This window comes from Canis lupus, chromosome 20 (genome assembly GCF_011100685.1).
Source record: "Canis lupus familiaris isolate Mischka breed German Shepherd chromosome 20, alternate assembly UU_Cfam_GSD_1.0, whole genome shotgun sequence".
Classification (NCBI taxonomy): Eukaryota; Metazoa; Chordata; class Mammalia; order Carnivora; family Canidae; genus Canis; species Canis lupus.
Genome location: NC_049241.1, coordinates 48224431 through 48329000, shown reverse-complemented (window position 1 = coordinate 48329000; position 104570 = coordinate 48224431). Strand labels below are relative to the sequence as shown.

General features: G+C 41.6%; 2 protein-coding genes across 4 annotated transcripts; one reads left to right on the top strand and one right to left on the bottom strand.

Annotated features, from left to right (window-relative positions):
* The first annotated feature begins 12606 nt into the window (after positions 1 to 12606).
* On the top strand, positions 12607 to 55615 carry LOC484898 (adhesion G protein-coupled receptor E2). Its single transcript, XM_038565312.1, has 18 exons — positions 12607 to 12723; positions 14562 to 14615; positions 14849 to 14965; positions 16981 to 17136; positions 19148 to 19294; positions 19389 to 19435; positions 19561 to 19638; positions 20018 to 20195; positions 26344 to 26451; positions 26619 to 26833; positions 27034 to 27213; positions 29605 to 29802; positions 30074 to 30309; positions 39604 to 39670; positions 39929 to 40020; positions 41343 to 41511; positions 41597 to 41707; positions 54845 to 55615. The coding sequence occupies exons 1-17, from the start codon at positions 12654 to 12656 to the stop codon at positions 41699 to 41701; spliced, it is 2217 nt and encodes a 738-aa protein (XP_038421240.1). The 5' UTR covers positions 12607 to 12653; the 3' UTR covers positions 41702 to 41707; positions 54845 to 55615.
* A 9703-nt stretch (positions 55616 to 65318) lies between these two features.
* LOC484897 (adhesion G protein-coupled receptor E2-like) lies at positions 65319 to 95671 on the bottom strand. Of its 3 annotated transcripts, XM_038567030.1 has the most exons (20): positions 95462 to 95667; positions 92709 to 92762; positions 88382 to 88531; positions 86347 to 86397; positions 85915 to 86049; positions 81945 to 82100; positions 81083 to 81211; positions 80510 to 80556; positions 80292 to 80369; positions 79742 to 79919; positions 75010 to 75117; positions 74620 to 74843; positions 74238 to 74417; positions 72970 to 73167; positions 72453 to 72688; positions 69261 to 69327; positions 68763 to 68854; positions 67611 to 67779; positions 67415 to 67525; positions 65319 to 66668 (listed from the first exon to the last, which is right to left on the bottom strand). In XM_038567030.1, exons 1-20 carry the CDS (start codon positions 95487 to 95489, stop codon positions 66654 to 66656), a joined length of 2406 nt encoding a protein of 801 aa, XP_038422958.1. In that variant the 5' UTR covers positions 95490 to 95667; the 3' UTR covers positions 65319 to 66653. The 3 variants fall into 3 exon arrangements, with proteins under 3 accessions (XP_038422958.1, XP_038422960.1, XP_038422959.1); XM_038567032.1 differs by lacking the exon at positions 85915 to 86049 and having other exon boundaries at positions 95462 to 95671; XM_038567031.1 differs by lacking the exon at positions 80292 to 80369 and having other exon boundaries at positions 95462 to 95670.
* Between the last annotated feature and the right edge of the window lie 8899 nt (positions 95672 to 104570).

The following is a 104570-nucleotide window of genomic DNA, read 5'->3' as shown; positions in this document are numbered from 1 at the left end:
CCTTCATTGAGATTTCAGGAGAAAATAAATGATTTTTGCAGCTATAGTGGACTCAGAGACTGAAAGATTCCTATAAATCTTGTCTCTAAACCTAGATAACTGAAGCATAGACCATTTCAGTCACCATCTTGTTTTATCCTCATAGATGATATAAGTGGAAAACTCTGATCATGATATGTATATTTTGGGCTTTGGGGGCTAGTGTATTAGTTACTACATTAGTCACATTAGACATTAGTCAAGGTTATCCAGAGAAATAGAACCAACAGGACACACATGTTTTTATGAAGGGATTTATAATGAGGTATTGGCTCACATGATTATGGATTTAAGTCCCATAGTCTGTTGTCTGCAAGCTGGAGACCCAGGAAAGTTAGTGGTTTAGTTTAAAGGCCTGAGAGCCTGAGAGCTGATGGTGTAGATTCCACACTGTGTCTGAAGTCCTGAGATTTGAGTCTGTTGATTGTAGAAGATGTATGTCCCAGTCAATTTACCAGATTGAATTAACTCAAACTTCCTCCACATTTTAAAAAAGATTTAGGGGATCCCTGGGTGGCTCAGGGGTTCAGCGCCTGCCTTTGGCCCAGGGCGTGATCCTGTAGTCCCAGGATCAAGTCCCACGTTGGGCTCCCGTCATGGAGCTTGCTTCTCCTTCTGCCTGTATCTCTGCCTCTCTCTCTCTCTCTCTCATGAGTAAATAAATAAAATCTTAAAAAATAAAAATAAAAAATTTATTCAGGCCCTCAAGGGATTGGATGATGGCCATCCATATTGGAGAGGGGCTTCTGTTTTATATAGTCCACCGAAATGGTAATCCTTTCTTGAAAACCTGTACAGATGCACCCAAAATTCATGTTAACCAGCTATCTGGCAACTTTTTGCCTAGTTGGGTTGACATATAAAATTAACCATCTCTGCTGCGATCTGTAGCAACAATTTAACTGCTGTTGTAGCATGAAAAGTGCCATAGACACTCAGAAATGACGATCATGACTGTGTTTTAATAAAACTTTATTTTTAGACACTGAATTTAAATTTCATGGAATGTTCATATAACACAAAATATCATTCTTCTTTTGATTTTTTTTGCCTGTTTAAAAGGAGGAGGGGGCAAGATGGAGAAGAATAGGGTCCCCAAGTCACCTGTCCCCACCAAATTACCTAGATAACTTTCAAATCATCCTGAAAACCTATGAATTCAGCCTGAGATTTAAAGAGAGAACAGCTGGAATGCTAGAGTGAGAAGAGTTCGCGCTTGTATCAAGGTAGGAAAAAAAATAAAGAAATAAAAAGCATCCGAGGGGGAGGGGCCCCACCAGGAGCCTGGCTAAGGCGGCCCAGCGAGTGCCCCCAGGACAGGAAAGCCCAGGCCGGGAGAAGCAGGAGCTTCACCAATCATCCTAGAAGGAAAGGCCCACTTGCAGGGAGCTCGGGCAGGACCCAGGAGGGGCGGGGATGCCCTCAGACTCCCAGGGGCACTTACAGAGCACCTGCACCCCAGGGGAGAGCATGCCACACCCCGCAGCCGAGATCCCTAAAGGGCTGCAGCTAGCGCATGGCTGGACCCAGGAGCAGCTCAGAGGCAGCTCCGGCGGTGGCTCCACAGAGCGGGCTGTGCGACCCGGGAGCCCGATTCCAGTGGTGCAAGCCCTGGAGCCCAGGATGCTGGGGGACACAGCGCAGGATCCGGTGCTCCCTCTGGGACAGGCAGAGGCTGGGAGGACACAGGAGAGCAAGGACGCTCCTGCCCTGGCTGCCGAGCTGTGCAGATCAGCAGCCTCCGCCCCCGGAGCATCCAGGCCCCTGCAGATTGAGAGCTGCGGTAGTTACTGCTAGAGCTAACTCCAGGGCTCGAGAGCTGGCCGCCGCCGCTATTGTGGTTCCTCCCAGGGCCTCACAGGAAAAACAACCCCCCATTGGGCCTCACAGCAGCCTCATAGGATAAACAGGATAAACAACTCCCACTGAGCTGTGCACCAGGCAGGGGGGAGGAAGCCCCAGGTGCTCACACCTGAGAATCAGCACAGCAGGCCCCTCCCCCAGAAGACCAGCTAGACAGACGGGAAAAGCAAGTTGTTGACCAAGCAGCACTGGAAAGTTCCATGGGAAGTCGAGGGATTTACAGTATATAGAATCAGAGGATACTCCCCCTTGTTTTTTATTTTCTGTTTGCTTACCCCCCTTTCTCTCTCTCTTCTCTTCTTCTTCTTCTTCTTCTTCTTCTTCTTCTTCTTCTTCTTCTTCTTCTTCTTCTTCTTCTTCTTCCGTCTTCTTCTTCTCTTCTTCTCTCCTTCTTCTCTCTTCGTTCTTCTCTTCTCTTCTTATCCTTCCTTCTTCCTGCCACCCCTCCTTGTGGACCCACCCACATCAACTACCTCCCCACTCCCATGGACTCCCCTCCTCCCAACCATGCATCCCCGGCCGTCCGTCAAAAAATCAACTTCCGTCTTCACCGTGCGACATCACGGAAGCGACCGCCCAGATACCCATCTTACCGGACACTTAGCTCACACTAGTCCCTACCCCTGGCTCGTCTTCTTCTTTGTGACATAAATGTAGCTTCGCCGTGCTTCCTCCCTGCCTGGCGCCTTGCTCTTCCTTGTCTATCTTGCTAATCGGTCTCCGTCCTCTAGCTCTCTCTTCTACTTTCTGTTTCTTGTCCTGGATTTGCTCTTCTGTGCTTGTCGTGGCTGGCCTGTTCTATTCCCTTTGTCCACTAATCTTCGTGTCTGATTTTGCCCCCTTGCTTTCCGCTTTTTTTCACCCTCCCCCCCTGCCTCCTCTTCTGTCTCTCTTCTTTTTTTTCTACTCTCTTCTTCTTTTCTACTTTATTCTTTCTCTCTTATTTCTCTCTTTTCCTCCTTTTCCCAATACAACTTGTTTTTGGCCACTCTGCACTGAACAAACTGACTAGAAGGAAAAATTCACCTCAAAGGAAGAATCAGAAACAGTCCTCTCTCCCACAGAGTTACAAAATTTGGATTACAATTCAATGTCAGAAAGCCAATTCAGAAGCACAATTATAAAGTTACTGGTGGCTCTAGAAAAAAGCATAAAGGATTCAAGAGACTTCATGACTGCAGAATTTAGATCTAATCAGGCAGAAATTAAAAATGAATTAAATGAGATGCAATCCAGTCTAGAGGTCCTAATGACGAGGGTTAATGAGATGGAAGAACGAGTGACATAGTAGACAAGTTGATGGCAAGGAAGGAAACTGAGGAAAAAAGAAAAACAATGAAAAGATCATGAGGATAGGTTAAGGGAAATAAATGACACCCTCAGAAGGAAAAATCTACGTTTAATTGGGGTTCTGAGGATGCTGAAAGGAACAGAGGTCCAGAATATGTATTTGAACAAGTCATAGCTGAGAACTTTCCTAATGTGAGAAGACAAACAGACATTCAGATCCAGGAGATGGAGAGATCCCCCCCTGAAATCAATAAAAACCGCTCAACACCTTGACATTTAATAGTAAAACTTGCAAATTCCGAATATAAAGAGAAGATCCTTAAAGCAGCAAGAGACAAGAAATCTCTAACTTTTATGGGGAGAAATATTAGACTAACAGCAGACCTCTCCACAGAGACCTGGCAGGCCAAAAAGGCTGGCAGGATATATTAAGGGTCCCAAATGAGAAGAACATGCAGCCAAGAATACTGTACTCAGCAAGGCTCTTATTCACAATAGAAGTAGAGATAAAGAGCTTCCAAGATAGGCAGAAACTGAGAGAATATGTAACCACCAAACCAGCTCTGCATGAAATATTAAGGGGGACTCTGTAAAAGAAAGAGGAAGTCCAAGGGAACAATCCACAAAAACAGGGACTGAATAGGTATCATGATGACACTAAATTAATATCTTTCAATAGTAACTCTGAACATGATTGGGCTTAATGACGCCATCAAAAGGCGTAGGGTTTCAGACTGGATAAAGAAACAAGACCCATATATTTGCTGTCTACAAGAGACTCATTTGAGATCTAAGGACACCTACAGCCTGAAAATAAAAGCTTGGAGAACCATTTACCATTCATATGGTTCTCAAAAGAAAGCAGGGGTAGCCATCTTTATATTAGATAAACTAAAGTTTATTCCGAAGACTGTAGTAAGAGATGAAGAGGGACACTATATCATACTTAAAGGATCTATCCAACAAGAGGACCTAACAATCATGAATATTTATGCCCCAAATGTGGGAGCTGCCAAGTATATCAATCAATTAATAAAAAGTTAAGACATACTTAGATAATAATACACTTATACTCGGTGACTTGAATGTAGCCCTTTGACCATCAACAGGTCTTCTAAGCACAACATCTCCAAAGAAAGAAGAGCTTTATTTACTTATTTTTTAAATAACAAATTTATTTATTTATTTATTTATTTATTTATTTATTTATTTATTTATTTTTATCAAATTTATTTTTTATTGGTGTTCAATTTGCCAACATACAGAATAACACCCAGTGCTCATCCCGTCAAGTGCCCCCTTCAGCGCCCGACACCCATTCACCCCCACCCCCTGCCCTCCTCCCCTTCCACCACCCTAGTTCGTTTCCCAGAGTTAGGAGTCTTTATGTTCTGTATCCCTTTCTGATATTTCCTACCCATTTCTTCTCCCTTCCCTTCTATTCCTTTTCACTATTATTTATATTCCCCAAATGAATGAGAACATATAATGTTTGTCCTTCTCCGATTGACTCATTTCACTCAGCATAATACCCTCCAGTTCCATCCACGTTGAAGCAAATGGTGGGTATTTGTCATTTCTAATGGCTGAGTAATATTCCATTGTATACATGACCACATCTTCTTTATCCATTCATCTTTCGATGAACACTGAGGCTCCTTCCACAGCTTGGCTATTGTGGCCATTGCTGCTATAAACATCGGGGTGCAGGTGTCCCGGCGTTTCATTGCATCTGTATCTTTGGGGTAAATCCCCAACAGTACAATTGCTGGGTCGTAGGGCAGGTCCACTTTTAACTCCTTGAGCAACCTCCACACAGTTTTCCAGAGTGGCTGCACTAATTCACATTCCCACCAACAGTGTAAGAGTGTTCCCTTTTCTCCGCATCCTCTCCAACATTTGTGGTTTCCTGCCTTGTTAATTTTCCCCATTCTCACTGGTGTGAGGTGATATCTCATTGTGATTTTGATTTGTATTTCCCTGATGGCAAATGATGCAGAGCATTTTCTCATGTGTGTGTTGGCCATGTCTATGTCTTTCTCTGTGAGATTTCTGTTCATGTCTTTTGCCCATTTCATGATTGGATTGTTGTAACAAGAGCTTAAATGATACACTGGACCAGATGTATTTCACAGATATTTACAGAACTTTACAGCCAAACACAACTGAATACACATTCTTCTCAAGTACACATGGAACTTTCTCCAGAGTAGACCACATACTGGGTCACAAATCAGGTCTTAACTGATACCAAAAGATTGGGATCAGCCCCTGCATATTTTTAGACCATAATGCTTTGAAATTAGAGCTAAATCACAAGAGGAAATTTGGAAGGATTTCAAACACGTGGAGGTTAAGGACCATCCTGCTAAAAGATGAAAGGGTCAACCAGGAGATTAGGTAAGAATTAAAAATATTCATGGACTAATGAGAATGAAGATATAACTGTTCAAATCTTTGGCATACAGCAAAAGCAGTCCTGAGGGGGAAATACATCACAATACAAGCATCCATCCAAAAACTGGAAAGATGACCACAGCTTTGTAGTACAACCTGAAATCTGGCATTACAAAGCTGTGGTCATCAAGACAGTGTGGTACTGGCACAAAAACAGACGCATAGATCAGTGGAACAGAATAGAGAATGCAGAAGTGGACCCTGAACTTTATGGTCAACTAATATTCGATAAAGGAGGAAAGACTATCCATTGGAAGAAAGACAGTCTCTTCAATAAATGGTATTGGGAAAATTGGACATCCACATGCAGAAGAATGAAACTAGACCACTCTCTTGCACCATACACAAAGATAAACTCAAAATGGATGAAAGATCTAAATGTGAGACAAGATTCCATCAAAATCCTAGAGAAGAACACAGGCAACACCCTTTTTGAACTCGGCCATAGTAACTTCTTGCAAGATACATCCACGAAGGCAAAAGAAACAAAAGCAAAAATGAACTATTGGGACTTCATCAAGATAAGAAGCTTTTGCACAGCAAAGGATACAGTCAACAAAACTCAAAGACAACCTACAGAATGGGAGAAGATATTTGCAAATGACATATCAGATAAAGGGCTAGTTTCCAAGATCTATAAAGAACTTATTAAACTCAACACCAAAGAAACAAACAATCCAATCATGAAATGGGCAAAAGACATGAACAGAAATCTCACAGAGGAAGACATAGACATGGCCAACATGCATATGAGAAAATGCTCTGCATCACTTGCCATCAGGGAAATACAAATCAAAACCACAATGAGATACCACCTCACACCAGTGAGAATGGGGAAAATTAACAAGGCTGGACACAACAAATGTTGGAGAGGATGCGGAGAAAAGGGAACCCTCTTACACTGTTGGTGGGAATGTGAACTGGTGCAGCCACTCTGGAAAACTGTGTGGAGGTTCCTCAAACAGTTAAAAATATACCTGCCCTATGACCCAGCAGTTGCACTGCTGGGGATTTACCCCAAAGATACAGATGCAATGAAACGCCGGGACACCTGCACTCCGATGTTTATAGCAGCAATGGCCACGATAGCCAAACTGTGGAAGGAGCTTCGGTGTCCAACGAAAGATGAATGGATAAAGAAGATGTGGTTTATGTATACAATGGAATATTACTCAGCTATTAGAAATGACAAATACCCACCATTTGCTTCAACGTGGATGGAACTGGAGGGTATTATGCTGAGTGAAGTAAGTCAGTCGGAGAAGGACAAACATTACATGTTCTCATTCATTTGGGGAATATAAATAATAGTGAAAGGGAATATAAGGGAAGGGAGAAGAAATGTGTGGGAAATATCAGAAAGGGAGACAGAACGTAAAGACTGCTAACTCTGGGAAACGAACTAGGGGTGGTGGAAGGGGAGGAGGGCAGGGGGTGGGAGTGAATGGGTGATGGGCACTGGGGGTTATTCTGTATGTTAGTAAATTGAACACCAATAAAAAATAAATTAAAAAAGAAAGAAATGTGGTGCTTGGGCTTCCTTCTGCTCTGGAAATGTGTTTTAAAGACAAGGAAGCTTGCCCACCAAGGGAGGAGGACAGCACCCACTGCATCTCATTTCAAGAATGATGTCAAGGGCATCTGGGTAGCTCAGTGGGTTAAGCATCAGACTCTTGATTTGGGCTCAGGTCATGATCTCAGGGTCATGAGATCAAGCCCCGCACTGGGGCTCTGTGCTCAATGTGGAGTCTGCTTGAGATTCTCTCCTTCTCCCTCTGCCCCTCCTGGCCAGTGCATGCGTGCTTTCCCTGTCTCTCAAATAAATAAAGAAAACCTTTAAAGGACAAAAAAAAAACTGGAAAGAACTCAAATACAAAAGCTAACCTTGTACCTAAAGGAGCTGGAGAAAAAAGAGCATATAGATCCTACACCCAGGAGAAGAAGAGAGTTAATAAAGATTCGAGCAGAACTCAACGAAATCGAGACCAGAAGAACTGTGGAACAGATCAACAAAACCAGGAGTTGGTTCTTTGAAAGAATTAATAAGATAGATAAACCATTAGCCAGCCTTATTAAAAAGAAGAGAGAAAACACTCAGATTAATAAAATCATGAATGAGAAAGGAAAGATCACCACCAACACCAAGAAATTATGAACGATTTTTAAAACATATTATGAGCAGCTATACACCAATAAATTAGCCAATCTAGAAGAAATGGACGCATTTCTGGAAAACAACAAAATACCAAAACTGGAACAGGAGAAATAGAAAACCTGAACAGGCCAATAACTGGGGAGGAAATTGAAGCAGTCATCAGAAACCTCCGAAGACACAAAAGTCCAGGGCCAGATGGCCTTCCAGGAGAATTCTATCAAACGTTTAAAGAAGAAATAATACATATTCTGCTAAAGCTGTTCCAAAAGATAGAGATGGATAACTTCCAAAATCATTCTATGAGGCCAGAAGACCTTAATTCCAAAACCAGACAAAGACCCCACCAAAAAGGAGAATTATAGACCAATATCCCTGATGAACATGGATGCAAAAATTCTCAACAAGATATTAGCCAATAGGATACAACAATACATTAAGAAGATTATTCACCATGACCAAGTAGGATTCAACCCTGGGATGCAAAGCTGGTTCAACACTCATAAAACAATGTGATTCATCATATCAGCAAGAGGAAAAAACAAGAACCATATGATCCTCTCATTGGATGCAGAGAAAGCATTTGACAAAGTACAGCATCCATTTCTGATCAAAACTCTTCAGAGTGTAGGGATAGAGGGAACATTCCTCAGCATCTTAAAGGCCATCTATGAAAAGCCCACAGCAAATATAATTCTCAGTGGGGAAGCACTGGGAGCCTTTCCCCTAAGATCAGGAACAAGACAGGGATGTCCACTCTCACCACTGCTATTCAACATAGCACTGGAAGTCCTAGCCTCAGCAATCAGGCAACAAAAAGACATTAAAGGCATTCAAATTGGCAAAGAAGAAGTCAAACTCTCCCTCTTTGCCCATGACATGATACTCTACATTGAAAACCCAAAAGACTCCACCCCAAGATTGCTAGAACTCATACAGCAATTTGGCAGCATGGCAGGATACAAAATCAATGCCCAGATGTCAGTGGCATTTCTATACACTAACAATGAGACTGAAGAAAGAGAAATTAAGGAGTCAATCCCATTTACAATTGTACCCAAAAGCATAAGATACCTAGGAATAAACCTAGCCAAAGAGGTAAAGGATCTATACCCTAAAAACTACAGAGCACTTCTGAAAGAAATTGAGGAAGACACAAAAAGATGGAAAAATATTCTATACTCATGGATTAGAAGAATTAATATTTTGAAAATGTCAATGCTACCCAGGGCAATTGACACGTTTAATGCAATCCCTATCAAAATACCATGGACTTTCTTCAGAGAGTTGGAACAAATCATCCTAAGATTTGTGTGGAATCAGAAAAGACCCCGAATAGTCAGGGGAATTTTAAAAAAGAAAACCATATCTGGGGGCATCACAATGCCAGATTTCAGGTTGTACTACAAAGTTGTGGTCATCAAGACAGGTGCTACTGGCACAAAAACAGACACATTGATCAATAGAACAGAATAGAGAACCCAGAAGTGGACCCTGAACTTTATGGCCAACTAATATTCGACAAAGGAGAAAACACTATCCACTGGAAGAAAGACAGTCTCTTCAATAAATGGTGCTGGGAAAATTGGACATCCACATGCAGAAGAATGAAACTAGACCACTCTCTTGCACCATACACAAAGATAAACTCAAAATGGATGAAAGATCTAAATGTGAGACAAGATTCCATCAAAATCCTAGAGGAGAACACAGGCAACGCCCTTTTTGAACTCGACCACAGTAACTTCTTGCAAGATACATCCACGAAGTCAAGAGAAACAAAAGCAAAAATGAACTATGGGGACTTCATCAAGATAAGAAGCTTTGTATAGCCAAAGACACAGTCAACAAACCAAAAGACAGCCTACAGAATGGGAGAAGATATTTGCAAATGACATATCAGATAAAGGGCTAGTTTCCAAGATCTATAAAGAACTTATTAAACTCAACAGGAAAGAAACAAACAATCCAGTCATGAAATGGGCAAAAGACATGAAGAGAAATCTCACAGAGGAAGACATAGACATGGCCAACAAGCACATGAGAAAATGCTCCACATCACTTGCCATCAGGGAAATACAAATCAAAACCACAATGAGATACCACCTCACACCAGTGAGAATGGGGAAAATTAACAAGGCAGGAAACCTCAAATGTTGGAGAGGATGTGGAGAAAGGGGAACCCTGCTGCACTGTTGGTGGGAATGTGAACTGGTGCAGCCACTCTGGAAATCTGTGTGGAGGTTCATCAAAGAGTTAAAAATAGATCTGCCCTATGACCCAGCAATTGCACTGCTGGGGATTTACCCCAAAGATACAGATGCAATGAGGTGCCGGGTCACCTGCACCCGATGTTTATGGCAGCAACGTCACAATAGCCAAGCTGTGGAAGGAGCCTCGGTGTCCATCGAAAGATGAATGGATAAAGAAGATGTGGTCTATGTATACAATGGAATATTACTCAGCCATTAGAAATGACAAATACCCATCATTTGCTTCAACGTGGATGGAACTGGAGGGTATTATGCTGAGTGAAATGAGTCAATCGGAGAAGGACAAACATTATATGTTCTCATTCATTTGGGGAATATAAATAACAGCGAAAGGGAATATAAGGGAAGGGAGAAGAAGTGTGTGGGAAATATCAGAAAGGGAGACAGAACATAAAGACTCCTAACTCTGGGAAATGAACTAGGGCTGGTGGAAGGGGCGGAGGGCGGGGGGTTGGGGTGAATGGGTGACGGGCACTGAGGGGGTCTCTTGATGGGATGAGCACTAGTGTTATTCTGTATGTTGGCATATTGAACACCAATAAAAAATAAATTTATTATAAAAAAATAAAAATAATAAAAGGATAAAGAAGATGTGGTCTATGTATTAAAGGAATATTACTCAGCCATTAGGAAGGACCAATACCCACCTTTGCTTCATCGTGGATGGAACTGGAGGGTATTATGCTGAGTGAAATGAGTCAATTGGATAAGGACAAACATTATATGTTCTCATTCATTTGGGGAATATAAATAATAGTGAAAGGGAATATATGGGAAGGGAGAATAAATGGGTAGGAAATATCAGAAAGGGAGACAGAACACGAGAGACTCCTAACTCTGGGAACCGAACTAGGGGTGGTGGAAGGGGAGGTGGGCGGGGGTGGCGTGGGGTACTGGGTGGTGAGCACTGAGGGGGGCACTTGACGGGATGAGTAGTGGATGTTATTCTATATGTTGGCAAATTGAACACCAATAAAAAATAAATTTATATTAAGAAAAACCACCTTGAGATACCTCCTCACACCAATGAGAATGGTGAAAATGAACAAGACAGGTGGCCACAAATGTTGAGGAGCATGTGGAGAAAGGGCAACCCTCTTGCACTCCTGGTGGGAATGTCAACTGGTGCAGCCACTCTGGAAAACTGTTTGGAGGTTCCTCAAAGAGTTAAAAATAGAACTACCCTATGACCCAGCAATTTCACTACTGTATGCTGTACAGATACATATACAGTGAAACGGTAGGACACCTTCACCCCAATGTTTATAGCATCAATGTCCACAATAGCCAAACTGTGGAAGGAGCCTCAGTGTCCATTGAAAGATGAATGGATAAAGAAGATGTGGTTTATGTATACAATGGAATATTACTCAGCCATTAGAAACGACAAACCCACCATTTGCTTCAACGTGAATACAACTTGAGGGTATTATGCTGAGTGATGTAAGTCAATCAGAGAAGGACAAACATTATATGGTCTCATTCTTTTGGGGAATATAAAAATTAGTGAAAGGGAATAAAGGGTAAAGGAGAGAAAATGAGTGGGAAATATCAGTGAGGGTGAGAGAACATGAGAGACTCCTAACTCTGGGAAATGAACAGGGGGCAGTGGGAGGGGAGGTGGGCAGGGGGATGAGGTGACTGGGTGTTGGGAACTGAGGGGGTCACTTGACAGGATGAGCACTGGGTGTTATTCTATATGTTGGTAAATCGAACTCCAATAAAAAATATACAAAAAAAAATACGAATCTCAGTCTGTGTTGAGTTTTGCTGAAGAGCAAAAACATCTTGTTTCTAGACCAGACAGGGCTTAGGGATCTTGGGGTCACATGAGAAGGAGGTTTGTGTTGACAGGATACTTATCTACTTTATTGCAGTGACAGTTACAGGAATCTACACATGTGATAAAATGCCACAGAAGAGTATGTGTGTATCATGCTGTTGTCAAGTTTTTTCCCCCCATTTTATCAGAATTTTATTTTATTTTATTAAAAATTTTTTTATTGGAGTTCAATTTGCCAACATACAGCATAACACCCAGTGCTCATCCCGCCAAGTGCCCCCTTCATTGCCCATCACCCAGTCACCCCAATCCCCCGCCCACTTTCCCTTCCACTACCCCTTGTTCATGATTTAGATATTTGAGTATCATTACAAAAATACATATATATTTAAAATGTATCTTTTTCAGGAAACCAGGTGAAAGACCTTGGTTATTGTTTTTGAAACTTCTTGTCAACTTACACTTATTTCAAAATAAAGACTTAAAAATAAAGATGTCTGTGAATAGACAATAAATAGATAAAAAACAGAACTTGTAGGGGCAAAGACACTAGTGGAATGAGTCTTCGTGTTTGAGAGGTCTTCCTATATAAAAAAGATAGAACAGCCATCAAGGAAGCTTTCTACGTGAATATTGGTAATGCGAAGGAAATACTTAAAAAGAGAAGTATGAGTTTCAGAGATGTTCATCATGAGGAAACAGGGGAAAGAAACCTCCAGACCAGCAGTTTACTAAGTCAGTTCATCTAGCGCACAAGTAAACAGAAGTCTTTTTAGCACACACAGATCAAGTCCAGATGGCATCCTCTGTGGCTGTGCTCACTGGTGTCTGCACCAAGAGAAATGGGCATCCAAGGTTGCTGCCAGGTAGGCAGAATTACAATTGGCATAAGGCAACTAAAGCAACCAAGAACTCTATGCAGCATGAGAATTTTCTCTGTTCTTTGCTTTATTTCTGGTTTTTGCTCTATTTTTCACTGTTTGTTTCTACTATCTCTGTAAGGGAGAACAGGGATAAAATTTGAGGAATGGTATTAATTTAATTATACTAAGTTCTCAAGGAAGGAAGTTGGTGAAATTTTTTTTCTAGGCACACTCGGATACTTTTCAGACCTTTCTCATTTTACAGTCTGTATTAAACCAGGTTCTCCAAAGAAACAGAACCAAGTTTTGGTCTATCTATATGTGTATATGTGCGCATATGTATAGAGATGTAAATGTGTGTGTAGATATATATGTATGTGTGTGTGTGTGTGTGTGTGTGTGTGTGTGTGTGTAGAGAGAGAGAGAGATGAGAGAGAATGTGTTAGTTTAAGAAATTGGTTTATGAGATTGTTAAAGTTGGAAAGTCTAAAATCTGTAGGACAGGCTGGAAACCCAGGCATATTTTCAGGGACGCTGATGTTGCATCTCGAGTTTGAAGTCAGTCTGGAAGCAGAATTCTCTCTTCTTTGGAGGAAGTCAGTTTTTTTCCTCCTAAGGTCTGTAACTGATTGGGCGAGGACCACCCACATGATGGAGTGTAATCCACTTGACTCAGAGTTTACTGACTTCAGTGTTACTCTTATTTAAAAAAACCCACCTTCACAGCAACATCATGCCTCCCATGAATGGAATGACAGATTCTAACAGGTGGCCAGGTCATGATTGCCTGTGGGGTAGATTCCTTCCTTTTTTTTTTTTTTTTTGATTCCTTCCTACCTTCAACGGGTTCATACCACGAGGCCTGTCTGGTGACCCATTGCTCAGGACCAGCCTGGGAGAGAAAGGGAAAGGCTGTGTCCTCAGTGTGCTGTAGGAGAGCTAGGAGCTCACTAGGAAGGAACCATAGAAGCCATGGGTACTCCACTTGGAGAGGCCACTTAACCAGGAGATTGTGTCTTGACCTGCCAGTGGTATAGTTCTCACCCTTTACCTGTCATCAATTCCCCGTCTCACGACTCCGGGCTTTCTGCCTGGCCAAAACCACTATGAGCTGGGACTCAGACTTGGGGCTGTCTGATCCTCCAACCCACACTCTTCTTGTGTTCCCTGAAATATGTATATTAAGTAGGGGGGATTGATCCTGGAAGAGAAATGCTTGGGGTAGATTTCCGCCATTGCCAGAGAACCAAGAACTTGGGTATGGGCATAACACAACAATCTGAGTACTTTGTGCTTCAAGGTGTACTGCCTCCATTGGGAGAAGCTGGAACTTCTCTCTCTCTCTCCCTCTCCCTCTCTTTTTAAAATGGTTTATATACTTGAGTGGGAAGGAGGGTTAGAAGAGGAGGGAAAGAATCCCAGTCAGACTCCTCACTGAGCAGAGAGCCTGATGCAGGGCTTGATCTCCCAAGGCATGAGATCATGACCTGAACTGAAAGTGAAAGTTGGACATTAAACCTAGTGACCCACCCACGTGTCCCTGGGAGAGGCTGGAATTTCTAAGTTGTGTCCCTGATATCATCTGTGTTTATTCTGTCCCTTTACTTTTAGAATGGAGGTTCCATAGGCATGGTGTCTGTTGGTGACTGACTCCTTGCAGAATCTGGGGAGAGGGAGGGTAGAGAACTGGTCCTGAAATCTTCATAAATTACAAGAGCCTTGGAAGAAACATAGGCTGCAGCATCAGAGCCACCAACCATAATGCAATGACCATGCGGACATGAACTGAAACTGGAGCTCCACTCCTCTTTTTGTCATCTTTCTGTTTTTTTCTGCCCTAGGACTCTTGATGTTGCTGCTGTTGGCATTGGGTGTTGGAGCCCAAATAAATAGTGGTAAGTCATCCTAGCCAGCCCCACTGAGGCTCTGGTGTTTTGCAGATAACAGAAATTGTTTCTATCTTCTCAAATGTCCAGAGTTGTCTGTCTTTTCCTATTCCAGTAGCAGCTATCCCTCTTCTTCCTCCACCCACCTTCCCCTGCTCTTGGACCCCCAGCTGGCAGCTGGTTCCCTCCATTTATTGAGGCTTCTGACTGTGTTTCTGTCCCCACACCCTCTGCCTCCACAGACTCTGTTCGCCATTGCCCTCCGAAATCCACTATTTTCAATGGTGACGCCTGTCGCTGCTCTCCGGGATTCAATTCTTCATCTGGGGAGATTTTCCGTGGCCGGGGGAGTTGTGATGGTAAAGGGGCCTGGAGTGTTGGAGGGGGATGGAGATGGTGGATGGAGGTGATGGGGGAAGGTGTTCTCCTCTCTATGCCTCAGTTTGCTTGCCTGTAAGTTGGGGATAATCATTGTACCTACCTCCCACGGATGGAATCAGATTTAAAATTTATGTGTGAGCAGGACAGGTAAAGACTAGTACAGAGCAGACTGTTAAACACAAGCTATTATCATGGTCACTGCTGTTATTACTTTATGATTCTCATAGCACAAGGAAAGGCGAGAGGTTGTGAAAGTAAGGAGAGGGAAGAAACAGTCAAGGCCTGGAAGCTCAGGCTCTTCTTCTAGCATGAACTCGTGTGGAACATGTACCTCCCTCTCACAGTCAAGATTTTCCACCTTCCTCCTCACAGTAGACCAATGAGAGAAGCAGAGCTACGTGGTTTTTTAAATGATCAAATTTGGACTCAAAGAGATTGACTGACCTGTCCAAGGTCCCGTAGTTAGTCAGGTGGTAGAACTAGATCTGGGTTGAAAACTGAGATTTTATTCTTCAACAACACAAATTATAAAAGGAGATTAATACTAAAAATGGTTAAGGTGATAAATTTTATGTTATGTGAACTTTACAATAAAAATGGAGAAAAAGCAAATTGCACTGTATTTATACAAAAAATACTCTTCATTAATTAAAATTATCTTGGATGCATACGTATTAATAACAAAGGAAAATGGCTGGTGTGACTGGATCCCAGGTCCTTTCTGGGAGCACACCTGTCAGGTTGAGAATTTCTCATCATTGTGTCTTCCCCTCCTGCACACCTCATTCTCACCTGTCTCCCACTCCACCCCACCCCACCCCACCCCACCCAACAACCTTGAAGACAGATGTCCAGCCATTGCCACCATCTGAGAGGAGAAGAGGTCAGTCTCATTCCCCAGGTGGGGGTGAATATGAATGTGTCAGGTGTGTCTTCCCACATCCTGCCATGTCCTGGTGTTGACACTCAAGCCTGGACCTGGGACCTTAGAAGGGAAGTCTAGGAGTTCTGGTGGGAAACTGCTCTGGAGGAGACAAGTTGCCTGCCCTGACTCAGCGTGATGCCACGAGTCCTTTCAGGCTCTGAAAGTCTTTGGTTTCCTGATTGGAATGTACAGAAGAAACATTCTGTCTCTGCATTTTGATACATTCCTGTCTTGTAGATTCTTATTGAACAGTTATTTTTAGCCAGTGATGTGTGGCCCCAGCTCTGTGGGTCCTGAAGTTACTCAAAGAAAACCTTGCTGGAGGGAATCTTTGCTCTCATGTTTAGAGAACAGACAGAGATAAGATTCCAGAAATGCCCGCAGTGACTCAGCTGTGAGAACTGCATGCTGCTTCCTCATTTCATATCTGCGATGGGCTCTGATAAGAGGAACTTCCTCCAGGGTTGGAGGTAGCAAGTCTTCTCCAGAAACATCCTCAGGCTTCTTGAAAATGCCTGATGTTGAGAGCTTGGAGGGGGGGGCAGGTGATGAGTACTCTGAGGTGTACTAAGGTCACCATGAGTAATTGGAGGTGGAAACTATCAACGGGCAGGGGCCTGACCACCTGGCTTCATCCTCAGGTTGAATGATGTGTACCACCCAGCCAGGGTTCCCTTCACTGACTTAACATCGAGAGTGGGCTTCAGAGCCACTGTCACCCTGACTGGAGCCCAACTCCACATCCACAATAGTGTAAACAGATTTATAGTGCTTTCGTCCACCTCACAAGGCCTGCAGAAGGGGATGCAGACCTCCTCATAGCTCCCATTCTAAAACAACAGAGTATCTGAATCTAGGTGTCCTCAGACCCAACCAGAGAGTAGAGATGAGCAGAGAAGGTAGCAGGCCTTCTAGAGCAGCTGGCTCCAGCTCAGACCTGCTCCAGGAATGCCACCTGCAAGCTGAGCTCTCTCCAGTCCCTTTGGCAGAGTCAGGCTGGAGGTCAGGCCTCTGCCCTGCAGGAACTAACACCTTTGGGAGGTGACCCTTTGCCCTGTTGTGTTCCAGACATCAATGAGTGTGGACCACCTCCGTTGGTATCCTGTGGACGGTTAGCAGACTGTCAGAACACAGAGGGGAGCTACTACTGCATGTGCAGCCTGGGATATGAGCTTGCTTCTGGGGCAACGACATTCATGAATGAGACTGAGAACACATGTCGAGGTAGGAACCACCCACACCTTCCATCTGCCCATCAGTGAGGTTTGGATCACTCACCCCACTTTCTCCAGGCATCAGAGAACACCCTGGGCATCTACCTGGTATAATGTCCCTTTCCAAATTCCCAGAGTCAGTACTTTCTCAAGAGGGTCACTCCTGGTCACTCCTGTAATTTTTAAATATCCTCCTTGCCACTTGGCATCTTCTTTTCTTTTTTTCCCTCTTATTTAATTAATTAATTGTTTTTAAATTTTCAAGTTTTAATTTAAATTCCTTTTAGTCAACATACTAGTATATTAGTTTCAGGTATGGAATTTAGTGATTCATCACATCCATACAACACCCAGTGCTCATTAGGATACATGCCTGTCTTCATGCCCATCACCTATTTAGCTCATCCTCCCATTCACATCCCATCTGGAGGGACACAACCAGAGGATTGTGTTCTATATTTACGAGTCTGTTTTCTCTCTTTTCCCCCCTAATGTTCATCTGTTTTGTTTTTTAAGTTCCACATATCAGGGAAATCATATGATATTTGTCTCTCTCTGATTGACTTATTTCAGTTAGCATCATATACTCTTGCTTCATCCACATCACTGCAATGGCAAGAATTCATTCTTTTTGATGGCTGAGTAACATTCCATTGATATATACACCACATCTTCCTTAATCATTCATTAGTTGATGGACATTTGGACTCTTGTATAGTTTGGCTATTGTTGATAATGCTGCTATAAAAACCAAGGTGCATGCATCCCTTTGAATCAGGTTTTTGTATCCTTTGTGCAAATATCTAGTTGGCATTTTATTTTCATAAAGCAAAAGAGAGATGGCATCAAGGTACTTCACAATCTGAGAGCATGTATGTTCCAGCATAATGTCTCTGCTGAGCCCATCTTAAAGGAAGCTGCCATGAGGAGGTTTGGCAGTGGAGAGGCAGCCATACTTTCAGGAATGGTGCGTGCTCGGTGCAGGCAGTGAGGAGACAGGAAACCTGGCCTGGGTAGGGCAGGGCTGACCCTCTGGGATATGTCTAATAAGGACAGGGATGCAGCTTGGGACAGCATTGGTGCCATTCCCGAGCCCCCATCAGTCAACACAAGGGCATCTCAGTGTCACAACCTCCCACAACCTCCCATCACAGCCTCCCCCCTTTATCTACCCACACAATCTGCACTATATGTGAAGAGACTCAGCTTTGTCTGGAATGACACATATTCCTGGTTGTCCCATGTCCACTTTGCAAGGAAATTATGGAGTTTTTACAGAGGAAAATGCTATCATTACATTTATATTGACAGGCTAGGTGGCTGGTACATGTGTGTGGTATTCTTGATGTGAAGTGCTAAAGAGTCTGAAAGAAGGACAGAAAGGATGGGTTCAGTCAGGGGAGGACACTATGACCCTCTGGCTTTCCTCAGATGTGAATGAAAGTACCTCAGGGCAGAACCCATGCCACAACTCCACACACTGTCTCAAAAACATCGGTGGCTATGAGTGCCACTGCCACCTGGGATGGAAGCCGGTTCCTGGATCCCCCAATGGCCCAAACAGCACCGTCTGTGAAGGTCCAGAGCTCAGATGCCACATCCTGGAGACACACACTCAGAACATCTGATCACATATTCAGTGACACCCACACAAACCAAGCAGCATGAACCCTGGGGGTGTCCTGCCCTACCAGGCATTAATTCCTTTGAGGCTGGATGGGAAAAGATCTGGAGTTTCCTGGGGAAGGAGCTGGGGTACCAAAGAGCAGGTTCCTTGGAGACCCCAGGCAGCAGCTAATTACTAACTGGGACAAAGGTATTTCTATATTCACAACCTGCACATCAGTACAGGGATCACATGCTAGGTGTCAGGCTTCCACAAACTTCCTATAAGCCCTGCATCACCAGGATGTGGGGTCAGCAGGTGATATCACCTCCCATTAATGGGAGACACTAACACAGGAAACAGGAGCAGGGCATGGAGAGGAAAGGTGTTCTGTTTCCCATCTTTGCGCCCCCAGATGTGGACGAGTGCAGCTCTGGGCAGCATATGTGCCATTACTCCACTGTCTGCGTCAACACTGTGGGCTCCTACCAGTGCCGCTGCCGCCGGGGCTGGGAGCCCAAACCTGGATTCCAGGATAAGCAACTGAACACCACCTGTGAAGGTACCTGGTCTCACTTGACCCCAGACCTGCCCCTGATACAGACATAAACACAGACACTCTCACACCTAATGAACATCTGTTCTATCCCCTGCAGAGATATCCTTCCCCACCTGGACCCCACCCCCTGGAATCAAGAGCCATGTGAGTGGCCCCAGTAGGGACCAGAAGGCAGGCATCCCTCTGTGCAGCCCATCTCATTCACCCATTTCCCCTAGGCTCCCACATCCACACGTGAGGATCTCTGACCTCTCTCATCTCTATTCTAGAGACTCTCTAATTTCTTTGAAAGAGTCCAAGAGCTGCGCAGAGACTTCAAGCCAGCCTTGGCTCAGGAAACCATCCAGGTAAGGGCACACCCCAGGAGAAGCAAGGTGGAGGCATCCCATAGAGGCCTGGGAGCAGGAAGCCCCAACAAAATGCTGCCTCTCTGAGGCCCCATCTCTCCCAGAGTGGGTGGGAAGAGCAGATATGCAGACATTGGTACTCATTGTTAACACCCACCTGCACCCATAAATAACTTTTCTTCCTGCTGTTTGTGGACATTGGGCTAATTTCATTCTTGGAATTTGTGAGAAAGGGTTGACTGTGTGTGGCTGGATTGCAGGGGCAAAGACCCAGGGAATCTGATCCAGTACCACCTTTGTCTACCAATGAATCTCCAGGGTCTGCTCTTGGGCTGAGTGGGCAGGGTCTTCATGGCTCACTGTGTCCCCATCCCTCTAGAAACTCATATGGGGGGTGGATGAGCTGCTGGAGACTCCGGGAGATCTGGAGGCCTTGCCTCACTCAAAACAGCACTATGTGGCCACTAACCTGCTGGTTGGCCTGGAAGATGTCCTGAGAGATGTAAGCCAGGCCCTGCCCAATGGGCTGTTGAACTTCAATTCATCTGCAGGCACAGGTAAGTGCTGGGGTCTGCCTCAGGCTCCTGCTCTGCCTGTTCCCCACCTCATTTGTCCCCCAACCTCACTGGAGGGAGTGAACATGTGTATAGCGTTATAAACCAATTAAGAGGTTAAAAAGAAATGAATAAACCTTGAATCATATACATTTTCATTTTATTTTTTTATTTTTTGAATTTTAAATACTTTATTTTTTATTTTATTTTATTTTTTTAATAATAAATTTATTTTTTATTGGTGTTCAATTTGCCAACATACAGAATAACACCCAGTGCTCATCCTGTCAAGTGCCCACCTCAGTGTCCATCACCCATTCACCCCCACTCCCCGCCCTCCTCCCCTTCCACCACCCCTAGTTCGTTTCCCAGAGTTAGGAGTCTTTATGTTCTGTCTCCCTTTCTGGTATTTACTACTCATTTCTTTTCCTTTCCCTTCTATTCCCTTTCACTATTATTTATATTCCCCAAATGAATGAGAACATATAATGTTTGTCCTTCTCCGATTGACTTATTTCACTTAGCATAATACCCTCCAGTTCCATCCACGTTGAAGCAAATGGTGGGTATTTGTCATATTACTCAGCCATTAGAAATGACAAATACATTTTCATTTTAATGTAAATTATCAGCAAATGAAATAATTATAGTGAAGAATTTAAGATAACCAAAGAGAAACATCTTCAAAAGGAGATAATTAAAAAATTTTAAGAATATCCATTTGCTATTATTTGATATTTAAGTATGACTTATTTTATTGAGGTAAATTCATGTAACATAAAATTCACCATTTTGAACAAAGTGTACAATTTAGTTGTACTTCATACACCCAGAGTTGTACAATTATCACCTCCATCGAAAATATTTTCATCACCCCAAATGTAAATAGTGTATCCACTATGCAGTCCCTTCTCATCTTTCCTCTGTCAGCCCCTGACAGCCACCAGTCTGTTTTCTATGTCTATGGATTTGCCTTTTTTGGGCATTTCATATCTATATGAAAGAATCATAGTTTCTTTCACACAGCATCATGGCTTCAAGGTGAATCCATGTTGTATCATGTGTCAGTATTTCTTTCCTTTTTATGGAAATTCCAGCATTGTGGATACAGCACCTTTTGTATATCCATTCATATACAACTGACGGACTTTTGTGTTGTTACCATTTGATTATTTTGAATAGTGTTACTATGAATATTGGTGGACAAGGTTTTTTTGAATAACTGTTCTCAGCATTTTGCATATATACATAGGAGTGGAATTTCTCAGCATTGAGGTCACTCTGTGTTCAACCAACTTTTTGAGGAACCACCAAACTCTTTCCAAAATGGAGGCACCATTTCACATCCCCACCTAGAACACACAGAGTTCCAATATCCACATTCTCAGCAACACTTGGTACTTAACATTTTTTTCTTATAGCCTTTATAGTGTATGTCAGGTGATATCTTGTTATGGTTTTGATTTGCATTTTCCAAATGACTAATGATATTTAACATCTTTTCATGTGATTGTTGAATATCAGTATTTTTTTTTTGAGAAATGTCTATTCAAGTCCTTTGCCTTTATAAAATAATTCTTTGTTTGACTTGGTTTTAAGCTGTAAGAATTCTTTATATATTCTATAGTAGACTGTATGAGACATGTGATTTGCTATTTTTTTTTCATTTCATAGGTTGTCTTTCCACTTTCTCATGGTCTTTTTGCTCTAATGAACAAATGCTTCTGTTTTGATGAAGTCTTTTTTGTTGCATGTGCATTTGGGGTCTTCTGTAAGAATCCATTGCCAAATCAAGGCCATGGAGATTTACATCTGCATTTTTTTTCCTAACTGTTCTAGTTTTAGCTCATAAATTTAGGTCTTTGATACATTTTTTTTACATTTTTAAATTTAAATTCAATTTTCCAACGTACAGTATAACACCCAGTGCTCATTCCATCAAGTGCCTTTGATACATTTTGAGTTAATATTTGTGTGTTGTGCGAGGTAGAGTTCCAGCTTCTTTCTACTGCAAGTGGATATCCACATGTGCCAACACCATTTGATGAAGAGAGTTTTCTTTTCCCACTGAAGAGTCTTGGTATCCTTTGTTGAAAATCAATTGATCGGGGCACCTGGGTGACAGTGGTTGAGTGTCTGCTTTTGGTTCAGGTCATGATCCCAGAATCCTGGAATCGAGTCCCACATTAGGCTCTCCACAGGGAGCCTGCTTCTTCCTCTCTCTCTGCCTCTTTGTGCCTTTCATGAATAAATAAATAAAATATTTTTTAAAAAAGAAAATCAATTGATTACAGAAGTATGGGTTTATTTTTGGACATTCAATTTCATTTTATTGCTCTATATGGTTTTTTTGGGGCATTTTTTTATTGGAGTTCAATTTGCCAACATATAGTATAACACCCAGTGCTCATCCTGTCAAGTGCCCCCCTCAGTGCCCATCACCCAGTCACCCCATTCCCCTGCCCACCTCCCATTCCACTACCCCTTGTTAATTTCCCAGAGTTAGGAGTCTCTCATGTCTGTTACTCTCTCTGATATTTCCCACTCATTTTCTCTCCTTTCCCCTTTGATCCCTTTCACTGTTTTTATTTACTACTGTTCTGATTATTATAGGTTAGTAGTCAGTTTTGAAATCAGGAGGTGTAAGTATTCCAATTTTGGTTTTCATTTTCAGGATTGTTTTAGGTATTTGGGCCCCTTGGAATGTCCTGTGAATTTTAGGATAGACTTGTCCATTTCTTTTTTTTAATATTTTATTTATTTTAGAGACACACACACACACAGAGGCAGAGACACAGGCAGAGGGAGAAGCAGGCTCCAAGCAGGGAGCCTGATGTGGGACTCGATCCGGGATCACGCCCTGGACTGAAGGCAATGCTAAACCTCTGAGCCACCCGGGCTGCCCTGACTTGTCCATTTCTAAAGAAATTATTCTTGGATAATATTCGATAAAGGAGGAAAGACTATCCACTGGAAGAAAGACAGTGTCTTCAGTAAATGGTGCTGGGAAAATTGGACATCCACATGCAGAAGAATGAAACTAGACCACTCTCTTTCACCATACACAAAGATAAACTCAAAATGGATGAAAGATCTAAATGTGAGACAAGATTCCATCAAAATCCTAGAGGAGAACACAGACAACACCCTTTTTGAACTCGGCCACAGCAACTTCTTGCAAGATACATCCACAAAGGCAAAAGAAACAAAAGCAAAAATGAACTATTGGGTCTTCATCAAGATAAGAAGCTTTTGCACAGCAAAGGATACAGTCAACAAAACTCAAAGACAACCTACAGAATGGGAGAAGATATTTGCAAATGACGTATCAGATAAAGGGCTAGTTTCCAAGATCTATAAAGAACTTCTTAAACTCAACACCAAAGAAACAAACAATCCAGTCATGAAATGGGCAAAAGACATGAAGAGAAATCTCACAGAGGAAGACATAGACATGGCCAACATGCATATGAGAAAATGCTCTGCATCACTTGCCATCAGGGAAATACAAATCAAAACCACAATGAGATACCACCTCACACCAGCGAGAATGGGGAACATTAACAAGGCAGGAAACAACAAATGTTGGAGAGGATGCGGAGAAAAGGGAGCCCTCTTACACTGTTGGTGGGAATGTGAACTGGTGCAGCCACTCTGGAAAACTGTGTGGAGGTTCCTCAAACAGTTAAAAATATACCTGCCCTATGACCCAGCAATTGCACTGTTGGGGATTTACCCCAAAGATACAAATGCAATGAAACGCCGGGACACCTGCACCCCGATGTTTATAGCAGCAATGGCCACGATAGCCAAACTGTGGAAGGAGCCTCGGTGTCCAACGGAAGATGAATGGATAAAGAAGATGTGGTTTATGTATACAATGGAATATTACTCAGCTATTAGAAATGACAAATACCCACCATTTGCTTCAACGTGGATGGAACTGGAAGGTATTATGCTGAGTGAAGTAAGTCAGTCGGAGAAGGACAAACATTACATGTTCTCATTCATTTGGGGAATATAAATAATAGTGAAAGGGAATATAAGGGAAGGGAGAAGAAATGTGTGGGAAATATCAGAAAGGGAGACAGAACGTAAAGACTGCTAACTCTGGGAAACGAACTAGGGGTGGTAGAAGGGGAGAAGAGCGGGGGGTGGGAGTGAATGGGTGACGGGCACTGGGGGTTATTCTGTATGTTAGTAAATTGAACACCAATAAAAAATAAATTAAAAAAAAGAAACAATCCAATCATCAAATGGGCAAAAGACATGAACAGAAATCTCACAGAGGAAGACATAGACATGGCCAACATGCACATGAGAAAATGCTCTGCATCACTTGCCATCAGGGAAATACAAATCAAAACCATAATGAGATACCACCTCACACCAGTGAGAATGGGGAAAATTAACAAGGCAGGAAACAACAAATGTTGGAGAAGAGGCGGAGAAAAGGGAACCCTCCTGCACTGTTGGTGGGAATGTGAACTGGTGCAGCCACTCTGGAAAACTGTGTGGAGGTTCCTCAAAGAGTTAAAAATAGACCTGCCCTACGACCCAGCAATTGCACTGCTGGGGATTTACCCCAAAGATACAGATGCAATGAAACACCAGGACACCTGCACCCCAATGTTTATAGCAGCAATGTTCACAATAGCCAAACTGTGGAAAGAGCCTCGGTGTCCATCGAAAGATGAATGGATAAAGGAGATGTGGTCTATGTATACAATGGAATATTACTCAGCCATTAGAAATGACAAATACCCACCACTTGCTTCAACGTGGATGGCACTGGAGGGTATTATGCTGAGTGAAATAAGTCAATCGGAGAAGGACAAACATTATATGGTCTCATTCATTTGGGGAATATAAAAAATAGTGAAAGGGAATAAAGGGGAAAGGAGAAAGAATGAGTGGGAAATATCAGAAAGGGAGACAGAACATGAAAGACTCCTAACTTTGGGAAATGAACTAGGGGTGGTGGAAGGGGAAGTGGGCGGGGGGTGGGGGTGACAGGGTGATGGGCACTGAGGGGGGCACTTGACGGGATGAGCACTGGCTGTTATTCTATATGTTGGCAAATTGAGCACCAATAAAACATAAATTTGTTAAAAAAAAGAAACACACTAAAAAAAAGAAATTGTTGGAATAATTTTTTTAAATTTATTTATTTATTTATTTATGATAGGCACACAGTGAGAGAGAGAGAGAGAGAGGCAGAGACACAGGCAGAGGGAGAAGCAGGCTCCATGCACCGGGAGCCTGATGTGGGATTTGATCCTGAGTCTCCAGGATCGCGCCCTGGGCCAAAGGCAGGCGCTAAACCGCTGCGCCACCCAGGGATCCCAAATTGTTGGAATATTGATATAAATTGTATTTAATCTTTAGAGCTCATTGGGAAATATTGCTATCTTAATAATATTAAACCTTTTAATCTATGAATAATGAATATTTTCCCAGTTACTTAGGGTATTTCACTTCTAATTTTTTTCGTAGTTTTCTGTGTACAAGTCTTGAACCCCCTTGGGTTAAATTATTCCTAATGTTTTGCTAATTTTTTTTACATTTACAACAGGCAGTGAGGGGGGCACTTGATGGGATGAGCACTGGGTGTTATACTATATGTTGGCAAATCAAACTGGCATATAAAATATATAAAAATACATTTATGTTCATAAGAAATATTGGTCTATAATTTTCTTATAACGAATTTATCTGGTTTTGTTATCATGGTTATCTTGGCTTCATAAGATTATTTAGGTATCATTCCTTCCCTTTCTATTTTTGGAAGAATTTACAAAGGATTCTTGTTAATTCTTACTTAAATAGTTGGGAGAATTCAGCAGTAAATCCATCTGGTCTAAGCTTTTTATTTTGGGGAATTTTTATCTGTTCCATTATCTTTGCCCATGATGGGTCTGTTCAACTTTATTCTTCTATTACTTTTGTAGTTTGTATGTCTCTAGGAATTTGTCACTTTCATTTAGGTTATCCATCCATTTGTTGGTGTTCAAATGCTCATAGTATTTTCTCATAAACCTTTGTAAATTGTGTGTATGTGTAAATACATATATAAAATAATGGTGTTATAGCAACCATTCCAGGCAGAATTACTAACCTAACTTCCTTATATAACTCCTACAACTTGTAGATCTGTCCCTGGAGGTGCAGGAGCAAGGACATAGTAATGTCACTTTGAGTCAGAATCAGGCAAAGATGCTGTTGAAATGGGATGTGGCGCATGAATCTGGTGACTCAGGTAATGGCTGAGATGGGAGGAAGGCCATGAGATGCCTAAGGATGTGACAAACAGGGAACTGAAGATTAAAGGGAAGGGGGGATATAGTGGGACCACAAAGAATCCATCTGAGGAGAAAGGGGCCCTGTTGGGCTTCCCAAGGTATCAACATTGGTCTTGCCCTGCAGGTCCTTCTGTGGTGGGCCTCATCTCCACTCCGGGGATGGGCAAGTTGCTGGCTGAAGCCCCTCTGGTCCTGGAGCCTGAGAAGCAGGCTGTTCTGCCCGGGGCACACAAAAGCTTGTTGCAAGGAGTCTCCCCTGTTCTGCTCTCAGATGTTATCTCGGCCTTTATGAGCAACAAGAAGCTCAGCTCCCCCATCACCTACATCTTATCCCACCATGTGAGTGCTGGTGGCATGGGGCTGTGGATGTGGAAGAGCCTGGGTCCTGAGTACAGCCTCACTGCCTACCTCAGCCTTGAGGTTCTGGAGGGCTCCCCCACGAGTATGTCATTACCCCAGGAAAGCTCTTTGCAAGCCAGCTTTGGATAAGCATTTCTGAGCACCAGAACCACCAGCTCCCACCTATGTTTTTCCTACAGTCAGTGACCCCTGGGCCAACAAAAAAGGTGTTCTGTGTCTTTTGGGAGCACAGTCAGGATGGATCTGGTCATTGGTCCACCAGAGGCTGTACGATGGTGAATAGTGGAGACACCAGCACCACCTGCCAGTGCACCCACCTCAGCAGCTTTGCTGTCCTCTTGGCCCACCACGATGTGCAGGTGAGAGGGGCTGCATCCCATGTCTATTTCTCAGTAACGCATTTCCCCACATGTAGGAGCTTTAAAAAACAGAAATCTGTGTCTTATGGTTTCTTTAGGGCAGCAGTCAGGCATGGTATGGCTGAATTGCTATTCAGGATCTTCACAAGCCTGAAATCCTTGAATCAGCTAGGGCTGCATTCTCTTCTGAGGCTCAGGGTCCTCGTGTGAGCTCCCTGGTTACTGGCAGGATTCAGTTCCTTTCAGTCATAAGACTGGGGTTCTACTTTCTAGCTAGCTGTGAGCAGGGGACTGTGCTCAGCTCCTAGGGGGTACCTCCATTCCTTCTCTCACAGACCCTCACACAGATATCAGCATTCCTTTTTCTTCTCTAATTTTTAAACTTAAATTGAGTTTAGTTAATGTGTCTGTAGTTTTAGTTTCAAGGGCAGGATTTAGTGATTCTTCAGTTGCACATATCACACCTAGTGTTCATTACATCAAGTGCCCTGCATAATGCCCATCACTCAGTTACCTCATTCCCCTATGCACCTCCCCTCCCCCCAGCAACCCTGTTAGTTCCCTAGAGTTAAGAATCTCTTACAGTTTGTCTCCCTTTCTATTTTCATCTTATTTTGTTTTTCCATCCTTTCCCCTATTTTCATATTTTGTTTCTTGAAGTCCATATATGAATGAAATCATATGGTATTTATTTTTCTTTGATTAGCTTATTTTGCTTAGCATTATACCCTCTATTTCCATTCAGATTATTGAAGATGACAAGATTTCATTCTTTTTGAGGGCTGGGTAATATTCCATTTTTTGATGGTTGAGTAATAATATATTTCTATATCTATATCTATCTCACATCTTCTTTTTTATTTTATTTTTATTTTTTTATTGGAGTTCAATTTGCCAACATATAACATAACACCCAGTGCTCATCCCATCAAGTGAACCCCTCAGTGCCTGTCACCCAGTCACCCCCACACCCCGCCCACCTCCCTTTCCACCACCCCTTGTTCGTTTCCCAGAGTTAGGAGTCTCTCATGTTCTGTCTCCCTTTCTGATATTTCCCACTCATTTTTCTCCTTTCTCCTTTATTCCCTTTCACTATTTTTTACATTCCCCAAAAGAATGAGACCATATAATGTTTGTCCTTCTCTGATTGACTTATTTCACTCAGCATAATACCCTCCAGTTGTATCCACGTTGAAGCAAATGGTTGGTATTCATTGTTTCTAATGGCTGAGTAATATTCCATTGTATATATATATACCACATCTTCTTTATCCATTCATCTGTCAAAGGACATCAAGGCTCCTTCCACAGTTTGGCTGTTGTGGAAATTACTGCTATAAACATTGAGGTGCAGGTATAGGATCTGAATTCCATCTGAAAAATCCCTTCACAGCAGCACCTAAAATGGCATTTAACTGAAAATTTGGAAGAAAGTGTGTGTACACATTCATCATTCATTGCCAAATTAGAATTCTGCTTATCACAGGAGTCATCAGGACTAGAAGGCTGTAGGCAGGGGCTCTCAAGGACTGTAGAAAGGAAGATTTGGTGGTGGCAGAGGTCAAAGGGGACCAGGAAAGCCAGTGAGGGCAGGGGGGTTAGGAACTGTTTGACTGCTCCCCAGCCATGTGAGCTGGTTACTTCCTCTGAATCACCACTCCAAAGCCTTAAGCGATCTTTAAAGTAAAACAAATCCCTGTAAGCTCCAGGGCTTTGTCTTGAATAAGGACTTTCTTATCCAGAAGATGTGGTTTATGTATACAATGGAATATTACTCAACCATTAGAAACGACAAATACCCACCATTTGCTTCAACGTGGATGGAACTGGAGGGTATAATGCTGAGTGAAATAGGTCAATTGAAGAAGGACAAACAGTGTATATTCTCATTCATTTGGGGAATATAAATAATAGTGAAAGGAAATATAAGGGAAGGGAGAAGAAATGTGTGGGAAATATCAGAAAGGGAGACAGAACATAAAGACTCCTAACTCTGGGAAACGAACTAGGGGTGGTGGAAGGGGAGGAGGGCAGGGGGTGGGGGTGAATGGGTGATGGGCACTGAGGGGGGCACTTGACGGGATGAGCACTGGGTGTTATTCTGTATTTTGGCAAATTGAACACCAATAAAAAATAAATTTATTATTAAAAAAAGGACTTTCTTATCCCTCAGTTCTTACAGGATCTGAACTAATCAGATCAGAATTCCATAAAATTATAGCATTCTGAACCTGGAGGAACATACCCAACAACAGAGTAAATTTACCTGGTTCATATATTCTTGATGTTACTATGTCAATAAATAAAATTATAAATGATGAAAGAGTCACTACCCCAGAGCAGGAAAATGTGACTTTGATGTATTCTTTGCTTCTCTTGGCTGGGTCCCAGGATGATGATCCCGTGCTGGCTATGATCACGTATGTGGGGCTGGGCCTTTCTCTGCTGTGCCTCTTCCTGGCAGCCCTCACCTTCCTGCTGTGCAAAGCCATCCAGAACACCAGCACCTCCCTCCACCTGCAGCTCTCAATCTGTTTGTTCCTGGCTCATCTGCTCTTCCTCGTGGCCATTGACCGGACTGAAATCAAGGTACTGACACTGTCACAGAGATACCCCTGCCCTGCAACAGGGGATCCTCAGTTTATGGACCTGTGCTGCATTGGTACCTTAATAAAATGGCCTTGGGTCCCAAAGAAGTTTTAATGATATGTAGCCTATTTCACATTGACACAACTAGATAAAAACCCTCTTTTGACAAGTCCTTTATTATACACATGAGAGTTCACTCCAATGGCGAGATATGGGACAGGTCCTGGGGCCACCTCCTCTCTGAAAATCCCTCCTTGTGGCACCCCCCCAGGTGCTGTGTTCCATCATTGCAGGTGCCTTACACTATCTCTACCTGGCCTCCTTCACCTGGATGCTGCTGGAGGCTCTACACCTTTTCCTCACTGCACGCAACCTGAAGGTGGTCAACTACTCCAGTGTGAACAGGTTCATGAAGAAGCTCATGTTCCCTGTGGGATATGGAGTCCCAGCCATAATTATGGCCATTTCTGCTGCATCCAGGCCTCACCTTTATGGAACACCCACCCGGTAAGTGCAAGTTCTCTACACGATCATGGCCATGACTAGAACCAGAGTAGCAGTTTTTAATTATGCCAGAGCGTAATGCAAAGAAGGCACAGGAAGTAAGAATTCTTAGAACATCTTTCTGGTGGAAAATTATAATCAAGCAGAATGTCTTTAAAGCTCTATTCTCTGAATAGTAAAACTGAAGCCAAAATAAGTGCTTGGAACATCATTTTGAAAAAAATGTAATCTATTTTGTCAAAATCCTTTAGGATGTTCCAATATTTTTATTTGGAAAAAGAGAGTTGATTTAAATAATCAAGTGATAGGTTCCGTCATAGTTTTCATGGTACCTACTTTATGCCATGCATTTCTACCCATTTCTATACATGTTAACTCACTTAATCCACTTTAATATGCAATTCCAATACATATAAAAATAGTGAAAGGGATCATAGGGGAACGGAGAGAAAATGAGTGGGGAAAAATCAGAGAAGGTGACAAAACATGAGAGACCCCTAACTCTGGGAAATGAGCAAGGGGTAGTGGAAGGGGAGGTGGGCCGGGGATGGGGTGACTGGGTAATGGACACTGAGGGGGGCACCTGACAGGATGAGCATTGGGTGTTATACTATATGTTGGCAAATCAAACTCTAATAAAAGAATATACAAAAAAAAAACCCCATAAAAAAGAGATACCACCTCACACCAGATTGAGCAGTTTTTCTTGTGTTTATGGACTATCTGGTGTTCTTAGGAAAATGCCTTTGGAGGGGCAGAGGGAAAGAGAGATGGATCTTAAGCAGGCTCTGTGCTCAGCATGGAGCCCACCTGGGGCTTGATCTCATGACCCTGAGATCATGACCTGAACTGAAATCAAGGGTTGGATGCCTTTTTTTTAAAAAAAGATTTTATTTATTTATTCATCAGAGATACACACACAGAGAGAGGCAGAGACACAGGCAGAGGGAGAAGCAGGCTCCATGCAGGGAGCCCAAAGTGGGACTCAATCCTGGGTCTCCAGGATCACGCCCTAGGCTATAGGCAGCGCTAAAGCGCTGAGCCACTGGGCCTGCCCAAGGGTTGGATGCTTAAATGACTCTGCCACCCAGATGTATCTTTTGCAACAGGAAAACCAAAGAGCCACAAACAAAAACATACTTACAGTGTCTTTCCTTATACCTACCTAGGTACTTTTACTGGTGCTCTTTATTTCTTTGGAGTCACATTACCATCTAGTGTCCTTTCCTTTTTTTTTTTTTTTTTTTTTTTTTAGTGTCCTTTCCTATTAGCCTGAAGGACTCATTGAGTATTTCCCTTAGGACTGTTCAGCAAGCAAGAATTATCTTATTTTTGTTTATCTTGAAGTGCCTTAATTTCTTCAGTTTTCTTTTTTTTAAAAGATTTATTTTTATTTATTTATGATAGACAGAGAGAGAGAGGCAGAGACACAGGCAGAGGGAGAAGCAGGCTCCATGCCGGAGCCCGACGCGGGACTCGATCCAGGGACTCCGGGATCACGCCCTGGGCCAAAGGCAGGCGCGAAACCGCTGAGCCACCCTGGGATCCCTCTTCAGTTTTCAAGGAGAATTTAGCTAGATATGGAGGTCTTGGTTGACCATATATATTTTTGGACACTTTGAAGGGGTTATTCCACTGCTTTTTGACTTCCATGATCTCAGACAAGGAATCACTCCTTAATCTTATTGAGGATCTTTTGACACGAAAAATCAGTTTTCTCTTGCCACTTTAAAGATTTTGTCTTTTGTTAGAAGGTCTATGAGATGTTTCAGTGTTTCAGGATCTATTTGAATTTATTCTACTTGTAGTTCATTGTGCTTCTTAGATGCTTAGCTCAATATTTTTATTAAAATTTGGGAAGTTTTTAGCCTTTCATTCTTCAAGTTTATCCTGTTCTTTTGCTTTGTCTTATTCTGGGATTCTAATTATGTGTATGTTGGTGCACTTGGTCCTGTGCCACAAGTCTCTGAGGTCTGTATATTTTTCTTCATTCTATTTTCTTTTGTTCCTCAGATGGCATAATTTCTATTGACCTATATTCAAATTTATCATTTTTTTCTTTTACCAGTTACAATTTTTTTTCAGTTTAAATATTTATTTATTTTATTTTATTTTTTATAAATTTATTTTTTATTGGTGTTAAATTTGTCAACATATAGATTAACAAACACCCAGTGCTCATCCTGTCAAGTGCCCACCTCAGAGCCCATCACCCAGTTTCCCCCACCTCCCGCCCTCCTCCCTTTCCACCACCCTTAGTTCATTTCCCAGAGTTAGGAGTCTTCATGTTCTGTCTCCCTTTCTGGTATTTCCTACCCATTTCTTCTCCCTTCCCTTCTATTTCTTTTCACTATCATTTATATTCCCCAAATGAATGAGACCATACACTGTCCTTCTCCGATTGACTTATTTCACTCAGCATAATACCCTCCAGTTCCATCCATGTTGAAGCAAATGGTGGGTATTTGTCGTTTCTAATGGCTGAATAATATTCCATTGTATACATAAACCACATCTTCTTTATTCATTCATCTTTCGATGGACACTGAGGCTCCTTCCACAGTTTGGCTATTGTGGACATTGCTGCTACTCCACCCCAAGATTGCTAGAACTCAAACAGCAATTTGGTAGCGTGGCAGGATACAAAATCAATGCCCAGAAGTCAGTGGCATTTCTATATACTGAGATGGAAGAAAGAGAAATTAAGGAGTCAATCCCATTTACAATTGCACCCAAAAGCATAAGATACCTAGGAATAAACCTAGCCAAAGAGGTAAAGGATCTATACCCTAAAAACTATAGACACTTCTGAAAGAAATTGAGGAAGACACAAAGAGATGGAAAAATATTCCATGCTCATGGATTGGCAGAATTAATATTGTGAAAATGTCAATGTTACCCAGGGCAATTTACAGTTTAATGCAATCCCTATCAAAATACCATGGACTTTCTTCAGAGATGTTGGAACAAATTATTTTAAGATTTGTGTGGAATCAGAAAAGACCCCGAATAGCCAGGGGAATTTTAAAAAGGAAAACCATATCTGGGGGCATCACAATGCCAGATTTCAGGTTGTACTACAAAGCTGTGGTCATCAAGACAGTGTGGTACTGGCACAAAAACAGACACATAGATCAATGGAACAGAATAGAGAACCCAGAAGTGGACCCTGAACTTTATGATCAACTAATATTTGACAAAGGAGGAAAGACTATCCACTGGAAGAAAGACAGTCTCTTCAATAAATGGTGCTGGGAAAATTGGACATCCACATGCAGAAGAATGAAACTAGACCACTCTCTTGCACCATACACAAAGATAAACTCAAAATGGATGAAAGATCTAAATGTGAGACAAGAGTCCATCAAAATCCTAGAGGAGAACACAGGCAACACCCTTTTGGAACTCGGCCACAGTAACATCTTGCAAGATACATCCTCGAAGGCAAGAGAAACAAAAGCAAAAATGAACTATTGGGACTTCATCAAGATAAGAAGCTTTTGCACAGCAAAGGATACAGTCAACAAAACTAAAAGACAACCTACAGAATGGGAGAAGATATTTGCAAATGACGTATCAGGCTAGTTTCTGAGATCTGTAAAGAACTTATTAAACTCAACAGCAAAGAAACAAAATCCAATCATGAAATGGGCAAAAGACATGAACAGAAATCTCACAGAGGAAGACATAGACATGGCCAACAAGCATATGAGAAAATGCTCCACATCACTTGCCATCAGGGAAATACAAATAAAACCACAATGAGATACCACCTCACACCAGTGAGAATGGGGAAAATTAACAAGGCAGGAAACCACAAATGTTGGAGAGGATGTGGAGAAAGGGGAATCCTCTTGCACTGTTGGTGGGAATGTGAACTGGTACACAGCCACTCTGGAAAACTGTGTGGAGTTTCCTCAAAGAAATAAAAATAGATCTGCCGTACGACCCAGCAATTGCACTGCTGGGGATTTATACCAGTTACAATCTATTGTTGACCCCTTCTGGTGAATCTTTATTTCAGTTATTGTACTTCTCAAATTTAGGATTACTGTTTGGTTCTCTACATCATATCTACTGCTTTATCTAGATTATTTATTTGGTGAGATATTTTTGTCATATTTTCCTTTAAGTTTTTTATACATGGTTTAGAGTTTTTCATATATATACATATGTATATATATTTTTGTTTTTCATATATATATATATATATAAAACTGATTTAAAGACTTTATCTACAGAGGTTGAAATCTGTGCCTTCTCAGAAATATTTCCTTTTGACTGATTTTTTTTTTTGCCTGTGTATGTTACACATTTTCCTGTCTTTGACTAGATCATAAATTTTTGGTTAAAACTCAATATTTAAGATAATATATTGTGACACTTCTGTTTTCAGACTTGTCTATCCTCCAAGATAAGGTGTTGTTTCTGATTTTTGGTGTTTTTGTTTGTTTGTAGGTAACTTTTTTGGGTTAATTCTGTAGATTGGTTATTCCTTGTAGTGTGTGACCTCTGAGTTCTCTGTTAGTTTTATTAAGGTTCCTATTTTTATTCCTAGTTCTGGGTTGTTAGGGTTTTGGTCACATCTGGGTCAGTATAATTTAATGATTACCCAATGGTTGTTCAGATTTCCTTAGTGCTTTGCCTACATGCTTTGCATTCTTTTTCAAAGGTATCTGTGTGAGAAGGCACACCTCCAAACTTTGGGTAGTTTACATAATAGTCTTAGCTTTCACTTTCTGATTGCACAAAGCCTCAAGGTCAATCAGAGGTGAGAAACTAGTGCTTTTTTTCCCCCATGCCCTTCTATTTTTAAAAAATTTATATTGAATTTAAAAAAATTTTTTTAAATTTATTTATGATAGTCACACAGAGAGAGGGAGAGGCAGAGACACAGGCAGAGGGAGAAGCAGGCTCCATGCACCGGGAGCCCGACGTGGGATTCGATCCCGGGTCTCCAGGATCGGGCCCTGGGCCAAAGGCAGGCACCAAACCGCTGCGCCACCCAGGGATCCCTATATTGAATTTAATTAACATGTAGTGTATTATTAGTTTCAGAGGTAGAATTTAGTGATTCATTAGTTGTAAGTAACACCCAGTGTTATTGCATCAAATGCCCTCCTTAATGCCATCACCCAGTTACCCTATCTCCCCACCCACTTCCCTCCAGCAACCCTGTGCTGAGTGTCTCTTTTGGTTCATTTCCCTTTTTGATTTTGTCTTATTTTATTTTTCCTTACCTTCCCCAATATTCATCTGTTTTGTTTCTTAAATTATGCATATGAGTGAAATCACCTGAGATTTGTCTTTCACTGACTTACTTATTTCACTTAGCATAGTACTCTCTATTTCCATCCACGTCATAGCAAATGATAAGATTGCTTTCTTTTTGATGGCTAATATTCCATTGTATGTATATGCCACATCTTCTTTATCCATTCATCTGTCAATGGACATCTGAGATCTTTTCATATTTTTTTATTGTGGACATTGTTGCTATAAACATTGGGGTACAGGGATCCCTGGGTGGCGCAGCAGTTTGCCGACTGCCTTTGGCCCAGGACGTGATCCTGGAGACCTGGGATCGAGTCCCACACTGGGCTCCTGGTGCATGGAGCCTGCTTCTCCCTCTGTCTGTGTCTCTGCCTCTCTCTCTCTCATAAATAAATAAAAATAAAAAAAACATTGGGGTACATCCTCATGTCTTTTTTGAATGAGGCATATCCTCATACATCCTTAGACTTACAGGAGTATTTCAGAGATTTTCAAAATTTGTTATGATCCTTTGGTTCTACAATATTTCCTTTTATTTTTTAAGATTTTATTTATTTACTTGCGAAAGAGGGATACAGAGAGAGGGAGAGCATGAGTATGTAGAAGAGGGAAAAACAGTCTCCCTTCTCAGCAGGGACTCAATCCCAGGACCCTGAGATCATGGCCTGAGCTAAGGGTAGATGCTTAACAAACTGAGCCACCCAGATGCCCCTCTAGTATTTCCTTCAAAATTATGGACAATTTCTTGTTGATCCCACCTGAAATCACAAGCCTAGGCTGCTGGTGATGTGAGAGTAGTTTGCAATTATATTGGCAATTCTCTAAAGTAGGTTCCTTACCCATGAGTTCTCAGTCAAATCAAATAGCCACCAAATTTATAGAATAAAGAGCTGGGGAACTGGAGTAAAAAAATATTGGTTGTGTTCTGGGGGTATGTGTGATGATGATGCTTTTAATGGAACTCCAAAAATAGATCTCTCCATTGTCTTCAGTGCTCTCAACTTGTGCACCTGATGCACCACTAAGCTCTAAGTTAAGGCATCACAGATTCCTTTATCCTCAGTCTTACTGAGGTTCAGGAATTTCTCTTGGACAGACTATCTTCAATTTGTTCTGTGGTTTTGGGTAATTGCCAGAGTCTTGAAATGGTTGGTTGTCATTATTTTGCTTGTATTTGCTTGAAATGGTTGGTTGTCATTACTTGCTTGTTGTCTTAGAAGGAGAGCAAGTTCACCAATGTCCTTACTCCTTCATTCAGGAAGTCGGTTCCCAGAATGTGCACTCTAAACCACAACTTGCTGCTAAAGCTTACATTCATCTACATCAACTGAACTCTTTCCTGGGCACTTCAGTTCTTCCTTGCTTACATTCTTCTTAGCCTATACTTCACGTGTCCTGAAATGGCCTTACACACTTTCCATTGTTCTGAAGTACCCTGCACACTCTACTTTAATGTAGGATCAAAAGTGAATTCTATCACTGTGTATCAGTAACACCTTCAGCAATAGATCGAAGCTTTCTATGAATTATTAACAATCTGTGATCATAAGAGAATGTCTGTTTTGTGCTGTTGTTAAAATTAAATCAAATATCTCAATAACCAAAGACAAATAACTCAATTTAAAAATGGACAACACAGGGATCCCTGGGTGGTGCAGCGGTTTGGCGCCTGCCTTTGGCCTAGGGCGCGATCTTGGGGACCCGGGATCGAATCCCACATGGGGCTCCCGGTGCATGGAGCCTGCTTCTCCCTCTGCCTGTGTCTCTGCCTCTCTCTCTCTCTCTCTCTCTCTCTCTGTGACTATCATAAATAAATAAAAATAAAAAAAATGGACAACACAGGGGTGCCTGGCTGGCTCAGTCAGAAGAGTATGAGACTCTTGATCTCAGGGTTTGAGTTCGAGCTCCATGTGGGGTGTAGAGATTACTTAAATAAATAAAATAATTTAAAAAGTGGACAAAATATTTTAATAGACATTTCTCCAAAGAAGATATGTAAATGACCAATAAGCACATGGAAAGGTGCCCAACAACCTTAGTAATTAGGAAAACACAAGTCAAAAACCATGAATGAGATATTACTTTATACCCATTAGTTGAAATGGCTAAAAAATACAGGCAATAAAAAGTGCATGGAAGAGTGTGGAAAATCTGGAACACTCATACTTTGATGGTTTGAATGTAAAATGGTGCAACTGCTTTGGAACGCAGTTGGACAGTTTGTCACAAAGTTCAGTATATAGCTACTGCATGCTGGTATATACCCCAAACAAATGGAAACATATGTTCACACAAAAACTTGTACCTGAATGCTTGTAGCAGCATTATTCAAAATTGGAAATAACTGGAATGTTCATCAAGTGATAAATGGATAAACAAATGCAACATATCCATCCAGCAGAATATTATTTGGCCATGGAAAAGAGTAGGATTATTACTCATCCATAAAAACATGTTGCAATGTGGATGAACTTTGAAAGCATGATGCTTAATGAAAGAATCCTGTCATGAAAGACCACATGTCACATAATACCACTTATGTAAAATGTTCAGAATAGGTGAATCTGTCAAGTGGGAAAGCAGAGTAATGGTGTCCTGGGGGAAGAGGAGGAGTGGAGTGTGTCGAAGTGGGAACACATGACTGCTAGTGTGAATGAAATTTCTCTTTGTGGGGTTGAAAATATCCTAAAGTTAGATTTTAGTGCTGGTGCACAACTCTTGGGAATATTCTTTTTTTTTTTTTTTTATTGTTAAATCTTTTTTTTTTATTTTTTATTTTTTTATTTTTTTTTATTTTTTTTATTGGTGTTCAATTTACTAACATACAGAATAACACCCAGTGCCCGTCACCCATTCACTCCCACCCCCCGCCCTCCTCCCCTTCTACCTCCCCTAGTTCGTTTCTCTTGGGAATATTCTATTTTTTAAATAATAAATTTATTTTTTATTGGTGTTCAATTTGCCAACATACAGAATAACACCCAGTGCTCATCCCATCAAGTGCCCACCTCAGTGCCGGCCACCCAGTCACCCACACCCCACAGCCACCTCCCCTTCCACCACCCCTAGTTCATTTCCCAGAGTTAGGAGTTGTCCATGTTCTGTCTCCCTTTCTGATATTTCCCACTCATTTTTTTCTCCTTTCCCCTTTATTCCCTTTCACTATTATTTATATTCCCCAAATGAATGAGACCATATAATGTTTGTCCTTCTCCGATTGACTTATTTCACTCAGCATAATACCCTCCAGTTCCATCCACATCGAAGCAAATGGTGGGTATTTGTCGTTTCTAATGGCTGAGTAATATTCCATTGTATACATAAACCACATCTTTATCCATTCATCTTTCGATGGACACTGAGGCTTCTTCTGCAGTTTGGCTATTGTGGACATTGCTGCTAGAAACATCAGGGTGCAGGTGTCTCTTGGGAATATTCTAAAGATCACTGGACTATATAGTTTAGATGGGTGGATTTTATAGTCTATAAAATATATCTGAATAATGCCATGAAACAATGTAAGACCAAGTGGATGGGTTGTGAAGCCGATGGAAAAAAAAATAAATTGAACAGTGCAAGAAAGGCCCCTAACCATGTTAGTTTCCCAGGATCCTGAAAAGTTGTTAACACGTGTGTGGGCTTCTCCTTTGCTTCAACACCATTTATCTCAGTAACATTATTCACTGTTAATATCTCAGCTAAAAATATAATTTCTTTAGAGAATCTTCTTTAACCATCCTAATCCCTCTGATTCCAAAGTAAGCATGACAACCAATGATACAGCTCATTGACTCCCATTTTTGTTTTATTGTTACCATATATTTGTGTGTATCCTACTCCAGGTGAGATATGTGGTTTTAAAACTATGTTTACTTTCTTTTTAGCGTTATCTTCAGACCCAACCACAAAGCCTATCACAAAAGAGTCACTCATTATTTGTTGATGAATGAATGAATGATTTATAGAATAGTTCTTTCTATATTCTTAAGAACCAATGAATTTTTTGCTTTCTCTCTTGTTCAGCTGCTGGCTCAACCAAGAAAAGAGATTTATATGGAGCTTCCTTGGGCCAGTCTGTGCCATTGTCTCTGTGAGTGATGACATCAGAGTATCCTTAATGCTCAGCTGGGTGTCATTAGAAGAGCAGAATTTTAAGCAGGGTGACAGTGGCAGGCATGTCACTGGATTGTCATGGCTTTGCTTAGTTTTCTAAACCTGCTCCTAAAACTAGAAACTCCACTGTTATTTAATATGAAGATGACTTAAATGTGGAATTGATGTTGGACAGGCTAGGATGCAGAGAACAGATTGAAATTTTATTTAGTAAGTCTTCTGTGGTTTCCCAAAGGTCAATTTAGCTTTCTTTCTGATGACCCTCTGGATTTTGAAAAGCAAGCTGTCTTCCCTCAACAGCGAAGTATCTACCCTCCAGAACACAAGGTAAGATGTAGAAGAGAGTGACCAACCCCATAGACATGTGTGATCCTAAGGACAAAGCCATGTGCCTCAGCAGTCCCTGATGCTTCTTTTCGGGGTCTTTTGAGGGGACCTGAGTAGAGAGAGGCAGCTACCCTTCTATGGCAGCTGGCTCAGATTCAGTAGGTGCAGCTAACAACTTGGCCGAATTTTCTGTTGATCCTTTTTTTTTTCCCCAGAGAGAGTGAGAGCATCGGGGAGGGGAGTGCAGAGGGAGAGGGAGAGAGGGAATTTTATGCTGGCTCCACATTCAGTGGGGAGCCTGATTTGGGGCTTGATCCCAGGATCCTGAGACCATGATCTGAGCTGAAATCAAGAGTCAGATGCATAAATGACTGAGCCACCCAGATGCTCCTGTTCTATTCCTAACCCAAGTTTGTTACTCCCTCAGCAACAGGAAGAATTGACATTGGTTAATAAACATTCTCTGGACTTTTTCCATCAGTCCTATGACAAATGTGCAGGGAATCTTTATGTTTCCACAAAACACTTAGAAAAACCTGTGAATATTCCCACAACCCAGCCTACACTTCCATACTCCACCTCAGTTCAGGCTCCTACTGATACCTCTTGCATTCTTCTCCTAGTACATGTCAAATCTTCTGGGAGGCTTGGACGGTCCTTTGCTCTAGCAACCTTTGTGCAAATTTAATGCTGTTTCTTCCATGTTCTTATCATTATCATTTCCAAATGAAAATAGAAATCTTGCCTTTGTTATTTTTTAAAGAATTTATTTATTTATTTATTTATTTATTTATTTATTTATTTACTTACTTACTTATTAATGAGAGAGAGAGAGAGAAGAGGAGAGGAGAGGAAGAGACATAGACAGGGGGAAAAGCTCCCTGCAAGGAGCATGATGCAGGACTCGATCCCTGGACCTTGGGATCATGCCCTGAACCAAAGGCAGATGCTCAACTGCTGAGCCACCCACGGGTCCCTCCTTTGTTATTTTTAATGCCCAGATCCCAGCACAGAGCCTGATGCAAAATGCCTCCTCAGTAGTGCTGGATGAAATCAGGGTCTCCAAGGAGCATCATAAAATTTTTGAAACTTACATTGTGAAATATCCCTGTCCTCCTCAATCCAAATCAAGATGCCATCGTGGTCCAAGTGGCATCTGTACTGTAGGAAATCATTGAGAGTAAAGATCAAAGTTGATCACCAGTCAGCTTGAGAACTCATCACCATCAGGGGAAGACAGAAGCTTCCATGGCTAGAGATGAGAATGGCTTTCATTGTGTTGTCCTGGGTGAATCATGAGCCTTCTTTCTCTTCCTACCCAGGATGCTGACATTTAAAGCCACAGCTCAGCTCCTCATCTTGGGCTGCACATGGTGCCTGGGCATCCTGCAGGTGGGTCCAGCTGCCCACGTCATGGCTTACTTGTTCACCATCATCAACAGCCTGCAGGGTGTCTTCATCTTCCTGGTGTACTGCCTCCTCAGCCAGCAGGTACTACTGCCCAGCTCCCACCTGGGACGCTTCCTATCTTCACTCATCTCAGTGAACTGATCCAGAGCATACTTTGCCTTTGCAGGTGCGGGAGCAATATAGGAAATTGTTCAAAGGGATCAGGAGAACAAGAGCTGAGTCAGAGAAATACACATTGTCCAGCAGGGCCACCTCTGATGCCTCCAAATAGAGCATGGTAAGATCAGGCATTGCTCCCAGAGCACTTCATTAAGTGACCTGCTTAAGTACCATATGCTTACCCCATTGAGCAACGTTAGTGTGCAACAGAATAGGCCCTTCAGTGGCTCACACTAGATTTGCTTTTTTTGTATATTTTTTTATTGGAATTCGATTTGCCAACATATACTATAACATCCAGTGCTCATCCTGTCAAGTGCCCCCTTAAATGCCCATCTTTTATCTATTAATTTAATGTTAACAATTTAGTTATTAATTATTAACTTTCTGACTCCTCTATGAAGACGGTGCTTCCACCTGTTCTTTGGATCCCATCATTCATGCCTTATCCATTATCTTTAACTGTTAGCAATAGTCTCTTTTTAAAGGTTTGTTTAAGAATATATTTTGCTCCTTAGGGTATTGTGTTCATCTTAACACTTACACATCAACATCTTTTTTTTTAAATAATAAATTTACTTTTTATTGGTGTTCAATTTGCCAACATTTAGCATAACACCCAGTGCTCATCCCGTCAAGTGCCCCCCTCAGTGCCCGCCAACCAGTCACCCCCACCCCCTGCCCTCCTCCCCTTCCACCACCCCTAGTTCGTTTTCCAGAGTTAGGAGTCTTCCATGTTCTGTCTCCCTTTCTGATATTTCCTACTCATTTCTTCTCCCTTCCCCTCTATTCCCTTTCACTATTATTTATATTCCCCAAATGAATGAGACCATATAATGCTTGTTCTTCTCCGATTGACTTATGAAACACCTGCTATATGGTAAGCATAGCTAACTAAGTAAACAAGAGTCAATGATCTGAAGCAGTGATGCACATTCTACTCAGAGCTATGTTATCCTATGCTTTTTCTTTACACCCACCTATATCTCACAGTTACTATGCAGCAGCCCCGGAAAGAGAAACATGGGGGAGGTTGATATACATATTTATATATTAAACAGAAATGTTAGCTTGTATTTTGGAATTTCTTATAAGGCTGCCTGGTATTTTCAACACCCTCTACCCACTGAGAAACCAGGAAGGAAAAGCAGTAATGGCAGGGATAATTCATGGGAATGGTTACTAAGAACCAACACTTACTGACTTAGATTGAACAGAGTTCTTTCCTAATGTTTCTCACCTCTTCCATTTTCTCCAGACTTCCCCGAGTCTCTGCTCCTATCTAAAGGAGCCTACTCTGCTGCTAGGAAGTCATCCTGCATTACTTATAGCACTGGTTCTGCCACCGAATCTTCTGTCTCCTCCACCTTCCTCAGTAAATGTCATATCACCTATTTCATAGAGAATTCAGAGTCATCTGATGATGATACCTGGTGAAGTCTGTGTCATCGACCATACCAACCAAATATCAGCATGCATCCTGTCCACAGTCCTTTATCATTGGTGCAATTTCTCTCCTCTAGGATGAGTGCTACCACCTGTTCTTTGGATTCCATCCTTCATACCTTATCAATTATCTTTAATTATTGTTCATATATTCTCACCCTCTCTCTCTCCCGCCCTCTGGCGCCATCTCAACAGTATTCTTCATAATCATGGAAACACGTTTGGTTCTCTTCTGTCTTTTATTTTATTTTATTTTTTTTATTGGAGTTCAATTTGCCAACATACAGCATAACACCCAGTGCTCATCCCATCAAGTGCCCCCCTCAGTGCCCATCACCCAGTCACCCACACCCACCGCCCACCTCCCCTTCCACCACCCCTAGTTCGTTTCCCAGAGTTAGGAGACTTTCATGTTGTCTCCCTTTCTGATATTTCCGACTCATTTTTTCACCTTTCCCCTTTATTCCCTTTCACTATTATTTATATTCCCCAAATGAAAGAGACCATATAATGTTTGTTCTTCTCCAATTGACTTACTTCACTCAGCATAATACCCTCCAGTTCCATCCACATCGAAGCCAATGGTGGGTATTTGTCCTTTCTTTTTTAACTTAATTTAATTTAATTTTTTTATTATAAATTATTTTTTATTGGTGTTCAATTAGCCAACACATAGAATAACACCCAGTGCCCATCCCGTCAAGTGCCCACCTCAGTGCCCATCACCCAGTCACCCGCACCCCCGCCCACAGCCCTTCCACACCCCTAGTTCGTTTCCCAGAGTTAGAAGTCTTTATGTTCTGTCTCCCTTTCTGATATTTCCCACACATTTCTTTTCCCTTCCCTTATATTCCCTTTCACTATTATTTATATTCCCCAAATGAATGAGACCATATAATGTTTGTTCTTCTCCAATTGACTTACTTCACTCAGCATAATACCTTCCAGTTCTATCCACGTTGAAGCAAATGGTGGATATTTGCCGTTTCTAATGGCTGAGTAATACTCCATTGTATACGTAGACCACATCTTCTTTATCCATTCATCTTTCTATGGACACCGAGGCTCCTTCCGCAGTTTGGCTATTGTGGACTGCTAGAACATCAGGGTGTGGACTGCTAGAAACATTAGGGTGAAGGTGTCCAAGTGTTTCATTGCATCTGTATGTTTGGGGTAAATCCGCAGCAGTGCAATTGCTGGGTCATAGGGCAGATGTATTTTTAACTCTTTGAGGAACCTCCACACAGTTTTCCAGAGTGGCTGCACCAGTTCACATTCCCACCAACAGTGCAAGAGGATTCCCCTTTCTCCACATCCTCTCCAACATTTGTGGTTTCCTGCCTTGTTAACTTTCCCCATTCTCACTGGTGTGAAGTGGTATCTCACTGTGGTTTTGATTTGTATTTGTATTTCCCTGATCGTAAGGAATGCAGAGCATTTTCTCATGTGCATGTTGGCATGTCTATGTCTTCCTCTGTGAGATTTCTATTCAAGTCGTTTGCCCAATTCATGATTGGATGTTTGTTTCTTTGCTGTTGAGTTTAAGAAGTTCTTTTTTTTTTGATTTTTTATTTTTATTATTATTTTTATTATTTTTTAAAAAAGAAATTTGTTTTTTATTGGTGCTCAATTTGTCAACATAGAGAATAACACCCAGTGCTCATCCTGTCAAGTGCCCACCTCAGCGCCCACCACCCAGTCATCCCCACCCCCACCCACCTCCCCTTCCACCTCTCCTAGTTCATTTCCCAGAGTTAGGAGAGTTTAAAGAGTTCTTTATAAATCTTGGATACTAGCCCTTTATCTGATACGTCATTTACAAATATCTTCTTCCCATTCTGTAGGTTGTCTTTTAGTTTTTTACCTTTGGCTGTGCAAAAGCTCCACATCTTGATGAAGTCCCAATAGTTCATTTTTGCTTTTGTTTCTCTTGCCTTCATGGATGGATCTTGCACGAAGTTAATGTGGCCAAGTTCAAAAAGGGTGTTGCCCGTGTTCTCTAGGATTTTGATGGAATCTTGTGTCACATTTATATCTTTCATCCATTTTGAGTTTATCTTTGTGTATGGTGAAAGAGAGTGGTCTAGTTTCATTCTTCTGCATGTGGATGTCCAATTTTCCCAGCACCATTTATTGAAGAGACTGTCTTTTTTCCAGTGGATAGTCTTTTCTGCTTTGTGGAATATTAGTTGGCCATAAAGTTGAGGGTCCACTTCTGGATTCTCTATTCTGTTCCATTGATCTAAGTGTCTGTTTTTGTGCCAGTACCAAACTGTCTTGATGACCACAGCTTTGTAGTACAACCTGAAATCTGGCATTGTGATGCCCCCAGATATGGTTTTCTTTTTTAAAATTCCCCTGGCTATTCGGGGTCTTTTCTGATTCCACACAAATCTTAAAATTATTTGTTCCAACTCTCTGAAGAAAGTCCATGGTATTTTGATAGCGATTGCATTAAATGTGTCAATTGCCCTGGTTGACATTGGCATTTTCACAATATTAATTCTGCCAATCCATGAGCATGGAATATTTTTCCATCTCTTTGTGTCTTCCTCAATTTCTTTCAGAAGTGTTCTCTAGTTTTTAGGGTATAGATCCTTTAGACCTCTTTGGTAAGGTTTATTCCTAGGTATCTTATGCTTTTGGGTGCAATTGTAAATGGGATTGACTCCTTAATTTATCTTTCTTCAGTCTCATTGTTAGTGTATAGAAATGCCACTGACTTCTGGGCATTGATTTTGTGTCCTGCCACACTGCCAAATTGCTGTATGAGTACTAGCTATCTTGGGGTGGAGGCTTTTGGGTTTTCTATGTAGAGTATCATGTCATCGGCGAAGAGGGAGAGTTTGACTTCTTCTTTGCCAATTTAAATGCCTTTTCTTTCTTTTTGTTGCCTGATTGCTGAGGCTAGGACTTCCAGTACTATGTTGAATAGCAGTGGTGAGAGTGGACATCCCTGTCTTGTTCCTGATCTTAGGGAAAAGGCTCCCAGTGTTTTCCCATGGAGAATGTTATTTGCTGTGGGCTTTTCATAGATGGCTTTTAAGATGCTGAGGAATGTTCCCTCTATCCCAACACTCTGAAGATGTGATCAAGAATGGATGCTGTATTTTGTCAAATGCTTTCTCTGCATCTAATGAGAGGATCGTATGATTCTTGTTTTTTCTCTTGCTGATATAATGAATCACATTGATTGTTTTATGGGTGTTGAACCAGCCTTGCATCGGAGGATAAATCCCACTTGGTCATGGTGAATAATCTTAATGTATTGTTGGATCCTATTGGCTAGTATCTTGTTGAGAATGTTTGCATCCATGTTCATCAGGGATATTGGTCGGTAATTCTCCTTTTTGGTGGAGTCTTTGGTTTTGGAATTAAGGTGATGCTGGCTTTATAGAATGAATTTGGAAGTACTCCATCTCTTTCTATCTTTCCAAACAGCTTTAGTAGAATAGGTATGATTTCTTCTTTAAACGTTTGATAGAATTCCCCTGGGAAGCCATCTGGCCCTGGACTCTTGTGTCTTGGGAGGTTTTTGATGACTGCTTCAATTTCCTCCCTGGTTATTGGCCTGTTCAGGTTTTCTATTTCTTCCTGTTCCAGTTTTGGTAGCTTGTGGCTTTCCAGGAATGCGTCCACTTCTAGATTGCCTAATTTATTGGCGTATAGCTGTTCATAATATGTTTTTAAAATCATTTGTATTTCCTTGGTGTTGGTAGTGATCTCTCCTTTCTCATTCATGATTTTATTAATTTGAGTCTTCTCTCTCTTCTTTTTAATAAGGCTGGCTAATGGTTTATGTATATTATTAATTCTTTCAAAGAACCAACTCCTGGTTTTGTTGATCTGTTCCACGGTTCTTCTGGTCTCGATTTTGTTGAGTTCTGCTCGAATCTTAATTAACTCTCTTCTTCTGCTGGGTGTAGGATCTATCTGCTGTTTTTTTCTCTAGCTCCTTTATGTGTAAGGTTAGCTTTTGTATTTGAGTTCTATCCAGTTTTTGAATGGATGCTTGTATTGCGATGTATTTCCCCCTTAGGACTGCTTTTGCTGCATCCCAAAGATTTTGAACGGTTGTATCTTCATTCTCATTAGTTTCCATGAATCTTTTTAATTCTTCCTTAATTTCCTGGTTGACCCTTTCATCTTTTAGCAGGATGGTCCTTAACCTCCACGTGTTTGAGGTCCTTCCAAACTTCTTGTTGTGATTTAGTTCTAATTTCAAGGCATTATGGTCTGAGAATATGCAGGGGACGATCCCAATCTTTTGGTATCGGTTCAGACCCGATTTGTGACCCAATATGTGGTCTATTCTGGAGAAAGTTCCATCCATGTGCACTTGAGAAGAATGTGTATTCAGTTGAGTTTGGATGTAAAGTTCTGTTGATATCTGTGAAATCCATCTGGTCCAGTGTATCATTTAAAGCTCTCGTTTCTTTGGAGACGTGCTTAGAACCTATTGAGTATAGAAAGAGCTAGATTGAAGTCACCAAGTATAAGTGTATTATTATCTAAGTATTTCTTCATTTTGGTTATTAATTGATTGATATATTTGCAGCTCCCACATTCGGGGTATAAATATTCATGATTGTTAGTTCCTCTTGGTGGATAGATCCTTTAAGTATGATATAGTGTCCCTCTTCATCTCTCACTACAGTCTTCGGGGTAAATTTTAGTTTATCGGATATAAGGATGGCTACCCCTGCTTTCTTTTGAGGACCATTTGAATGGTAAATGGTTCTCCAACCTTTTATTTTCAGGCTGTAGGTGTCCTTCTGTCTAAAATGAGTCTATTGTAGACAGCAAATAGATGGGTCCTGCTTTTTTATCCAGTGTGATACCCTGCGCCTTTTGATGGGGTCATTAAGCCTGTTCACGTTCAGAGTTACTATTGACAGATATGAGTTTAATGTCATCATGATATCTGTTCAGTCCTTGTTTTTGTGGATTGTTCCACTGGACTTCTTCTTAAAGGGGAATTTTAAGAGTCCCCCTTAAAATTTCTTGCAGAGCTGGTTTGGAGGTCACATATTCTTTCAGTTCCTGCCTGTCTTGGAAGCTCTTTATCTCTCCTTCCATTTTGAATGAGAGCCTTGCTGGATAAAGTATTCTTGGTTGCATGTTCTTCTCATTTAGGACCCTGAATATATCCTGCCAGCCCTTTCTGGCCTGCCAGGTCTCTGTGGAGAGGTCTGCTGTTACCCTAATACTCCTCCCCATAAAAGTCAGGGATTTCTTGTCTCTTGCTGCTTTAAGGATCTTCTCTTTATCTTTGGAATTTGCAAGCTTCACTATTAAATGTCGAGGTGTTGAACGGTTTTTTAAATTTTATTTTAGGGGGGAATCTCTCTATTTCCCGGATCTGAATGCCTGTTTCCCTTTCCAGATTAGGAAAGTTTTCAGCTATGATTTGTTGAAATACAAATTCTGGCCCTCTGTCCCTTTTGGCACCCTCAGGAACCCCAATTAAACGTAGGTTTTTCTTCCTCAGGCTGTCATTTATTTCCCTTAATCTATCCTCGTGGTCTTTTAATTGTTTGTCTCTTTTTCCCTCAGCTTCCCTCTTTGCCATCAACTTGTCTTCTATGTCACTTTCTTCTTCCTCATTAACCCTCATTGTTAGGACCTCTAGTTTGGATTGCATCTCATTCAATTGATTTTTAATTTCTGCCTGATTAGATCTAAATTCTGTAGTCATGAAGTCTCTTGAATCCTTTATGCTTTTTACTAGAGCTACCAGTAGCTTTATAATAGTGCTTCTGAGTTGGCTTTCTGACATTGAATTTAATCCAAATTTTGTAACCCCGTGGGAGAGAGGACTGTTTCTGATTCTTTCTTTTGAGGTGAGTTTTTCCTTCTAGTCATTTTGCTCAGTGCAGAGTGGCCATAAGCAAGTTGTATTGGGAAAAGGAGAAAAAGAGAGACAATAAAAAAGAAAGAAAAAGAAAAAAAAAAAGAGAAGAGAAGAAAAGAAAAAAAGGGGGGGAGGTGGAAGCAAACAGAAACCAAGAAATAAGGGGGAGTATCGTCTGATTGTATATATTGCAAATCCCTTGACTTCCCCTGGAACTTTCCAGTGCTGCTTGGTCAATAACTTGCTTTTCCCCTGTCCTTCTAGCTGGTCTTCTGGGGGAGGGGCTTGCTGTGCTGATTCTGAGGTGTGAGCTCTTGGGGGAGCTCAGTGGGGGTTGTTTTTCCTGTGAGGACCCAGGAGGAACAACAACAGTGGCGGCGGCCATCTCTCCAGCCCTAGAGTCAACTCCTGCAGTAACTATGGAGCTCTCAGTCTGCAGGGGCCTGGATGCTCTGGGGGTGGGCCGCTGATCTGCACAGCTGGGTGCCGCCCAGGGGCAGGAGCATCCTGGCTGTCCTGGGCTCTCCCAGCCTCTGCCTGTCCGGATCTTGGGCTGTGCCCCCCCGCACCCTGGGCTCCCTGGCCTGCGCTGCTGGAATCTAGCTCCTGGGACCCTCAGCCCCCTCTGTGGGGAGCCGCCACCTGAGCCACCTCCGAGCTGCTCCCGGGTCCAGCCAGGCGTGTGCTGCACCCTTTAGGGAGCTCGGCTGTGGGGTGTGGCATGCTCTCCCCCGGGGCGCAGGTCCTCTGTTATTGTCCCAGGGAGCCTGAGGGCATCCCCGCCCTCCTGGGGTCCTGTCTGAGCTCCCTGCGAGCGCCTTTCCCTCTGGGAAGGTTGGTAAAGCTCCTGCTTCTCCGGGTCTGGGCTTTCCTGTCCTGGGGGCACTCGGGGCGGCCTTAGCCCAGCTCCTCGCGGGGGTCCTTCCCCCTTGGATGCCTTTTCTTTATTTTTTTTCCCCCGTCTTCCTACAGAAGCGCGAACTCTTCTCACTGTAGCATTCCACCTGTTCTCTCTTTAAATCTCAGGCTGAATTCGTAGGTTTTCAGGATGATTTGAAAGTTATCTAGGTAATTTGGTGGGGACAGTGACTTGGGGACTCTACTCTTCCACCATCCTGCTCCCTCTGGTTCTCTTCTGTCTTAAAAAAACGAGTGCAACTTGCCCCACTTTTAGCTACCAGACAAGAGTTGACTTCTCTCTGCTTAAACGTACTCTCTACTTCCCCAACCTTTGCAAGTGTGGTTTCTTTCCCTTATCATGCCACCCAATCAAACATCTCTTAGACCTACAATGATCTCCATGTCCCTGAAAGTTTTCTTAGAAACGGGGGACACTATTCATCTTTTCTGATGGAACACTCCATCCTTATCTCCTCTAGATTCTACTCATACAGACTTCTACGTCTTTCTTCCATTCTCTCTAGCTTTTTTTCTGTTTCCTTTATAGCTCCATCCAATGGATCAGTTCCAGAAGCACTTCAGTTCTCATTAAGTTCTTTCCTCCTAGACAATAGCATCTATCCTTTAGGTTCAATTACCATTTAAATACAAATGACAGCCATGTACATTTCTCTATCTGATCTCTGAGATCTAGATGAGTATTTCCAGTTTCTTATTTCTCATATCTAGAACTAACTCAGACTTCTAGTAAAAGACTTGCAATCTTCACCCCAGTTCAGTCCTTTCCCATGATGTCTTTCTCTCTCTGGATGCACTACATTCATCTTGTGGCACAAGTTTGGACTCCTTAAAAGTTATCCTCAGTAATGATCTTATTTCCCAGCACAGCATATCCATTATACAATCCTTGTTTTATATTCTCAATATGTTCCCAGTGTGTCCAGCAGGCTCAATCTTCATCACCCCTCCTTAGGACACTGCTATCTTTACTTGCCTAAATAGCTGCAGTTTCCACCTAACTGACCACCCCTTTCTAGTCTTGTCACCTTCCTGTGCACCTTTACATACAAATCAGAGGGATCTTTTCAAAACACAAATAAAATCGTGTCACCTCTTTGTTAAACTCATTACATGTAGGATCAAACCTCAAATCTGTAAATCAATGAGGACCTGCTTGGGTTGTCTCCTGCTCACCTCTCCAGCTTCGTCTATTATGAATGTACCATCATTCTGGCCAGATCAGATTTCTTTCAATTTTTTAAATTCACTGTGTTTCTTTGGTACAAAGGCTTTGCACATATTCCTTGTCCTTGAAACACTCTTTTGTTTTCCTCGACTCAAAAGTATGTCAGCCTTCACATCTCAGTTCACGTGTCCATTCCTCCAAGAAGCCTTCTCTTCCTGCTTAGGTTAGGTCAGGTTCTCTTGTTTTTCACCCTGATGGTCCCTGTGCCTTTCCTGCAGAGCATTTGTCAGAGTCATTTTAGTCTTGGTTTTCACTATTTGCTTTGTATCTGTCTTCCCTGTAGATTCCAGGCCCAACAGGTGCCATGTTGGTTTTCCCCTCTAATGTATCCCCAGCATTTCACATGATGCTAGGCACATAGAAATGCTTGATACATAACTGCTGCATGACTATTTAAATTAAATGCACAGAGTGCAGCTGCAGAAGGTGCAGGAACTGTCTTGCTCATCAATCTCTTTCTAACTTTCCCAGTGCTCATTAATGGTCTAGAGAGCAAACAAGTGAAGGAATAAATAATAGAATGAATTGCCTGACCAGGAGGGTAATAATACAGTAGAATAAACTACTGATTCGGTAATGATGCCCCCTTTCTCGCAAATTTCAAGTTACTTCTCAGCCTTGTGGTTTTATTAGTGACCTTCACATCTACTTATTAAGACCCAAGTATTTCCTTATGAACCAAGAGCATTGTGTAGATACACTGACTGAAACAGGTCTGGAATGAAATCCCACTCTCCCAAGTGCTTGCTATGTGAACTGGGTCAAATTGCCACACATTTTAAATCTTCCGTTGCCCCCTCCTTCTCTTCCTTACACATGAGACAGTTGTCTTAGAATCACTGAATTGGAGCTAATTTCTGGCTTCCTTATGTAGGCTTTCAGGTGGGTCATGCATTGGTGGGAGGGGGGCTGAATATCTCCCACATACACTGTAGATGTTGATTCAGCTAAGGATGGGGAATGTAACCCCATCCACCTAACTGGGAGCTAATGCAACATCCCTTAGTACAACTGATGCCATCACATAAGGGGCAGTCACACAGATCTGAGATGTTCCATTCTGGCTGTATCACAGCCTTGTCCCACTGGGGGATTGCAGTTATTCAGCAAGAATGTAACAGATAGTCCACATCTTTCTGTTTAGGGAATGCTAATAGTACTTAACCCTCCATATTTTTGGTGTCAGCCAGTTCTCAGCAAGGCCAATCTTCATTCCTGGAAGCTAATCCCTAGGAGTCCCTAAATAATATCTGAGCTTCTCTCACTCCGGAATTCCAGTAAATGGGTATTTCCACATGGATTCTTTGTATTAGTTTCCTATTGCTATTGTAACAAGTTATCGCAGACCTACTGCTAAAAACAACATAAGCATTAAAGGTGCCTAGGTGGCTCAGTTGGTTAAGCATCTGACTCTTGATTTCAATTCAGGTCATGAACTCAGCATCCTAAGATCAAGCCCCACATCAGGCCCTGTGCTCAGCGTTGAGTATGCTTGAGATTCTCTCTCCTTCTTCCCCTCCCACTGTTCTCCCTCTCTCTCTAAAACAAACATTATATGGTCTCATTCATTTGGGTAATATAAATAATAGTGAAAGGGTAAAAAGAAAAGAAAGGGAATAGAGGGGAAGGGAGAAGAAATGGGTAGGAAATATCAGAAAGGGAGACAGAACATGAAGACTCCTAACTCTGGGAAACGAACTAGGGGTGGAGGAGGGTGGGGAGTGGGGATGACTGGATGGTGGACACTGAGGGGGGCACTTGATGGGATGAGCACTGGGTGTTATTCTGTATGTTGGCAAATTGAACACCAATAAAAAATAAATTTATTATTAAAAAATAAATTAGTAAATCTTTAAAAAAACAGAAACATTTATCTTACATATCTAGAAGTTTAAAGTTTCAAATGGGTCTTATGGGAGTAAAATCAAGGTGTCAGCATAGCTGAGTTCCCTCTGGAGACTTGAGGAAAGTTTGAATTCTTGTTTTTTTCCAGCACCTAGAGGCTGGCTGCATACCTTAGCTAGTAGCCCCTCACTCTATTCACCTTTCAAAGCCTACAGTGCAGCATCTTCAACTGTAACTCTATCACTCTCTCTCTCTCTCTCTCTCTCTCTCTCTCTCACACACACACACACACACACACATTTTCTCTCTCCCTTGCTTCTGTCATTGTATCTCCCTTGCTCTTTTCGACTTTCCTGCCTCCCTCTTTCCCTTAAAAAGACCTTAATCATTACATTGCCTCACTTTCCATTTACAATACTTAATTTTATCTGGAAAGTCAATTTTTTTCTGTGTAAAATGAAATATTCACAGGATCCAGAGATTAGAATGTGGGCATCTTTTGTGGAATCCTTACTCTGTGTACCACACTATGGTAGGATGTCTACTGTACATAGGTTTGGTTTGCCTATTGTAGAGCCACCAAAATCTGCCTCAGGTTATAGTATTTGAGTAAATATCAACCCCCACCCCCTGTGATGATCTATACAGTGAAAAAACATACTTTCTGTGAGAAAAATAGCACCTCAAAGCCAAGGAATGTATTAAAATTTGAGTAATCTTATCACTGTTTCTACTGTCTTTGGGAAAAGGACTAAGCAAATTCATTCCTTTACGTATTTGTATCTTCTACTGTCTCCTAAAATTTGGTGCCTCTGGTGTTTAAAGATATAAGGAATGTTTCCCTCTCATCCTGTCATCTCTTCTGTGGTGTCCTGTAGTCTTGTTCAAGAAAAGCACTTGTGTTTAGTTCTAAGTAATTTCATGATGCATATTTTTTATAAGCTCATTGTGTAGAGATAAGCATGTGAAGTTGCCTAACTCAAAAACCAGAAATCACACTAAAGTTCCTATAGACACAGGAACAAATAACTCATATTGGGAATGACAAGGATAAGTGGGAAAAGGAGAATTCAGTGTTTTTTCCTTTACATCTTAGCTGATTGACAACAGATAACATTTCTTTTTTTTATAAATTTATTTTTTATTGGTATTCAATTTGCCAACATATAGAATAATACCCAGTGCTCATCCTGTCAAGTGCCCACCTCAGTGCCGGTACATTTCTGACCTTGTGTTAATTTCTCACTTACTGAAACGCCTAGGTGGCTCAGCAGTTGACCATCTGCCTTTGGCCCAGGGCGAGATCCTGGAGTCCCAGGATTGAGTCCCACATCAGGCTCCCTTCATGGAGCCTGCCTCTCCCTCTGCTTAAGTCTCTGACTCTCTGTGTCTCTCATGAATAAATAAATAAAATGTTAAAAAAATTTCCCATCTTTTTAGTTTCTCTATATGTAGAGTAGCATTTCACAAACCCTGTATCAGAGCGATTTGGACATACATCTTGAAACAGATAATATTTTTCTATCGCACATTTCATTACTCTTATCTTTTGTAACTTAGGGGTTAAGAAATATAGGGAGATGGGACTTCTGGTGAAGATGTCAGAAATATCTGATATTTTACTCTGACATATTCACTTGGCAAGGGGATTTTGTGACTGAAAGCTTCTTAAATTTCCTATATCTTTTTTTCAAAGGAAACTTTTAAAAAAGATTTGTTGATTAATTTTGAGAGAGAGAGATGTGGAGAGGGAGGGACAGAAGGAGAGGGAGAGAGAATCTCAAGCAGACTGTGCACTGAGTGTGGAGCCCAACATGGGGCTCGATATCATGGCTTTCATCATGACTTGAGCTGAATCCAAGAGTCAGATGTGTAACTGACTCAGCCACCCAGATGCTTCAAAGGAATTTTTTGAATTATCTTTCTGTAGTCTTGTATATCATTTCTAAATATTTTTTTTCTAGGTCAATTAAAAAATCTGATGAATTATATCCCCATCTCCCATGGAAAATTGGAACTGTTAATCTCTGAGCCCTTGAGAGAGGATAAACAAGACTTCATTGTGTGTGTATTTCAAGAAATTCACCATGTCAACAGTGTGAAAGAAGTCAACCTTGCTTGATACTCAATGCCTGCAAAATCTGGAATTTGTCTGTGCCCTTCAGTGTGCTTAGAAAACTCTCAACATATAAAGAGCCATCTGTGGACCAATTTCTTGGTCACTTTGGTTTACAACCTTTTCTGAAGCCTCTCCTTCCTACAAAGATGCTTCTAGATGCTGAACGTCTATGAGCAGGAAAACCTGCCTCAATGGATTTTCTTACCTACAGCAACCATGAAAGTGGAAATGTTCACCGCAGAGTCTGGATTTTGAAATTTCTTTATTCTGTGTTCTGTGAGCTTAATTATTCATACTTTCAAAGATATCAATTTCTCACTAGGTCCAAGGGAGTGATCACAAGAGACACAGGTTTAACCTTCATTGAGATTTCAGGGGGAAATAAAGTGATTTTCGCAGCTATGGTTGACTCAGAGTCTGAAAGATTCCTATAAATCACATCTCTATAGCTGGACAACTGAAACATGATCCATTTCACAGTCATTGCTGTCTTGTTTCATCATCACCTGATGATACAGATAGTTGGAAAACTCCGATCATGAGATGTATGTTTCAGGCTTTGTGGGCCAGTGTATTAGTCAGGGTTGTCCAGAGAAATAGAACCAACAGAACACACACACACACACACACACACACACACACACACACGTTTTTATGAAGGGATTTTATATATATATATATATATATATATATATATATATATAATATATTTGTATATTTTTTATTGGAGTCCGGTTTGCCAACATATAGTATAACATCCAGTGCTCATCCCATCCAGTGCCCCCCTCAGTGCCCGTCACCCAGCCACCCCATCCCCCTACCCAACTCCCATGAAGGGATTTATAATGAAGTATTGGCTCATGTGATTATGGAGCTGAGTCCCACAGTCTGCTTTCTGCAAGCTGGAGACCCAGGAAAGATGGTGGTTTAGTTTAAAGGCCTGAGATCCTGGGAGCTGATGGTATAGATTCCATACTGTGTCTGAAGGCCTGAGATTTGAGCCTGTTGATTGTAGAAGATGTACGTCCCAGTCAATTTACCAGATTGAATTCTTTCAACCTTCTTCCACTTAAAAAAATTTTATTTAGGCTCTCAAGGGATTGGAAGATGCCTATCCACATTGGAGAGCACCTTCTGCTTTACCCAGTCCATTGAAATGCTAATCTCTTCTGGAAACACCCTTACAGATACACCTAGAAATCATGTTTAACCAGCTATCTGGCATCCTGGGGCCCAGTCAAATTAACACATGAAATTAGACATCACTGCTAGAATATATAGCAACAATATGACTCTGCCATTGTAGCATGAAAACTGCTATAGACATTCATAAATTGATGGTTATGACTGTTTTAATAAATCTTTATTTTTAGACACTGAATTTGAATTTCATGAAATGTTCATATGACACAAAATATCATTCTTCTTTTGATTTTTTTCACATGTTTAAAAATATAAATACTGTTCTTACCTCATATGAATGGGAACCTGCAACTCAATGGTGCATAGACCTGGTGTTGAGCCAGATTTTGCACATGGGCTGTTGTTTGCTGACCTGTATCCTAGGATGTTTGGGGGAACTCTTCATCCACACCAATTTATTCAGGCACTTTTCAAATATTTGAGTACTTACTGTTTAAGGCACGATGTTAAATTGAAAGAAATGGAAATGGCGCTTGACAGGATGAGCACTGTGTTATTCTGTATGTTGGCAAATTGAAGACCAATAAAAAATTAATTTATTATTAAAAAAAAGAAATGGAAATGAAGAAGGTAGACATGCTTCCCCTGTCCAGGAATCCTGAGGACCTTGTATTAGCTTAGACTTCCATAACAAAATACCATAGACTGAGGGCTGAAACAACGGAAATTTATTTTGTCCCAAATGTGGAGGCTGGGAAGTCCAAATCTAGTTTTGACAGTGTTTGGTATTTGGTGAGAGCACTCTTCCTGTGTACCTTCTCACTGTGCTCTCTCTCTCTCTCTCACACACACACAATCATTCTATAGGCATCTATTGTTTACAGTTTTGTATCTATCCTTATTATCATTATTTCTGTACATGTACATATGTATTTATGTATCTCCATACATGTTATAGAAATGGATTCATGCTGTGTGGATAAAACTGTGGAATTTATTTTTTATACACAGCTTTTACACAGTTATAGAGTAGTCCCTAGTATGGCTATATCGTGTTTAACTACTTCTTATTAATGAACATTTGGGTTACCTCCTGGCAGTGAAAATTCTGAATATAGAAGTTGCATATTTGATATTTTGATGGACATTTGGGTCAGAAGCTACTGTTCTGGATACCACACTTATAATGGAAGGGGATGAGGCCTATCTCTGAGATCCTTCACCTACTACACCAGAGGTCAGTAAACCTTCTTTAAAGGTCCAGATAGGAAATATTTTCAGCTTTGTGAGCCATATGGCCTCTTACAAGGCCTCAACTTAACTCTGTGGTTGTTCCCCCAAAACAATTATGTAGACAATACATCAATGAATGGGAATGACTATGTGCCAGTAAAACTTTATATACAGACTCAGGCAGCCAGCTCATGAACTGTTGTTTGCCAACCTCTAAAATAAACAGAAGTAAGTCCTAGGGTCAGAGTCAGAATTCAGGGACCTGCACATCTGAGAAGACAGAGGAGAAATTGAATGGGGTAAGACAGAGTGTTCATATGTAAGTGGCCCTCTTTGCAGCCCTGACTACATCAGCATAGTCCCGCCCTGAAGCTGGATCTGCTGGATGTGACGGCACACCTGATTCAGTGCATCCACGTGTTCCAACTGTTACTTCCTGTTAACAGTACACTGTCCTCTGCCTGCAGTTGTTTCTGATAAGAGGTCAGTGAAAACTTATGTTGCGGTTTCTCCTCATGTAAAGTGTCATTTTTCTTTGTTTTTTAGGATTTTGATTAGGATGTCTGTAGATGTGCTTTTCTTTGTATTTGTCCTGGTTAGGGTTTACAGGGCTTTGTGAATCAATAAATTATGTCTTTCAACAAATTTGGGGAATTCTTAGCCATTATTTAAATATTTTTCTGCTCCATTTCTCTCCTCTCCTTATTTCTTTTTTTAAAGATTTTATTTACTTATGAGAGAGACTCATTCCTGGGACTCCTAGATCATGCCTTGAGCCGAAGGCAGACGCTCAAACACTGAGCCACCCAGGCGTCCCTTTTTCTCTCTTTTCCTTGAAATTCAGATACAGAGAGTCCTCAGAAAACTGTATAAAACATTACTTTAAATGTAGAATGTGTGTTTTTCTTTGTGAAATAGATTATTTGTAATTGACTAATTCATAATGAAAATGAATGGCTATCAATGTACACTCATAAATACCCATAAAAGGGCTTATGTTTTTGTATTGGATGACAGTCCTTTGGATGTATTCTCCCGACCCACTGGTGATCTTAGAACCAATGTAAGGATGACCACGTTAAAGCATTACTTACAGGAACATCTTAGGAGGAAGGGGAGCAAGTGGGAAACAACAAGAAATTTGGGACTGGGTGACGGGCACTGAGGGGGCACTTGATGGGATGAGCACTACTGGGTGTTTTTTTAAAAATAATAAATTTATTTTTTATTGGTGTTCAATTTGCCAACGTACAGAATAACACCCAGTGCTCATCCCGCCAAGTGCCCCCCTCAGTGCCCATCACCCATTTACCCCCACCCCCCGCCCTCCTCCCCTTCCACCACTCCTAGTATGTTTCCCAGAGTTAGGAGTCTTCATGTTCTGTCTCCCTTTCTGATATTTCCTACCCATTTCTTCTCCCTTCCATTCTATTTCCTTCACTATTTTTTATATTCCCCAAAAGAATGAGACCATATAATGTTTGTCCTTCTCCGATTGACTTATTTCACTCAGCATAATACCCTCCAGTTCCATCCACGTTGAAGCAAATGGTGAGTATTTGTCATTTCTAATGGCTGAGTAATATTCCATTGTATACATAAACCACATCTTCTTTATCCATTCATCTTTCGATGGACACCGAGGCTCCTTCCACAGTTTGGCTATTGTGGACATTGCTGCTAGAAACATTGGGGTGCAGGTGTCCCAGCGTTTCATTGCATCTGCATCGTTGGGGTAAATCTCCAGCAGAGCACTGGGTGTTATACTATATGTTGGCAAATTGAACTCCAATAATATATATACCATAGTCCATAGTTTACATTAGGGTTCACTCTTGGCATTGTGCATTCTATTACTTGCATAGTTTTCAATACTTCACTCTTGCAAAATGGATTAAAAAAAAAAACCTTCTCAGCCATTAGAAATGACAAATACCCACCATTTGCTTCAACGTGGATGGAACTGGAGGGTATTATGCTGAGTGAAATAGGTCAATCGGAGGACAAACATTATATGTTCTCATTTATTTGGGGAATATAAATAATAGTGAAAGGGAATAGAAGGGAAGGGAGAAGAAATGGGTAGGAAATATCAGAAAGGGAGACAGAACATAAAGACTCCTAACTCTGGGAACTGAACTAGGGGTGGTGGAAAGGGAGGAGGGCGGGGGATCAGGGTGAATGGGTGATGGGCACTGAGGGGGGCACTTGACGGGGTGAGCACTGGGTGTTATTCTGTATGTTGGCAAATTGAACACCAATAAAAATAAATTTATTATTAATAAAAACCTTCTTGTAAATATCTTCCTATGAATATGGTAGTGTTTCTCTGAGGTAAGATCAAAGGAAGTGGGATTCCTGGGTATGTAGGTGTGTGGGTATGTGCATCTTAAACTTTCATTGCTAATAACAAATTGCTGAATAAAGTGTTTATATCATTTACCCTAATGCCATAAAACAATAACCATTTCATCCTGGTCTAACCCATATTGAATACTGTACAGTTTTGAGGATTTAAAAAATATCTTATTTATTTATTCATAAGAGACACAGAGAGAGGCAGAGACATAGGTAGAAGGAGAAGCAGGCTCACTATGGGGAGCTTGATGTGGGACTTGATCCCAGGACCCTGGGCCATGACCTGAGCCAAAGGCAGATGCTCAAGCACTGAGCCATCCAGGTACCCCTCGAGGATTTTTTTTTTTCCCCTCGAGGATTTTTATTTCAATCTAATTAATGCATGATAAAATTAGCTTCTTCTGTTAGCTTCCTTGATTACTATGTATTTTTTAGTAATTTGTTTTTTCTCTTTCTGTGAATTACCGATTAATTTTAAAATATTTTATGAACCTTTTTATTATAGAATTTTAGAAGTTCTCTGTACATGATAGATATCAGCCTCATATGAACATAGCAAATATTTTATCTGGTCTTTAGGCTTTGTTAACATTGCCTTCTATCATCCCAAAACAATTATTTAAGTAATAAAGCCATCTACGAAAAGTCCACAGCAAATATCATTCTCAATGGGGAAGCACTGGGAGCCTTTCCCCTAAGATCAGGAACAAGACAGGGATGTCCACTCTCACCACTGCTATTCAACATAGTACTGGAAGTCCTAGCCTCAGCAATCAGACAACAAAAAGACATTAAAGGCATTCGAATTGGCAAAGAAGAAGTCAAACTCTCCCTCTTCACCAATGACATGACACTCTACATAGAAAACCCAAAAGCCTCCACCCCAAGATTGCTAGAACTCATACAGCAATTTGGCAGTGTGGCAGGATACAAAATCAATGCCCAGAAGTCAGTGGCATTTCTATACACTAACAATGAGACTGAAGAAAGAGAAATTAAGGAGTCAATCCCATTTACAATTGCACCCAAAAGCATAAGATACCTAGGAATAAACCTTACCAAAGAGGTGAAGGATCTATACCCTAAAAACTACAGAACACTTCTGAAAGAAACTGAGGAAGACACAAAGAGATGGAAAAATATTCCATGCTCATGGATTGGCAGAATTAATATTGTGAAAATGTCAATGTTACCCAGGGCAATTGACACGTTTAATGCAATCCCTATCAAAATACCATGGACTTTCTTCAGAGAGTTGGAACAAATTATTTTAAGATTTGTGTGGAATCAGAAAAGACCCCGAATAGCCAGGGGAATTTTAAAAAAGAAAACCATATCTGGGGGCATCACAATGCCAGATTTCAGGTTGTACTACAAAGCTGTGGTCATCAAGACAGTGTGGTACTGGCACAAAAACAGACACATAGATCAATGGAACAGAATAGAGAACCCAGAAGTGGACCCTCAACTTTATGGTCAACTAATATTCGAAGGAGAAAACACTATCCACTGGAAGAAAGACAGTCTCTTCAATAAATGGTGCTGGGAAAATTGGACATCCACATGCAGAAGAATGAAACTAGACCACTCTCTTTCACCATACACAAAGATAAACTCAAAATGGATGAAAGATCTAAATGTGAGACAAGATTCCATCAAAATCCTAGAGGAGAACACAGGCAACACCCTTTTTGAACTCGGCCACAGTAATTTCTTACAAGATACATCCACGAAGGCAAGAGAAACAAAAGCAAAAATGAACTATTGGGACTTCATCAAGAAAGGAAGCTTTTGCACAGCAAAGGATACAGTCAACAAAACTAAAAGACAACCTACAGAATGGGAGAAGATATTTGCAAATGACGTATCAGATAAAGGGCTAGTTTCCAAGATCTATAAGAACTTTTCAAACTCAACACCAAAGAAACAAACAATCCAATCCTGAAATGGGCAAAAGACAGGAAGAGAAATCTCAGAGGAAGACATAGACACGGCCAACATGCACATGAGAAAATGCTCTGCATCACTTGCCATCAGGGAAATACAAATCAAAACCACAATGAGATACCACCTCACACCAGTGAGAATGGGGAAATTTAACAAGTCAGGAAACCACAAATGTTGGAGAGGATGCGGAGAAAAGGGAGCCCTCTTACACTGTTGGTGGGAATGTGAACTGGTGCAGCCACTCTGGAAAACTGTGTGGAGGTTCCTCAAACAGTTAAAAATAGACCTGCCCTACGACCCAGCAATTGCACTGTTGGGGATTTACCCCAAAGATACAAATGCAATGAAACGCCGGGACACCTGCACCCCGATGTTTATACCAGCAATGGCCACGATAGCCAAACTGTGGAAGGAGCCTCGGTGTCCATCGAAAGATGAATGGATAAAGAAGATGTGGTTTATGTATACAATGGAATATTACTCAGCCATTAGAAATGACAAATACCCACCATTTGCTTCAACGTGGATGGAACTGGAGGGTATTATGCTGAGTGAAATGAGTCAATAGGAGAAGGACAAACATTATATGGTCTTATTAATTTGGGGAATATAAATAATAGTGAAAGGGAATAGAAGGGAAGGGAGAAGAAATGGGTAGGAAATATCAGAAAGGGAGACAGAACATGAAGGCTCCTAACTCTGGGAACCTAACTAGGGGTGGTGGAAGGGGAGGAGGGCGGGGGGTGGGAGTGAATGGGTGATGGGCACTGAGGGGGGCACTTGTTGGGGTGAGCACTGGGTGTTATTCTGTATGTTGGCAAGTTGAACACCAATAAAAAATTTATTATTAAGAAAATAATAAAAAAATAAAGTTTACCTCCCCCTCCAAGCCTTTGACTTTTGATTAAAAGGATGTTATTAATGAAGTTTTAAATTGTGGCCTGTATTTTGTTTGAGATTTTCTATAAATTCATAATATCATCTCCTTTTCCCAGTAGAACAGGATTTCTCAACTTTGGGGATAACAGAAGAGAATATGAAATTTTCTGTTAACAAATAGTTTCTCTTTACACGTATATGTTGCTGTAGAAATTTTCTTGTTTCTAATGGAGGATAGGAAAACACCTGTTTATAGCCAGTATATAATGTAAGGGAGTTCCAGCAGTTTCTCAAGCTCAGCATTATTAACACGGGGTGGGGAAGGTGAGGGCTGGATAATTCTTTTTGTCTGGAGCTGTCCTTCGTATTGTACAACTTTGAGTAGAATCTCTTTCCTTTGTTCACTAAATGCGAGTAGGTACCCCTCCAGCTGTGAAACCACAGATATCTCTAGAAATTGCCAAATATTCCCTGGGGCAAAAGTGTCTCCCAGGTAAGAACTACTGCACTAGAGCCTTTGAAATGTGAAGGAGGGTTATTTTAAACTTCCCTTGCTGCTAGTTTTCTTTAAGTCTGGTTCGGTTGACTTCTACATGGGCTGTTTTACTTGTGTTTAATAACTTTTGATTCAATGCTGGACAATGTGTATAGAACAGCAGACACTGAGGTATATGCTATTTATTACTGGAAATAGGCACACGTATTCTTCTGCTAGGCTATTTTTGAGGGAGCTTGAGTCTAATCAGGAGTCCTTGCACTCTGGGCTTCAATTTATTCTGGTGTTACCTTTTTATTTGTACTTACCGTCTGTTTTGCCAGAAGATTTTTTCTCATTGTTCTTTCAGCTGTAGACCTTCCTTTTGTGGCTGCATCTGAGAGAGTCTCTCCACATTTTTGCCACTCTCTTAAGAGTGGCACTTTCTATACTCTCATGATTGTCTACACTTGGGCCTGAGCAATTCATTCAGAAATGTAAGTTCTCTTTAAGTCTTTCTATGGTACCCAGAAGACTTCTTTTTGTCCTTTGCCATAGGTCAGCCAGGACTCCAGATGGTCTCTCTGTGGATGATCCTGTCTTTCCTTAGACTTTAGGCTACTTTGTTGTCTTTACCTCCCCTCTCTTATAGGTTCAAGAAAATGAATGATTTTGTAGTTTATGTGGATTTTTCTTATTGTTAGGTTGAAAGCAATACCTGTTTCCATTTTTTATTTTCTTTATTTTCCAAAGATTTTATTTATTTATTCATGAGAGACACACAGAGAAAGAGAGAGAGAGAAAGAGAGAAGCAGAGACACAGGCAGAGGGGGAAGCAGGCTCCATGGAGGGAGCCCAATGTGGGACTCAATCCCAGGTCTCCAGGATCACTGGATCCCTGGGCCAAAGGCAGATGCTCAACCGCTGAGCCACCCAGGCATCCCCCATTTTTTATTTTCTAGGAGTGAAGATTCCCTCTATTTTCTTATATTTTAATGATTTTGTTTTACTTTTAATTTTTGATTTTAAATCCACCACCATTAGTCATGAAAATTCTTAGTTTTAGAAAATATCTATTCTGGGGCACTGGGATGGCTCATTTGGTTAAGCTGCCAACTCTTGATTTCAGCTCAGGCAGGTCATGATCTCAGGGTCATAGAATCAAGCCCTGAGTAGGGCTCTGAGCTCAGTGTGGAGTCTGCTTGTCCCTCTCCCTCTGCTCTTTCCCCTACCCTCCCTGCTAGCAAGCTTTATTTCTTTCTCAAATAAATAAATAAAATATTTAAAAAATCCATTCACAAAGTTAGTTTTGTGCAGAGGAAAAGGCATTTTATCTGGACATATAGGAATTTACAAGGGTATATATCTTTAATGAATTAATAGCTAATCAGTATATTACTTACTTTTCTGACACCTTTAAAAAATTAATTAATTAATTAATTAATTTTGGGGGCTTTTTACATATTTTTTTAAATTGAAGTTCAATTTGCCAACATATAGCATAACACCCAGTGCTCATCCCATCAAGTGCCCCCCTCAGTGCCCGTCACTCAGACTGACACCTTTTATTTACCATTTTAAACTTAGAATTTGGAAAAGTGATATAATTAATACTCATATACTCTCCATCCAGAGTCAGTAATTGTTAACATAGTGCCACATTAAAACATTTTTCTCAATGTATTTCCACACATGGATAAATTTTCTTGCTAAAACATATGATAGTCAGTGGCAGACATCATGACACTTCATTCGTCAATACTTCTTTCACAAGTATTTGTGAATTCAAGGAATCCTCTCTACATAACCACAATACTATCATTATACCTAAGAAAATTAGCAACAATTTCAAAATAACTTTCAATGTCTGATACATATTCAAATTACCCTAATTGCCTCCAAAAAGTCATGGACAGCTGTATATCTGAACCAGAGTGCCACTAAAATTGCCTCTGAATTTGTTATGTCACTTTCATTTCTTTTAATTTAGAGTAACATCTAGTCACTTTAAAAAATGATATTGGTTTTAGAAGAGGCCAAGCCAATTGTCTTGTTGAATGCTTATGCTCAGGATTTTCCTGATGGTTTCTTCATGATGTCACTTAAATTGTTTTGTCTCCTGCATTACCTATATATTGAAAGTTACCTAAAAGGATATGTACCAGCAAGTTTCTTCTATAAGGGCCAGGCAGCAAATATTTTTTGTGGCCTTACAGCCTCTGTCACAACTCAACTCTGACATTATAGCATGAAAGCAGCCATAGACAATACATCGATGAATGGGTGTGGCTGTGTTCCAATAAAACTTTATTAACAAAACAGGCAGATGCCTGGATCTGGACTGCATGCTGTACTTTGTCAACCCATAGTCTAAAGGCTGGATTAGATCTCAGACTGATTTGTTAATAATTCTTTATTGACTAAAAATGGGATGTTGTAAATTCATGACATATCAGGAGATACATAGGTCAGTTTGCCCACCATTGATGATATTAAGCTTCATTAATTTCAGGTGATGGCTGTCAGATCTCTACATTGCAAATGTACACTTCAGCCTTTGTAATTAGTTGGCAGTCTTGAGGTGATTCTTTGGTGCTATGGTCCCAGCCTGCTCTCCAAAGCCTTTCAGTCAATGCTTTTAGTGGCCACTTACGGGATATTGAAAGAATCATGCTCTTCTAATTCTGTTGTATTTTCTGCATCTATTAGCTGATATTTTAAAGTATCACTATGGATACATGGATATGTTTATTTAAAATATAATCTTGTACAGTCATTTTCCTTGATATTCAAATTGACACAGAATTGGTCAGAGGAAACCCACGTAGAGTTTCCTGTAGGTTTAACTGCTCTAGATTTAGATCTTGCCTAGGCTGCATGAAGAAGGTGAAATAATATGTTATCTTGAAATACATTTCACAAAATGTGTAGTAGCTGTATACACCTTTTTCCACAACTCAACTTAAAAAACATAAAGATGCAGATTCTAGTCCCAAGCTCTAATTTTGCTCTGATGAAATTTTTTTCTTCACATTTAAATTTTGTGAAATCAGAAATTGGATCTTCTTGATCTGTTCCCAGCACGTATTTTTGGAATAAAAAATTAGTAAGTCCTTAGAAATGGAGAGTGAAGTTGAGGCATGCCATACAGAGACCAACTGGTCTTCTTTTCTGTAACCAAAGTGTTTTCTGGGATGTAATACTTCCAGCACTAAAACTGGGAATGTCTTGAGCAACTGGGATTAGTTGTTTACACTATATGCAGGTATGTGAATTACTTTCCTCTCTTATGCTATTTTAGGAAAGTCCTATGGGGCAGGTTTTCCTTATTATATATCATCAACCCGAGGAAGAATTTTTGTAGAAGAGGCTTCTAATGAGATATTCGGTAATAGTTCTTGATTATACTGGGAGTAAGATGAGAGTGTTGTATGCACCAGAAAATCCAAGTTTCTAGCAACTGAATGTCAAATATTTCCTGCATACTTTCTCCCACAGTGGTGCCAAGAAGAGTTATTTGTAACAAACATGAAAAAAGCATTTTTTATATTCTTTGTCCAAAGGATGGCAGCCAGTATTTTCTTCATTTTCTAAGAGACAAGTTCATCAGGTTTAGCTGTTAATTATAATTCTCCTAAGAAGGAAGGTGTAAACATGATTCTATGTTAGAAAGTGCAAGATGGGTACACAGAAAACTACAAAATACTGTCAAAAGAAGCCTAAAAAGAGAAAAGGTTTTTGTTAAGCTGAACATACAAATGCTCAGTATAATTCACATTGCTGGGATTTCCCCTCTGTCCTCTGTGATTCTCTAGTGGGGTTTTGAAGTATTTGTGTATTTGGAAACACTAGGAATGATTGCAAACTTTGAAGAGAAGTCTCCATTCCAGCTTAATACTTATTTCAATTTAATTTTATGACTATAGATACATATTTATTGTTCATCACATACAGGGATGGCATAGAGTGACTTGAGATAATTAATGTGCGGTGACTCTGAGCATCTTGTGTAACAGTGTTAAAGATCATTACTTACTGATTACTTGGTTGACCACAGCATCTTTTTCTGTTTATGAGTACTTTGTATTTTGTCACTAAGTACAATTAAAAAGGGATTGCACCCATGTCACACAAGGTGGGTGCTTTACAATTGTGGGGAAAGAGGACAGTCATGTACAAGGGTCAACATGAGCATATAAATGAATGAAAGTATAAAAAGACCTCCTTTCAAGACAGGGAAGTGCCTTCAGGGGAGTCCAGGAGAAAACCAAGTGTGAGCCATCCTAGGGCACTGACTGCTATATACAGGTTGTCCAGTGAGGTAGGCACGAACTTCCCAAGAGGATTGGTTAGTGCTCTGGGAACACTGCAAAATCTTACCACACTGTGTTTGGAGGCATTGGACATGGTCCCACTGGAGAGAGTGTACTGCTCAGACTCAGCTTTGGTTTTCCTGACACCTTTGAACCATTTCTTGTATTGCTCTCGGACCTGCAGAGGCAAAGCATGCTTGGGTCAGCTCATTTGAGGGGACAGAAGTGGGGAGGAGTCCCAGGTGGGAGCTGGGCAGTGATACCTGATGGCTGAGGAGGCAGTACACCAGGAAGATGAAGACACCCTGCAGACTGTTGATGATGGTGAATAGGTAAGCCATGATGTGGGCAGCTGGACCCACCTGAAGGACGCCCAGGCACCATGTGCAGCCCAGGATGAAGAGCTGAGCTGTGGCTTTAAATGTCAGCATCCTGGGTAGGAAGAGAAAGGAGGCTCATGATGCCTGCACAAAGAGCAACACAACCAGAGCTGGTTTTATATCTACTCCATGGATGCTTCTGACTGAGTTGTGATTGACTTTGATCTTTATTGTCAATGATTCCCTAAAAAGAAACACTATTTGGATCCAGGATGGCATTTTGACTTGGACTGAGGATTATGGTGACACTACAGAATGTGGGTCTCAAAAAGCTCATGATGTTTCATGAAGACCCCCAATTTTATTCGACCAACATTACCCAGAGAGTTCTGTGCACCTGGCTTTAGGCTGGGGTCAGGGCATTCAACAAAGACAAGACTTCTATTCTTGCAGGTCTTAAAGTCTAGTGGAAACCCAAAAACAAATGATCACTTATACCCTTTGCAAAGTAAGTTACTTCTGCTCAGGTCCAATCTAGGGCTGTTCCTGTCCTCACCCTCCCCATGAATGAGCCAGGACATGCTTTGCCCAGCATAGAGGCCACTGATTCTGTGCAAAGTTGAGGAGAGCAGAGGACATTCCAAAACTCTCAGATGATGTGATATGTGGATGATGAAGCTGAGTTCACTGGGTGCAACAGAAGGGGAAGGCAGAGAGCAGAGCATGCATGAAGGTATGGGCATGATGGGGTGGAGTGGTTCTGGAAACTGCTATGTGATTTCCTGAATGCATTATAAGGGTATGAATGTTCTCAGGACCTTTTTCATAGGGCCATAGTAGCAATCCCTGCTTATCAGAACAAAGCTGGTTCTCTCTGCAGCTGAAGTAGTTTATTGGTGGGGTGTGCACAGATGGAATGTTTTTGGCATGGGTGTCAGTAACAAACCACAGAATCTGAGCTGGTGGCCAAGGAGGGTGGTGGCACCTCTCTCCTCCAGTCCCCTAGGGAGCCCTGTGAAGGGACATCAGAGCCTTGGAGCCAGGAGGATAATGCTCTGTATGGGTGGCGGTGTGTACCTCTGACCCATAACACACCTTGTGTTCCGGAGGGTGGATACATCTCTGTTGAGTGAAGAGAGATTCTTTTTCACAATCCAAAAGGTCATCAGAAAGAAAGCCAAATTTATCTGCAGAAAACCCACAGATATATTACCTACACTCCACATCTGGCAAAATTTCCTCTTTGCTCACCCAATACCTAACCCAGCAGGGAAGATTTGAGTTTCAAACAGTCCGAGAAAAGCAGACTAAACACCCAGTAGTAACTCAGGCCCATGTCTGTCCCGTAACTTTGATGACCACTTCAATGCAATTTGCATGGGAATTCCGAATTTTAGTCCTGACAGTGCCATGTCTCAGGAAACACCTTAGTCCTGGTTTTACAATGGGAATTCCTGCCTCCTGGGAGCCTCTCATCATTCCTGGGGCAACTGGAATGATTGCTCATCCTGCCTGTAACCCTCCTGATACACCTGGCCTTTGAATGATCCTCAGCTGGGCAGGTGGGCTGCTCTGATATCATGCACTACTCACGGAGAAGATGGTGCAGATGGGGCCAAGGAAGGTCCATATAAATCCCTTGTCTGTGTGGAGCCAGCACCTAAGAGAGATGGAAAGAGATTCAAGAAAATATGGGCCTTGTGGATTAATAAATAAACATCTCCCTCACCTCCTAGTGTTTCCTCCTGCTTCATTCATTATTTTATTACTGCTTTTTTTTTGGTTAAAACATTTAACATACCCTCCTACCAAACTTTAAGTATATAATACACTATTGTTAATGATATGTACTATGTGCTATAGATCTAAACTTATTTATTTTTGCAGAACTACAACTTTGTATATGCCTTTGATGGTGGCAATGGTCATGGGTATTAGCCCCAAACTCATCAGGTTGTGTACATTTAATTGCATACATCATTTTACATGTCAATCACACCTTACTAAAGTGGTCTTTAAAAAAGATGAGTTCCTTTCAAAAAGCTCTTCTATATCTTGGCTCCCAGGTATGCTGGCAGAAATAAATATAATTTTAAAAAAGAAAATAAAGGTATTGATCAACAAATTATGTTTTTTTTTTGACAAATATTGAATGTCTCTTCTATGTTAGGATCTGTGCTTGGCTCTGAAGACCCAGATGGATTAGGGTAGAGTGGTCTCAGTTCTCAGGGGGACATCAGTGATATGGGAGGATCAACAATTAGCCCTTAGATAAAAACAAGATGATTAGTTTTATGATCAAGTATGAGGAGCTCAGACACCTGCACCCCGATGTTTATAGCAGCAATGTCCACAATAGCCAAACTGTGGAAGGAGTCTCGGTGTCCATCGAAAGATGAATGGATAAAGAAGATGTGGTTTATGTATACAATGGAATATTACTCAGCCATTAGAAATGACAATCCACCATTTGCTTCGATGTGGATGGAACTGGAGGGTATTTTACTTATTTAAATAAGTCAATCGGAGAAGGACAAACATTATACGTTCTCATTCATTTGGGGAATATAAATAATAGTGAAAGGGAATAGAAGGGAAGGGAGAAGAAATGGGTAGGAAATATCAGAAAGGGAGACAGAACATGAAGACTCCTAACTCTGGGAACCGAACTAGGGGTGGTGGAAGGGGAGGAGGGCGGGGGGTGGGGGTGACCGGGTGACGGGCATTGAGGTGGGCACTTGACGGGATGAGCACTGGGTGTTATTCTATATGTTGGTAAATTGAACACCAATAAAAAATAAATTTATAAAAAAATAAAATAAAATATTGTGTATAGCATGCAAAAAAAAAAAAGTATGAGGAGCTATGAGGACATGTAGTTGGATCCATAACTTGGTCCAGAGTATAGGAAATCCAGATACTTGGGAAGGGTTTCCCTGAAAGAACTGAATTGTATTTATGCTGAGATATGAGGGGTGAGTAGGTGTATAGACAAGGTGAAACTTTTGGACCATGGAAGAGATGAGTAAAAAAACACAAATGAAACAACACAGTGAGCCTGCCCCAGTGGTACGGCTCATGAGCACTACATACTTTATTCCTCTTGAGGACACAGGTACTCACATGCCCACAGGTCAGGCATCTCAAGACCACTCTGAGAGCAATGACAGAGTTGGACTTCAGCCCCAGAGAGGGGAGCTGTGAGTGAGGTGGGAGGTGTGAGGGCCAGGGAGAGGGTCAAACGGACCCAGCAAGAAGCATCAAAGTGAAGCTTTGAAGGGAGGCAAATTGCAGCCTGTGGGCCAGGGTGGTTACCACCTGCTGTTGTAAGTGGGTTTTACTGGAACGCACAGTCCTTCCCTCCTGGATTGTCTGTGACTGTTTCTGTGCTCTGATGACAGAGCTGAGTAGTTGCAGCAAAGACCAGAGGGCCCACAAAACTAGAAGTCTTGATTATTTGGCTCTTTATGGACAAGTTCCCTGACCTTTATGCTCAACTCCCTAGGGAGGCTAGCTGGCCAGGGCTCGCTGATGTAGCTGAGTACTCATGTCATCAGGATAGGTGTGTGTTGTGAGTGCCAGACTGCATGTGACCAACTCTGCCATCAACCTGCTGTGTGACCTTGGCCATGTTAGTGAATCTCCTTGTATCTCAGTTCCTCATCTGTATAATGGCTTGATACTAGTTTCTACTTCATAGGTTGTGGGGGGATGATTTGAGCTGACACACAAAACAGTGATTGTATATCAGAAGTTGTTTCTAGATCTTAGCTGTGGTCAGTTACTTCATCATGCAAATGACCCTCTGTTTCTTTTAAAATTAGAAGAGAGGGCAGCCCGGGTGGCTCAGCGGTTTAGCGCCACCTTCATCCCAGGGCATGATCCTGGAGACCAGGGATCAAGTCCCACGATCCCCACGTCAGGCTCCCTGCATGGAGCCTGCTTCTCCTTCTTCCTGTGTCTCTGCTTCTCTCTCTCTCTCTCTCTCCCTGCCCCCTCTGTGTTCTCTCATGAATAAATAAATAAAATCTTAAAAAAAATAAAATTAGAAGAGAGTTTACACAAATCAATGCCATCTATTCATTTCAGTTTTACTTTCTGGAGGATAAAACTGCCCCTCAATCAATGCAATAAATACTATATTAATATATATTTACTAATACATATAAAGGTATTTATATTATAGACTGTATCCATTAATATAAAATAGCTATTAATATAATATACACTTAATATTTATTTATTTATTTTTTTGTCTTTAATATAATCCTTTTTATTTCAGCCTTTCTGCTTACTTCTCTGACCAATTACAGTTTTTTTTTTCAACTCTAGAATATATGTAAAGCCATTCAAAATTGTTAACTAGTGCCCCCGTGGGCAACAATTTACCAACTAGAGTACAATCTTTCTGGAATGTTCCTTCTATATTTAAAATAATGAAATCTAAAAGATTAAAAACTATCACCTCATTTATCTTAAGTAAAGATTAATTTGTAATCATTAAACACCATTAATGTTATAGTAATGTACAGCTATTAACATAATGCACAATATTATTTAAATAAATAATTATTAACATACTTTATAATAAACATTTAAAATAATTACATCCTAATGACTTAAAAACAATTATTTCAGTGAACACAATCTTTCACCAGGTAGATGTTTTTGGAGTGGTCATTGACCTTTTCTCTGCCTATCATGATCTGATGGAATTAAATCATTATTGGTTCTATGATGGCCATGGTCATGCTGGAGAAGAGGACAGTGGAAATTTGCACTTACCGGGTGGGTGTTCCATAAAGGTGAGGCCTGGATGCAGCAGAAATGGCCACAATTACAGCCGGGACTCCGTAGCCCACAGGGAACATGAGCTTCTTCATAAGCATGCTCACACTGGAGTAGTTGATCACTTTCAGGTTGCGTGCAGTGAGGAAGAGGTGTAGAGCCTCCAGCAGCATCCAGGTGAAGGAGGCCAGGTAGAGATAGTGTAAGGCACCCGCAATGATGGAGCACAGCATCTGGGGGAGGAGAAAGGTGCCACCAGGAGTGATTGTCAGAGAGGAGGGTGGCCCCAGGACCTGTTCCATACCTTGCATTGGAGAGAATGCTCATATATATGGTGGAGTTGTCAGGAGACGATTTGTCTTCTAGTTCGTTAGTCAATGTGGAATAGGCTATTTACCCTTCAAAATATCCCTGGGACCCAATATTATTTTATTAAGATATCAATGCAGCACAGTTCCATGAACTGAGCATCCTCTGGGGCAGGGCAGGGGCTCCTTTGAGACTGTGTCAATACCTTGATCTTGGTCTGGTCAATGGCGATGAGGAAGAGCAGGTGGGCCAGGAAGAGGCAGATTGAGAGCTGCAGGTGGAGGGAGGTGCTGGTGTTCTGGATTGCTTTGCACAGCAGGAAGGTGAGGGCTGCCAGGAGGAGGCACAGCAGAGAGAGGCTCAGCCCCATGTAGGTGATCACAGCCAGCACGGGATCATCCTCCTGGGATCCAGCCAAGAGAAGCAAAGACATCACAGTCACATTTTCCTGGTCTGGGGTAATGACTCTTCCATTTAAAATTTTTTTTTTTTTTTTTTTGTTGTAGCCAAGTCAGGAAAGAAGGAGGCAGGTAAGTTTATGTTTTTGATTAAGTTCCTCCAGGATCAGAATGCTAGAATTTTATGGAAATCTGAACTGATTAACTAACTCAGTCCTTGGAAGTGAGGAGTAAGAGAGTCCTTACTTAAGACAAAGCTCTGGAACCCCCAACGGTTTATTTTACTTTACAGATCACCTAAGTAAGTCTTTGGTTGTAATCCAGAGGAAGTAACCAGTTCACGTGGCCAGGGGAGCAGGCAAACATAACTCCTAACCCACTTTCACTCACTGGCTTTCCTGGCCCCATTGGACCTCTGCCACCACGGAATCTTTCTTTTAAGGCCCCAGAGAGCCCCTGTCTACAGCCTTCTTGTCCTGAAGACCCCTGTGATAGGCAGAATTTTAATTTGGCAATGATAGAATGTGTACACACAGTTTCTTCAGTTAAAGCCATTTAAGGTGCTGCTGTGAAAGGATTTTGGAGCTGTAATTCCCGTCCTGTGTCTCTAAGAGAGGGAGTCTATTGTGGGTGGGCCTGGCCTAATCATGTTAGCTCTTAAAAGCTCTGGGTACTCTGAGAGAAGATTCAAAGTTTGAGTGTTTGCGGTGAGAGGGCTCCTCCTGCTGGCCTCTGGTTAAAAATGGCAATACACTGTGTAAGAGCCCATGACAGAAGGAATGGAGGTAGCCCCTAGGAGCTGAGCAGGGTCCCCTGCTCACAGTTTGCTAGAAAGTGGAACCCCAGTCTTACAACTGCAAGGAACTGAAACCTGCCAGCAACCAGGGAGCTCACAGGAGGACCCTGAGCCTCAGAGGAGGATGCGGCTCTGGCTGATTTCAGACTTGTAAGACCCTGAACAGCAACTGAGCCACATCATGACTGACTGCTGCTCTGAAGAAACCACAAGATATAAACATCTGTTTTTTTTAAAAAAGTAATAGACATGAGGTGCAGCCCCTTTCAGGGCTCTCACCTGCACATCGTAGTGGGCCATGAGGACGGCAAAGCTGCTGAGGTGGGTGCACTGGCAGGTGGTGCTGGTATCTCTACTGTTCACCATTGTGCAGCCTCTGGTGGACCAATGACCAGATCCATCCTGACTGTGCTCCCAGAAGACACAGAACACCTTTTGTGTTGGCCCAGCGGTCACTGACTGTAGGAAAAACATAGGTGGGAGTTGGTGGTTCTGGTGCTCAGAAATGCTTATCCAAAGCTGGCTTGCAAAGGGCTTTCCTGGGGGAATGATGCACTAATGGGGGACCTCCCGCAGAACCTCAAGGCTGAGTTAGGCAGCGAGGCTGTGCCCAGGACCCAGGTTCCTTCCACATCCACAGCCCCATGCCATCAGCACTCACATGGTGGGAGAAGATGAAAGTGACGGGGGAACTGAGATTCTGGGTGACCTTGTTGCTCATAAATGCAGAGATGACATCTGAGAGCAGGACAGGGGAGGGTTCTTGCAGCGAGATCTTGTGTGCCTCATGCAGAACTGCCTGCTTCTCAGGCTCCACGACCAGAGGGGCTTCAGCCAGCAACTTGCCCATCCCCGGAGTGGAGATGAGGCCCACCACAGAAGGGCCTGCAGGACGAGACCGATGTTGATATCTTGCGGTGCACAATGAACCCCGTCCTCCTCAGATGGACTCTTTGTGGTCCCACCAAAGCCCCCTTTCCCTTTAATCTTAAGTTCCCTGTTTGTCACATCCTTTGGCATCTTGTGAGCTTCCTCCCATCTCGGCCATTACCTGAGTCACCAGAATCATGCACCACATCCCAGTTCAACATCATCTTCACCTGATTCTGACTCAAGATGACATTTCTGTCTCCTTGCTCCCACAGTTTCAGGGACAGGTCTGTATGATGTCAGAGTTATATAAGGGAGTAAGTTAGTATTTGTGGCTGTAATGGTTGGTATAATATCATTTTATGTGTGTATATAGATATATTTTTATAAAAATATTTAATACATTACATAAATCTATAATATAGATACTGTGTATATAATATAAAAATACACAAAAACCATATAATATATAATATGATGTTGAATGTTACATATTGTATAATTTATGGAATGCACACATAATATATAAGTATAATATAGCATATGCATATTTTAGATAGCATATGTAATTTTAATATTTTATTTAAATTCAACTTGCCAAACATTATATGGTCTCATTCGTTTGGGGAATATAAAAAATAGTGAAAGGGAATAAAGGGGAAAGGAGAAAAAATGAGTGGGAAATATCAGAAAGGGGGACAGAACATGAAAGCCTAACTCTGGGAAACGAACTAGGGGTGGTGGAAGGGGAGGTGGGTGGGGGGTGGGGGTGACTGGGTGACGGGCACTGAGGGGGGCACTTGACGGGATGAGCACTGGGTGTTATTCTGTATGTTGGCAAATTGAACACCAATAAAAAAATAAATTTATAAAAAATAGTGAAAGGAAATAAAGGGGAAAGGGGAGAAAATGAGTGAAAATATCAGTGAGGGTGACAAAACATGAGAGACACCTAGCTCTGGGAAATGAACAAGGGGTGGTGAAAGGGGAGGTGGGTGGGGGTTTGGGGGGACTAGATGACGGGCACTGAGGGGGGCACTTGACGGGATGAGCACTGGGTGTTATGCTATATGTTGGCAAATTGAACTCCAATAAAAAAAACATCACAAGAAAATAAAACTATAAACCAATCTGTTATGAACATAGATGCCAAAATCATCAATAAAATATGAGGAATAATTTTATGCAAGATTGCTCAAGACTTGTACATAGAAAACTGTAAACCATGTTCATGGGTGGAAGATTCATTATTATTATGGCAGTAGTCCTCTCAGAGACGTACAGATTCAATGCAGTCTCTAGCAGGATTCCAAAATAGTTTTAATTATTTAATTTTGCAGAAATGAAAAAGCTCATCCTAATCTTCACAGGGCATTGCAAGTGGGCCAAATACTGAAAACTATCTTGAAAATGAAAAACAAAATTGGAGTACTAAAAAAAAAAAATTGGAGTACTTACACCTTCTAATTTCAAAACTGATTACTAACTTACAGTAATCAGAACAGTAGGGCACTGACATAAAGAGAGTCACACAGACCAGTAAAATAGAATTGAAAGTCCAGAAACAAACCCATACATCTCTGGTTCATTAATTTCCAACAACTGGTGCCAAGACCCTTCAGTGGAAAAAGAGAAGTCTCTCAACAAAAACTGGCACAAGTCCTGGCACATCTGGCTATCCACACACAAAAAAGGAAGCTGGAAAAATTAATTCAAAATGAGTCAAAGACTTACATTTAATTTTTTAAAAATTTATTTCATTTTTTAAAATTTAAATTCAATTTAATTAATATATAGTGTATTATATGTTTCAGAGGTAGAATTTAGTGATGCATCAGTTGCATATAGCACCCAGTGCCCATTACATCAAGTGTCCTCCTTAATGCCTATCATCCAGTTACCCCATCCCCTACTGCCCTCCCTTCCAGCAACCCTCAGTTTGTTTCCTATAGTTAAGTGTCTCTTATGGTTTGTCTCCCTTCCTGATTTTATCTTATTTTATTTTTCCTACCCTTTGCCTAAGTTCATTTGTTTTGTTTCTTAAATTCCACATATGAGTGAAATCATAAGATATTTTTCTTTCTCTGACTTATTTCACTTAGCATAATACTCTCTAGTTCCATCCATGTTGTTACAAATGGCAAGATTTCATTCTTTTTGATGGTCAAGTAATATTCATTGCATACATATATATACATATATATACAAACCACATTTATATTATATATATATATAACATATATATACAAAACACATTCTCTTCATCCATTCAGCTGAAAGACCTACATTAATGAGCTAAAACTAGAACACTTTGGAGAAAACACACTTTGGAGAAATCTTCATGGCCTTGGATTTGGCAGTGGATTCTTAGGTATGACACCAAATATCCATTTCGCAAAAGAAAAAAAAAACCAGAGAAAATGAATTTCATCACAATGGAAGCATCTATTCATTAAAGTGAAAGACCATGGAGAAAGTGCAAAGATAATCTATGGAGTGGGAGAAAAAATTAGTGGATCATACGTGTCATAGAGAGCACACCTGAACTCCAATGTCCATAGCAGCAATGTTCCACAGCCAAACTGTGGAAGGAGCCATGATGTCTTTCAATAGATGAATGGATAAAGAAGATGTGGCATATATATACAAGGGAATAATACCCAGTCATCAGAGAGGATGAATACCTACCATTTACATTGACATGGATGGCACTGGAGGGTATTATGCTGAATGAAAGAAGTCACTTGGAGAAAGACAGTTATCATATGATTTCACTCATATGTAGAATATAAGAAATAGTGAAAGGGACCATAAGAGAGAGGAGAGAAACTGAGTGGGGAAAAATCAGAGAGGAAGACAAACCATGAGAGACTCCTAACTCTGGGAAACAATTAAGAGGTTGCAGGAGGGGAGGTGGGTGAGGGGGGTAGGGTAAATGGGTGGCAGGCATTAAGGAGGGCACATGATGAGATGAGCACTAGGTGTTATACTATATGTTGACAAATTGAATTTAAATAAAATATAAAAAAATAAAAGAGTCTACTATCAGAATACATAAAGAACTCTTACAGCTCAACAACGAAAAGCCAAATGAATTAAAACATAGTCAAAGGACTTGCATAGACATTTCTCCAAGAATTTACACATATGTTCAACAATTTACAGAAAAAGATGTGAAACATCATGAATCATCAGAGAAGTGCAAATCAAAACCACCATGAGATATCCCCTGACATATACTGAAAAGACTACAGGAAAACAAACAAACAAACAAAAAACAAACAAACAAACAAACAAAAACAAAAAAAGGAAAGTACCAAGTGTTGCTGAAGGTGTAGAAATTGGAGCCCATTTCTGGTGGGGATGGAAAATAATTTGGTGGTTCTCAAAATGTTGAACATAGAATTACCCTATAACTCACAAACTCCAATGCTAATTGTGTATCCCCAAAGAACTGAAAACAGTTATTCATCCAAAAAACATGAACCCATTTTCATAGTAGCACTATTCACAATAGTTGAAAAGTGGCAACAAACTAAATGTTCATCAGTGCATGGAGGGCTGAACAGGTGCTGTATCCATATGCAATGGAATATTATTCAGCCATAAGAAAGAATGAAACACTGATAGAATCTACATCATGGATGAACCTTGAAAACATTATACTAGGTAAAAGAAGCCACACTATGAAGCAACATAGTGCATGATTCTCTCTATATGAAATGTCCAGAACAGGCATAGAAAACAGACCGGTGTGGCCAGGGATTGAGGGAGAGGAGAAATGAGGAATGACTCCTGAAGGAGGCACAGTGCTTACTTCAGGGCTGATGAATATATTTTAGAAGTACAGGCGATGATTACAACTTTGTAGTGTACTAAATGCCACTGAATTTGGGCACCTGGGTGGCTCAGTTGGTTGAGCATCTGACTCTTGATTTCAGCTCAGGTCATGATCTCAGTGTCATGGGAGAGAGCCTTGCATCAGGCTCCTTCTCGACTTGGAGTCTGCTTGAGGATTTTCTTCTCTCTATGTCCCTCCCCACTGCTCTTGCCTTCTCTCTCCCTCTAAAATAAATAAATAAATCTTAAAAAATAAATGCCACTGAATTGCACACTTTGTTTAAAATGGAGAATTTTATGGTACATGAATTTTACCTCAAATGAAACACTTAAATATCAGACTGTATTAAATTCATATTAATCCAAATTAAATAAATTGCTTTCTTGGGAAGCCATTTCTCCTTTCTCTTAAATTCTTCACTATCATTAATTCATCTGCTCATAATTTATTTTGTATTAACATGTATATTAGTTATACTTTTATTCATTTCCTTTTTTATTAGAACACTATACTAGTTTCAAGTGTACAACATAATGATTTCTTATTTGTATATATTGCAAAAGGATCACCACAGAAAGCCTAGGTAAGATCTGGCACCACACAGTCAAAAATTTTTTTTCCCCTGTGATAAGAACTTTCAAGATTTACTCTTGTAGCAACTTTGAAATATGTAACATCATATTAGTAATTATAGTCACAATGCTGTGCCTTACATCCCATGGCTTATTTATTTTGTATCTCCTGACCTCCTTCACCCATTTAGCTCACTGCCCACACCCACACACCGCACGAATACCCTTCTCATCCCCACCGCTGGCAACCACCAATCTGTATCTATGAGCTTGTGTTTGTGTGTGTGTGTTTTTTTAAAGATTCCACATATAAGTAAGATCACATGACACTGTCCTTCTATGACTTATTTTACTTAGCATAATTTATTCATTTCTTTTTAACCACTTTTTAAAAGTTGTTTATAACTGTAACACTAAGATACAAGTATGGTCTCTCTGCTCCAGTGAGATCAGGCAACAAATGAGGTGGGGAACGGGCAGAGCAGGAGCCCAGTACTTACCTGTGCCTGCAGATGCATTGAAGGTCAATGTCCCATTGGACAGAGCCTGGCTCATATTTCTCAGGGAATTCTCCAGGCCAGTGAGCAGATTAGTGGCCACACGGTGTTGCTCTGAGCGAGGCAGGGCCTTCAGGTCCTCGGGGGTCTCCAGCAGCTCATCTACCCCCTGTATGAGGTCCTGGGGGAAAGCAGCTGCTGAAGTAAGTGATTCATGGGCCAGGCAGACTGCATGAAGAGGCTGTCCACTTAGCCTCAGAGTAAAGATCCTAGAGACTATCTATTTGGGGGATCAAAGTGGCATTGTTTGGGATATCCTGGGATTACCCCTGCAATCCAGCCACTCATGGTCAATCCTACTCATGAATGCCAAGGATGACATCAGCCCAAATTCCAGGAATAGTAAGAGGAAGGGTTGTAAGTGCAAGTAGGTGTCTAATAGTGAGTACAAATACTTGGAAGTTTGCTTTTCCTGCCCACCCTGGGAGAGGTGGGGCCTCAGAGAGCCTTGATGGGATGCCTCCAATTTGTTTCCCCTGGATTCTGGTCTTACCTGGATGGTGTTCTGGACAAAGTCTGGTTTGAACTCTCTGTGCAGATCTTGGACTCTTTGAAAGAAGCGAGAGAGTGTCTGGGGAGAGGGGAGATGAGGAAGTCAAAGAGCCTCAGTGTGGGTCCTGAAGCTTGAGGAAAATGGTGGCCAGGCAGGGTGAGGGGCTCATGCTTTAAGGAAGGATTTCCTGTCTTATGGTCCCTGCTGGGGCCACTCACCTGGCTCTTGATTCCACGGGGTGGAGTCCAGGTGGGGAAAAAGATGCCTGCAGGGGATAACGGTGGTTCACTAGGTGTGAGAATCTCTGTGTGTGTGTGTGTTGAGGGGAGTGGTCTGGGGATAGGTAAGGCTAGGTAAATTCCCAGGTGGTCACTTGGTTATTTAGGGACCCTAGTTTGGGCATATAAGCATTAGGAAAGCCCTATGTCTCCTCCCTGTTGAGTGGGTGCCTTTTCTTATTCATACAGAGATGCACTATGGGTCAATGTGGTGGCCCAGATGCTCAGCTATCTAGGTGTGGATGGAATTGGACTGAGTCCTCCCTGTCTTCAGCCCCAATGCCCTCAGCTTCCCTGGGCAGCTTTAAGCCAAGGTGAAGAAATCATGGCCATCTATGTCCTAGCCTGAGCATTTGGACAAAGGCCAGAGTAGGTCTTCTAGGGAACCATGTGCAGGGAAAGTGCCACAGTTCCCAGTCAAGATCCTGTCTGGCTCCCAGTGATGGGCTTTGTTTTAATTCCATCACGGCAACTGCTTACTTGCTGGTGTTCAATGATAACTTCCATTGGTACCTCTTCTAGATGAAAACCTCTTATCATCCAGCTCTCCATGTGTGTATGGTGGATCCTTGTTATCCAGCTTAGGCTTGACACAACATCCTTCTGGGTTCTGGTCATCTGGTCTGCTCGTAGTATTATGAACTGAAATTATTTGGGACAGTCAGGGTAAGCTTTGTGCAGGGAAATAGACAGAGGCTGGGTAGCTGAGAAGGGGCGCCTAGATGTCATAACTGTTGCCCAGGGAGAATGCTGGCCCAGGAAAGGGGGCTGGCCCTCCCATATTCCCATTGCAGTGTTTCTGGATGGGGTTCCTGGGTCCAACATGGCCAGGAAGTCTGAGGTTTCCTGACATGGGTAAACCCAAGTAGGCTCTGCAGAGGAAAGGTCTCATCCTGGCAGTTGATGATGATGAGAAGGGATTTTGCACTGGAAACAATATCCTGTGAGTTCCTGAAATATCTTTTTTTAAAAAATATTTTATTTATTTATTCATGAGAGACACACACAGAGAGAGGCAGAGACATAGGCAGAGGGAGAAGCAGGCTCCCTGCAGGGAGCCCAATGTGGGACTCGATTCCAGAACCCTGGGATCACAATGTGAGCCAAAGGCATATGCTCAGCCACTGAGACACCCAGATGCCCCAGTTTTTCTGAAATATCTTGAGTGCCATCCTTTTTTTTTATTTTACAAAAATAAGATAGCAGGGGGGCAAGGGGATGCTTTAAAGTGACCCTCTGCAGAGGGCTCTGAGCCCTGGGGTTTAAAGCTGGATGGGTGACTGGGTAGGTGCTGAGGATGGCTGTCTGATGCCTGGAGAAAGTGGAGCAGATTAAGCCTCATGGATGAGGGTATGGAAGATGGGGAGGTTCTTACCTTGACACGTATTCTCACTCTCATCCATGAACATTGTTTCCCCAGAAGCAAGCACATATCCTGGGATGCACATGCAGTAGTAGCTCCCCTCTGTGTTCTGACAGTCTGCTAACTTTCCACAGGACACTGTTGGGGGTGGTCCACACTCATTGATGTCTAGAACACAACAGGACAAAGGGTCACCTCCCAAAGGTGTGAGTTCCTACAGGGCAGAGGCCTACCTCCAGCCTGACTCTGCCAACAGGACTGGAGAGAACTCAGTTTGCAGGTGGCATTCCTGGAGCAGGTCTGAGCTGGAGCCAGCCAGTCTAGAAAGTCTGCTGCCTGCTCTGCTCATCTCTACTCTCTGGCTGGCCCTGAGGGCACCTAGATTCAGACACTCTGCTGTACCATGACGGGGGCTGGAAGGAGATCTGTATCCCCTTCTGCAGGCCTTGTAGGGAGGATGGAGGCACTGAGTCCCTGTTTGCACTACTGGAGATGTGGGGGTGGGTTCCAGTCAGGGTGACTAGTGGCACTGAAGGCCACTCTCAATGCTGATTCAGTGAAGGGAGTCATGGCTGGAATCTGTCCAGGATAACACTCATTCACACCTGAGGACAAAGCCAGGTGGTCAGGCCCCTGCCCATTGACAGCTTCTACCTCTGATTACTCACTGTGACCCTAGTAAATCCCACAGTCTTTATTACCTGCTACTTTAATATCCCAATGTCAGGCATTTTTAAGGTTCTCCAAGATGTCTCTGTGGGAGTCATACTATCTCCACTCTGGAGGGATGTCCTCTCTTATAAAAGACATTGGGGATGTGAAATGAAGAAGCTGCACACAGCTAAGCCATTGGGGATGTTTTCTGGCATCTTATCTCTACCTGTTCTTTAAACATGACAGGAAAGATATCCATAGCCAGATCCTCTTTTAATAGCTCAGGGACTCACAGAGCTGGGCCTCCACCCCACCCCACAACCTTGAGGACAGGTCTCTCACCATTGTCACCATCTAAAAAGAGGAGAGGGCATTCCAATTGCCCAGATGGGGGTGAACATGAATGGATCAGGTGTGCATCTTCCCACATCTGTCATGTCCTGGTGCTATGGTCCCATAGCCTGGACCTGGGGCCTTAGAAGGAAGTCCACAATTTCTGGTGGGAAACTGCTCAGCATCATGCTGAGTCATTTCAGACTCTCAAAGTCTTGTTCCCTTGATTGGAATGTACAAGACCAAATATTCTGTCCCTGCATTCTTACTCATTTTTGCGTCCATGGTTCTTATAAAACTGTTGCTGTATTTAGCCAACAGTGTCCAGCCTCAGCTCTTTGAGTCCCTGAGCTACTCAAAGGAGACGGTTGAGAATGAGGTGCAAGGTGTGGAAGGCATGAGGATAGGAAACCCCTCAACCAGATAGATGTGAATCCAGAAAGGAGCTGGGATCCAGTTATATTAGCAGTAGGATCTCCTCAGCATGATCACCCAGCCATGAATCTCCATGACAGACACATGTGCAAATGCATCAAGACTGGCTAATAGTCACAATGATATCTTTTCTTTTTTAAATCTGATAACATCTTCTTCCCAATGACACGTGGATACTTAGAAAACAAAGAAAATGTGAAAAATAAGAACAAAGAAAATCAACTGTAAGTCTACTACATGGACCATTGGATGATTTAGGTTATTTTTTTCCCTCTGCTTTTCAAACATATCAGGAACATTTTCCCTTATTATCAATAAATATGCATCTAAGATGATTTTGAGTAGAAGAATATTTCTTGGTGCAAAAATTGTTCATTTCCCCTTTTCTCCACTATTTTTTATTGTTGTAAAATGCCCATAACATAAAATTTACCTTGTTAACCATATTAAAAGCATATAAATTTCTTTTATGATCTTGCATTCTTGAAGAATAAAAGCTCTTTTGTTTTAGACCTTGATCTAGGTTCTATGACCTTATTAATTGTGCCTTTGGATAAATCAATCTCTTTGAGCCCAATTATGATCTTTTAAAAAGATGAAGGTGGGATCCCTGGGTGGCGCAGCGGTTTGGCGCCTGCCTTTGGCCCAGGGCGCGGTCCTGGATATCCGGGATCGAATCCCACGTCGGGCTCCCGGGGCATGGAGCCTGCTTCTCCCTCTGCCTGTGTCTCTGCCTCTCTCTCTCTCACTGTGTGCCTATCCTAAATAAATAAAAGTTAAAAAAAATAAAAAAAAAATAAAAAGATGAAGGCATAAAATTCATAGAAAAAAAAAACCCATGGGATAAGCTCTTTGAAATTGGTCTCGGCATAGATTTTTTTGGATTTGACTCCAAACACAAAGATAAAGAAGTGGGAACACACCAAACTAAAAAGCTTCTGAACAGCAAGGGAAACCATCTACAAAGTGAAAAGGCAATCTATAATTTAGGAGAATATATTTGCAGATCATATATCTGAGAAGTGATTAACATTCAAAAAATATAAAGAACTCATTTAACACAACAGATAAAACCTAAACAATCCAACTTAAAAATGGGGAGTAGATCTGAATAAGCATTTTCCAAAGATATCCAAGTGGCCAACGGGTACATGAAAAGGTACTCATTCATTTCATCATTCATCATCAAGGAGATGTGAATCCAAACCATACTGTGATATCATCTCACAACTGTGGGAATGGCTATTAAAAAAAAGTTAAGAAATAACAAGTATTGGTAACAATGTGGGGAAAAGGGTATCTTGTGTCCTGTTGGAAGGAATGCAAATTAGTGCAGCCACTGTGGGAAAAATTCTGGAGGTTCCTCAAAAAATTAAAAATGATTCAGTAATTTCATTTCTGGATATTTATTTGAAGGAACCAGACACTCACTTGAAAAGATATCCGTGCCCTTGTGTTCATTGCAGTTTTATTTATACTAGGCAAATAATCTGTTTCTATCAATGCATGAGTGGATAATGAAAAAGTGGGTGTATTTATACAGGGGAATATCATTCAGCCATAAAAGAGAAGGCAGTCCCACCATTTGCAATGACATGGATTGATCTTGAAGGCATTATGCTAAGCGAGACAAGTCAGACAGAGAAGGACAGATGCCACATGATTTCACTTATATGCGGAATTTAAAAACCAACAACAAACAAACTAGAACTCATGGAGAGAGCAGATGAGTGAGTACCGGAGGTGGGGAGGGGTTGTTTGGGTGTGGGGGCGGAGTGGGAAGAATGGATATAAGTGGGAAGGAAAAGCCATGCTAACTGCTTGTCTCATGGGGCTGCTGTGAGGAGCGAGGTAGGAGGAGAACCTGAGCTTCCAGGCCCTGAGTGTTTCTCTCCTCTTGTTGCTTCCACTACTTCTCTTTCCTTGCGCTATGAGAATCATCACAATAATAACAGCAGTGACCATGATAAAAGCTTGTGTTTGACAGTCTGCTCTGTACTAGGCTTTATCTGTTCTTTTTTTAATAATAAATTTATTTTTTATAATAAATTTATTTTTTATTGGTGTTCAATTTGCCAACATACAGAATAACACCCAGTGCTCATCCCGTCAAGTGCCCCCCTCAGTGCCTGTCACCCATTCACCCCCACCCCCTGCCCTCCTCCCCTTCCACCACCCCTAGTTCGTTTCCCACACATGTAAAGTTTAAACCTCACGTCATCCATGGGGGGTAGGTACAATGATTATCCCCAATTTACAGGCAAGAAAACTGAGGCATAGAGAGGAGAAACAATTTCTTACATGTCAGGTATAATCAGTGGTGAGCTGGACCTTGAACCCACGTAGCCCAGCTCTGCTGTGTAAGCTCTCATCACTCTACCTACTGATCATGAAAACCTGATTGTCCACTTCCCTCCTACTCTATTTGCTTTGTCATCTTTTTTCCTTGTTGAAGTGCTGGGTGATGCTCTCAGTGAGGCTGAGGGCTTGAGGTGTCCCCCCATTCCCCCTCATCTCCGCTAACTGTGTCTGTGCCCCTCCCCCCCTCAAACCCCTGTACCATGACAACTGTCCAAGCGGCTGGTGAAGATCTCCCCAGACAAAGAACTGAAACCCGGAGAGCAGCGACAGGCGGTGGCATTGACACATGTGGATTTCAGAGGGCACCACGGAGCACAGTCTGTGGGGGCAGAGACTGTGGGAACAAAGGCCACAGTCAGAAGGCTCAAGAAATGGAGGGAGCTAGCTGCCAGCTTGGGGGTCCAGGAGTAGAGCAGAGGAGGGTAGGGAAGGGATGGCTGCCATTGGAAGAGCTCAGGAAACTCTGGATATTTTGGGAGGAGGAAGCAGCTTCTCTTATACCCAGAAGACCATCTGTGAGCCTTATCTGTGGAATAAGATTCTTTCCCCACTGCTTGTCGGTGAGACAATCCAAACCCCAGCATGCACTCCTCAGCTTATGTCACCAATGGAGCTGGCTGGGCAGACTCACCTCTCAGTTTCTGTACAGGTCCCAGTGTCAACAGCAGCAGCACCAACATCCCTAGGGAAGAAAAACAGATGACAAAGAGAGAATAGTCAAGCTCCAGTTTCAACCAGTGTCTGCAAGGTTATTGCATCCTGGGGGGTGTTTCTGCCTGTAGCCCAGGCTTTCCAGCAGAATCCACAAGCCTCCTATAGTGAACACAGAACAAGACTCAGCTTGTCTCCTCCATCTCCCTGGACTCCCTGAGAAGTCAATCAAGATAACCATAGCCTTTATGGGACCCGAGGTGCTACATGTGAGAGGACAGAGAACACACAGACAGCTGATGTCAGAGACACAACCTAGAGACTCCAACCTCTCCCAAAGAAAGGGAGTACATCTTGAAGGAGAAACTCTTCAAATCCAAGTGTCTTGCCCATATGCATGTTCTGTGTTCTCTGGCAATAGCAGAAATATGCCTGGAGAAGGCCCCGTGCTCTCTTCTGTGGTGAGTGGGTGCCTTTTCTATTTCACATGGAGCCTCTTATGGGAGAATAGTGTGGCTAGATCCTCTGCTGTCCATATGTGGATGGAAGTGGCCCAAGCCCTCTTACTCTGTCAGGCCTAGTGCCCTCAGCTTCCCTGGGTGGTTCCCAAGTGGAGTGGGGACATCATGGCCACCTGAGTCCCAGCCTAAGGACTTGGACAAGTCCAGGGTGGGCCTTTCTGGGAACTGAGTACAGGGGAAATGCTGCATTCCCTACCAGGACCTGTCATGGTTCCCAGAGATGGCCTTTGTCCTGACTTTTCCCAGGTGGATTCTCACTGCCTGCATAACTCTTGGAATCCTGGTTGTCCTGGTGGGACAGTAAACTCCCATCCATGCTAACTGTGAGACTCCAGCTTCTTGGAGATAGCCAAGAACCACACCTGAACCAGGCCCTTTAAGGGGCTTGAGGGAAAGAGTCAGGAGAATGAAGGTGATGCCAGATAGGCAAGGTCACTTGGACAGTGAGCACCAGGGCTGTAGTAAACAGTGGGGTTGAGATCCAGTCAGGCAGCTTTGGGGCAGTGAATTTACCTTTTCTGATTCCCATGAAGGAATTATCCAGACTAAAAGAAAGTGGTGAGAATTTGCATCTGAGAAAGATCAGTGGTGGGTGAGGGCGAGTGGCTGAAGAGAGGAGCAGGTGCTGATGGGTGAAAGGTGGCAGATGTTTCTGTGTTCTTGGCCCTTGGCCTCCCACCAGGGATGCAGACCTGTGGGCCATGCCAAGTAGGGATCAGCCTCCATCTTCTGTCTCTGAGTGGTCTGGGTCAAAATAGGGCCTGGGTTGACCTCCTTGGAAGTAGGTCAGGTGTCTGGCAATAGTACCCTCTCTTTCCATCCAGTCCAGATGGCAGCCTCCTCCATTCACCTAAATCTCAGAGTATGTGTAGGGTGGTCCACATCACTCTGCCCACCCACCCTTGTACAACATCTTCCAGGTCCTAGTCATCTGCCCACAAGCCTGTGGACTAAAATTATCAGAAAGGCTCAGGGAAGAGCCTTGCATGGGAAACTAGAGACAAAGGCCAAGAAGCTGTTCACAGTGCCAGGAGGCATCTTCTCCAGGCAAGGTTGTTGGCCAGGGGCAGGGCTGGTCAGAAAAGGTAGGCCCACCTTCGAATTTCCTCCCTTCCCACATTTCTGGACAGGGTTCCTGGGTACATTCTGGCATGGCTGAGCCTTTGTGGATTCTGGGGAGGGGTGGGAAGGTCTCATCTTGGCTGCTACTGATGAAGCAGAGGAAGACAGATATTGCACTGAAACATAACATGCTGTAAGCTTGTGAAGTATCTTGAATGCTACCCTGCTGTTTTCTGAAAATAAAGTGCCATGTGTCAAAGAAGATGTTCTAAGACTGTGTGAGTGGCACGTTGGAGGTATCTGAGCCTTGAGGTTTGGAAAGGGACAGGATACCAGGTAGATGCCAGGGTGTTCTCTGATGCTTGGAGAAAGTGGGCTGAGTAATCTCAAACCGCAGGGACGAGGAGTTGGAAGGTGCAAAGTCATTCTTACCTTGACACATGTTCTCACTCTCATTCCTGAAGGCTGTCTCAGAAATAAGCTCCTGTCCTGGGCCGCACATGCAGTACTTCCCATCCATGCCCTGGCAGTCAGCATAGGCTGCACAGGACTTTCTCAATGATGGTTCACACATGTTGATGTCTGGAATACAACAAGGTGAAGGATCACTTCTCAAAGGAATAAGTTCCTACAGGGAAGAGGCCCTGGTCTCTAGTCTGACCCCATGATGAATGTTGGAAAGACACAGCTCCTAGGCAGCACTCCTGGGGGAGATCTCAGCTAGAGCCAGCTGCTCCAAAATATTGCTTACTGCTCTGCTCATCTCTGCTCTCTGGCTGGATTTGAGTCCACCTAGATTCAGGCACTGCTGTGCCTTGCATGATGGGGACAGGAAGGCCACCCTCCTCTGCAGGCCTTGTGGGGTGGACAGAGGCACTGAGTCAGGCTCCAGACCCTCCCCTGTAGTGCTGTTTGCACCACTGGAGACCTGGGGTGGTGGGCTCTAGTCAGGGTGGCAGTAGCATAGAAGGCCACCCTTGATGCTGAGGCAGCTTAGGGGCTGTCCAGAGTGATGATATGCATCATTTGCACCTGATGATAGAAACAGATGGTCAGGCCCATACTCAGAGTGGCCCAAGGTCACCTTACAATCCTCATCAAGCACTCCCCCAAATCCCAATGTCGAGCCTTTACAGGTGCCCCAGGATGTCTCTGGGGAGAATTCCCTTTAATCAGAGCCCATAATATATGAGAAATGAAGAAACAACAGGAAGATACTCCTATCTGAGTCATTGCAGGGTGGGTTCCTTGCCTCTTATCTCTTCTTGTTCTCTAAAAATGAGAGGAAAGATGCCTGTGAGCTAGGTCCCCTTTGAGTAGTTTCAGGTCCCACAGAGCTGGGGCTACACATCACTGATTAAAAATAACAGTTTAATAAGAACCAACAAGGGTGGCACGGGTGGCTCAGCGGTTTAGCGCCGCCTTCGGCCCAAGGCCTGATCCTGGAAACCCGGAATCGAGTCCCACGTCAGGCTCCCTGCATGGAGCCTGCTTCTCCCTCTGTCTGTGTCTCTGCCTCTCTCTCTGTCTCTTATGAATATATAAATAAATCTTTAAAAAAATAAGAACCAACAAGACAAGAATGCATCAAAATGCAGGGATAGAATGTTTTCTCCCAGGGCAGCCCAGGTGGCTCAGCGGTTTAGCGCCGCCTTCAGCCCAGGGTGTGATCTTGGGGACCCGGGATCGAGTCCCACGTCGGGCTCCCTGCATGGAGCCTGCTTCTCCCTCTGCCTCTCTCTCTCTCTCTCTGTCTCTCATGAATAAATAAGAAGGAGGAGAGTGGAGTTGGGGGTTGGGTGAAGGGGAGTGGGAGATACAGGCTATCCGTTATGGAATGAATAAGATATGGGAAGAAAAGGCACAGAATAAGGAATATAGTCAATGACATTGTAAGAGCAATGTGTCGATTTATGGGGATAGATGGTAGCTACACTTGTGGTGAACATAGTATAAATTTGTTGAATCGTTATGTTGTACATCTGAAGTTAATGTAACATTGTGTGTCACGTATACTTAAATAAAACAGACTTTAGAAATGTTTTCTTTAATTAGAGAGGGAGACAAACCAGGAGAGACTCCTAACTCTGGGAAGCAAACAAAGGGTTGCAGAAGGGGAGGTAGGTGGGGGGAATGGGGTGACTGGGTGACAGGCACTAAGGAGGGCATTTGATGGGATGAGCACTGGGTATTATACTATATGTTGGCAAATTGAGCTTTAATAAAATATTTAAAAAAGAAATCTTTTTTCTTTTTTAAAGTGTATTTTCATTGAAGTATAATTAACATATAGTTTTATGTTAGTTCAAGATGTACAACATAATAATTTAACAATTCTACAATGGAATATTACTCAGCCATTAGAAATGACAAATACCCACCATTTGCTTCAACATGGATGGAACTGGAGGGTATTATGCTGAGTGAAATAAGTCAATCGGAGAAGGACAAACATTATATGGTCTTATTCATTTGGGGAATATAAATAATAGTGAAAGGGAATAGATGGGAAGGGAGAAGAAATGGGTAGGAAATATCAGAAAGGGAGACAGAATATGAAGACTCCTAACTCTGGGAAACGAACTAGGGGTGGTGGAAGGGGAGGAGGACGGGGGGTGGGGGTGACTGGGTGGCGGGCACTGAGGGGGGCACTTGACGGGATGAGCACTGGGTGTTATTCTGTATGTTGGCAAATTGAACACCAATAAAAAATAAATTTATTATTAAAAAAACAATTCTAGACATTACACAGTGCTCACCATGGTGAGTGTAGTCATCACTTGTCACCAATGTTGTTATAGTATTATTGCCTCTATTCCTCATGCTGTGCTTCTCATCTCTATGACTTATTTATTTTATAGCTTTAAGCTAATCCCCTTATCTATTTTGTCCATCCCCCTGCCACCTCCCCTCTGACAACCATCAGTTTGCTCTCTGTATTTAAGAGGCTGGTTTTGTTAGTTTTATATTTTAGATTCCACATATATGTGAAATCACATGACATTTGTCTTTCTCAGTCTGACTTACTGTACTTGGCATAAGTGCAGATGGCAAGATGTCTTTTTTATGGGTAATTTTCCATTGCAGACAGATGTCACATCTTTTTTAAAAAAATATTTTATTGATTTTTAGAGAGATAGAGGGAGAGAGAGAATGAGCAGAGCAAGAGGGAGAAGCAGACTGTGTTGAGCAGGGAACCTGATGCCGGGCTTGATCCCAGGACTCTAGGATCATGACCTGAGCCAAAGGCAGACACTTAACAGACTGAGACACCCAGGTGCTCCAGATGTTGCATCTTATTTATTCTTTCATCTATGATGGACCCTTGAGTTGCTTCCATGTGTTGGCCATAGTAAATAATGCTGTAGTAAATGTTAGGGTGCATGTATCTTTTTGAATATATATGCCACATCTTCTTTATACATTAATCTGTCAAAGGACATTGTGGTTCCTTCCACAGTTGGGCTATTGTGGACATTGCTGCTATGAACATTGGAGTGCAGGTGTCCTGTCATTTCACTACATCTATATCTTTGGGGTAAATAAGTTTCTTTTGTTTTCTTTGGGTAAATACCCAGTAGTATAATTACTGGATCATATAGTATTTCTATTTTTAATTTTTTGAGGAACCTACATATAGTTTTCCACAGTGGCTACACCAGTTTCCATTCCCACTGACAGTGCATGAGGGTTCCCTTTTCTCCACATCCTCACCAATACTTAAAAACCCCTTAGTTTTATACCTGGATATGCTTCTACCACTTTATTAGTTGTAAGACTTTGGATAAGTCACTCAATCTCTTTGAGCCCAAATTTGATAATTTAAAAAATGATGCTACCTGGAAATCATAAAGTTCATGGAAGAAAACAGAGAGTAAGCTTTTTGACATTGGTGTAGGCAATGATTTTTTTGGACTTGACGCCAAAAGCAAAGGCAACAAAAGCAAAAATAGACAAGTGGGACTATATTAAACTAAAAACTTTTTTACAGCAGGGATAGCACCAAAAAAATTAAAAGGCAACCTACAATTTGGGAGAAAATATTTGCCAATCATATGTCTGATAAAGGATTAACATTAAAAATATATAAAGAATTCATACAATTCAATAGCAAAAAAACCCTTCCAAAGATTAATAATAATAATAATAATAATAATAACAGGTATAGGATTGAATAAACATTTTTCCAAAGAAGACATCCAAATAGTCAAGAGGTACGTGAAAATGTACTCAACATTGCTAAATCATCAGGGAAATGCAAATCAAAACAATAAGATATCACCGTCACCTGTCAGAATGGCTGTTATAAAAAAGACAAGGAATAACAACTGCTGGTGAGGATATAGGGAAAAGGGAATCTTGCGCACTGTTGGAGGGAATTTAAATTGGCTAACCATGACCATGAGGCAGGAGTTCCCCGTGAGCTCATTCTAGGAAGAGAGCCTGAGCTTTCAGGTTTGGGGGTCCTTTCCTCGTCTTATGAAAATAATCACAGTAATAACAGCAGTGACCATGATAATAGCTCATATTTGACAGTCTGCTCCATACCAGTCTTTACCTGTTCTGCACACACATAAACTTTAAACCTCACTCCATCCATGGGGGATAGGTACAATGATTATCCCCAATTTACAGACAAGCAAATTGAGGCATAGAGAGGAGAAATAATTTCTTACATGTCAGATGTAGTCAGTGGTGAGCTGGACCTTGAACCCACATTATCCCAGCTCTGCCCAGTTTCCAGTCTGGGCAGACTCACCTCTAGTCTTCTGGGCTGAAGCTCCTAATGGCAACAGCAGCAGCATCAAGAGTTCTAGGGCAGAAAAAAACAGCGAGAGAACAAAGAGAGGAGAGTGGAGCTCTAGTTTCAACCTCTGATGGCATGGTCATTGCCTCCTGGGGAAGTGGCTCTGGCCCTGCAGCGCAAAGCTTTCCAGCATCATCCACAAGGCTCTGGTACCTTATGTAGAATTGAGGACCAGTCCCATTACCTCCCTCTCCCTGGACTCCCTGAAGAGTCATTCACTAATGGATACCATCCTCACGGAGACTTGGTGCTACAGGTAAGGGGACAGAATATATTCAGACAGCTGATGTAAGGGACAAAACTTAGAAATGCCAGCCTCTCCCAATGGAGGGGGTAAATCTTGAAGCACAAAGTCCTTAGATTGCTGTTCTCTGCCCATAGCCAGGTTCTTTGTTCTCTGGCAGTGGCAGAAATCTACCCTGAACATTTCTCTTTCAGGAACACTTCCCCTCCCTGTTCAACATACATGTTTCATGGCCCATGAGAAGAGTGTGTATTGAGGGATCAGAGAGCCCCAATCCTGAGTCCCAGCTCACAGTGGCATTGGCTAGTCAGGAAGTCCTGGAATCACGAGATGGGGAGCTGATGACAGGTGAGGGGTGAGAACTATGGCACTGGCAGGTGGAACCACCGTCTCCTGATTAAGGAGATGTTGCACCTTTTCAGGTGCAACATCTGTGGTTTCTATGGTTCCTTCCAAGGGAGCTCCTGGCCCTCCTACAACACACTGAGGGCACAGCCTTTCCCTTTCTCTCCCAGGCTGGTCCTGAGCAATGGGTCACAGGCCTCGTGGTATGAAAACCATTGCAGGTGGGAAGGAATCTACCCCACAGGCAATCATCACCTGGCCAGCTGTTAAAGTCTGTCATTCCATTCATGAGAGGCAATGAACCCTATGAAAACCTTTTAATATCTCAGGGCCTTTACAGGATTTTCCTATAATGTGCCCAGCATTAAAAAAAATCATGTTCCACACATCAGATGATAAGAATGTGGTTATTTTCACAACCAGGAAACAAATTACAACCAATGAGGACAATATATAGGAACACTTAATTTGCTATGTATCAGGTATTATCCTAAGCATGAAAGGATAGAAAGGCTAATCAGAATTAAGCTGACCTTCCCATTATGCATCTTTATTGCCCTTTCAACCACCCAAAGCCTATGGACTAAAGGATGATGTTTTTCTTAGCTCATTAGCATTTTCAGAGAGTTTGGTTATATACCCTTGTGAAAAACACAGTATAGGTGACAGGACGGTTAATTTCATGTATCAATTTGGCGGTAATTTCATGTACCACAGCACGCAGGCATTTGGTCAAACACTAGTTTAGATTTGTTGTGTGGATGTTTGAGGAGGGGCAAGACGGCAGAAGAGTAGGGTCCCCAAATCACCTGTCCCCACCAAATTACCTAGATAACCTCCAAATCATCCTGAAAATCTACGAATTCGGCCTAAGATTTAAAGAGAGACCCGCTGGAATGCTACAGTGAGAAGAGTTTGCGCTTCTATCAAGGTAGGAAGACGGGGAAAAAGAAATAAAGAAACAAAAGGCTTCCAAGGGGGAGGGGCCCCACGAGGAGCCGGGCTGAGGCCAGGGCGAGTGTCCCCAGGACAGGAGATCCCCGTCCTGGAGAAGCAGGAGCTGCACCAACCTTCCCGGGGGAAAGGATCCGACCTCCCCCCGGACAGGCAGAGGCCGGGAGGGCCCAGTACCAGGAGGACGCTCCTGCCCCGAGCTGAGCAGATCAGCGGCCCCACCCCCGGAGCATCCAGGCCCTGCAGACGGAGAGCTCCGGAGTTACCGTGGGAGCTGAATCCAGGTTTCCAGAGCTGCAGCCGCCACTGGGGTTGTTCCTCCTGGGACCTCACAGGGTAAACAACCCCCATTGAGCCCTGCACCAGGCAGGGGCAGAGCAGCTCCCCCAAGTGCTAACACCTGAAAATCAGCACAACAGGCCCCTCCTCCAGAAGACCAGCTAGAAGGACAAGCTCCAGGGGAAGTCAAGGGACTTAAAGTATACAGAATCAGAAGATACTCCCCGTGTTTTTTTTTTTTCTTTTTGTTGTGTGGATGTTTTTTGGATGAAATTAATAGTTAAATAGTAGACTCTGAGTAAAGCAGATTACCCTCCATAATGTGGGTAGGCCTCCTCCAATCAGTTGAAGACCTTAGGAGGAAAAAGACTGACTTCCTCTGAGGAAGAAGGCATTCTGCTTCCAGATTGACTTCAAACTTGAGATGTAACATCAAGTCTTCCTGGGGTCCCAGCTTGCTGGCCTGCACTGCAGGATATTAACTTCCCAACCTCCACAATCTTATAAACCAATTCCTTAAAATGAATGAATCTCTCTCTCTCTCTCTCTCTCTCTCTCTCTCTCTCACACACACACCTCACACACACACACACACACACACACACACACACACTATATTGGTTATGTTTCTCTGGAGAAACTGGACCAATAGAGGTAGTAAAATGAGAAGTCTTTGTTGGATGGGCTCTGGGAATAAATTTTACTGATTTTCTCCTTTGAGACAATATAAATGAGCCAATATTCTTCTTAAAATCTTTTCCCTTTGTCCTTTATAGAAAGTGGGAAAACAAATCAGATCATCAAGAACACAGAATATTCTCTAACTGGATAGAGTTCCCAGATAGCTCTAGTAATCTGTCATTATTGTTATAATTCTACCTACCTGGGAGCAGTAGATTTCTGTTTTTCATGGTGCAAGACACCAGCAAGCTCAAGCACGGAGGACGTCTGGTCTTGGTCTGCGTGTGTTACAAAAACTTCCTGTTTTAAGTCTTATTTGGCCTCCAGAGGATCTGACATAGGAAACCACTGGTCTAGATCCTTTCTTTCCCGATAATCTGTCCTATGATTAACTTCTCAGAAACTCACTTCTGTTTTTAAAAGTATTTGCATAGCATTACTGGGTGTTTGTATTGAAAGCCTCCTTGAAGGTGGTTTTTAAATCTTTGTGGTATGGGAAGATGTGATCCTGTGTATTATAAGAACTTCCCAATGTGAAGAATTACTCTGCTGCTCTTTCTACCCCATGAAGACCTTGGATTAGAGTGAACAGAATTATCTATTTAGTATTTGTTAAAAGACAGTTTTTGAAAAAACATTTTATTTATTTATTTTAGAGAGAGAGAGAGAGAGAGAGAGAGCAAGTGTGAGAGAGACCCTATGTGAGCAGGGGGAGATGCAGAGGGAGAGGGAAGGAAGAGAATCTCAAGCAGACTACGTGCTGAGCTTGGAGCCCTACACAAGGCTGGATTCCAAAACTCCAAGATCATGGCCTGAGCAGAAATCAAGAGTTGGATGTATAATGGACTGAGTCACCCAAGCACCCCTAAAAGACAATTTTATTAATGTATAATTGCCTTACGGCACTATATTAGCTTTAGATATATATACACCATAATGATTTAAAATCTTATATATTGTGAAATAATCACCACAATAAGCCTACTTGACATCCATTACCATACATAGCTGCAAATTTCGTGTGTGTGTGTGTGATGAGAACTTTTAAGATCTATTCTGTTAGTGACTTTCAAATATGCAATACAATATTATTAATTGTAATCACCATGCTGAACTTCTATATCCTTAGGACTTAGTGATTTTGTAACTGGCTGAATAATTTTCATATACATATAAAATTCCATTATATATATAGACACCACATTTTATTTATTCAATCATCCACACCATGAAAAATGTTGTGCTATATTCCACTGGCACCCATGATTTTTGATGAGCAATAACAGCTTATTCATACGTGAAATGTTTGTTCCCTTAGTGATGAGAAATCACAATCTCTCATTACTTTCAAGATTTTTTTCTATGTCTTTAGTCATTAAAAGTTTGATCGTGATGTATCTTGGCCCTAATTTGTTTAAGTTGATTCTGTTTGGAGTTTCCTAAGCTTTTTGAATCTATATGTTTTCATCTTTTGGAAATTTGAGAAACTTTAATCATTTTTTTCTCTGAATGATTTTTTCAGTTCCATATTCTCTATCTTCCTTTGGAATACATTAAAAAAAATTAAATTCAAGTAGCCAGGGACACTTGGGTGGCTTAGTGGTTGAGTGTCTGCCTTTGGCTCAGACCATGATCCCAGGGTCCTGGAATTGAGTCCTGAATCAGGCTCCCCACAGGGAGCCTGCTTCTTGCTCTGCTTGTGTCTCTGCTTGTCTCTGTGTCTCTCTCATGAATAAATAAATAAAATCTTGAAAAAGAAATTCAAGTAGCCAACATATGGTACATCATTAGTTTCAGATGTAGAGTTCAATGATTCATCAGTTGCATATAATGCTCAGTTCTCACGGCATCATGTGTTCTCCTTAATGCTCATCACCCAGTCACCCCATCCCCTTCCTTATCCTCCACCCATTCATCAACCTTCAGTTTGTTTCCAATAGTTAAGAATCTCTCATGGAATTCAATGACAGAAATATTAGACTTTTTTTTGTAGTCCCATAGGTTCCTGAGACTCTGATAATGATTTTTAGATTATTTATTTATTTATTTATTTATTTATTTATTTATTTATTTATTTAACAAAGGGAGAGAGAGAGAGAGAGAGAGAGAGAGAGAGAGAGAGAGAGAGAGAAGCAGACTCCCCACTGAGCAGGAAGCCTGATGGTGGACTTGACCTGAGCTGAAGGCAGATCTTTAACCGATTGAGCCACCCAGGCACCATTGATAATTTTTTTTTCTGTAGTTTATTTTGTCTGTCTTATTCAGATTGCATAAATTATGCTGTTTTGATTTCAGGTTCACTGATTCTTTTTGCTCTCTTTTGTCACCATTCTGCTAGCAAGCTTATTCAATAGAGTTTTCATTTCACTTTTTGTATTTTTCAGGTCTAAAGTTTCCATTAAGTCTTTGTAATCATCTGTTTCTTTATCAAAGTTCTGTTTCTTTGCTGAGTCTTTCTACTTTTTTCATTTGTTTCAGAAAAGCTTGCTTGTAATTGCTCATTAGAACATTTGTTTTTTAGATTTTATTTATTTATTCATGAGAGACACACAGAGAGAGGCAGAGACACAGGCAGAGGGAGAAGTAGGCTCCCTGTGGGGAACCCAATGTGGGACTCAATCCCAGGAACTCAGGATTATAACTTGAGCCAAAGGCAGACACTCAACCATGAGCCACCCAGGTGCCCCACGATTGGAAATGTTTACCCCCAAATTTCTTAAAGAAATTTTTAAAGGATTTTATTTATTTATTTGAGAGAGAGCTAGCAGGAGCAGGGTTGGTGGGGATGAGGGGCAGAGGGAGAGGGAGAAGCAGATTCCCCACTGAGCAGGGAGCCCATGGTGGGGCTGGATCCCAAGACCCTGAGATCATGACTTGAGATGAAGGCTGACACTTAGCCTACTGAGCCACCCAGGCATCCCTGTTTAAACTAGTTTTTAAAATTGTTTTCTTTGTGGTACAATATATAAAATAAAAGTTGTGATTTTAACCATCTTAACGTATACAATTCAGTGGTACTAATTACATCGGTAATATTGTGCAATCATCATCACTAATCCTAAAATGTTTTCATCACTCTCTGCAAGAGCTCTGTATCTAGTAAGGACTAACTCTCCCATGCCCTTCCCTGGCCCCCCAGTAGCCTCTAATCTACCTTCTGTCTGTCTGTCTTTTAAATTTTTTTTTAAAATTTAAATTCATTAGAGCACTTTTTATGATGGTTACTATAAAATATTTGTCAGAGAATTCTAACATTTATATTATCTCAGTTTGAGGTTTTCTTGGTTCTTGGTGTAACAATGATTTTTTTAAGCTGTATCCTTGGTCTTTATGGTTATTATGTTTTGAAACTCGATTGTATTAAAATCTCTTTCGGCAGACTCTTCTGACTTCATGCTGGGAGTTTTTAAAAAAATATGTGTATATGTATATATATATATATATGTATATATTTTGTATATTTTTATTGGAGTTCAATTTGCCAACATATAGCCCAGCACCCAGTGCTCATCCCGTCAAGTGCCCCCCTCAGTGCCCGTCACCCAGTCACCCCATCCCCCCCACCTCTCCTTCCACTACCCCTTGTTCATTTCCTAGAGTTAAGAGTCTCTCATGTTTTGTCACCATCTCTGATTTTTCCCACTCATTTTCTCTCCTTTCCCCTATAATCCCTTTCACTATTTTTTATATTTCCCGTATGAGTGAAACCGTTTGATGATTGTCCTTCTCTAATTGACTTACATTCTGGGAGTTGAGGGAAGAATGGCCGTCTTGTTGCTGGCACATGAGGATGGGAATGCAGACTTTCCTCTTGGCCCACTGACACTCCTATGTGGGAGGGGTACCTTGTTGCTGCCCCTCCCCCATGTTGGAAGTTCTCCCTCACTGCCAGGCATCTGAGTACACTTCCCTGACATGGGTCGTGGGGGTCATAGGGATACCTTGTTACTGCTCCCCACAGGACCTCTACTGACATGAAGAAAGTCCCAGCTCCTTTTCTGGCACAACCCCAGGGAATGGGAAGGAATGCGTCATCACAGCTGGGCAAGGGTAAATGTCTGGGCTTCCAGACATGACCCTTGCTGATAGAAAATAAGTGTGGGGCCAATTTTTCTCTGCTGTTTGGTTGGAGTAGGGCAGTTACTGCTGAAATATTTTCTATTTTGTTATGCACTACCTTTCCTGGTCCTTTGGGTAGGAAGAACTGGCTTTTCCTGGGGACATTTTTTGTTGTCTGCATCTGCTGGCATTTTTGGGTTGCCAGTCTCTTCAGTTCCAAGCCTGGGATAGATGAGGCTAAATGAACTTGAGACTCACCACTGCGTAGTTTTTTGGGTCTCCAAGGTCCCTGTTCTATCTTCCTTCCCTCTATCTTTTTTTTTTAAAGGCTTTATTTATTTATGAGACAGACAGAGAGAGAGAGAGAGAGAGAGAGAAGCAGAGACACAGGCAGAGGGAGAAGCAGGCTCCATGCAGGGAGCCTGACATGGGACTCCATCCTGGGTCTCCAGGATTACACCCTGGACTGAAGGCGGCGCTAAACCACTGAGCCACCTGGGCTGCCCCCTTCCCTCTATCTTTTAGAGTGGTAATTTTGTTTTGTGTATAAAATGTTTATAATGTTTATAATGTAATTGAGCTGTGGTTATGTTTTAAAATAAAGTTTTTACCACTATGTACTTTGTTCTTAGCTTATTCTTTAGTCAACAATATTTGAAGAGGTTTTTCATGTCACTATATATAAATTCACATCTTTCTTTTTGGCTGCTGTTGTGTATATGTAGATTACAATGAATGTCTCAAAAATACCATTAGGAGAACATTTTTATTTTTTATTTTATTTATTTTTTATTTTTTTAGGAGAACATTTTAAAATTTCCTTAGACTAGCTATCAGGTGATTTATATACTGGGTTACAGTGCATATATATTTTACATTGTAATAAATTCTGCAACTCTTCTATTTAATGAGACTGTATCATATTGCTCAGGTGCTATAGGAGAGGGTCAATTTTCCACACTGCTATCATATCTTTCTTTATTTTTCATTTTTAACATGAAAAATTTTGGTGATCTATGGCTTAAGTGATGTCTAAGTTCTGGTTAATCATTTATCTCATTTAGAAGGAAATTAATAGAAGAAAGACACAGGGACTTATAATTGTTAGGAAGGCATGTTCATTATATACTCGTGGATAGGAAAAAAGTCAGACCTCAAGAATATAAGTCAGTCCTTCTTGAGGATGTAAGGTTCTTTTATTGATAGAATGACACAGCAAGTCTAGACAATCTGTAAAGGACATTTCACCTTTATAATTCTAAGTTTCTATTTGACTATTAGGAGGCTTAGGGCTTATAGATGTCTTGGAATCTTGAAATTATACATTATCAAATGTTTTCATCTCCCTCCCCCCATTTGGTGGGTAAACAATTTATCTTAACATACTATGAATTAGGATCTTATTAGCAGTGTTGTTGCAATTGTCATATGTCTTTGTATTTTCATGGTGCCCTTTGTGACTTATATATTCCTATCTTTTGCACACTTTATTTTATTCACTGTATTTTTCTTACTGACTTTAAGGCATTAAAATCATATGTGGGTATGTATGTATCCATATCTAGATATCTTTTGTTAAACAATGCAAAATTTTTTATTGTATCATATGCGTTCAGACTTTGAATATGGTGTCTTTTGTCAATATAAACATTTTTTCTCTCTGGAAACTTTGCCATCTGCTTTATTTTTGAAGGAGGGTAAAGGAAGAAGAGAAAATATTCACTCAAATTTGAGAGGCAACTAAATTAGAAGGAATATTACCAAAAATTTTAGGCCTCAAGCCATTCTGGTCAATAATGGAATACTGAAAATTCCTAGTTTGAAAAGTCAAGAGATAAATATTTTTCCAGAGCAAGAGCATCCATTTTCACAAAAAGAGAAGAAACAAAAATCCCAATAGCACCAGATGAGGTTTTATAAGAGGAAATAAGGCCAAGTTTCTCCTTGCAAAAGCAAAATGTTAATTAAAATATAGTTTTAAAATCATAGTTGTATTGCATCTTTTTAAAAAAGTATTTCATTTTCTTAAAAGCAAACTCCAATAAAAAATATACAAAAAAAGCAATCTCTACACCCAATGTGGTGCTTGAAGTGACCTCCCCAAGATCAAGTGTCACATGCTTTACTGAATGAGCTACCCAGGCATCCCTGGTCTTAGTCTCTTGATTCAACCCTTGTCTTACCCTTAACAGGATCTCCAGGAACCCAAAAATCATGTGCATTATTAACCAGATACAATCCAGCTGCCCCTTCCAAACTGGAATCTGATTGCCTAGCTCAGGACTGCCCCCAGGAATGGGACTCTGTAAACAAGTCAACAGGCAGGACAGACACTGTGAGTGAGGATGCACCAGTCAAATAGTCCTACCACTGTGTATGGGGTCCAGGATGATCTCCACACCCTGTTCATTGTATGGTTTGGGGCCACCATGGGCAGGGGTATCTTGAAAAACCCATGTCACTTGATGTTTCTGCGTGTCCAGGCTCACACTGATAACAAACTGGGTAAATATCAATCCTATTATAATTGTAATAAGGATGAAATTGAGTGTGGTGTCACCATAAACTTATAATTTCATTTTGGTCCAGGTTTTTTTATTTACTGACTAAATGAATTTTGCTTTAACCTTGCCTAGGACATGTCCTTCATTTTCTAATATTTTAATAATTCTGGTGGATTTTAATGTAACTGGAATTTGTTCAGTAAATAATTTTTCCTGGGCAGCCTGCGTGGCTCACCGGTTTAGCGCTGCCTTCGGCCCAGGGCCTGATCCTGGAGATCCAGGATCGAGTCCCACGTTGGGCTCCCTACGTGGAGCCTGCTTCTCCCTCTGCCTATGTCTCTGCCTCTCTCTCTCTCTCTCTCTCTCATGAATGAATAAATAAAAAATCTTAAAAAAAAGTTTAATTATTAAAAAAAATAATTTTTCCTAAATGAATAGCCTGTTGTCCTGACATCATTTATTGAGAAAATCTGTGACTTCCCTAACTTCACATGCAATGTTTCACACATTGATTTGAAATGCCATCTCTGTGGCACCTTGCATTGCTATACATGACATATCCTTTATCTTGTTTCATTGACTTATTTTTTGTTCCTGGAACAATCCCACACATTAAAAAATGCCATGTTTTTGTTTTTATAGATGTTATGAGGCAGATCTATGTATGGGCTTGAATAAGGAGAGATTTCACATAGAAGGACTATTGCAACAAGGAGAAGATTGTGATCTCAGAAACCCATGAGCATCTCAAAATCATACAGGAAAATATTTTTATTTTATAGTGTAAAGGAAGAAGCAGACAGAAGTAAGCAGCATCTTTGGAGAGGAAGCTAGACAAATAAGGGGAAATTATCAATTTGTGTTGTGACAAAAAGAGGGTCTTGCTGTGGTCAGCCAATTCCCAGGAGAGGCTGATGGGAAGGGCATGTTCCACTTTTTTGGTTACTTGCTCAGAGTTGAGGGTAAGCAGAATTCAGAAGCCTCTAGGAAAGAGAGGCCAGATTAAAGTTAGGCCAAGATGAAGCAGAGAGTAGGACATGGGACATTGTGAGCGCCTGTTCACTTATTCTTTAAGTGAACTCTCTCCTCTGTCACATTTTTTTCTTCTATAAACACCTGCTGGCTAGTTTACTAAATTCCATGAAAAAGTTTTGGGACTTTGTATTGCATTGACTGTGTAATTGAATTTGGAAATAATAGCTTCTTTATAGGATTAAGACTTCCCCTTTACCAACCTAACTCTCTGTCTAGGTTATGATTTCTTCCAGTTACTCTTGATAAGTTTTCTCCTTGAGAACTTCATGCATTTCTTGTAGGATTGTTCTCAGGTAATGTAGAAGTTTTAGTTTTAAATTTTAAATAGCTCTTTGTATTTTAAAATTTGTTTTTCCTTTGATAGGAAAACCATTGCATTTTTTTAAATTTATTTTTTATTGGTGTTCAATTTACTAACATACAGAATAACCCCCAGTGCCCGTCACCCATTCACTCCCACCCCCCGCCCTCCTCCCCTTCCACCACCCCTAGTTCGTTTCCCAGAGTTAGCAGTCTTTACGTTCTGTCTCCCTTTCTGATATTTCCCACACATTTCTTCTCCCTTCCCTTATATTCCCTTTCACATTGCATTTTTAATGTTGACCTTGCTGTTGGCATGTGATTGGACTGTCAGTATTTTTCCAGTGAATTCTCTGAAGCTTTCTTGGCAGACAATTATCCTTTCTCTAAATAATGACTGCTTTATCTTTCTTTCAGGTACTGGTGACTCTTATTTTTTTATTTCCTTTCCAAGGGAATGACCTTGGAGGTAACATAATGAATTGTGAACCTATTCAAGTATTGATTTTCAAATTATTTTGAAATGAGTATTTACCATGGGGAGTGTGAGATTGCTTCACAAGTCTGCTTCCTAAGCAAAAGTAAAGGCCCAATGGCTACTCAATCAGAATCGACAGTTTAACAAAAGATCTAAGCTGTTCTGGATACATAAGGAATTTTAAGAAGCACTGTGGGCAGAAAACCAATTAAGAATTAGAGTTGGACAGCCATTAGAAATGACAAATACCCACCATTTGCTTTGATGTGGATGGAACTGGAGGATATTATGCTGAGTGAAATAAGTCAATCAGAGAAGGACAAACATATGGTCTCATTCATTTGGGGAATATAAAAAATAGTGAAAGGGAATAAAAGGGAAAGGAGAGAAAATGAGAGGGAAATATCAGAGATGGTGACAGAACATGAGAGACTTCTAACGCTGGGAAATGAACAAGGGGTGGTGGAAGGAGAGGTGGATGGGGGGATGGGGTGACTGGGTGACGGGCACTGAGGGGGGCAGTTGATGGGATGAGCACTGGGTGTTATGCTATATGTTGGCAAATTGAACTCCAATTAAAAAAAAAAGAATTAGAGTTGGAGTATGTCATGCCTTATACTTTCCTCTTCAGCAACTATATTCTTGCTTTTTCCAGGAGAGGGCAGCTTATTTAAAATATTTACAAACTTATTTTTGATAACAAGTAAAAACATGAACTTATTTTTGTTATAAAAAAATATAACACCACAAATGCAAGAGATATCTGATTGATCCTCACCTTGACCTAATCTCCCTTAAATAAGCATTCTCTATTATCAACAAATTATCATTTGTTCTGCCAAACATAGAATGTCTAACTGAATTATGGAAGTTAAATAAAAGTATATCTGTGTATTGTTTGTCCTTCTTTAATTGACTTACTTCACTCATTATAT

Excerpts from the sequence above, each read along its gene's own strand:
- LOC484898 (XM_038565312.1), top strand. The coding sequence starts at position 12,654 with ATGGCATCCTCTGTGGCTGTGCTCACTGGTGTCTGCACCAAGAGAAAT. Across the intron at positions 30,310-39,603 it reads CTTTATGGAACACCCACCCG|CTGCTGGCTCAACCAAGAAA; the intron begins GTAAGTGCAAGT and ends TCTCTTGTTCAG. Across the intron at positions 40,021-41,342 it reads TCTACCCTCCAGAACACAAG|GATGCTGACATTTAAAGCCA; the intron begins GTAAGATGTAGA and ends CTTCCTACCCAG.
- LOC484897 (XM_038567030.1), bottom strand. The coding sequence starts at position 95,489 with ATGAAAAACAGAAATCTACTGCTCCCAG. Across the intron at positions 79,920-80,291 it reads TTGTCCAGAACACCATCCAG|GACCTCATACAGGGGGTAGA; the intron begins GTAAGACCAGAA and ends GCTTTCCCCCAG. Across the intron at positions 68,855-69,260 it reads CCATCTGCACCATCTTCTCC|ATAAATTTGGCTTTCTTTCT; the intron begins GTGAGTAGTGCA and ends GGTTTTCTGCAG.